Below are 115,776 nucleotides of genomic sequence, written 5' to 3'. Positions count from 1 at the left end.
CAAATTTTGGAGGGAAATGTGAACCTAGAGACAGAGTTGTCACTTTTGGGGTGATTTGGTTTGATGTTTTGGAATGGGTAGTGGAAGGAGAGTGAAACAAAGGGAAAAAAGCAAATGAAGAAAAAGGAAATTCTACACCTAAAATTCTGCCCAGCTGATGTGGCAGGCAATGTGACACTCATATAACGTCACAATGGCAGGACACCATGATGTCAGTCTCAGATCATGTGTGCATCACAATACTGCACAGGAAGTGCTACAAATGCAAAGCAAGTCAGGCCAGCAAGAAATCGCTTGAACAATTTGGACTGGGTTTCCCCCGAGTCCTTGTTCAGATTTGTCACTCTCAATGATCACAGAGTGTGCCAATTCATGTCACTGAGTGCAACAACTGATTGGTTTTTTTTTTGAGGAGGGTGCATGTGGGATCCAAAGTGAGATGTCAGCAATCACTTTACCACCCCCCCCACCCCTCAACCCAGCCCCAGCCCCACCACGGTGGAGCTTGTTCATCTGCTCCCCTGCCTGATAATGTGGTGAAATCTAGTACAAACTCTGGTCAACCATGCCTGGGTCCATTTCATGACCCTGCATACCAACATCCAAAGCAAAGGTCCTAAAAATAAACAGATACAATTAAATAAGTACCTCACGGCACTGCTCAATAGGACAAAGCATTGAAAGTAGATTAAGTTGAGGGTACTGGGAAGGTAGATTACTGAAGCCATCCACATAGTGTGTAACAGCAGTGGACAGAACACATGTGATTTTGGGCTGCGTAGCCAAAGGAATGGACAGAATTGACACATAGGAAAAGGCCCAGCTGATCCATCAAGCTTGGCCCACACCCTGTTGGCTAGACACTTCTCCCTCCACAGCATGGAGTAAGTGTATAGAATGGGCTCCAGAGCAAGGCAGTGGGAGCTGTTGAACTGCACGTTTAGATAAAGAGTTGCATAAAGGATCTGAAGAAGGTCATTGATGAAGGAATAGAAGACATTTGGGATGAGGAGCTTATCTTATGAACAAAGGTTGAGCAGGTTGGGACTATACCCATTGGAGTTCAGCAGAATGAGAGGCGATCATATTGAAACATATAAGATCCCGAGGGGATTCAATAGGGTGGTTACCAGGAGAATGTTTCCACTTGTGGGAGAGACTAGAACCAGGGAACACAGCTTAAAAATAAGAGGTCTACTGTTTAAGATGGAGATGAGGAGAATTTTTTTCTCTCAAAGGGCTGTTAGTCTGTGGAATTCTCTTCCCCAGAAAGCGGTCATTGAATTTATTCAAGGCTGAGTCAGACAGATTTTTGATAAACAAGGGAGTCAAGGGTTATGGGGGGCAGATAGCAAAGTTGAGACCACAGGCAGATCAGCCATGATCTTATTGATGCAGCAGGCTCGAGGGGCTGAATGGCCAACTCCTGCTCCTAAGTCCTATGTTCTTATGTTCCTATATAATCTGGGAGAGGACATTTCCTCAGTGCTGGGACTGGCTTTTTCCATCACCACATCTATTCCCCCATCAGTAATGCCTCAATCCCATTATTCAACCCCCTTCTTAAATCCAATTTCTCTTCTCCTTCGATCTCTACATTTCAGAACATCTCAAAACTCAGCTTCAACCAAGCTTTCAATATCCTCTTTACCATGGTTGTGTCTCATTTTTTTTTTGATTCTCTCTGCCACATTTTTCTGCATTAAAGGTGTTGTAGTGCATGAAGACAAGTTGTTCTGTTGTTGGCTATAAAGACCTTGTGACTCAGTGTTCTAGCTTCATTAACCAAGAAAATGCCAAGAGGCAAGAAAAAGACTTTCACAGGACAATTGAAGACTCAATAAGTCAGTTGACCCCCAGGACTACAACAACTTTCATTTATATAGCACCTTTAATGTCGTGGAAGATCCCAAAGCACTTCACAGGAGCAAAAATGTTGACACTGAACAACGTAAGAGAGATGACCAAAAGTTTGGATAGGTTTTAAGGAGCATCTTAAAGAAAGAGAGGTGGAGATGTTTAGGGAGGGAATTTGAGAGCTGAGGGCCAAGGCAGCTGAAGGCAGGGCTGCCAATGTGAGGGGATTAAAGCAAGGGGTGCACAAGAAGCTAGAATTGGAGCAGCGTAGAAATCTCGAAGGCTTGTAGTGCAAGAGGAGACCACAGAGACAGGGAATGGTGAGGCCATGGAGGGTTTGAAGACAAAGATGAGAATTTAAAATTGACATGTTGCTGGACCTGGAGCTAATGTACGTCCATAAACACTGGGGTGATGGATGAATGGTCCTCAGTGCGAGTTAGGCTGCACCCCAAGCCTATGTAGGTTGGTAAATGGAAGGTTAGCCACCAGTACATTGGAACAGTCAAGTCTACAGGTGACAGTTGCATGGATGTGGGTTTAGACAGCCGCAGCAGCTGAGCTGAAGCAGGGGCAGGGTCCAGCAATGCTACAGACAGTTTTCCACGATCCATCAAAAGTAGGCCATTACTCATATCGGTCAGCGGTAATGCACTGCAAGAAGGATCTCATGGCCATTTTTCACTGCCAAAAGCATAACCTTGTTCAGGATTCGTTTTCAATGGAAACAATGAGGTCCCTGTTTCTATCGCCTTCAGTCTGTCACCATTTGTCAACTGGGTACATCAAGTCTCATCTCCCAAGGGCAGCACCAAGAGATAGGTTAATGGACAGCACGATTAAACAGCCCAGCTTTAGTAGCTGGCAACTGTGAAGGACTCAGCTTGTTTCCGTTTGCGTCAATGTTTTGTGCCATCTGACTTTTGACAGTGAACAGCAGCTGGGCTGAAGCGACTGACATTTTAGCAAAGTGGGCTGTAGCAGTTTTATTCAAAAAATATACGGAGGGCAAGATTTTTCAATGGTGCAACAAGTGTCAGTCAATGAAATGTTATCAGAAGTAGATAAATAGTTAGCTTCTCAAACACTGAAAAAGAAGCAAATACTTGTATTTATATCACACCTTTCACATTCTCAGGACATCCCTAAGGTGCTTTCTAGCCAACAAAGTGCTTTTTGAAGCATAGTCACTGTTGAAATGTAGGCAGCACAGCAGTTAATGTGTACACAACAGCAACGTGTTAATGGTCAATAATATGTTTCAGTGATGTTCATTGAGGGATGAATGGGTGGCCAGGACACCAGGGAGAAATCCCCAGCTCTACATTGAGGGAATGCCATAGGATCATCTACAGTCCACCTAAGTGAGGCGATGTGGTCTGGCTTCAATGTCTCATCCAAAAGACAACATGTCCAACTCCCTCAGGACCAGACAGTAAGTGTCTGCCTTGACTCTTGTCAACTAGATTTGAACCCACAATTTTCTGGAGGTTTGATTGCTCCCCACTGAGCCACAGCTGACAAATTGGTTGGACCCAAAATGATTTCATATATTCAAATGTGTCTGTTGACATGGTTGGATAAACAAGGCAAGAAATCTCAAGCCTCAAGAAATCACAACCTTGTTGGGATGGTGTTGGTCACAGAACGTATCTGTTAAAGAATGCTTCATAGTCTTCCATATGTTAACAGCATGTCTTTATTAACGACTTATAATTATATACAGATATACAGCAAAGGGTACAGGCATGGAGATTTCTCCATGTCTAGGTCTTAACATGTCTCTGGCCAACACCACACTGATCCTAGGTCTGGGTCATGTGCCTTCTTACATCACTGTGTGGGCGGTTCTGTACTCAGTCCCACATGAACCCTGTATGCGCCAGATCCTTATACCACAAACCTGGTTAGAGGGTTCTGGTAACCACAGCTACAGCTCCAAGGATTGGGAAATTTCAAGACTCGAGTTAAAGGTGAGCAGCATTTTAGGTTGTCAAGCTACAACTGTGTGGCTGACCTCGTATACCAACAGTGCCACGTTATCCTGTATGGTGAATTGTACTGGCCAGTTACTTTCCATTTGGAAATCGTCAAATTCAGATTGTTTCAACTACATCTTTGTAAAAACAAATAAAAACTGTGAACAACAAGGAGCAAGGGGACCATTGGTCTGAGGTCAGCTGGAGGAAAGAGCTTTATACCGAAACCTCAGTGACAATACATCTGCCATCTTATTTAGATAATGATTTGGATTGAACACCAAAATTGAGGGAACGTACAAGCATTTCTCTAGATGGCGTTTCACACATTGGCAGTGGTACAGAAATCAACAGGCACCCAGTTTGTTCCGGTATACTTGAAAATATACTCGTCATCACTTTGAGTGATGGAACATTACTACAACCTCGTCGGGGCAGCTTTAAAGGAACACAGTTGCGACACTTGGAACATCAAACTGCTTCCTTCAAGTCAAAGACAACTTGCTGAAATGTGTGTGTTGACCAATACAAATGTGAATTGTGAGGAAACATTGTCATTGGCTTTGGGATGACCTGAGGCTGTGAAAGGTGTCATAAGTAAATGCAAGTTTGTTTTTAGGCTTGCACAGCATTTCTTGTATGGCTTTGAAGATGAGATTGGATTTTGATTCAGATTCTTGCAATAAAACTCCTTAAATACCAGTTGTTCTACTAACAAAAATATGAACATACATACGAATATACAAGGTCAGAGCAGGAGTAGGCCACTCGGCCCCTTGAGCCTGCTCCGGCATTTAATAAGATCATGGCTGATCTGATTGTAACCTCAAACCCACATTCCTGCCTACTCCCGATAACCTTTCACCCCTTGTTAATCAAGAATCTATCTAACTCTGCCTTAAAAATATTCAAAGACTCTGCTTCCACCACCTTTTGAGGGAGCAAGTTCCAAAGACTCACTATCCCCTGAGAGAAAAAATTTCTCCTCATCTCTGTCTTAAACGAGTGACCCCTCATTTTTAAACAGTGACCTCCTGTAAATGATTTTTGGACTTTGAATTATTTCTGTGTGATGAGTGAGGTTCCTCTGCGCTGATCTTAAGGGTACACAGTATCAAATGTTGAAACATCTCAGTAGCTGTGAGAGTTATCATGCCCCTCCAAGGTAACTTGCAAGCCCACATCATTGATATGTACTGTGAACCCTCTGTCACACCACTGTGTATTTGCAAATAGGCTGAAAAACTGCCCTTAACTCGAAATCTCACTTTTCTCTATGCTGACCAATTTTTGCTTCTATTTGTTATCTTTCCCCCACATCCATAACCTAAATTGCCAGTTTCTTGTATGGTACCTTTTGTCTAAAGTCCATGTAGACTGCATCCACAGCATTTTCCTCTGTCTAGCATGTCAGATACCTCCTCAAATAATGCTATGCAGAACTTATCGGGAGTTGCTTTCACAACCTCAGGACATCCCAAAGTGTTTTGCAGCCAACGAAATGTCCAATCTGCTGGAAATCAGTGCTCCCTGCTTCTGACAATTTTCTCTTTATCTTGAAATAGAAATTCACAGCCAGCTAAGGCAGAAGTCAGAGCTGTGCAAAGGATGAAATCGGAAGATAACATTTTCAAACTCTTAATGGCCGCCGTATTGCACTGTCAGTCTTTCAGTCCAAGTTTAAGGATTCTGGGTGGCTTGGGACAGCTTGGGACATCTTATTGCAGCATATTGCCAAATGCATGTATCAACTTGTAGGACATTGTCTGTGGGTGACTCTCAAACTTGGCACAATCTGGGCATTATCTTGTGACTGTATTAAATATGTGGAACACAGATGTTCACGTTAACCCTTGAACCTGGGCTGCTGTTGGTGCTCAAAATAGACTCATGCCATTCTCTGTCGACCAGGACTGATTGGACAAGGGCAACTGCCCATCAGCTGAAAAACAACTTTCATTTCTATAGCACCTTTCACCACCCTCTGAATGTTCCAAAGTGATTGACAGCCGATCAAGCACTTGTTGAAGTGCAGTCACTGGAGGTAATAGGGGAAACACAGCAGCCAATTTACAAACAGCAAGCTCCCACAAGCAGGAATGAGTTAATGACCAGAATGCCTGCTCTTCCTTGAATAACGTCATGAGTTTTTTTTTTACATTCAGCCGAGGGAGAAGATGAGGAGACATTGGTTTAATGTCTCATCTGAAAATCTGAAAGATGACACCTCCCAATGTTGCAGCCATCCCTCAGCACTGCACTGGGTGTGTCCATTTCTGTCATGTACTTGAGTCCCTGGAGGAGAGTCTGAACCCACTATACATTTCTCTATTGTTTTATAGGCTACGCCCCCTTCTCCCCCCAGCTTCTGTTCTTGCTGAAAAGCTGTTCACCTTCCAACTCTAAAGAAAGGTCAGTGCCCTGAAAGAGAATCTCCTCACGGTGCATTGCTCGCCATCCCCTGTCCACCCCCTAAAACACAATGCAGGTGGGCTAAACAGGCTGAGAGTGGGACTGCTGTCTGTTCTTCTTGTCTTTTTGGTTCCCAGATATCATTAATAATCACACTTTAAGCTTTTAAGTATCAATAGCTATGTTTAATATTGTCACACTCTCTGTGTGATGATGCGTGTAAATTTTTGTACTTCTGTGTTTATGTGTATATTCTGTGCAGTTAAGGGTAAGCTGCGTCTGTGTGTGTCCAGGGTTAATCAAAGGTGATGTTGTTGGAGCCAGATTGTCTGTACAATCTAAGGGATGAAAGACTAAAGGTGTTATCTTCTTGCATTTTGTATTGAGGCCTTATGGTGGATTTTAACTTACAAGCAAACAGAGTAGATTTGAAATTTGCATTTGGGGTTAAGTGTTGAAATTGACGTGTAGCTATTGCATTTCAAAGGAGTTTTGAAGGTAACAAAGATTATTTGCATTTCACTGGAGATGCGTGAGTAAACAGGAGCAGGTGTTTTAAAATTTATTGACCCAAAAAAAGTGGTGAGATAGGAACAAGAAATGTTTTAATATTTGGGAAACCGAGTTTTCAAAGAGATATTTGCAGATGACGGAGGGCGAGGATGAAAGGGGTGAAAAGGGTATTTATGATAACAGGATTTCAGCTGTCGGAAGTTACTGTGGGACAAGTCCCACTGAAGGCCAATTCTTGTGTGTGTGGGGTGTGCTGGAAGGCTGAGAATGTCTTTTAATTGAAGAAAAGCAACTCAAGTTTTGGGCCAGGAGAATATTTGTCCTGAGAAACAGTTTGTTTTAAATTTCCCTTTGGAAAAACCACATCAGCATGGATTTGTTCTGGGAAGTCGTGGATTGTATTTCTGTTTAAAGTGAAAGTAATTTCTCGGTTTGGTAATATTTCTTGGATTTCATGGTTAAGAATCTGTAAGGGCTGTTTCCAAAAAGATAGTTTTATTGCGTACCTTTGATAAAACATTTTGGGGGTTGTTTAATTGTGCATCTTTTACCTTGTGTGTTTTTCTATCTTTTAATAAACATTTTTAATACTTAAAATTTTAAAATTTATCACTGGAGTCCAGTGCTTTTGTGTTCAGTAGCTTACCCTCCTCGTTTCCACAATACAAAAAAAAGATTATGAGCAGATGAGGCGGATTTCCATCTGAGATCTGGCTTGTTCAGCATTAACATCAGCTGTGGTTGTAACCATAAGACCATAAGACATAAGGAGCAGAAATTAGGCCATTCGGCCCATCGAGTCTGCTCCGCCATTCAATCATGGCTGATAAGTTTCTCAACCCCATTCTCCCGCCTTCTCCCCGTAACCTTTGATCCCCTTACCAATCAAGAACCTATCTATCTCGGTCTTAAGTACACTCAATGACCTGGCCTCCACAGTCTTCTGTGGCAATGAATTCCATAGATTCACCACTCTCTGGCTAAAGAAGTTTCTCCTCATCTCTGTTCTAAAAGGTTTTCCCTTTACTCTGAGGCTGTGCCCTTGGCTCCTAGTCTTTCCTATTAATGGAAACAGCCTGGTACAAAGAAGGACTGGATTGAACTGGTTCTGTTATACTTCTCATCAGTCTCCAGTGCAATGTAATGGAACACTTACATAGAACACATTAGTTCAGAGCTAAGTTGTCCCTAGCTATTTACAGATATTTACAGATGATACAATTTATAACAGGGACTTACGCCTTTGAGTGGAAGGAAATCCTGCCCTTGAAAGATGCCGGCCAATCTGATTGGCTGGCAGTTCAGCAGTCCCAGCAGCGCCAGAACTGCAGGAAGGCCCGGAAGAGAAGATTCCGCTTCATTTATGTGCTCAAATCTCGAGTGGGACTTGAACTCACAGCCTTCTGACTCAGAGCATCCAGTGCTACCCACTGAGACACAGCTGACACCTAACTGATGGAATCACAGACCAAAGGAATTTTATTCTCTGGCCTCGTGTTATTAACTTCTCTCGAAAAAGTCTTATTGACTTGGATACAATTTCTAGAAGAGGCCTGTTCGAGGAGAGACAAGGAATCCTTGGGTGTCATGCCTGATAGCATTATTGCCGCTAACCCATTGAAGCGAAATTCATCTGCAAAAATTGTGCCGGTCCTCCAATATTCTGATAACAATGTGCGGGTGAGGAGTTTACATCGATAAAATTAGTGTTGCTGATACAATTTCAAAGACTTGTTTGTGCAGTTGAGTTGTATCTTTTAAACGTTTGACGCAAAACAGCTGTTTGCAACCATTGGTCAGGCAAACATTCAAAGCAAACAACAAACCAAAGCAACATTCAATTATAACAGCTCTAGATATTTAATGATTAATGATTTTGTCAAATCCCATTGTCTCAGCAAAGGGGATGAGGAGTCACGTGCAAATTTGTGACTGAAGAACTACTTACAAAACACTCAATGACTCCACATCACTGCCACCCGCCCCAAAGATACTGAAACTATCCAATCCTCCAGCTAGCGAGTGGAAAGAAATGTCATAAAGTAGTATCCTGAAAGCAATACGACTGCTACTTTGAAATCAAACACCAACAATCTTGGAAAGTGTATCTGTAAGTCTAGCAAATGCTGTTGACTACATTTATTTTGGGGATCACGGGGAATAACTGTAACTTCTGAGCTGTTATAATGGCCCGGTTTTGCGGGGTCTTTTTTAAAATTCATTCGCGGGATGTGGGCTTCGCTGGCTTGGCCAGCATTTATTGCCCATCCCTTGAGAAGGTGGTGGTGAGCTGCCTTCTTGAACCGCTGCAGTCCATGTGGCGCAGGTACACCCACAGTGCTGTTAGGGAGGGAGTTCCAGGATTTTGACCCAGCGACAGTGAAGGAACGGTGATATATTTCCAAGTCAGGATGGGGAGTGCCTTGGAGGGGAACTTGCAGGTGGTGGTGTTCCCATCTATCTGCTACCCTTGTCCTTCTAGATGGTAGTGGTCGTGGGTTTGGAAGGTGCTGTCTAAGGAGCCTTGGTGAGTTCCTGCAGTGCCTCTTGTAGATGGTACAGACTGCTGCCACTGTGCTTCAGTGACGGGGGGAGTGAATGTTTATGAATGTGGTGCCAATCAAGTGGGCTGCTTTGTTCTGGATGGTATCAAGCTTCTTGAGTGTTGTGGGAGCTGCACTCACCCAGGCAAGTGGGGAGTATTCCATCACACTCCTGACTTGTAGATGGTGGACAGGCTTTGGAGAGGCAGGAGGTGAGTTATTCATCACAGGATTCCTTGCTTCTGACCTGCTCTTGTAGCCACAGTATTTATATGGCTAGCCCAGCTCAGCTTCTAGTCAATGGTAACCCCCAACACGTTGATAATTTGGGAATTCGGTGATGGTAATGCCATTGAATGTCAAGGGACCATGGTTAGATTCTCTCTTGTTGGAGATGGTTATCGCCTGGCACTTCTGTGGCACAAATTGTACTTGCCTCTTGTCAGCCCAAGCCTGGACATTGTCCAGGTCTTGCTGCTTTTGGACATGGAGTGCTTCACTATCTGAGGAGTCACAAATGGTGCTGAACATTGTGCAATCATCAGCGAACATCCCCACTTCTGACCTTATGATGGAGGAATGGTCATTGAAGCAGTAGCTGAAGATGGTTGGGTCTAGGACAGTCCCTGAGGTACCCCTGCAATCATGTCCTTGGACTGAGATGATTGACATCCAACAACCACAACCATCTTCCTTTGTTCCAGTATGACTCCAACCAGTGGAGAGTTTTCCCCTGATTAGCATTGACTTCAATTTTGCCAGGGCTCTGATGCCACACTCGGTCAAATGCTAACTTGATGTCAAGGACAGTCACTCTCACCTGACCCTCACTCGAGTTCAGTTAAAAGAAAAGGCCCAAGCTAGAATCCTTCGCAATTTGTGAAGAAAGCTTAGTATGAGTTGCAGATGCCTGTCCTGAAGGTCTACACCAGATCTGGGAGATTACAATCTGAGATTGTTCACCAAGGTTTTTCCAAGATCTGGTGTACCTCCTGATTAATTTAATTTCTATTCAATTCAATTTTGAAGAAATGTCGTTTTGAATTTATCCCTGAAAACTGGACCTGAGGGTAACAGTCATGTTGGTCAACGCTGCTTCCTCAAGGTAGAGTGTCCAGCAAGATAATAAGACTTGAGGCCTAGTATTCTTTTATCTGATTGTCAGAGTGAGCATTGCGTGTTTATGAGCTCATGCAATAGCAAGAACCAGAGAATTACTGTTTTTTTAAGTGTTTGCATTTCTTATTGGTGAATCGACATTATTGTGAAAGGAGTTAACCCTGTTGTATTGCAAGCTAGTTTTCACCGCTGTTAAAATATGTTTTACTTTGAGTTTTCCCAAAGTAACTTTTAACCTAATATTCCTGGATTAATTCCGCATTTTTTGACCTTTATTCCTTCACGGCTCATAAATGTTGAGCAACTGGCTCAGGTCGGCTGAAGCCAGCCAGTTGCTTCCATTGTTGGTATCTCTTTACCAGGGTGCTTCACAGGAGTGTTTTCAAACCAGGGTATTACTGCACCATCATTTCAATCCAGGCATGTCTCAGTTATACCTAAAACATCTGGGATTTCTCCTGCTGAACCAGATTATCATTTCAGTAAGTTTATTTTTCACACTTCTTGCATTGCTCAATCTCTTACATTTTCAGAATTGGGCACAAGTCTCAGAAACACAATTCGTAAGCAGCTGATTCTGAAGCGTAAACTCAAAATAAACATCTTTATCGGGTAATCTTATCTGAAGGCCAGCACTTTAACTAATTGCACTTTGCTGGCCTTAAGTCAAGGATGTACGTGGAGAGGAGCAGTACACAATTACCCATCACCTTGTCAAATGACTTCACGTTCACGTTTGGATGTGTCAGGTTTACACAGTCACAGGAGCCTTGACTGACAAAGCAAGGCTTGTGCAATGTGATATGTGGCTAGATCTCTGAAATGTAAAGCCTTGTTCGGTTCAGAGAGGTGTGTTGCTATCATATTAAGAGAGAATTCTCCAGACTCACTGGTTGAGCTTGAGGTCCACTGCAATTAAGCCAAAATGCAAATCTTGACGTGTGAAGTGAGCCGGTCATTCGGAGCTGCATGGGTTTCAGCTCATGCACTTGCTACCCTGGTATAAAGTGCAACTCAATTCTTCCAAACAAACTGTATCTTTACCTGAAGAGTTTTGAGGGTTCCAGTACTGCAAACATGTTCCAGGCATACTCACCAGGCGAGTGCAGCCACAGCAGTGGTGGGGTATTTCCTCAATGCTGGTTCTCCGGCATTCCAAGACAATTCTTCACACAAATTTGCCACAGATACCACATGCAATGCCTATGGTGTAGGCTGCAGTTTGGATGCTGTATTCATGGTTGGGTTTCCTACTTGAAGCCGAATGTCAAACTCACTGAATAAGCAGGGTATTTCACGTTGCAGTCTGTTATAAGAAAAGGAATAGTTGCATTTACAAACCACCTGAAGACATCCCAAAGCATTTTACATCACAACCACAACACAGAAACAGGCCATTCAGCCCAACTGGTCCATGCCAGCATTTATGCTCCACACAAGACTTCTCCCAACTAAACCTAACATCCATCTCACCCTGCAGCACATCCTTCTATTCCTTTCTTCCTCATGTGTTTATATCACTTTCCCTTTAAGGGTTTAATGCTATTCATCTCAGCTATTCCTTGTGGCAGCAGGTTCCATATTCTTACCGCTCTAAGGGTAAAGCCAAAGAAATATTTTTCAAGTGTAGTCACTGTTGTCATGGAGGAAATGTGGCAGCCAATTTGCACACAGCAAGCTCCCACAAACAGCAATGAGACAATTGGTTTCAGTTATGTGGGTTGAGGGATAAATATTGACCAGAACACTGGACATAACTGACCTGCTTTCTTCAAAGTAGTACCACGGGATCTTTTACATCCACCTAAGGAGGTAGATGGGGCCTTGGTTTGATGTCTTGTCTGAAAGATGTGGAAACTGTTTTATGATCATTCTCACTGGCATGCTGGAGAACTACGTAAACACAGTGCCAATGATAACAAAACCCAATTCACTGCAGTGCAGGAATGTCAATCCCAGAGCTGCAGACTCATTTTTCAGGAGGTGAAATTTACTTTGCCATCTAACTGGGGTCTGATCAGAAGTTGAAGTATAATGGACTTATTGCACTGATTTCTCTTGGCCCATACACTGCCACACATGGTATCAGTATCCATTGTCATGAAGATCATATTAAAGCAGCTCAATGCCTTGGCACCATGTGAGAATATCCATTACAAGGCAAAGCAGGCAGCTTACAATGTTTAAGTAAGAGTTGCTGGCTCAACTGGGCAACAGCAATATTTATTAATGGGTTCACAGATTACTTTTGTCTTCATTATCCAACAGACAACCCTTTGATCATGCATTCTGCCATGCAAAGGGATCAATGAAATTGGGAAATGTTACCACCATTCTAACCCACATCTTTGATGGAGCTTATTGCATCGATGGTTCATTTTACCAATGACAAGAAAGATCTTTACATCACAATCCTAAGGGTCACCATTGACCAGAAACTGAACTGGACAAGCCATATATATACTGTGAATACAAGAGCAGGTCAGGGGCTGGGAATTTTGTGGAGAGTAACTCACCTCCTGACTCCCCAAAGCCTGGCCACAAGGCACAAGTCAGGAGTGTGATGGAATACTCCCCACTTGCCTGGATGAGTGCAGCTCCCACAATTTCAAGAAGCTTGACACTGTCCAGGACAAAGCAGCCCACTTGACTGGCGCCCCATCCTCCACCATACACAAGATGCACTGCAGCATCTCACCAAGGCTCATTCGGCATCACCTTCCAAACTTATGACCACTCCCATCTAGAAGGACAAGGGCAGCAGATAGATGGGAATACCACCACCTGGAAGTTCCCCTCCAAGTCACTCACCATCCTGACTTGGAAATATATCACTGTTCCTTCACTGTCCCTGGGTCAAAATCCTGGAACTCCCACCCTAACAGCACTGTGGGTGTATCTACACCACATGGACTGCAGCGGTTCAAGAAGGCAGCTCACCACCACCTTCTCAAGGGCAATTAGGGATGGGCAATAAATGCTGGCCTAACCAGCGATGCCCACGTCCCATGAAAAAATAAAATTGTAGCAAGCCCACCTGGGAGCTGCTATGAATGTTTTGGCCAGTGCTGCGTAAAAAAAGAATTGCAGCACCTCAATAGCAGGTAGGTAGTGATGCACCATGGATTGGCTGACATGGCCCATTGGGAATTCTGCAAAGGACAAAGAACTTTCGAGATATAAACATAGTATCACAGAATCACAGTGCAGAAGAGGCCCTTCGGCCCATTGAGTCTGCACTGATAGGTGAGAAACACCTGACCTACCTACCTAATCCCATTTACCGGCACTTGGCCCATAGCCTTGAATGTTATGACATGCCAAGTGCTCATCCAGGTACTTTTTAAAGGATGTGAGGCAACCTGCCTCCACCACCCTCCCAGGCAGCGCATTCCAGGCCGTCACCACCCTCTGGGTAAAAAAGTTTTTCCTCGCATCCCCCCTAAACCTCCTGCCCCTCACCTTGAACTTATGTCCCCTTGTGACTGACCCTTCAACTAAGGGGAACAGCTGCTCCCTATCCGCCCTGTCCATGCCCCTCATAATCTTGTACACCTCGATCAGGTCTCCCCTCAGTCTTCTCTGCTCCAATTGTCATTAGGAAAAATCCTAGCTTGTGATAGCTGCACTTACCTTTCCCTCACTGAAAAGATGCTTTCCCCTAGAATGGTGGCCTGTTGTTGGGTTCCTCGCTATTCTCCAGGCTTTTGGTGAAACTACGCAACTACTCATGATGCCCCAACAACAGGACCATCGGGTGGCACACGACAGTAGTATTAGGTTTGTTGCCTCAATAATTGGGTCTAATGTTACTCTCAGCCAGAAAGCCAAATACTGCAGAGATATTGGGGGTAGGTTGGGGGTTCCACAGGGGGACACCTTATGGGTTTATCACGCTAGCTTGTACAAGAGGGAACTTCCTTGAAATGGAACACAATGGTGTAAATGAACCAGCAGTGAAACGTTCACTGGTTTGCATCATGTATGACAACTGTCAGCTTGATGACTGAATGGTCAAGAAGAAACAGCCAAATCATTCACCTTTAATACTCAACTTCCATAAAAATATGGTCATGTACCTTTTAACAATTAGTATGGAAACTTTAATGCACCTTGATATATTACACAAGTTAATTGGACGAGTATTCCTGGCATTTCAGCAGAGCTGTCAAGAGTGTACTTGACATTGTTCTAGTCACACCCATAAATTTTGGACCTGACATCAGTGTGTCCTTCACAGGGTTATATAAAACAAGAAGAGTGACAGAGGACCCAAGAGGATTCAAGTGAATAAGGTGATTAGTAAACAGGATGATTCCAGCTACTTTCAAGCTCTGTGCAGCAATCTCTTACCAGCATTTCCGAACTGCAACAGGTAATGGGGAAGAGTTATTATACCTGTTTGTTAAATAGTAGTTAACTGGTAAAACTTCTCTGCTGCAATCTATGTTTAATGCACGAGTGTAGAAGTAAAGGCAGATTGTTGAAAGGAGCTGGGGAGCAGTATAGGTCTTGAACAAAAACAGAATTACCTGGAAAAACTCAGCAGGTCTGGCAGCATCGGTGGAGAAAAAAGCAGTTGACGTTTCGGTCTCCACCGATGCTGCCAGACCTGCTGAGTTTTTCCAGGTAATTCTGTTTTTGTTTTGGATTTCCAGCATCCGCAGTAGCTTTTAGCTTTTTGTTTTTATTTTAGTATAGGTCTTGAACTGGCTTTTGTGTTTGGATGCTTGAGGAACTTAAAAAGCAAGGGATTTTGACATGATGGAAAGTCGTCAGTGCTTTTAAAAAGCATATACATTAATAATAAGAAATAATAAGAGCGTTTACTCCTTGAATAAACTGTTGTTCCTTTTCAATTAATTCAATAGTAGCTGCCAAGACTGTTCTTACCTGGAGTGTTGTTCAACCAATGAAGTTTGCCTCAATCAGAGTGTATTTATCAATGTCCTACTGCAAGGACAGAGTGTCATCAATGCACTGACTGCTTGTTGGGCTTTCAGCTGCATTGCATCTCTGTGGGAACCTCCAACTGGTGGCACCTCCGCTCCTCCCAAAGAGCAACTTACCAACAGTTTTCTCCATGCCTTGACTGACTGTGGCAGAGAATATTTAACGCTACATTCGAGAAATCTTCCCGAATTTTGCAAAGTGGAGTTCAAGAAGTTTGGACGACCCCACACCACCCCTTCAAATTGTATCACTATTTTAGTCACTTGAGAACCTCGTTCTCCGTCTTGCTCAGGGGTCACTTGGCAGGATGCAGTTCCATGAAGTCAGCGGCTGCAATGGCCCATACAAACTCTTTGGCCTCAATCATTCCCCTATGGGCAATTGGCAAATGGAAGCCAAACCCCTCCCCATAGTAAAATAGGAAAGCTACATCAACTCCTCCTGCACTGGCTTGAATTTAGAGATTGATCCAATCAGAATCTTTAAAGCAAGGATGGGGTTTGATTGGATCGATCCGGAGAGTCTACTGTCTCTGGTGCAGGAATTCAGATTGAGGAGACAAAAATCTAACCACTTGAGCCAGGCCACCCAGGGATGAAATCTCCAAGCACTCCTGCAAACAAAAATGCTCATGGAACCTGGAACTGTCTCTTTCACCCCCAAAAAGCGGTGGGTGCCGGGCGTCAATTAAAAATTTCATACATGACCTGAACATTATTTTCTCCATAAGGGTGTCAAGGGCTAGGGTTCAAAGGTGGGCATGTGGAGCTGAAGCACAGGTCAGCCCTGATCTAATACAATGGTGGAATAGGCTTGGCAGGGGAGAGCGGGGTATGCTGAATGACCTCCTCCTCTGACTCTGTGTTTTGTTCAATCTGAATTGAACAGCATTAAAGCTGGGATGATGATGCTGCCTCTTAATTTCCTCAAGGAAAGAAGGAGCCAGCATAAAAGCTCACCTTCCTGCCCCATGGACAGGTAAACCCAGAATGGATCATGAGGTCTCTGCAGCTAATCCCCAAAATGTTCCCCTGACTGTACTGCAAGCGTCATTATTTGGGAGGGGTGATCTAAATGGCCAGAGGAAGCTCCCACAAGGTGTCTGAATGATTTGGACTGCTGTGTTTCTGAAGGGATGCTGTAGTTTTGGAAAAGGGGATTGGGGCTCTTCCCTCATTGTATGGAGGGACTCATTAGCAGTTACTGGGATGTTACAGTGTCCGGTCTTTCAGAGTGCCAGGACTTTTGATTTAAGATTCCGTGCTTAGAATTTCACACTCTTCTTTTGGTCTCTAGGCCTGAGACATACGGCAGTGGCAGCTCTCGGACACAAACTTCATCACCTCAGGCTTCAGAGTCAAGGGCCCAGCGCATGGATAAATCAGGTTCGCAGGAGGAGCTCCTTAATCAGTGAGTACAGTGAGATGTCCTCGGCTTTCACTTACGATTTGCTATTCCCGTACTTCCGGATTCATTTTAAGCTTTCACCAAAGAAGAGATAGATAAACGTGTGAAAATCTGGAAAAATGTGACTAAAATTTGCAGAATGGTTGAGTAAATCTTAAACTCAAATCACTATAGGTACGTGTGTGGTGTTGCGTTTCGTCCGGAACTCTCAGGAAACCATCCCACTCCTTGGATGATAAGAGTAAAGGGGATAGAGGAGCAAAGGGATGGAGGTGTACAGATATGCAAATCACTAAAAGTAGCAGTGCAGGTTTGTAAAAACAAAACAAAGCCCTGGGATTCATTTCTGAGCAGAGAAGTTAAGTTCAACGTGTATGGAATCTTGGCTAGAGCACACTTGGAGTGCCACAGTTCTGGTCTCCGTCTTAAATAAAACTGCAAATAGAGGGACTGGAGAAGGTGTGAAAGTGATTTACAAAAGGAAAATGCCAGAACCAAGAGGCAATATCTGTCAGGGAAGATTGGATAGATTGAGGCTGTTCTCTCCAGAGAAGAGAGGGCATGAAAAGTGACCTGAAAATTGTTGAAGGGGTCGATGTAGAGAAGATGTTCCCACCTGCAGGAGGGACCATAAATGTAAGATGGTCATTCATAAATCTGATAAGGAATTCAGGAGAAAATTCTTCACCCAGAGAGTGGTGAGTGTACAGGTCTCACAAACACAGGCATGAATATGGATGTGTTTAAGGGGAAGCTGGATAAACACATGAGGGAGAAAGGAATAGAAGGATATGGCGATAGGGTGAGATGAAGAGGGAGGAGGCTCCTGTGGAGCATAAGCAGATGTATGATTGGGCGGATTGGCAGGTTTGCATGCTGTACATTCTGTGTAAGTAATCAGGGCGGCCACATGATAATAACTTAGCCGACAGGCGAGAGTCAGTAGGTTTGCACAATGATGCGATTTCTGTTATAATCTATCATAGCGATTTTCAAAAGACACTCAAAAAGAAGAGGAATTGCAGGTCAATGGGAACAAAGAGAGGGAATGGGTTGAATTGGATAGATCTTGTAAAGAGCCAGCATGGTCACAATCAGCCGAATGGCCTCCTCCCATGCTGCAAGATTCGCACTCCCATCCTATCCATACATTTAATTGGTTGAATTAATTAAAGTTAGTTGGATCAGTGCCATAAACACAAAAAGAATCATCAGTTCGGAAAGCTTAGGAGCTGTGTTTCCTAGTTGGTCTGGAACAATAGATGTAAAAATTGAAAAAGCTTAGTTGGTGGCATTGGGAGGTTTCCCCGTTTGCTGTCCCTATAATGGATCAGACATGGGTGGGGGGTCCTGTATTAATACTGACTGTGGGGATTGTCAGATGCTGAGCACAACCTGATCTTGCATCCTTGGATAGTGTCAATGATATATCTTTTCAGGTCCCCCCCCACCCCAGCAAGACCAAGAGAATAAGGACAACTATTCTTTTTGTTGGTCAGGGTTCTCAAAGTCTGTTTTGCATCATTTTCTTTTGCTTTTTATCTCTCCCCCTCCCTCCCCACGCCAAATTAGGTTGTAGGACTGAAGAGAAGCCGTATTCTGAGGCAGAAATGGCCTACGTTAAACAAGGTGAAGAAGCCCTTCACAAGTCCATCTCCATTCTTCAAGATGCAAATGGATGGAAGACAGAGATCGAGGCAGTAAGTTCTGCTGTCATATTTCTATTCAACCAATACCTCACCTGTTGCCTCATAGATATAGCTCATTTAAACTGAAGTACAAAATGTCACCACAAATCAGGACCCCCTTGTTTGCAATGGAAGAAAACTGGGCAGAAGTGTGAAACGGAATGCCAAAACAGTAAAGGCTCTGACAGCTGAGTTCGTAAAGCCAAACTTAACTTGTTGAGTGGACATAAGGCAGAGTATCGATCCTAATGGACTGTATTTCTTCACTCTATTCCACCCTGATGAGTATCAGCCCTGGTTGAAAGGAGTAGAACGTGAAGGGAGGTGGGAGGCTCGTGTGGAGCTTGCACTCCGGCACAGGGCCAGTTGAGCTGAAGGGTCTAATTCTGTGCTGTAAATTTAACATAATTCACTGGTCTGCATCAAGTCCACACGCTTCATAAGGAGGTCTTATGTTCAGTGGGCGGTGTCCCGACCTCTAAGCCAGAAGCTCCAGGTTGAAATCCCACTCCAGGGCCGGTTACTCATGGAACTAGTGTTCATGACACAGTTCAGGCAGGTTGATAATCAGCCAACTAATCCTTCGAATACGTCCCCACTATTCCCCAGAGGGAAACAAGTGTGTGATGATACTGAACAAACACACGAACAAAAGCAAAATACTGCAGATGCTGGAAATTTGAAATAAAAACAGGAAATGCTAGACAAACTATGCAGGTCTTTCGACATCTGTGGAGAGAGTTAACATTTCAGAACTGAACAGAGGTAGAAATGTGATGGGTTTTATACTGTTTAGCAGGTGGAGCAGATGGAGCAAAATAGAAGGTCAGTGGTAGGTGGGAGCTAAGGAGAAATTTGACAAATTTGCCATGGACACAGGACAAAGGGAGTGTTAATGGTAGTGTTAAAGATTAAAGAAAGTGCTGATAGTGGAATAAAGGTAAGATAGCAGAATGGGTTAAGAGCAGAACAAGGGTCAGCACTCTGTGAAAGCACAACATAAGAACAGGTGACATGGCCCTGTGAGGTTGTGGGGGTGAGGGTGGTGTTGGGGGGGAAAAATGGTTAAGCACATGAATAAAGTTGCCTCTTGTAACTCCCTGAATCATAGATCCAATCAATACAGAGGTCAAGAGCAATAGCCACCCTGGTCAATGGCATCCAGAATTGCAGAGTCTGTGTGAAGTTATTCAACAGGAATAGTGTATGTGGGGATAAGCTACCATGAAGCTATCTCTCTCTCTCACTAGGGTGGTTGGAAGGTCAGGGCGTATATTTCCTTTTTCACACAAAGAGTAGTCGTGATCTGGGACACTCTCATCCAAAAGATTCTGGATGCTAAAACAATTGGAACTTTCAGGACTGAAATCAATTTTTGTTTGGTAAGGACAGGATATGAAACAAAGGTGTCGGACCAAATCATGATCTAATTGAACAGTAGAGCAGGCTCGAGGGGCTGAATAGCCTCTTCTTGCTTCTATGTCCTTAACTGAGTGAAGAATTTAACATGTTGAATTTTTAACAGGCCAATGGTGATAAAGTGGTGAGTAAAATGCTTCCAGATATTGGCAAAGTGTTCAAGCTCGAGGTTGTAATGGACAAGCCATCGGACCTACTCTACAGTGAATTGTTTGACAAAGTTGAACATATGGGAGAGTGGAACCCAAATGTGAAACAAGTGAAGGTAAGATATTATACAGGGGCACATTCAGTATCCACTTAAAAGCCATGTTTGAAATAAATATAACCTTTAGTGGCCAATATTCCATGGGGATACAATTAATCCAACAACCACGCGCAAAACAGACATCCATGCAAAGTTGCAGTGAGGCTTAACCCATGTGCTCGGATCGACGGGTGATCTGCACCAGGGCTTGAGAAAAAGAATTCAGACTGACACTCCACTGCAGTACTGAGGGTGTGCTGCACTGTTGGAGCTGTTGTGGGGTGGATGTAAAAGATTGCATGGCCACCATTTCGAAGAAGAGGTGGGGTATTCTCCCTGGTGTCCTGGACAATATTTATCCCTCAATCCAAGATCACAAAAACAGATGATCTGGCCATTGTCGCATTGCTGCTTTGTGGGATCTTGCTGTACGTAAATTGGCAGCAGCTTTTCCTATAACCACAACAGTGACTCCACTTCAGAAGTACTTCACCTGCTGTAAAGAACTTTGAGGCATCTGTTGGTTGTGTAAAGCACAATATAAGTTCAAGTCTCTTTTTTTAAATGTTATTTTGATTCACAAGTTGCATAGGTAGAGACCAAGTCAAAAGTCCACAATGGAATTAGCAGCTGACTTTACATTCAGGTTATCGCTGGAGAAATAATGAACTGTCCATGGGTTGCAAATGGAGCACAGTTCACACTGGGCACTGAAGGGGTACATGCATGCTTGAGCACAGTTCACACTGGGCACTGAAGGGGTACATGCATGCTTGAGCACAGTTCACACTGGGGACTGAAGGGGTACATGCATGCTTGAGCACAGTTCAAACTGGGGACTGAAGGGGTACATGCATGCTTGAGCACAGTTCAAACTGGGGACTGAAGGGGTACATGCATGCTTGAGCACAGTTCACACTGGGGACTGAAGGGGTACATGCATGCTTGGCACATTTTGGAAAACCGGGTACGCAGACCTGTATCCTTTAGGGAAGAAAGCTGCCCCCCTTGCCCAGTCTGACCACAGAATTGCAATGGTTCCAAACGCAGGCCATGACTTCACAGCAAATAAGGATGGACAATAAGAGCTAGCCTCGCCAGTGATGCCCAGATCCGGAGAAAAATGAATTTTTCAAAAAGTGACTTCACCAGTTTTCATCTGGTATTTTGCCTCCTCTCTTTCCACCTTGATCCTAGTTCTCTTATTGCCTCCCATGCAGGGGGATTAGTTAGTGACACCTTAGGACATGTTGTATTGTTAGATTTTGAAAGCTTCCAGTGCGCGGCTTATCCAAAACATCTTTTGCAAACAGTGATCTGCAAGAGAAGTCCCAGCTTTAATGTGGAATTCAAAAAAGTCTAATGGTGACCATGAAACTGTCGTAAAAACCCATCTGGTTCACTGGTGTCCTTCAGGGAGAGAAATCTGCCATCCTTACCCGGTCTAGGCTTCGTGTCATTCCAGATCCACAGCAATGTGGTTGACTCTTAAATGGCATAGGAACCCACTCAGTTAGGGCAATTAGGGATGGGCAATAAATGCTGGCCCAGTGAGCGATGCCCACATCCTGTGAATGAATTTTTAAAAAATTCCCTTCAATGCTGATCACCAGAACACAGTGTTCTGGACTGCAAGTTCAAGTGCACAGCAATTGGGTGAACTCCACCACAGTAAGAGGACCTTCAGAAAGAATTAGAGAAGCTGGAATTGCTTTGCTTAGTGCAGAGTAGGTTAAGGAGAAATTTAATCGAGGCATTCAAAATTATGTTTGGTTTCGATAAAGTAGTCCAGGAGAAACTGGATCAATTGGCGGAAAGGTCATAGATGGAGATAATTGGCAAAATAACAGGGGGTGGGGTGGGGAGAAAGATGAGAATTTCTTTAACGAGGTGAGTTGTGAATGTCTGAAATGCTCTGCCTGAAAGGGCAGTGAAAGCAGATGTTTTGCAGATGTGTGGACAAAGAACAGGGGGAGCGGGATGAAAGGGATAGCTCTTCCAAATAGCTAACATGCACACAATGGGCCAAGTGGCCTCCATTGTGCCACATCCTGCTGCAATTCCCTCAGGCTGGAGACGAGCTTTGACTGGCCAAAACATAAAGTGACTGGAGTCTGAGCTCAATTTCGTCCCCTCCTTCTCTCTCTTGTCGTTATTCATTGAAACCTAAATTTTCAGATCCTGAAAAAGATCAACAACGAAATGATGATTACCCATGAAGTTTCTGCAGCTACTGCGGGCAACATCGTCAGCCCAAGGGACTTTGTGAGTGTGCGCTACTCAAAGAGACGAGGCTCAACCTGCTTCCTCGCAGGGATATCCACCCACTGTGACATGATGCCCGAGCAGAATGGCTTCATCAGGTAACACACCATCAGAGATTAAAACATCTATCAGCAGACTGGTCCCAGGAGCTTGGAAAAGACTGTGAAGCGTTTTAACAGTTTTAATGACCAAAGTTAACAGACATGAAAAATTCTAATCCAGACACTAATTTACACATCTGAATTTTGTTGCAGTTCCTCCCCTTTACAATGCAGAATTAAGGGACACAGAAACAGCCTGTTTTATCCTCGGTGTCAAGAATTTCTGCCCATTTGCTTTTGGGGTCTCCTGATTAAAGTTTGAGAAAGTCTAGTTTTAACCATGCTGGACAACATCTAATTTTAAACAGTACTAGCTGTGTCAGGAGTTGCCAATTACCAATCAGCTTCCAATGAATCCACAATAATATTTATGAGTCTTGGGTCTAATCCTTTCAGGGATTTCAGCAACAAAGATTTTAAGAGTTCCTCAGAAGGAGCAATTTCACATTTGTGGCCCTACTCATTGCTAAGATTTTATCTGAATGTCTCATGTGCCATTAGATACAAACAGAATCATGTTATACTCCAGTGTCCACAATGTTCATCTGCCTCTTGTTTCTGCTCCCAACAGACAGGCTGTTGTTGCCAGGTTAGTCTCTGGGTGCTAGACTAATGAGATTGACGATTGCTTGTGCATTTCAGCTCCAAAATCAGCTTTCACAGAGTCCCTGTAGTTTCAGCTGCCTGCATCCTAATTATCTCCAAGTCTCGCTCACCTACCGGCCCCCGTGCTCGTTGACCTACATTGGCACCCGCTCCAACAATGTCCCAGTTTCAAAATTTTTATGTTTGTTTTCAAATACATCCATGGCATTCGCCCCTCTACGTATCTCTGTAATCTCCTCCGGGCCTGCAACCCTCTCAGATCTTTGTTCTCCTCCAAACATGGCCTTATATCTCCCCTGCTCGCCATCATTCCACCATTGGCAGCCGTGTCTTCCACTGCCTGGACCCTAAGCTCTGGAATCCCCTCCCTACAGCTCTCCTCCTCTCTTGCTCCCTTTACTCCTTTAAGAGGCTACTCAAAACCTAATAAGCTTTCGATCATCTGCCTGAACAGCTTCAAATGTGACTTGGATAACGCACCCGTGAAGTGTTTTGGGATTTTTCTCTACATTAAGAACACTATATAAATGCACCCTGTCAGCTTTAGGGTAGATAAAGTGCAAATAGTGATCAGAATGCCTACGTTAGGCCTCAATGCAATGCAAAAGGAATGCTTATTCTCAATAAGGCAACTGGGGCCAATGACATGCCTTGTATAATCCATTCCCACATTCGCTTGGCATGTGGCTTGGCTTCCATCCAAGTTTGTTTACATTACAACATCCAGTTAAAATTTATTGGCTTACCTTGTTCACTTTCAGGGCTGAGAATGGACCCACCTGCATTGTCCTCCGTCCTTCTGCTGATGACCCAAACAAGACCAAGTTCACGTGGCTACTGAGCATTGACCTGAAGGTAAGGCAGCTGAAGACGAGAGGTTAACAGTTCTGGGTGTTGATCTGAGTACGCAAATACAGAACTCTGACCTCTCCAAGTGTTGAATAAGGGGTGCAAGCAAGAGATGTATAGTCGGCTGATGGAAATAAGACTATTTTCTGCAAGACTGCACAATTAGTCATGGCAGCCTGTTGCTGAATCATAGGTTTCCAATATTAACCTAATCATGAATGAAATATCACCAGTTGACATTGCAACATTTTGCATATGTGGCAAAAGACATCAAGAGCTTAATAATTAAGTGACATTAAAACAGTGGAAAGAGCACAAACAGTGGAAAAACATCACCTTCCAAACCTGCGACCTTGGCCATCTAGAAGGACAAGGGCAGCAGATAGACGGGAACACCACCACCTAGAAGTTCCTCTCCGAGTCACTCACCATCCTGACTTGGAAATATATCGCTGTTCCTTCACTGCCGCTGGGTCAAAATCCTGGAACTCCCTCCCTAACAGCACTGTGGGTGTACCTACACCACATGGACTGCAGCGGTTCAAGAAGGCAGCTCACCACCACCTTCTCAAGGGGCAATTGGGGATGGGCAGTAAATGCTGGCCTAGCCAGTGAAGCCCACATCCCATGAATGAATGAAAAAAATTGATGCCTGTCTCTTCTCAACATTTTAACGATTTATATTAATGACTTAGATGAGGGGAGTGAAGACATGGTAGCTAAATTTGCAGATGACACTAAGATAGGTAGGAAAGTAAAAGCAAAAAACTGCAGATGCTGGAAATCCAAAACAAAAATAAAAATACCTGGAAAAACTCAGCAGGTCTGGCAGCATCTGCGGAGAGGAGCACAGTTAACATTTCGAGTCCGCATGACTTATGGTCATATAGACTCGAAACGATAACTGTGTTCCTCTCCACAGATGCTGCCAGACCTGCTGAGTTTTTCCAGGTATTTTTATTTTTGTTTTAGGTAGGAAAGTATGTTGTGAAGAGGACATGAGGAGATTGCAAATGGAAAAAAATAGGTTGAGTGAGTGGGCAAAGATCTGACAAATGGAGTTTAATGTGGGAAAATGTGAAGTTGTTCACTTTGGCAGGAAGAACAAAAAAGCAGAGTATTACTTAAATGGAGAATGGCTGCATAATTCTGAGATGCAGAGGGATCTAGGTGTTCTAGTACATGAGTCACAAAAAGTTAGTATGCAGGTACAGCAAGCACTTCAGAAGGCTAATCCTTTATCATGAGAGGGATTGAACATAAGAGTAAGGATGTTATGCTTCAGTTATACAGAGCATTGGTGAGACCGCACCTTGAGTAATGTGTGCGGTTTTGGTCTCCTTATTTAAGGAAGAATGTAAATGCATTGGAGGCGATTTGAATGAGGTTTACTAGATTGGTATCTGGAATGAGTTTCCACTGGAGTTTAGAAGAGTGAGGGGTGGTTTGATTGAAGTATACAAGATCCTGAACGGCCTTGACAAGGTGGACTTCGAAAGGATGTTTCCTCTTGTGGGTGAATCCAGAACTAGGGGGCACCATTTTAAAATTAGGGGTTGCCCTTTTAGTAGAGATGAGGAGAAATTTTTTCTCTGCGGGTTGTGCAACTTTGGAACTGTCTGCCTCAGAAGGTGGTGGAGGCGGGGTCAGTGAATATTTTTAAGGCGAAGGTAGATAGATTCTTGTTAGGCAAGGGAATCAAAGGTTATCGGGGTTAGATGGGAATGTGGAAATCCAAACACAAGAAGATCAGCCATGATCGTATTGAATGGCAGAGAATGCTCGAGGGGCCGAATGGTCTACTCCTGTTCCTATTTCTTATGTTCTTATGGAGAAATACTTGCCCATAATAACCTAAGCAATTTCCAGGACTACTGCACCAACCTACAGACAATCCAAAGTCTCCATCCAGGCTTTTACAGTTAATGGGTTAACATCCTCAACTGCATTGTGTGTACTGATGAGTCATGAATAGTGCGCATGATGGGACTGGGCTGGTGAGCTGGGGTTCAGTTTGAGGTGAGGGAGAGGAGAAACAAGGGAAATGATGCAAGGATTTAGAGGGTTCAATCCTGAGCAGACCATATGGAAATGTGACTTGTATTTCCTTGAGAATTAGAAGATTATGGGGTGATCTGATTGAGGCATTTAAACTGTTAAAAGGAGTTGATAAGGCAGATAGAGAAACCATCTGCTCTGTTGGGTGAAATTAAGAACGAGAGGACAGCATCTTAAAATTCCCCGCTGGGCCATTCGGGAGCAAAACCTGGGCACGTTTTTTCCAATGCAGGGAAGTAGAAATCTGGAGCTCCACCTAAAAACCCTGGGAAAATTGCAGCTTACCAGACTGAAACAGATGTTTGGGGCAAAGAATATCAAGGATATGGTGCAAAGGTAATGAAATGGAGTTGAAGTGCAGGGCAGCTATAATCAAACTGCATGACAGAGCGGAGCTGGATGGCCTATTCCTGTTTCTAAACTTGCCCCCTCCAAAAATAAAAATCACCTGTATTTCTGAGGTTTCATTGAAAGTAAGTTGCTTCCTCAGAAGAGTTAACAGAACCAGAACAGCGTATGTTCACTACTCCAACTGCCTACAAGCTCGTGGGAACATTGCTTTAAGTATGGTCCAGTGAAGTCACCCATTCAGACCAAAGTTTGAAGCACTCTTGCTGCAATCAATTGATAGTTAAAGTAAGACTCATCTGTTCTGGAATGTATTGCCCATCCCTAATTGCCCTTGAGAAGATAATGGCGATCCACCTTCTTGAACTGTTGCAGTCTGTGTGGTGAAGACAGGTTGGGAGTTCCAGGAATTTCACTCAGCGACCGTGAGGGAATGGTGATATTATTTCCAAGTCAGGAGGTGAGGCGATGAGGAGTGAGGGGAGCTTGGAGGTGACTATGTTCCCATGTAGCTGCTGCTCTGATCTCTATTGGTGACCGAGGTGGCAGGTTTGGGAGGCACTGCTGCAGATGCTTTGGTCAAGCTGCTGCAAAGCATTTTGTAGGCAGTACCCACCTTAGCTTCCAGCTGTGCTGTACTGATGGCAGACGGAGCAGATGTTTACTACAGTGGATGGGTTATTGGTCAACCTGGTTGACCCCTGATGAGTATCAGCTTTTAAACTCGTCAAGTGAGATGGCGGGAGTGGGGATTTAATTCTGCTTCGTTGAGGGAGAACAAACCAAAATGCACTACCTGAAATAGTGATAACAGATTCACCAGTAACTTTCAAAAGGGAGTTGGATAAATTCTCGAAGCAACATATCTGCAGGGCTACGGGGAAACAGCAGGGAGTAGGACTAACTGGATGACTCTGAGATGGCCTAATTGGCTGCCTGTGCTCATTGAAAGACAGAATTGCAAGGAAAGCAAACACTTTGCATCCTTTTCTCCTGTCGTTTGACTGCAATATCTGATTGATTAAAAGATATATTCTTTTCACCGTTTTAGGGCTGGTTGCCAAAGTCTCTCATCGACCAAGTTCTTGCTCAAAGCCAAGCCGACTTTGCTCAGCACCTACGTCGGCACATGGATTCGAGCAGTGCTGTACCCAGCTGCTGAAGCTGCCCATGTTCATCAGTGGTGGGAAATCTCTGTTCAACATCTCATTTCAACAGAAACTTTTTTTTAATATACAAGCGCCATATGGCTTCAAAAAAAAGTATCCATTTTGTGACCAGTGGGAATGATCCTTTTGAAAGAGACAGAGAAACTTCCAACCTCTGACATTTTAAATCTTCAAAAATCAATGGTTAATCTAAGGCACTATTCTGAATAGTTGCATGTATTAGTTTTTTTACTCAGTCAAGGGAATGGCGTTAGTGATGGTCAATAAAATATTTTGGCCTTGTGTGTCAGTGTTCCCAGGTCACGTGTAAAAACAGGTTAGAGACAGAAAGTTTCCTGTCTTAGCCCTCTCCTTTTGCTTCAGATTCCTGCCAACATCTTTTTCATGAACCATATCAGTCCCCTGTGCTTCGAGTACACTGAGGTCGCTCATTTACTGGACACCGATTTACTGTGGAGTTGATTCCAGTTGGACACCCAATCCACAACCAAAGACTTGCTGCACAGTTCTTAAAAAAAAAAGTTTTGATTCTGGTGGTGAAGGGAGGATTGAAAACCACATTTCAAAAAGGTGAAAGGGTCCACTTTTCACCCTGAGCCATCTCTCTGTGCGGAATTCCCTACATCTATATCACTGGAGGCCCCATCACTTTCATCAAGCAAGCGTAGAACTGCAAGGTCCCTGATACAGACAGATCTTTACTGAGGTGTCCAGCTTACAAGAGCTGGATCCTCATAGCCTGTGAGCAAACCCCCGTGCTTCACACGTGAGGGGAGCAAAACATTTCAAATTGTTCTACTGCTTTAAAAACAGCAACTGTTGGAAAAACTTAGCTCTGGAAGCATCTGTGGAGAGAGGAACGTGGTTAATGTTTCAAGTCCAATATGACTCTTCTCCAGAGCTCTTCTTTTGAGTTCTGAAGAAGAGTCATGTTGGACTGATTGGAACTTTTATTTCAGATCTCCAGCATCTGCAGTATTCTGCTTTAAGCGCTCTGCTGCTTTGTTCCTTTGCCCTTGCTCTTCCTACACCAAGCCTCACACAAACCTGTTATCAGGTTCCAGACAATGCAAGGCCAGGAGGAACACAGTGGCCGAGGTCCTGGGGGTTAGTATCTCCTTCTGACACACCTGCAGCAAAGGTAAAACTCAAACCACAGACTGACTGTGCAACCAGGAACAGGTGCAAACCAAGCACTGCAGCACTTGTAAGCTTCAACTCATCTTTCAGATGACATTAGTTGCTTCAGTTTTAATTGCCCCTTCCTTTTGCATTGCTTGATCGTGTACCAGATACTGAGATACACAGCACCTGCCTGACGCTTGGTTAGTTCCAGCTTTGATAGGTTTTCTTTTGATTCTTTAAAAGACAAGTCAGCTTTTGTTGTTGAAGCAAAAAGCAGAGGCTGGTAATGGGAGTGAAGGTACAGAGCAGCCAGGATCAAACCAATGGCACTGGAGGTTTTCGGGACCCTACCCCTGTTCTGAAGAGATTGATGCCCATGATGCAGTGAGTTTTTAAAATAAACATTTGCACAGTCATTTTCAGCCATGTGCAAGGGCAATAGTGTAGAAAGCCTCCTCCCTCCTTTGTAGAACATACAGGACACAGGTAGATGTCAATCACCAGCTTTGGAACGAAATATTGCTCTGTGCCTCCACACAAACCTCCTCCCATTTCCCATTCAACAGTTGAAGGTTTATTGCAATACTGTACGTGAGATATGAAAAACTCCTAACAAATGAAATTGATGGGTTACCTCGTCAGAGACAGGTCCTCAGATGGCAATGTGGTGCTGCCTGGGTTTTGCACTGTGTATGTATATATATTATATGTATATACTCCAGTTCTTATATTTAAAATTGAAAATGCACAGCCTTATTAACTTTGCTATTTATTGATGTTAATGTTTAGTAACAAGCGCACTGCAAATAAAGTGCTCTGTGATTTGTATTTATTACATATTTTAAATAAATTTCCACACTGAGCACTATGAAAATCCTTCTTGAAATTGGAACTGCTATGAAGCCAGTGGGGAAATACTTATCGTTGGTACTCGAATTGTTCACCTCTGCAGCCTTCTTGCGGTGTTGCTGAGATGAGGTGCTGTAGAGGTGTTTTTTGTGTATTCTTTCATAGAGGGTGTGTGTGTTGCTGGCTGGGCCAGCATTTACTGCCCATCCCTAATTGCCCCCGAGCAGGTGGTGGTGAGCTGCCTTCTTGAACTGCTGCAGTCCATGTGGTGTAGGTACACCCAAACTGCTATCAGGGAGGGAGCTCAAGGATTTTGACCCAGTGACCATGAAGGAACTGCGATATATTTCCACATGACTTGGAGAGGAACTTGTAGGTGGTGGTGTTCCCATACATCTGCTGCCCTTGTCCTTCTAGGTGGTGGGGATCACGGGTTTGGAAGGTGCTGCCTAAGGAGGCTGGATAAGTTGTTGCAGTGCCTCTTGTAGGTGGTACACACTGCCGCCACTGTTCATCAGTGGTGGAGAGAGTGAATGTTAAAGCTGGTGGATGATGGGTGCCAAACAAGTAGTAGTGGTTTGTCCTGGATGATGTCAAGCTTCTTGAGTCTTATTGGAACTACGCTCTTCCAGGCAAGTGGAGAGTATTCCACGCTCCTGACTTGTACCTCATAGATGTATCAAATAGTTCAATGGATGAAGCACAGGAAGATTGAAAGGACAGGTTGAGACAGGGGGAAGGCAAGCTGAGGGCTACACGTGTTTTCTGAAACAGAGGATGGTCAACAGCTGCAGCGGCTGACTTCAGGATAGTGGAGAAGGTCAGAACACTGAATTGTGCAATGGAAGAGTTGTGTCAGGACACAACAGGTTTAGGGCTCATTCAGCAGAACTTTTTTCAATAGCTCCCCCAGACGTTCTCGCCATACTTTCCTCTCAATACTGCCGATTGCTGGGGTCAGATTCCCAAGACAGCCATCTGCCACCTCCCCTAACGACCCATTATTCATGTATCTGCCTCGCGATTGAGGAGTTGTGCATTATTTGATCATAAGCAAGCATTTCCCTTTTAGATTTCAAGCACAGATATCAGCTGGGCTGATTTTTCCCTCTCGTGCCCCAATTGCCGAATTGACGGAGATCAGCGCAGGAATTAAACCTGGCATCTTTTGTTCTAAACTGGGCAATTAGCTTACCAACTCTCACCTTCCCTTTCCACAATTCCATGTATTAAGCCCATGGCGATTTCCCATTCTATTCACTTGCTGCACCCATTCCAGGGTTTGGCCTCTAATGAAGCTTGTGGTGTCCATTAGTCCTACTTCACTCAAGCCGCCCTCTCACCTTCAGCCAACACGGAATTAGACTGTTAGTTAATTCCCCCATCAGCCTCTCCACACCTCCTCTAATCCTTTGGACACTAGACAGGCTATTAATTCCCAACTCCCCCCACCCCACCCACCAAATATATCCTGCAAACTGCTTATTCTCACAACTAAGATCCATAGCCACTTGAAGGTCAGACATGCTAAGTGTCAAATCTTCTGGGTCTGACTAAAAGATAGTTACTAACAGCGAAGCTTTTACTTTTCAAAGCTTTGTGGAAACAAGTATTCCCAGTTGAAATCAGTAGTTATTCTGGGATATTTGGTGGAGTGTACATCAGGCCCAACACTGATAGCAGCAAATTGCTCACTGCAAAATATGTAGACACCCATGCCCTCGGAGCAAGACCACACTGTAGGCTAAAAGTACTAGTACAATTTATTTACAGATAAAATACACAAATAGGAAGACACAATGCTAATACTTCCCCCTTTGGGACTGAGCATCCTCACTTAAAATTGGTCCAAAGTGTCATAATGTCCATCAATTTCCCTGTCCCCTTGCACCGTCACTCTTCTCAACTCCAATTGGTTGACCCTTTCACCAATCTTTCACTTTACAAAGAAAATTAAAGGATGAGCTGGAGGAAAAACATGGACAAGCCCCAGATGCATATAGGAAATGGCAAGCATACAGACCCAATTCCCACACAAACTGACAAGAAAACTGTTAAGTGCAGGCAGAAATGAAGCTACTTTGCCCTACAGGATGGAACAGAATGACATTCAATTCTCACAAATATCCATCAGCAGTCCAATTTTAAAATATGGGCTTTTTTTTACCATTGTCCTAATTTAGGTTAGATAGGCAGATGTGTGGGACATTAGAGGCTTCAAGTTAAACTGGAAAGAGATGAAAAATATGTCAAAATGAAGGTGATGAGGATGACTTCAAACCTATAAGTGGATATAAAAACCAGAGAGAAATAGAGGTGACAATTGGCAGACAGTGAAAGAAAGAACCTGCCAATGTCATATCCTTCCTCCCAGAATGAGGGCACATAAATACACAACACAACTTTGCTCAGGAGCACAAGAGACGGACATCAATTCCAACTTTTATTACAGGGTAATGGTATCAAAATACAAGACTTCTTTTAGCCTTCCCTGTTTGGTCTGATGGGTCTTTGTCAGGCCATCTTCCTATGATTGTGAACCTGACATTCCTACACAATCACACAATCACATTCACAACCCACAAAGAGACATAAAGCTTTTGCAGTGCTGTGGAACCCAACCCTACCAAATGTTGTGTGGTCTCTCATAATCACTTCATCTTGCTTGTTCTGATACAGACCTGAACTGAAGTTTACAATCCTCCCGGTGCCCCTTTATCCAGTAGTGAGTAAAGTGGTGTACGTTAGTTAGGATTCCAAGAAGCAGCAGCTTCTATACTAATAAAAGGCCAAGGTCACCAAGTCAAGGCACGTAAAAGCAAGGGACCCATTCAATACTGAGAAAATGCCATTGTTACTTATCTCATGTTGAGGATTCAGCATTACAACAGGGGGAATGTATCATCATGAGGCTACAGTCACATGTCACAAGACAATTGCGACTGGTTTGTTGGGTGGGGAAAGGGCTCATGTACAAGGTCTGAACTTGGCAATTGTACACCACATGACTTACATGTGCATGGAGATGGCTTGCAATAACATCAGGTTGGCTCACCTAAACCCAAGTACATTGAAATTGTTCTGACATGACTCCAAGGTTGTGTGAACCCATCACGACAGTTCATGGCTCAAGTATCACTTCCATTAAGCTTAGTTGCCCACAACTTCTTCAGCTACTTCTGAAGTCCCAGGGTTTCTCTCCATTAAAAGGGACTTAAGGCTCCCATGGTGGGCTTCGCCTGCCATCGACCTCTCCTTCGGCGTGGTAAAGGATGTCTGCCAGTGTGTGCTCCACCACAGCATACCAGCCCATGTCACTTATCTGCACATTCAGCAAAGACAAACAGCATAGGGTTAACGACAGAGGCTCCTGAACATCGGACGGCACAGGCTTGCGCCTGCTGGCTAAGTTTCTGACTCCATTTCAGGGAACTGACTTTGATACACAGTCCACCTGAAAAGGAGGTAGAATCCGAAAGCATCAATCATGTTAAGAGGGCGTGCGATAGGTATGAGGATGAGAAATTTACAGACAAGAAGAGGGTATGTGGGGCTCTCTTTCCGAGAGCCAGCACACACATGATGGGCTGAATGATCTCCTCCAGCGCTTTAAATTCCTATGATTCTATGAATATAGCATTCCTGGTCTAGAAGAGGAAATAACTTGCAATTTTACAGCACCTTGCACGGTCTCTGGGAAACCCAAAGCACTTTGCCAATAGCAAACTACTTTTGAAGTTCAGGCCACCGTTGCAACATGACAGCCAATTTGCACACAGCAAGCTCCCATAAACAACAATGAGAAAAATGACCAGTGAACCTGTAGTGCTGTGGGTTGAGGGGTAAATATTGGCCAGGATACTGGGAGAATTCCCCAGCTCTTCTTCAAATCTTACCACAGGGTCTTTAACGTCGACTTCGGGGATGATGGAGCCTTGGTTTCGTGGTCAACCAAAAGCAATTTTAGAATTCAAGGAAAGAAACTGAAGCTGGAAATCCAAAGCCCTTCCCACACAAAACACTGCAAATTCACTGGTCAGTGTTTATGAAGAGAAAAGGCCAATTAGGTGTGCCGCCGCCCTCCTCCCTCCAATTCCAGCATTCGTTCCTCTTTTTAAAACATGGAGTGAACAGCATACTACAAGCAATGAGAAGCAGTCATTTGAATCACTTACTGGTTTGAATGGAATGTCTTTTGGAGGATACTTGAAATTTGGTCCAAAGTTGATTGACACCTGAAAAGATCAGACCCAAAAGTCAATGATTTGCTTCACCTTAAGGTGTCTGAATAAGTGAACCGCCTGCTCGATATTACAGCATGAAAACTGAGTTCCATGGTCTAACATAAGATTCATTCAGAGGTAGACTTAACCAAAACTTCAAACCAATTCTTCCCTTCTGAAAAATAGGGTTCATGTTACTCAAATCGAGCAAACAAATCCAATTGAAATTCTCAGGCACTGAAACAAAAATCTAACTGCAAGTGCAAAAACCTAATTCCCTCCATTAATTGCATGGTGCTTTTACATCGGTACATGATGGCTCCCTATCACCAACAATCCCTCCTTCTCTCTGCCCTGGATCTCCCACATCACGAAGCTAACTAATTCGTGAGAGGCTCCCAAAGCCAAGTGCCTGCAGTGCATCTCCTCCGCTTTGGGGTAATGCTCATCTTGGACTTGGTCCTCTATTGCTGAGCTCGAGAATGGGGGTCCTGCATCCCCACAGCCTTCCAGCAGCTTTCAACCCAGAGGCACAGGAAGCAGGAAACATGTGAAAACGATGACTACTTGAATCCAAGAAAGTGAGTGCTGCACTGATGGTGAGCAGTGAAAGCGTGAGGGAATTCTCTGTGCACATAATAGAGCAGTTGGTTCCCTCTGCCATTTTATTCTATCGCACCATCATAGATGATCAATGTAACAGAGACACAGTAGGCAAAGGCTGCAACCAGCAAGAGCTCATTGTGCTTCTACAGCTGTACTTACTGTGCAGTTCTTGTACAAAGAAATTGCAGGATGGTACACACCAGCATATACATTTTCATAGGCAGTTCCCTCATTATCGCCATTCTTATAAAATATCATCTGATCAAGAAAAAAAGAGAACATTTCAGTGACATAGCCATGGCATCAGTTGTTCTAAATCCAATCTGTAAGAATTGGACAACAGCAAGTGTTCCTGCAATGATTCAATCCTGTCCTGATCTAGTCAGATAATAATGAAGAAACCTGCATTTCTCTTGAGCCGGGCTCAATCTCAGGTTCTGACAATGAAGTGCTTTCTTTATAACGTAGTCATTGTTATATTGCAAAAAACACAGCTGCCCACTTGCACACAGCTGGATTCCACAAACAGCCATGAGATAATAGTCAGATAATCCGCTTCTCGTGGTATTGGCCAAAGGATAAATATTACACTGGGGGACCGGGGAGGAACTCGGTTCTTCCTCGGATAACGGGATCTCTTATGTGCACCAGAGTGCGCAGATTCCTGTGCAAAAGTCCTGTCCAAAAGGCAGCCCCTCTGACCGCACTACCTCAGTACTGGACTGTGGTGTTTATACTGACTTTGCACTCAAGTCTCTGGAGTGGGATTTGAACCCATGAGCTTCTGACTCAGGCTTCTGATCAGAAGTCCCAACTTGAATTCTTGGACCAGCCCAAGCCAAAGTTGGGGTGGAGCATTACACTTGGCTTGAGCAGAGTTCCAAGTCATGGCTGCGCTACTATTGTGGTGCATTCGTGTATGTACTGGATGTGGACAAGATCACAAAGAGTCTGGATTAACCTCTTTGTATACGCTTCGGCCCCCAGGAAATAAGGTCAAGTGATCTACTGATACTGTCCTGTATCTCATGTGGAAAACTGCAGGAACTGTACCTCAGAATATGTCTCCAAGTATTTTGATGAAATGGAACTGCTGGCTGATGGCAACTGCAGACAAGCACGTGTGGCAAAATCTAATTGGGAATCTCACCTTGCTGCCTGTCGCTGGCTTGAGGCTCTTCTCAGCCTTGTCCACAAAGTCTTTCTCCTCAAAGTACAAGTAACTCTTGAATTTAATCAGAGCCTGATCCAGAGAGAAAAACACTGACATTAAGGGTACATAACACAAACTTCTTTTTCTCTTGCAGATTTTCCCAGATTAGTGCTGCATGATGTGCTCAAAACAAAGGCTGCAAGCATTGAAGGAGCTGCTCCCAACAGCTGGACAAACAGAAGGTGGCCATTCCAACAGATGCAAATACTAATCTGGGCTCCATGTATCAGAGGCTTTAAAATTAGCATTCTGACTTGGTGTACCTGCTTCCTTAGCTGTACAGTCTTTTGGGACGTACTGTAAGAAATTAGGCAGTAAGCTCCCGGAAACAGCAATATGATAATGACCAGATCGTTTGTCTTTTAAAGTTGTCGGTTGAATGATCAATATTGGCCGGGACACCTGAAAGGAATACCCCACACTTCTTCAGAATGGTAATGAGGGATTGATTACATCCAAGATGGATCCTTGGTACAGCCTCTCATCCTGAAAGACGATGCATCAACAGTGCAGCACTCCCTCAGGACTGAGTCATCAAGACTCGATTTTGTGCTCAAGCCTCTGGAGTGGGGCTGGAACCCATGACCTTCTGGCTCAGCTGTATTCCCACTGAGCCACAGCTGACATCTAGGCTCCAATAGCATTATCAGATGCCTTGGGGACAATTCACTTGCTCAGCCACCAGTGCACAAAATTACCATTTGGAGGGACAAGGAGACTGAACAGAGCCAAGTTGATGCAGACAACATAAGTTGAGGTAGAATAATGTTAGACAGCTCATTCTGATGACCAGATGGCCTTCTGTACAGCATAAACACATGGGACTCCCCACCAGAATGGGACAGATTCCATCCTTCTTCTTTGCAAGTTACCAGCAAGGCCATCACATAACCAGGACATTTTCTGCTCCAATTCTTTGGACATTAAAAACCAAAAATGCCTTTGATGGGAATGTGCTTAACCTAACTGTTAAACTTGTTTACCCCAAGTTGACCAAATGTTCAACTTCAATGAACATATTAATGTTAATGAGGGAATTTTGTGAAATTGAAATTTTGATCCATCTGCAAAGACCCATCCATTTACCTTATCTTTGTAAGTGTCTGGCAGTGCCCGAGCAGCCTCAGTGTCCTCCGGAAGGTAGAGATAAAACCCCAGGATGTCCCCTTGCCCGTAGCCTTTGGCGTAGTGTTTGCCGATTGACTGATGGAACTTGGTCCCTTTCTTGCTGCGCCACGAGTAACTGAACTTATCATAGCCCAAGGGTGCCTGGAGATTGCCTGGAGGGAGCCAAGTTTAAAGAGGTTACAACTTGATCTCTGAACTTTGCTGTCAATCACTTCAGCTCCAAAGATGCTGCCAGTCTGCCAACTCCCTGATTTATTTTGGGTTGGCATCAAGACCCACCTTCTCACAATTTCAGAAACTGTGCAATTTTTTTCCCCATCCTTTCATCTGAGCTACGTGCTTTCCTACTCTAGGGCTTGGTGCTAACAAACCACTGCTACTTAATTTACCTCACCGCCTCTCATTTAAGATCTCGTGTGAGGGGACTGTGTTTCTTAATCAAGAATTCACTGTACCAGAGGCAGGTTTTAGGAAGTATACATTTTGTCAAGCCACAACCAGTACCAAAAGAATAAGCCGCAGTACCTGTCATACATCAGCATCCCGTGGCTCAGGTGAGCAAACCTGCTCCAAAACAAAGTACAGTACACATTTAAATTTTCATTTTTAAACTTTGAGGGATTCCGCTCACTGGAAAATCCAACTTTTTTTTTCCTCATAAAATCATCGTCCCTTATCCCATTTACAACTGATCAGTAGCCACGTGCACTTGCTCCACTCTGCTTGATCAACTGCCGACTTGTACAATAATTTTAACCCTTCTGCAGGTAGCTTTTGAGAAAGTTCAAGTTTGGGCAAAACAAACTGGTCAAAGGTAAATCCATGTCAATAACTCTACCAGCAGTCACTGCCCCAGTTAAAAAAAAAGGAAATGTCAGGTTAAAAAAAGGTGGCAGCACCTCAATGGCCTGACATAAGCAAGCAGCTAATCTCTTCCAGTTTGAATGGAAGGTTTTTCAAAATTTCTGTGCTGCATTCACCCACACAAGAAATGGGAGGAGGCCATTTGGCCTGTCAAGCCTGCTCCACCATTCAGTACAATCATAGCTGATCTCAGGATTCAAGCCCACTTTACTGCCTGCTCCCCAAATCCTTTGATTCTCTGAGGAGCCAAAAATCTGTCTATCGCAGCCTTAAATATATTCAGTGGTGGAGCATCCACAATCCTCCATGGGAGAGAATTCCAAAGATTCACAGCCTTTGCGGTGAAATCATTTTTTTCTCATCTCAGTCCTAAATCATTGGCCCCCTCATCCTGAGATCGTGCCCTGGTGTTTGAGATTCCCCGGTCAGCCGAAACAATCTCTCAGTGTCTACAGTGTGAAGCCCCTTCCGGGATGCTTCTCCACTGGAGCTGAGCAGGTGGGAAAACCTTGGAAGTTGGTGGCAGCTTGGAAGGCTCTGAGAATAAGTGACTCCCCCACTGCCACCCACGTTAAGGCAAGAGAGGCAGGTTAGATTTCCAACTGCAGCTGAAAGAGGGAACAGTGCACTCAGTGGCAAAATCAGTTTCGCCACCACCGCATCAGCCAATGAACTGGAGGCTGGCGTAACTTACAGCAAACAGAGTCTACTTAAACAGTCTCTATGACCGTCAGCAAACAGAACTCATGGCCAAAACTATTGCAGAGGTCTCACGAAAAAGGCAGGGTTATTTCTCCAGTAAAATGCAGTGATTGGAGGATAGTTACATCATATAAATTAAAAATAAAGTTGTCTTTCATGTTGCGTCAGCCAAGAGCTGGATAAGCCACTACAAAATTCTGTGGTCATCCAAGTGAGCCTTATTTCAGGGGCTGAAGCATTAACTCCATTTGTTTTGCGCTTTGTTTGAGGCCATAGTTAGTTGGCATCTCTGTCATTCATTTCACTGCAGGACTTGTTTTCTCTCTCGTATGAACATATAAAATTGATGGACAAGCAAAAACCAGTGGGCCTATCAAGTCTGCCCCACTCTCAACTGCCAGGGCATCATGACTGGACACTCACTCTTGGCCTCCTCCAACCATGCTGTTGGCCGAGAGAGGGCAAAAAAATAATGAAAAACCCAAGCCAAGAAGGAAGGATAAAATGCTCTAGAAATTCCTCCACAACTCCCTCAAGAAACAGAACCAGATTACATAGGTTGATTGTTACTTGTAGAGCCACTTAGCTTTTACATGTTTCACATCTGTCCATGAAATTGCTTTCTTTAAAAAATTGACATGTCTTTCTAGCTGTCAACTGGACTCTCACCTCAACCCGTTTTACTCCAAGGGCTGCCCTTCAAAAGCTCAGGCTGACGAGGTCAAACAGAGCCAGACCCTGCACAAAGTGAAGTCCCTTATTCTAATACCATTGTGCAGGTCTGAGACGTACCGTACCTAAAGGTTGTGACCAACCAAGTCTCGCAGCTGTCTCCGCAGGCATTTCATCCACTGTGATCTCAAAGTACCAGCCTCCTTTCCGGATCCCATGAGACGCTCGCACCATGGAGTAGCCTTTCTCTCCTGTCACTGTCAGCCGGTCATCAGATATCTTGAGCTGAGGGGCTGGAAAAGTCACAGAGCCAATAAACACCAGGTTTCACAGGTGCTCTCCATATTACAGAGTTGCCTGGTTTCATAAGTGCTCGACGATGTATGAAGATCAATTTCAATTAGGAGCTCGCGAAAGCAACAACATTAAGTGTCTCCTACTTCCCGAACTCCCAAGTCTCCTCAACTTTAGATACGACAGCTGGGTAACCATCTTAGAGAAAGAATAATTTGGAGGATGGACTCTACATTAAGTCTGTGGTTTGATGCTGGACACTGTGCCTACTGATCCCTTCCTTCCCCTACAAATGGTGGCTACAAGTGAAGAGACCCTCTCCTCGATCTGGTGTGACAAAAGATCTCCAACGTGAGCTCATCACAAGTAAACCCAGAGTCTGGTACATGAACGGCTTTGGCCACAATGGGTCAGTACCACCACAGAGAGGGGAAGGCACAGTTATTTCAAGTTCAACTTGACCCAGGAAAATTTATGACATCCCCAAATTCTGAGATTCCTTGGGGAGTAAATGATGCAGGAACCACTGTGACCGAAGGACTGCAAATCTGCAACCAAAAAGCCACAAAGCTATCTCTATCTTGCACAGTGCACTCAGCTCCCTATTGCTATGGCTCCCTATGCTGAGAGGCTGAGAATATGGCCTGGGCTACCAATTAACACAAGGGCGGAGAAGATCCTTTTGTGGAACAAGTGTTCACAACTGTTAACAACAATAAATTGAAGACGAGGGGCTGATTCCAGGTTATACACAGCTGGAATTGTCCCCAACGCAACTGTTCCCCACCTGACAAACACTGGAAAGAATGCAAGCAGACTGCCACATCTTCAAATTGCACATCAAGACCCACCCATTCTGCAGAGCACAAAGGTTACAGCCACTGCGACCCTCTTGGAGCTCCGTTCTCCTTGGGAGGAAGCCTCCACTTCTCAAGCGGCTGCCCACTGCCCCATCAGCCCAACAGAGAAACATTTAAAGAGAAATGCTTGTGTGCATCACCCCCCCACCCCACCCCAGAACACCTCATGTACGCACCTCGATCATGCAGTGCCAGAAGAACCTTTTCATACAGGCAAGCCCTGTAGAGGTCCCCGGGGATGGGTTTACCAGCCCAGCAGTCCAGCTCCAGTTTCTCTGGGTCCGGAGCATGGGGATCAGGTTCAGCCAGGATATACCGATAACCATCCTTGTTGAACGGATGTTCCAGGGGATAGCCATGTGGGGGCAGACGTTGAGCAGCGAACAGCGGGTCACTGGACGGTGTAGGGTGGGGGGAAGAAATATATACATTTAGGTTTACATAAAAGCACCTCATCTCCCCTTAAGATCTTCCTCAGCCATTCCCTATTCATGGGCCCAAATGCAGCTAGTAACATCCTTGGGTGAAACCCTAATTTCTACCATCTGATACTTCCCACCTAATCCCTCAGGAACCTGAATCAGATCAGACAGGGCCACAGTACAGTGAAATAAATACCGCTGCGGTGTAAACATTCTAACGACATCAGTTGCGAGTCACAAAAGGGTCTACACAATTGTGTCATGTTCTTCTCTTTGGCCAGTGGCACCAAAACATGCCAGTAATTAACTCCATATCCAACACAATCCATTTCTGCACTCCTTTCCCTCAAGAAACTAATATGGTAAGTGTCCCTCGATTGCATGTGAACCACTTCAGTATTGACCACACATCACTCTGCCCTCTCCTGCGCTTGAGTGCAAACACTTGAGCGCTCATCTGGCTTGGGCTAGGGCCTAGTGCTACAGCTAAGCTATTCTGCTCAGTCTGTAAATCACCATGGTGGAGGCCCTGTTATGGACAATGAATGATTAAGCACCTCCCTCAAACAGCAAATTAAAGATCGGAAACTCAATGTGGAGCCACTATTCTCCCCACCCTCAAACAAGTCCAAAGACTTGCGCCTATAGAGTTTCTTTCAGGGCTCCAGGATGTCTCAAAGCACTTGACAGCCAATGAAGTATTGTCATTGAAGCAGAGTCATATCAGGATATTCAGTGGCATTACCATCTCTGAGTCCCCCACTATCAACACCCTGGGGGTTACCATTGACCAGAAACTGAACTGGACTAGACATATAAATACTGTGACTACAGGAGCAGGTCAGGGGCTGGGAATTCTGCGATGAGTAACTCACCTCCCAATTCCCCAAAGCCTGTCCACCATCTACGTGGCACAAGTCAGGAGTGTGATGGAATACTTCCCATTTGCCTGGATAAGTGCAGCTCCCACAACACTCAAGAAGCTTGATACCACCCAGGACAAAGCAGCCCGCTTGATTGGCACCCCATCCACAAACATTCACTCCCTCCACCACTGACCCACAATAGCAGCAGTGTGTACCATCTACAAGATGCACTGCAGAAACTCACCAAGGCTCCTTAAGCAGCACCTTCCAAACCCACGACCACTACCATCTAGAAGGACAAGAGCTGCAGACGCATGGGAACATCACCACCTAGAGGTTCCCCTCCAGCCATTCACTATCCTGACTTACAAGTATATCAGCCGTTCCTTCACTGTCAGTGGGTCAAAATTCTGGAACTCACTTCCTAACCGCACTGTGGGTGTACCCACACCACATGAACTGCAGCGGTTCAAGAAGGCAGCTCGCCAGCACCTTCTCAAGGGCAATTAGGGATGGGCAATAAACACTGGCCTTGCCACTGATGCCCACATCCAATAAATTAATACATTTTTTTAAAAAAGTCAGTTTTGTAATGTCAGAAAGTTGGACAGAGGGTGCAGTTTGAGTTCATTTGCTGGTGAACATCCACTGCAAAGCCACCATGTTAACAATTAATCCCTCCACGTACAAGGGAGAAACCGATGTTTTTATGTGCAGGATGCATTTTAGAACTTACTGGTCATCTCAATCAAAAAAATCCACACTATCCAGTCGAACACTGGACCAAGCTTGCCAGAGGAAAAGTGCAGAAAATAAGCCTACGATCTCATCTGTGAGAAAATGCTCTCCTGTTTGAACGCTGCTCCGCTCTGTTCCCCCACCCCCAGCCATCGGCCCTGTGGACCAGTTCCCCAACCAATTCCCAAACAGCCTCACCTTCGGGTCCTCTTCGCAGTCCCTCCTGAAGTGCCGTCCTGTTTACGTTTCGCTCCTCTTCCTTTCCCACTCCCTCCGACGGTGCCACCTTGGAAAAGAAAACACTGAAAATTGTGATCTGGGACTAAACTGTCTGCTCCCGAACACCCAGAGCTGAGTGACTGCTCGGGAAAAAGCACCGAATCCAACAGCTTCATGTGCATTGGGGAACAGACCAGCCTATAAGCCTTTCTCTATTTGACACGCCTGGGACAGGGGAACAAGGACTCAGGACAGGACATAAAAAGGAATCATTGCTGACAACATCAACACCAACTTCAGCACAGCAATGCTAGATTACTCACTATGCTTTCCTTCAAGGCTGCTACTGCCAGAATCTCACACAGAACAAGTGAATAAAATTAGATGTTTGCTCAAAGAGTATTTCCATCAGTACTATCTGCTTTTCAAAGTAAAACCACAATAAAAATCAAATATTTTCTGTCTGACTGTTCAGTGTGGATGTCAAACCAGGGAACTCACTTTGAGTTGTTCCGAAGTCCATGTCTGACGAGACTCGATGTTGAGTGCTGAGGTAGAACCAAACCAATTCATATTGTTTGCCAATGTTAGCTCAACTCCATTGCACGTTTGGGTTTAATTCCGACAAATCAGATCTCTTCTCACTGAAAAAACACGCTCATGTTTTCAATCCAGTTTCATGCTCCCTGTTGGATTGTGCCGATAAACCTCCACTATTTCTCTTCAATTAAGTCATTACCACTGTAGAAACTTCCATTTTAAAATGCAAAGCTGAATGGCACATTTCCTAAACAAATTTATGAAACATAGGAGGAAACAGTGCAAGCCCAGCTGGCTACTGGAACAACTACTTAAAGAAAAAGGCAGAGAGAAGTTTGGATGGCAGGAAGGTTCATCTGACAGACCGGAGATCTGTTCCACTGTTGGTCATGGACGCTTCACGTCGACCATTTCCAACACCAAGTCCTAGAAATTAGAAACGTGACTTGAGTGTGTCAAATTCCTCTCTGACGGATTAACGTATTCACGAATCTATTCTTAATAAATACTGGTATAGGGGAGGCTAAATCTGCTCATCATTGGTCTATTTACATTAAATAAGGTGCAATTCCAGGGCCTGACCTTTCAGTGTAGCCTAGTTATACAGTGCGAGCGTAGTCAATCAAACAGTAATGGTATGTGCAGTGGCATTTCTTCCGAAGCCCACTTGGTATCAGGGCTTTAACTACCCAAGTGATTTCTGTCCAGTCCCATTATATAATTATTACACTCATCACTGTGACCGCTCAACTCTGCGGCTTACAGTCACAGGACTGCTGAGGGTTTGCTTCGACCCATACAGCGGGTTACCACTTAAAACTGTCAAGACCAGAGAACGACACATGGAAGGGTAACCTGTGGCTTTCAACCAACAGGTTTTTAAAATTAATTTTCAGATGCTGCCCAAACGTTAACATCATGTTGTCAATGTCTAAGTCAAGCTCAGATTTCCAGATCTCTGACAAGGTAAGTTATGCTCAGGAAATGACAGCCAGTTCAGTGAACCATTCCCACCCTCAGCAAGTCTTTGCAGTGGAGGCACCAAGATATGGGCAGCTTTAATATTCCTTTAGCATCTGTGCTAAATTCTGGCAGTAACGGTCTGCAAAGCAATAAAGGATGCAAGTCAGGGTGTAACTGTTTTTTTTGAGAAGCACAGGAATTCTTGAAGCACCAGCTGCATTCTGCTTTGCATTGTTTGCAGGTGTATTTGTTTCTGCAGCTTTTCTCAGGGGAAAGCACAAAGGCGCAGAGGCTGCACAGAAAACAGAAACTTGCAGAATTGGAAAGTGAACCCACTACACTAGCAGAAACTGAGCTCTCTTTAATCACTTAGTCCTCACAGTCAAGTTCCATCCGGTGCAATAATTTTTAATATGCTGACATCTTTTCAAACACGTACAGCTGCAATGGCAACATTCCTCTCTGCACTTCTGAAGCTCTATTCAGATGTCCTTCCACAATAGGTTCATGCCACGTACAATTCATAATGCGAGACCAATAGCTCACCCCTCATGCTGCTCATGGACAACTCCCAAATTTGCAGAAAGGGACACTGTCTGTCCTGTATCACCCATGCAAAGGAGATGCTTATCCTACGTGTGAATCAACTGCTGCATTACCCCATTCAAAGAGGTGTCCTCTAAGATACAGGACAGAACCAGTGCTGTACTCTAAAAAGCTCTTCAATTATACAGCATATTTAATGCAGGAAAATATTCTTGGGAACTTCACAAGAGATGCATTCAGCTAAAAAATTAAAGGGGTGTTGAGCCAAAGACAAGGGCATTGTACGGGATTATCATCAAGTTGCTTTGGATAGGTGGATTTTGTGGAAGGACCTCAGGGAGGAAGGAGACATGGGGAAGTGGAATTCATAGAAGCAATTCCAGAGCCTTGTGATCCTGATGGCACAGCCTCCAATGGTAGGGTGAATTGGGGGTTTATTCACAAGAAGCCAGAGTCAGAGGAAGGGCCTGTAGGCCAGGAGAAGGCTACTGATAAAGAGGCACGAACGGGATTTAAACACATGGATGAGATTTTTAAACTTGGTATTGAGGGAGTTTGGAGTGAATGCAAGCCAGCAAAGACAAATGTGATGGGTCAATGGGCACTTGGTGAGGGATAGGATACAAGCAGCTATATTTTGAATGAGCTGTAGCCTATGAAGGACAGAGGACAGCCAGAAAGCTTTTGTAAAAACAGGGTTTCGAGGCAACAAACAGTTGGATGAGAGTTTCTGCAACAAATGAGCTGAAGTAAGGGCAGAGACAGAAAGTCTTTTTCATGGATACGGGGGTTACAAACCCAATTCAGGGCTGAATCGGGTTGAGTTTGAGACAATTGCCAGTGAGCAAGGTGGAATCAAGGGCACGGGGATGGAATGGAGGCAAAGGCAATGGCTTTTGGTTTCACCAATGCTTAACTCAAAGATACTGCAGCTCAACCAAGACTAGATGTCGGGTAAGCTGTTCCACCACACAAGTAGTGGAGAAGTTGGGAGGTATGGGGGTTATTTAGAGCTGGGTGAATCCACTGATCCCCAAGTCTATAGATTATATCATCAAGGGAGCAGGATATAGATTAAGAAAAAGAGCTAACAATAGATCCTTTTCGGGGTACTTGAGGCAACAGTGCAGAAGTGCAAAGACAGAAACCATAGCTGGAGATACAGCAGTCAGGCTAGAGTTAGGGCAGTCTGACTGAATTGGACAAGTGAGGAGAGGTGTTGTAGAAGAATGGTGTCAGCCAACTGCACAAAAATGCTGAGAAGCTCAAGGAGAGAATGCCATTTGTGACTTTGGCTGGGGTAGTTTCGGTGCTGTCGTAGAGGTGGAAACGCAATTGGAGAGATTCAAACATCAAGTTGAAGGGTATGGGAGGTGACGTTGAAGAGACAAGGGTAGTTGGATATGGAGTAATCGCTTTCAAGACCAGACAGGTTGAGGGAGTTTCTTTTGAAGAGGTGGTCATGACAGAGTGGGACAGTACCTGAAGAGAAGGAACCATTCACAAATCAGCTAATGTGGGCCCCAGGTAGGGAAATGGGGCTGTCTGCAGTTCAGTGGAAGCTGAAGTTAAGGGAACAGGACATAGGTTTCCACTGGCAGAATGAACTGAAAGAGAATGTGAGGGGGAGATAACAGAGAAGCAAGACACAGACGTAGCCTTAGAGGATACGATGGCTTGGCTTGTTGGAATAGGGGTGGGAGAGTGGGGGGGATCATTCAGCTAAACATCTGACAGATATTCTCAATATTAGTGATAAATTATCCACATGCTCCTCAGGCTTGTAGGTGAAGGGGTTAAGGAAGCGGTTGGTAATGAAGATTAGAATCCAGGATCAATGGGATAGAGTAGTGGATGGGAGTCTGGCAGAGTTTGATGAAGTTTAGCAAGATCTGATGATGGACGGCTAAACCACTGAATGCCAAGTCTATTCAAATATGCGATTCTCAAACTTAAGGGAACGACTGGCATAGGAGAGAGTAAGGTTTTAGATGGGAATAAAGGCAAAGGAGGGAGGGAGAGATGTCGAGTGGAGTGATGGATCCAGACATAACAACGTGGGCTGAAAGCTAGCCTGTTTGGAGTTTGAAAATACATTTAAGGGAAAAAAATAGGATGATGCTGACATGTTATTCTAGATGACTTGGGGGCAAAGTGTTTTTCCCAAACAGGGACAAAAGGAAAAGAGGGCAGAAAAGAGGGAGAGAATGCAGCTGTTGAAGGATCTAAAGAAGTGGCCTTGTGTCCAAGGCCATATGACTAAGGTGAAGAGTATGGCTAAACATGAAAACATGAACAGGAAAGAAAATGGAGAGCAGGAGTTAGGGAGTACAGGAAGAGCAGTGAATCTCGGCATGGGGTGGGGGAAGCAAAAATTATCCCCCAGTTCAAGCTGTGCACAGCCCAGTTTAAGGATAAAACTCCAAGCGCAGATATTGACTAACACAGAATACAATCAACAACTGTTCTTCACTCCAAATGCCTCCTCATCACTTCCCACTACCAGCATTTCCAATGCATTTGTTTCATAAAGGACGTTTGAAGAGTTACTTTAAAAAAAGCCTGAAAATATTCAGGTCCGTCTTCGCTAGACCACAATGGGGAGATTGTAGACTGAGAGTCAAATTCTTCAAAGCAATTCCCCTCCCCAGGTGAACATTTTTCTAGTGCTTGTTTCCTAAGACAGATATCTAAAGGCACCAGCTGTACATAAACACTGCATTATCAGACTGAGAATAAACCGTTAGTTCCATTTCATTAACTCTTTATTTACACTAAATTCAGCTAACTTGGTTAATTTAGGCATCAATAATTTACTGCTCAGAAAAGAGAACAACAGAAGGGTGTTCTGCTGCTTTGAAAATATATTACAATCCAGCTTTTGCACTTCCTTTCTTTATTCATTCGCAGGATGTGGGCTTCGCTGGCTGGGCCAGCATTTATTTACTTGCTACAAACCCTTCTTCTGACATGAGTACCCTTAATTACACATCAGTTACATTCCTCCCTCTTTGATAAAGACAGACAAGCACTGAAACAGACAGGGTGAGATCTTAACTTGACACCAACTTTTACATGAACTGTCATGGGGAATTAACTATGCATCACCCTTGGTATCAAGCACAATTTTACAGGTGTACGTGTGGAAGACAAATGGCAGAACAAATATTCCACACAAAAATGTTGACAAAAACACGCTCGAGTTCACTCAAAGGCCATCTTACATGAACATATACTGTACATAATACCCTGTGCAGCAACAAAGTTAAGGACAAGACTACAGATGCACGAAATTGCACCTCCTGCAGCTGCAGATGGAAAAGAGACTAAAGGAGGGCGCTTTCAAATAGATGTACCAAGTTACAGAAACGTTCTATCATTTTTTGCTCAACCCAGAAGACTAGTTGTGGATGAAAGTCAAAACAAATGTAGCATAGGTTTGACGCAGGGCTGAAGCCATCTACACAACTCCCTCACCCGCAATGGACTATCTCCTCCCATCAGTCTGACAGTTCCAGTTTCCAGCCCAAATCATCAAGAGTTAGAGATGGTGGACAAATTCTTCTCAATTTGGAAGTAGTTTAGGAATAAGGATTAACTCGAACTTAGTTCAAACTCATCAGCTCAAACTCTTTTGTTAATCTTTATCCAAGACTCTGTGCAGCAGCCGATACTGTCCCCGTCCAATTTCAGCTACGTTTGGAAATGCCGAGGGCAGGGCGAATACCTGAAACACAATGCATAATCCATCCACTCCCCCTGCCATTCCCAGCCACCCCAACCGCCCACCTATCCCCAGGCAGTTCCAGCGGATATTGTTAACTCACCTTGCGTGGAGTCACGGGCCCGACCCCCAGTCCCGTCACTGCATGCCGCACCACTGAGACGCCCTGCAAACACAAATGGTGAAGCCACGATTCTCACTTGTGAGCCTGTTGTGTTCAGTTAGCAGCAGCACCCAGCCAGGGCCCTAAATACCCAAGGACTTGCCGGCTTCAAGTGGGACTGCTTCTCTTACATGAGACCAACGCTTCAGCACAGGCTCTGCGTGAGGAAATAGCAAGAGCTCCACCCAGCGACCACAATGGGGGTTGCGAGCCTCGACACCAACACACTGGTGCCTGCTCCATGACACCAAGGAATAATGTCGACAATGCTGGCTGTTCTCCAGTACCAACTCGGGAGACCATGCCTCACTTGAAAGCTTACATGGGCAAAATTGGCTGCTTTGACCAGAGGGTGCCAGTGCCAAGTTGGCACCCCGATCTTGTCCAATGTTTAGACTTTTTTTTTTAAGTTGGGGTCAGGAACGAAAACCCTGCTGTGGCGGATTCTCTATGCTTTCTGCTGAAGGGTGCTAATGCCCAATTGCAGTCATCACACTGCCCCCTTGCACTCAGCCCAACCTGGGGGAGGAACATCGCAGTTCCATACCCCACTCAGCCACTCAACGAACAGACACGAGAAAGAAGCAACTGTTGCTGGGGAAGGGAGAAAGCAGAAATAATAATCAAGAGAGTAACTAGAATGCAGTCAACCGAGGGAGGAAGGATGTTGCACACAGAAGTGGACAGTTTGAAATCCAATGCATTTAAAGGTGGCACCAGTGCCGGAATTGGACCTACTTTGCGTTAACTCACCTGGGCTATGCTACTCATTGCAGCTGTACTGTGATCAACATCACAGACAATCCAACCTCCCCTCCCTGTGACAACAACTGGGTGCAACTTATATTTTTAATGCTCTCGAGTATGCAGCTTTCAGGATGCTCACTACCTAAAGCTCAAGATGGCAAAGACAAGAACATTTCCATCACCAGTACCACCCACTCAAAACTCCAGTTGAACTGGCTCGTCTGATTTGAACTGGGCAAGTATCAAAAGCGTGCTGCAACAGAAACTTGACCGTTACCTTCACACCCATTTTAAAATCTTTGGCCATGAAACGTTGCCCTAATTTAAAATTCCAAACAGGTAAATGTGGCTTGCTTCACATCACGTGCAAGCAGTCCATGCAGCATTTAATCGTAGCCTGTGCTTGTCTTAATGCATAATATAAAAAGCACTTCTCCTCCCCTGCACAAGTGCCACATTTTGCCCAGTTCAGATCAGAGGAGAAAAATAGCAAAGGTATTTTCAAAAAAATACACTGCAAATCGCTAAACATCAAGCGTTTTAAGCCAGGTACAAATACTTAAGTTACAGCATTTCTTAAGACACAAACTTTCACCTGCAAATGAAGGTCCACCTGGAAGAGAGGTCAAAGCATGCATTTGTATAGTCTGAGGACAACACATGCACCAACTATGAACTCTTATGCATTAGCGCTTTTTTGATCACGAAACTCATTTTCTACACTCAATGTTTCACTAGCAGAATGCTCCTGTACCAGTGGACAGCACTGCCCAGTGCTCCCACTGAACTTCCCGCTGCGCACAAGCGTAGCAGGAGACCCAAGCAACCCACCCACCTTCCCTCTGCATCTTCCAACTCTGAGTGGAGAAGGCACCTGCAGCAGTTAAGGGTGGCCCACCTCGAGCTCAGCAGGCAGATAGCTACCTCAAACCCCACCCAAGTATTGCAGATAGCCAAACACGTCACTTGGCTCTTAGAGAGCTAGCTGAAGCAGTGATCTTTTATCACTTGACTGCTGCATCAATGGCCAAGGCTGGTTGCACTGCAACATCTCTGGGGGCATAACAGATGGAAAGATACTTTCATTTCAGCAATGTCCAAATAAATACACAAGTAGCAAAATTTTATCAACTATTCTGCACTTCAGTATCAATAGAAAACACTTCAAAGACTCTATGCCACGCAGAAACTGGACTTTTAAAAGCAGACTGGGTAAGCTTGAAAACAACAGGTAACTTTGGACCAACGATTCCCCAAACTTTTCGGCAGTGGGGGTTTTCCTTGCCTCATGTCTGGTTCTGGTGTTGATTAATTGATAGAGATTGATTGACATGATCAGATGCTAAGTCCCTGGTCATTGCATCCTGACAACTAAGATGACAGAAGAAATGGAACAGACCTTGGTCCTTTTTCCATTGAATCATGTTCCCAACTCACTACCTTTTTTTCTTGGAAACAACAGCCAGGAAATAACCTATTCTTGCATGATGAATGAGGCACAGTAGGATAGAAAAGTTTCATCTAATAGGACTGAACTGGAAGGCAGGGAATTTGGGCTTTTGCCATTTTATATCCTGGAATGAAAAAGGGAAAGGCAGTGGACTGGCTGGGATGCTCCATCGAGCGGGAGCGGGAGTCAACTATTGACTTTCAAAACATCTTCTCTGAAAAAAAATGCTCAAAAACCACCTGATCGTATGGTGAATGAATCAGCGAGGAGCTTGACAGAGTATACACTGGCTACCTTCTCTAACCCTCTGCACACCCAGAGATACTGCTCCAATCAACGCTCATTTCTCAGGCTGCTTCTGGACGCGTGGCATTGGGTATCTGACAGCGAATGACAGGTATCAGGAGCTCCACTTTCTCACACAGGGCCTGAACACTAAAAGGTGACAATCTCACCCGCTCCTGCCAGTTGATCCATTTTTCTTCATAAAAATACAGAATCTTATGAGGGCATTAAGCACACTTTTTCTTATTCATTCACGGGGTGTGGGCTTCGTTGGCTGGGCCAACATTTATTGCTCATTCCTAGTTGCCCTTGAGAAGGTGGTGGCGAACTGCCTTCTTGAACCGCTGCAGTCCATGTGGTGTAGGTGCACCCACAGTGCTGTGAGAAAGGGAGTTCCAGGATTTTGACCCACGGCAGTGAAGGAACGGTGATATATTTCCAAGTCAGGATGGTGAGTGACTTGGAGGGGAACTTCCAGGTGGTGGTGTTCCCATCTATCTGCTGCCCTTGTCCTTCCAGATGGTAGTGGTTGTGGGTTTGGAAGGTGCTGTCTAAGGAGCCTTGCTGAATTCCTGCAGTGCATCTTGTAGATGGTACGCACTGCTGCTGCTGTGCATCAGTGGTGGAGGGAGTGAATGATTTTGGATATGGTGCCAATCAAGCGGGCTGCTTTGCCCTGGGCGGTGTCAAGCTTCTTGAGTGCTGTGGGAGCTGCACTCATCCAGGCAAGTGGGGAGTATTCCATCACACACCTGACTTGTGCCTTGCTTACTTACTGCACGCTATCAATAGCTTTTTAAAACGGTCTTTTTTTAAAATTAATTTTCATTAGCTTTGCCCCTGCATTCATTAGGTCAACAGGTTCCTGCCTGGAGTGGGACAAACACTTGCAGATAATTGGAGATTCAACTTGTGAACAATCAGAATAGCAAACCTTGCCAATACATAGGGACCATAAGATTGGTGGCTTCTATCGATGGATTCAAAATTAACGCTTCTAAAAAAAATGGCTTTCCCTACAACTGAGCACAAATAAGGTCACTACCAATTACATATTTAATGCAAATAATTCAGCATCCCATGAGTTTTACACGTTCCTCTGTCTAGTTAACTGTATTTTATTTACAAATCTCTTTCAAAAAGTCATGCGCATTGAGAGGTTAGTTGAAGATTTGTCACAGCGTAACAAACTGGTGGACAAATCCAACTGAACATGACAAAGCCAAAAGATACATTCACGCCAATGATTCACTCGAAACTCAAATTGAGAGCAGCTCAGTACTGAAGTCATCAACATACCATTGAGGTTGCTTCCTGGGGTCAAGGAGCCGCCTTGTTTCTGTGTGTCGTAGGCCGGACCAATGTTAGAAAGATCCTACAAGAGAGAGTTTCAAGCAGCAAGGCAGTTTCAGTAGAGCAGCACACACCACAGAGTTCAGATATCCAGCTGTGCTGGCATAAGCACGACATGCTGAATGACCTCCTATGGAACTATAACATTCTATAGCAGACCACAACGCTCTCTTTTAAACTATTTAAAGCACATCACCATTTCAAGTGACATATTTTTAATCCTGCCGTGAAAGTTAGTGGAGGATGCAGAGTTTTTATAGTGTTTTAAAGGTTGGAAGATGTGAGGCGATGCCACCAAGGAATTTGAACACAAGGAAGAGAATTTTAAAATTGAGGTGTTGATGGACTGTGTCACAATCATCTAGTTTCATGGTTTATATTAATATTTTAGAGGTAAAACTTTTGGTTGCCTGAATTAAAGTGTAAAATATAAGAACAGAACATAAGAACTAGGAGCAGGAGTAGGCAATTCAGCCCCTTGAGCCTGCCCCGCCATTCATTACGATCATGGCTGATCTCATTTCGGCCTCAACTCCAATTTCCCGCCGTCTTCCCATAACCTTTCAACCCGTTACTAATTAAAAATCTGTCTATCCCCTCCTTAAATTTATTCAGCATCCCACAGATTCACAGAATTCCACAGATTCACGACCCTTTGGGAAAAGTAATTCCTCCTCATCTCTTATTTAAATCTACTACTTCTTAGCCTAAAACTATGGCCCTTCGTTCTAGAATGTCCCACAAAGGGAAACATCCGCTCCATGTCTACTTTGTCTATCCCTTTTAGCATCTTATATATCTCAATTAGATCTCCTCTCATCCTTCTAAACTCTAGCAAGTATAGGCCTAAACTGCTCAATGTCTCCTCATAAGACAAGCCCCGCATCTCTGGAATCAATCTAGTGAACCTCCTCTGAACCGCCTCCAATGCAACTGCATCCTTCCTCAACTAAGGGGACCAAAACCGTGCACAGTACTCCAGGTGCGGGCTCACCAATGCCTTATACAGTTGCAACAACACTTCCCTATTTTTATACTTTATTTCTTTCGCAATAAATGCCAACATTCCATTTGCCTTCCTTATTACCTGCTATACCTGCATACTAGCTTTCAGCGATTCATGCACAAGGACACCCAGATCCCTCTGCACTGAAGCATTCTGAAGCTTCTCTCCATTTAAATAAGATAAATGGAAAAGCCTGGTTAAGAAATTAACAACCTTAAACTAAATTCAAAACAAACATGCCTGGGTTAATTACAGATCAAGGTAATCTGTGTTTATTTAATAAGGTCTGAATAGAAGAGGGGCAGCTATTAAACTGCAGGACAACTGGAGACAGGGTGTCTGAGCTGTATTGTCCTGCCTTAATCAGAAAGATGAATTATTAATGCAGGCTTCAGGGTCAAGAGGTTTGATTTCAAAGCTGAAGGCGAATTATTGTAAATATCCAATGGCCGTCTCAACTAGCCTCTCTTGCCTTAGGCGTGAGTGATTCAGGGTGGAGCCTGGGCTGTAATTCAGTGAAATTATACGTGGCTTGTCACCAGAAGGTCTTTGGGGCTGCAGCTGAAAGCCACCAAGTTAGTGGGTGTGAGCCACTCAGTTCAGTAGGCAGACTGAGATAGACCGTCTGCTCAGGGCTGAAAAGCAGCTGGAGAGAAGGAAAAGGGCCGTCAGAAATCACAAGTATTTCTGAGGTGGAGTCACTAAGCCTGCCTGCAGTGAAGCCCAGGCTTGTGCTGGAGGGTCCACATCATGAGGTTCTGAGGGAGCAGTGCAGGGTCGTTGAGCTGGAGGCTTGTGGAAGGACCCTAAGTAAGGTCAAATCTCAAAGGATAGCAGGAACGCTGAGACTTCCTGAGAGCTGTGACACATGGGTTTGGTCCCAGGGAAGTGGATAACCTTCAAGAATCTGATAAGGAGCCAAGGGCTTTCTTGGCGAGGGTGAGCCTCGTGGCGAGGGGAAGTGAAGGTTCACTTGAAAGTTTTAGTCCAAAAAAGCAAAATGATGCTGGAAATCTGAAACAAAAACAAAAAATGTTGGAAAAGCTCAGCAGGTCTAGCAGCATCTGTGGAGAGAGAAACAGTTAACGTTTCGAGTCCGTATGAACCTTCTTCAGAGCTGAAAGAGCTCGACTCGAAATGTCAACTCTGTTTCTCTCTCCACAGATGCTGCCAAGCCTGCTGAGATTTTCCAGCATTTTCTGTAAATGTGATTGTGTTATATTCTGCTTTTCGATGTAAGGTATAAGGAGTGTATTCACCTTAAGACTGTTTATTTCATAGTGTTGGCTTCATTTGCTTCTTGTCTGGTAAAATCTATCTGTATTTTAAACATTGAATCTTGTAGCTTTATTGTTTCAGTAGATAATGGGGATTTCAAATTTGTTTGAAAGTTTACGGTCTCAGTGATCGTACCAAATAGCAGTCAGTGTCGGTCAGCAAGCACCAGGGTGATGGATGAGTGGGACTTAGTACACCTTTGGTTATGGGCACAATAGTTTTGGGTGATGTTAATTTTATGGAATGTGGAAGATGGGAGGCCGGCCAGGAGAGCACTGGAATAGTCAAAACTGGAGGTAAACAAGCATTGGGGGAGGGCTTCAGCAGCCGATAAGCTGAGGCAGGGCAGAGTGGGGCAATATTACAGAGGCAGTCTTTGAGATAGAGGGTGAGGGGTCAGAAGCTCATTTCCTGGTCAATTCAGACAGCAGAATGGTCTGGATTAGCCCATGACAGTGACCACAGAGAACCTTAGAACTGATGAAGAGGGAATGGAATCCAAATACACAAAGACTGCTCTGTAAAGCAACTGGTCACAAAGAAAATATTTGCACACTTACTCCTGCATTTCTCCTCTTACTCCACCATCCCTCCATTACCTTTTATGTTTAATACTCTAATGCTTTGTGACATAGAAAAGAATCAACTTCACTGTTGCAATATTTAAAGCAATTTAGTTACGAAGCAGTGCAGTAACATTGAAGTCAGTTATACTTCAGAACTGCACTCATTTGAAAAAGCAGGGGAGGGACTAACTAAAATATACTCCCTTGAGCTTGTTAATTATTATCTGCATTGAACATGGTGAACATTGGAAGGAACTGCTCTTGTGTCACAGATCTCTCAGCTGAAGGGTGCAGCAACATAGGGGATGCTTATCTATTCATCAACTTTTAAAAAAATACCCACAAAGCACCTGTCAAAGACAAAACATGAAAATTACATGGAGAGTTTGAATATGAATACAATCTATTCAGTTTTTTTTTAACCTTGCTCATGTTTAAAGAAATAATTTCATGTTGCAAGCTGCTCCCATAAACTTGATACCCAACAAAAACCTCCCATTGTCTTATAACTGCTGCACAGCACCAAATTTCACAGCACCAAATTTCACAGCACACAAGTAACAGAAGTAGCCCATGAGGCCCCTTGAAACTGCACTGCCGTTCAATAAGATCATCGCTGAACTTGTACATGAATTCCATCTTGCCACCCGATCTCCATACCCCTCAATCCCCCTGAAGCACCAAAAATCAACTGATCTGTCTTTAATGCACCCAACAATGGCGCATCCACAACTCTCTGGGGGAGAGAATCCCAAAGATCTGAAACTCTCTTAGTGAAGAAATTCCTCATCGTCTGTGTGTGAAATGGCCGATCCCTTATTCTGAGGCAAAAACAGAAAATACAGGCAAAGCTCAGCAGGTCTGACAGCATCTGTGGGGAGAAAAACAAGAGTTAGCGTTTCGAGTCTGTGTGACTCTTCTTCAGAACTCTGAAGAAGTCATACGGCTTGAAACATTAATTCTGTTTTTCTCTCTACAGATGCTGCTGAGTTTTCCCAGCATTTTCTGTTTTTGTTTCAGATTTCCAGCATCTGCAGTATTTTGCTTTTATCCCTTATTCTGGTACCCTGACGCATTGGTCGAGATCCCTTCCTTGCTCGGGTAAGCAGCTGCTCAGTGTCCACCCTGTCAAACCCTTGAAGAATTTTATATGTTTCAATCAGATCGCCTCACAATCTCCCAAACTCCAGACAATCCAGGTCCCATTCTACTCAATCTCTCCTTAAAAGGAGAACCCTCTCATTCCAGAAATCCATCCAGCGAATCTCATTTCCTGCCACATGAATATGCTTTCCTGCGCTGGATGCCACTAGAAATCCATCAATAATGTTTCAAGCAAGGAAGCTATTTTACATAGTCTCAGGTTAAAAAGTTTAAAAGCCAATGCAAAATGGAGTAACTGAACTAAGCAGAGACACAGTTTTATCGAGCCAATGGTTTGTTGTTGAGTGCACAAGCTTTGCTCTGATGACTGGCACCGCTTTGATGGTGTCTTCACTTTGCCGACATGCAATTGCACCTCTCATCTCCTGACTTGGAGCAGGGCTCTTACCTGGTCTAGCAGCCCAAACTTAGGGTACTCTTCCTGTGGGTCCTTGCTACCAGGATCTGGATTCTCCTTCACCAGGAACACATCCCGCTCTTTGGTCTGAAATTTCAGGGACATCCAAAATCGGTTACAGGTTCCACAATTTATCCCAAATGCAACAACTGAATGGTGAACAATGCAAAAAAAAAAGCTTTTCATACCCCCTCACAACACCTGCCTTCAAACATGCCAACGGTTGTTTGTTCTGCTTCTCAGATACACTGGTTGTTCAGTGTGGCTCTTCACCCCAGATGGTAAGAACCCAGGTGATGATGAAGTGCATTCTTTGAAGACTGTGCTAATCACCACAATGGGTAAAGTTTAACAAGTTCTAATGCTGAGCACAAGGAAGAAATCTGCAATGAGATACACTTGGTGCATCCCCTAGTTCCTTCACTCCACCATTGGCAGCAGTGCCTTCAACATCAGCAATTTCTTAAATAAATTCTTCCTCCTCAAAGACATTCTGATCATGTTTCTGGTCACCCCATCTCATGTCTCCTTCTTTGGCTCAATGTCATTTTTTTGTCTGATTTTGCTGCTGTGAAGCATCTTGCAACATGTTACGACATGAAAGAGGTTAGACAAATTCAAGCTACTGCTGATCTGGGAACCAAGGCTGGCTGTGTGTACGCACAGGGCAGTAATACAGGCGGGCAGACAGATGCACCTCTGTCATGTGTACACAGCTTTGGTCTCCTCATTTAAGAAAGGATATAAATGCATTAGAAGCAATTCAGACAAGGCTCACTTGACTGATACCTGGGGGTGGGGGTGGGGGTGGGGGGAGGGGTTGTGTGTGTGTGTGTGTGTGTGTGTGTGTGTGTGGGTGTTATCTTAAGAGGAAAGGTTGGACAGGCTGGATTGGGGTATCCATTGAAGTTTAGATGAATGAGGGGTGATCTTATAAAAACATACAAGATCCTGAGGGGACTTGACAGGATGGGTGCTGAAGGGATGTTTCTCCTTGTAGGAGAGACTCGAACTGGGGAACACAGTTTAAAAATAAGGGGTCTCCCAACTAAGATGGAGATGAGGAGGATTTTTTTCTCTCAAAGGGTTGTGAGTCCTTGGAACCCTTTTCCTCAGAGTGTTGGAGGCAGGGTTGTTGAATATTTTTAAGGCAGAGGTAGATAGATTCTTGACTAACAAGGAAGTCAAGGGGTATCAGGGGTAGGTGGAATGTGGAGTTGAGTCAGGGCAGTCATGATCTCATTGAATGGCAAAGCAGATTCAAGGGGCCGAATGGCCTACTCCTGCTCCTCACTCGTATGTTCGTTTAGGTACAGACAAACTCAGCAACGTTGGGTACGGTACAAACAATGAAGCTACATGTGTACTTATGTCACTTCAGCCAACAAGCATACCAAGATGGTATCAGAGCCCAGACTGAGTTAGCCACCTAACCTCATGTTGTCACTCAGCAGAGATATGAAAGATTAGGATAGTGATCCAGCTCCACTCAGTATTGTGACAGCTGAAAGGCAGACTCATATCCTTCTTGTGAACTGCAATGTTGGGCAGCTGAAGTGCAGCTAACTCTTAGTATATGTGGGCAAAAGCACATCAAGTGTTGAATGAAGATTAGAACCCAGTTCAGATGGGGAATGCAAACCCCTGACAGCACACATCACAAAGGCTGTGGCATAAATTTACACCTTCACTCGCAGGCCCAGAGCAAGTTACAAAATCTGCTCATTCATGAGTAGGTAAGGAGTTCTACCAGTTTACTACCCAAGCGGGGAGGGTGAACATCAACACTTGTCTGTTCGTCTCACAAAAAGAGTTAATCATTTATTTGTGAAAGCATCGCATTCTCACTCAATCCTTTCACCACACCTGTCCTTTGTTGCTCTCCAGTCAAGGTTAGTCTTCATATTGGGATGCAGGAAAACACAGCTTTTCTTCAGTTTCCGTTCCACCAATCTCAGTGTGCTATTAGTGGGAAACTACATTCACATCCAGAGGATGCAAGAGATTTATTTCTTTGCCTCACCCAGCACACAGCATTGCTGAGGTGGGGAAAGAGGGTGGACAGTGCGCGTGAGGTCACACAAGTAGATAGCTCCAAACGAGTGTGATAATGACCAGATAATCTGTTTGTCTCGGTGAGGGGAAAATATTAACCAGGAACCGGGGAGAAATCCCCTCCTCTTCCTCAAAGTAGTGCCATGGGATCCTTTTCCCAGAGAGCAGAAGGGGCCTCAGTTTACAGCGCAGCACACTCTCAGTATGGCGCTGGAGTGTCAGTCTTCAGTTTTGGGTTCCTGTCTCTTGGGATGTGAGCCCACAATCTTGTGGATGGGAATGCTTTGCTGACAAGTGTCCTGGGCCTATGTGGCACAAAGCTCAGGAGGACAAAACTGACCCGGTGGGCAGCACCACAACTCAAATGGAAATAACACAAGAAATAATCATGAGTCAGCACAACTGAGATCTCAGGAACGACCCATTATTGTTCAACGTTCAGAAATGTTACTTAGGACTCTGACTTCAGCAGGACCGTCAAATCCTGCCGGCCTAAAATTCCACCCTTAATCTTTATCGCAAAACAGGTCAATTACCTGATGTATGTGAAACGCAGGAAAAATACAGCATTTCAGAGCAGAATGGCAATATTACTCTTTTTTAAAACAAGCCACGGCAGCAATTTTGATCCCATTCCCATAGGGAGTACACTCACCATCGTCTTCACAATGTTGTTTGGCCAAGTGATTTTGCTAGGTCGCTGTCGGGTAGTCAAACATTCCCAGTATTTGTCAATGAAAGGTATTATATCCTGCAGATAAACAACAGGGCAAGATGCAAGAACGTGGGGTCAAACTGAAACCTCGTACCGCTCATCAGACAACAGGCGAGAAATAAAAACCAAACGCTGAACATTACATTTCAAGACCCAAGCAGAATCAAGGATTCATCATGTCACTGGCAATTCAACTCACCTCTCCTCCCTCGTCAGACAGTGTGTCCCACAGTCTCTGTCTAAGGGGCAAGGCTTCATGTGGCCATAAGGTGCAGTTGCAGGTTTTTTACTCTTTCATGTGTTGCGGGTGTCACTGGCAAGGACAGCACCTACTGCCCATTCCTAATAGCCCTTGAGCAGAGTGGCTTGCTAGGTTATTTCAAAGGACAGCCAAGAGTCAACCACATTGCTGTGGGTCTGGAGTCACATGTAGGCCAGACCAGGTAAGGACGGCAGACTTCCTTTCCCGAAGGACATTAGTGAACCAGATGGATTTTACGACCATTGATGAGAGTTTCGTGGTCACCATTACTGATAGTGGCTTTATATTTCAGATTTATGAATTGAATTAAAGTTCCAGATTCAAACCTGTGCCCCCCAGAGCAGGAGACTGGGGCTCTGGATTCCTAGTCCAGTGACATGACCAACTGCACCACCGTCTCCCCTCCTTGCTTTGTGAGAGTACACGTGTCATAGTGGCAGGTCTGGAAGAGTGGGTCAGGAGCAGGTTCTGCACACGCCCCTTCTCCTCCCTAACCCCATCAGCCTCTTAAATGAAAGGTGACTGTTTTGTTTAAAATTAATTCATGGGATATGGGCTTCACTGGCTGGGCCAGCATTTATTGCCCATCCCTAGTTGCCCCTAAGTAGGTGGTGGTGAGCTGCCTTCTTGAACCGCTGCAGGCCATGTGATGTAGGTGCACCCAGTGCTGTTAGGGAGGGAGTTCCAGGATTTTGACCCAGCGACCATTTTCATGCAGTAATTGTTTTTAGATATTGCTACTTTAAAATTATTTGAACCCCTGAACCCTGGGGTTGTGGAGGGGAGGTGGGGGTGTAGAAAGAGGAGGGAGCCAGTTTGTGGACTGATCCCACAGTTAGTTTTCTGTCCTCACATTCTGCTTTACGAATCAAGCTTCGAACAATTCAGTTAATACTGGGGCAAATAAAAATTTTAGGCTCTAAGGCATTGCATGGCCTTGCCCGTTCCTTCCTCTGTAATCTCCTCCAGCCTGAGATTCCTCCGAGATCTCTGCATTCCTCCAATTCTGGCCTCTTGTGCATCCCCAATTTTAACTACTCTGCCTCTGGCTGCTGTGCATTCAGCTGCCTCTCCCCAAGCTCTGGAAATCCCTCTCTAAACCTACCCACCTCTCTCTCTCTCTCTCTCCTAATTTTAAGATTCCTCTATACAACCTATCTCCTATGCAGCTCCTCCTGAGACTCAATTAGGTGCATTAAACGTGCTGTGCGAATGCAAGCTGTTGACGCTGCAGGAACTTGGATGGCCAAAACTACTATTCTGAGGTTGGGTGATGGAGGGTCTCTTCAGGGACAACACCACCAGCAAGAGAGTCACAACAAGAACGGCTTCAAATCTCTGTGTCCCAAATATTTTGAGAAGCTTCCCCCTCCCAGCCCCAGCTGACTGCAAGTGGTTTCCCTTTTCTCTCTGGCAGATATCATTTGTGGCGCTATAGGTGTTTCGGCAGCATTTTTAGGCATTGGCCTTTGATATTTTCAATGAAAATATTGGCCCTCAGGGGACAGAATTCAAAAATGACCAAGGATTCAAGTTACAAGCGGACTTTACTGGCCAGTCACAGACCAGAAAGGTTCCTGTCACCTGCTGCACTCAGACAGCGAGTGTCCCAGACTCAATCCTTGCTCAGGACTGAGACAAATTACTGCAGCTATTCCACAGTCAGGGTTTTACATCTGATCTCAGTGAGACGTTAGCTCCATGCCCCACTCTGGATCAACATTCGTTGTACAACAGCCCTTGCAACCCCATCACAGCCCAGAAAACGAAAACGCACAAGTGTCAGCAGTGACTCCACTGTGATACCTCACCTTGCTGAGCAGCCAGCTGACACTCACGGTCTAGACTCTGGAATGAAGAACAGCCGCTTGGGTGGAACGGCAGCGGGAAACCAGTTGCTTCAAAACAAGGAATACTGATGGAGGTGGGGGAACCTTTGCACAAACAGCCCCTGTGAAATTCCTAAAGTTGCCCAATGCTACTTGTGAAGATCCAATTGCTCAAAGAATCTGCAATGTCTTAAGCTTCATCAGCTTCTCATTCTAAACAGAATCATCAAACACGAGATCTGTAATGCTGGACCATAGTTATGTTGCTAGGACACCTGAGAGATAACACAAGTGCCTCGAGATACAGCCTAAGCAAGGCAGGCTTCCCATTTGATGGACAAAGTTCTGGAATTAAATCAGCAGCCGGTTGAATGGAGGGCGTGAAGGGACAATGGATGACATTGGATCTCCAAGACTTCCTTTCAGAACTATTGCAGAAGAATTTCTGATTGTTAAAAATTCTTTCATGGGATGCAAGTGTCGCTGGCTCAGCCAGCATTTACTCCCCATCCCTAATTGCCCCTTGAGAAGGCAGTGATGAGCCAGCCACCTTCTTGAACCACTGCAGTCCATGTGGTGTAGGTACATCCACAGTGCTGTTAGGAAGGGAGTTCCAGGATTTTGACCCAGCGACAGTGAAGGAACGGCGATATATTTCCAAGTCAGGATGGTGAGTGACTTGGAAGGGAACTTCCAGGCGGTGGTGTTCCCATCCCTTGTCCTTCTAGGTGGCAGAGGTCATGGGTTTGGAAGGTGCTATCGAAGGGGCCTTGGTGAGTTCCTGCAGTGCATCTTGTAGGTGGTACATACTGCTGCTACTGTGCGTCGGTGGTGGAGGGAGTGAGTGTTTCAGATGGGGGATGGGGTGCCAATCAAGCAGGCTGCCTGGCCATGCTCCTTATCTGAAAGCTGGAAAGTTGACCAAGAGTCTGGCAAATTTCAACAGCTCAACAATTGCTCTATGATTTAGATCCTGGGCCATTGCCAGGTTGGTTTTGCCCACTGGCGTTGCACTTAGGGCAGGAATGGGTAAATGTTTCCGGGTTGGCACACAACGAGGAGCAGGCCATTTAGCTCCTCGAATTGTATGTTCAGGGTCAGCTCTCTCTGCAGCTGTTTGGCCTTCAAGCCTTTGCCCATCATACCTTATCCTTTGAAAACATGGTTTTGGGATGTTCATCCTGAGTCCGAGAACGCCAGGTCAGATTCGCAAGGCCTGTCAGGCACATTTCCTTCAAATCTGCAAAGGAAGACAAAAACTTACATTTTTACTGTGCCTTTCCCAACCAGAAGATCTGCCAAATCACTTTCCACCAATGAAGAAGTACATTTAATTTGTAGTCACTATGCTAATGCAGCAAGTACAGCAGCCCCTTTGCGCACAGCAAGATGCCACAAACTGCAATGTGATAATGACCAGATGATCAGTTTCAGTCATGTTGGCTGAGGGATAAATATTGGTCAGGACACTGAAGAGAGGCCTCCTGCTCTTCTTCCAAGTGGGATCTTTTATGTCCACCGAACAGGGCTGATGGGCCCTCGGTGCAATATCTTCTCCAAAAGATGGTGCCTCAGAGCGCAGCACTCTCTCAGTATGTGCACTCTAAAATGAGAGCCAGGGTGGATGAGAGCTTTACTGTTAATAGGTTTTTCTGTGTCACACATTCTACAAAGTCATGTACATCACCTTGCTGCTTTGACCCTCCTCCTCAGGGAGGTGGAAATGCAGCGGCAATGTTGCTAGACTAGTCATCCAGAGCCCAGGCTCACGTTCTGAAGACCTGGGTTCAAATCCCACCACGGCAGCTGATGAAATTTGAATTCAGTTCACAAAATTTGGGATATAAAGCTGGTCTCAACAATGGTGACCATGAAACTGTCAATGATCAAATCAATCAGTGATTGTTGTAAAAAAAAACCATCTGGTTCACTAATGTCCATTACGGAAGAAAATCTGTTGTCCTTGCCTGGTCTGGCCTACATGTGACTCCAGACACAGAAATGTGGCTGACTCCTAACTGCCCAAGCAAGCCACTCAGTTCAAAGGCAATTTGGGATGGGCAATGAATGTTGGCCTTGCCAGCGATGCCCGCATCCCATGAAACAATTTTTAAAAATCTCACACCCGCCCCACCAGAGACTATCAGATGTGACCAACCATTGGCATCTATTTTTCATCCAAACCCATCTCCAGCTCATCCTTTAAGAACAACACTGTTGTTCGAATCAAGAACAGAAAATGCTGGAAATTCTCAGTAGGCCAGCCAGCATCTCTGGTGACAAACAGAGCTCATGTTTCAGGCCAATGATGTCCCTTCATCAGAACTCTCTTTCTCTCTTCACAGAAGCTGCCTGAGCATTTCCAGCATTCTAGCTTTTGATTTCAGGTTTCTGGTGTCTGCAGTATTTCACAGTACTGTCGCTTGGATCACTGGCAGACTGATTCCTCAGCTTGTGTACCCATTCCTGGCCCAACAGCAAACCCCATCCCTGCTGTTAGCTCATGTCTGGAGGGCTGGTGCTGGAATCAATCTCAGTTATCCCTTCCAAAAAGAAAAATAAAACTGAGTTTCCAAAACTAAAAAGGTCAACACATGAGGACTGGTTGTGTTCCTCACAGTATAGAGTATTAGAAAATCTAACTTTTTTTATTAATTTACAGGATACAGGTGTCACTGGCTAGGCCAGCATTTATTGCCCATCCCTAGTTGTCCTTGAGAAGATGGTCATGAGCTGCCAACTTGAACCATTGCAGTCCATGTGGTGTAGGTACACCCGCAGTACTGTTAGGGAGCGAGTTCCAGGATCTTGACCCAGCGACAGTGAAGGAGCAGCGATATAGTTCCAAGTCAGGATTGGTGAGTGATTCGGAGGGGAACTTCCAGGTTATGGTGTTACCATCTGTCTGCTGCCCTTGTCCTTCTAGATGGTAGCGGTCGTGGGTTTGGTAGGTGCTGTCTAAGGAGCCTTGGTGAATCCCTGCAGTGCATCTTGTAGATGGTACACACTGCCGCTACTGTGCTTCGGTGGTGGAGGGAGTGAATGTTTGCAGATGGGGTGTCAATCAAGTAGGTTGCTTTGTCCTGCATGGTGTCAAGCTTCTTGAGTCTTGCTGGAGCTGAACTCATCCAGGCAAGTGAAGAGTATCTCATCACACTCCTGACTTGTGCCTTGTAGATAGTGGACAGGCTTTGGAGAGTCAGGAGGTGAGTTACTCACCGCAGGATTCCTAGCCTCTGACCTGCTCTTGTAGCCACAGTATTTATATGGCCAGTCCAGTTCAGTTTCTGGTCAATGGTAACCCCCAGGATGTTGATAGTGGGGGATTCTGTGATGGCGATGCCACTGAATGTCAAGGGCAATGGTTAGATTCCCTCTTGTTGGAGATGGTCACTCCCTGGTGCATGTGGCATGAATGTTACTTGCCACTTGTCAGCCGAAGCCTGGATATTGCTGCATTTGGACATGGACTGCTTCAGTATTTGAAGAGTCACATGTGGTGCTGAACATGGTGCAATCATCAGCAAACATCCCCACTTCTGACCTTATGATGGAAGGAAGGTCATTGATGAAGCAGCTGAAGATGGTTGGGCCAAGGACACTACCCTGAGGAATTCCTGCAGCGATGTCCTGGAATTGAGGTGATTGACCTCCAACAACCACAACCATCTTCCTTTGTGCTAGGTATGACTCCAACCAGTGGAGAGATTTCCCCTACCCCTCCGATTCCCAGTGACTCCAGTTTTAGGTGTTTAAGAAGATTAAAAGCATTTGATATGGTCGAAAAAGACAACACTATTTACTCTGTGTCTGAAACAGCAGGGCAGAAACTTAAAATTCGAGCTGGGCCATAAGGGGAAGATGTCAGGAAGCACCTCTTCACACAAAGGGAAGTGGAAATCTGGAACTCTTTCCCCCCCACCCCAAAAATGCGAGGGATCAATTGAAAGCTTCCAAAGCCAAGTGGAAAAAGATGCCCTTTTAGGCCAGGTTATGAAGGGTTACATAATGAAGGTGGCTGGGTGTTCTGATCTAAACTGAACGATGCAACAGACCCGAATGGTCTGCTCAAGGTTTTATATTCATTTATAGATTCACCATGCAGAAGGAAGACAAAGTTAGGTTTCACACCAGGAGCTCTACTACATCAACGCAATATGTACATGTACAACTGCCCAAGTGAGCTCCAGAACTGTGAATCCCGGATATATTTTCAGAAAACAAAGTCAATCAACAGCATTAGTCTTTACAGCGCAAACTTATCATCTCTAATCACAACATTTCCACCAAGGGAATTAATTTCATTGACTATCAAACACAGGATGCTTTGCGTGACCAGCAATCTTACTTGCTTGTTTTCGGAGGAAGTAGGTATTCCCACTATGGTGACACATGTTGCAATGAAATATGTAGTTGGTCATGAACGGAAGGCATGAGCTGCAAAGAAGAAAGCCAGCAATCAGAACGAGATACAACCCCTGTTAAATATTTGCAAATGAACTTGCATTGTGGCTTCAGTGAGCACGAGTAGAAATTACTGGAGAGTGCAGTGGTTTTGTTACTGCGCGAATACGTGCACATCCCACCACAAGAACTGGGAAATTTGAATTCAGTTCATAAAATCAAAATCTGGATTAAAAAGTAATGGTGACCATGAAACTACCCAGTCGTCAAGACAAATCCATCTGGTTCACTAATGTCTTTCAGAGGAGGTAATCTGCCATCCTTACCCGCTCTGGCCAATGTGTGACTCCAGATCCACAGCGATGTGCTTCACTCCAAACTGCCCTCTGAAATGGCGCAGCAAGCCTCTCACTGTATTGGAGATATCAGCTCACTGCCACCTTCTCCAGGGCAATTAGGGATGTGTAACAAATGCTGGCCTTGCCAGTCACACTCACATCCTCCAAATTAATTTGAACAAAAGTCCCACAGATAATCTTAAATTACCCTCTTATGCCCCTGACAAGAGGCTGTGGAGGGGGGGATGTGGAGGAGGAAATTCAATCACCAGCTGGGGTTCGTGTGCTGTTTGCAAACCAGAAGCAGACGAGAGGTGAGAACACGAATTGGTACTGTCCAGTTATCAAGCAGTTTGCCGAAACATGCCATCAGCAGTCAGACATCAACAGTGACCATCTTTGGGGCACCAAAGGTTGTCAGTGCCTTCACTCCCTACCCCACACTCCCCGACAATCCAATTAAAGTCTACAAACAAAACGTGCCATTCGGACCAACTACTGCACACGGACATTTGTGCTCCCCATGTACCTCCTCCCACCCAATTGCATCTCATCTCTCAACATGTCCTTGTGTTCCTTTCTCCCTCGTGTTTACCCAGCTTCCCTCTTAAAAATATTGAGAGTATTCACCTTAACCACTCCTTGCGAGAACAAGTTCCACATTCTCACCACACCCTGGGTAAACTTATCCCCTGAATTCCCTATTGGATTCATGAGTGACTATCTTGTATTTATGACCCTTAGTTTTTGTCTCCCGAGAAGTGAATATGTTTTCGCCATGTCTACCTTAGCAAATCCTTTCCATATTTCAAAGACCTCTATCAAGTCACTCCTCGATCTTCTCTTTTCTGGAGAGGAGACACAGGAGAAGGTTGTTCAGTGTTCCCTGTTAAGTCGGACCTCTCACTTCTGCTACCATTCTTGTGAATCTTTCTTGCACCTTCTCCAGTCAGTCTACATTCTTTTTTTTTAAAACAATATGGAGATCAGAATTTTTGCAGTTTCCCAAGTGTGGTCTAGTCAAGGTTCAATACGAGTTGAAAATGACTGCCCTGCTTTCCAATACTACTGCTTTAAGTTAGACACAAAGAGAATATTTGAACCTAATTCCTCCTGTTACAAAGTGCCAGGCTGATTGAGGGTCAGGTTAAAATTGGCCCTGAAGTTTCAACATATTTGACATGCGAATACAAGAATATAATGTGTCAGCTTAAATCTACACGGCTGCTATACACCCTCAGACTGTATCCTCAGATGTGAACCCACCCTGGTGACGCAACTACAGCACAAGATGCAAATTACGTACGTTGTGTCCAGCCCAAACGTGTCTGCTGAGAACCATTTGACACAGATTCCACACTGGAGCTCCACTCCGCCAAGATGCCGGACAGATTCTTCCTCCATCGCCCCCGCCTGCTGAGCATCAGTTGTTTCGGTGCTGTCGCCAGATGCCTCCTGCAAAAACAAGGGGCAATTCTAGTGTGGGACACATAAACAACTGGCAACACTTCATCATGCAGCCCGCGTGAGCCACTTAAGCAACAACAGGGCTGCAACAACTTGGCACACTCTCTCTCTCTCCCATCCAAACGAACTACGAACTAACCACCAAAGCAGTCGAAGCAGACTCCACATTGAGCAACCTCTCTCACCCATGCTGCTAATGGAGAAAATCTCAAGGCCGGGGGGGTGGGGAGAGAATCCTAAGAGTCAATCAGCAGGAGTTTGCTGACATGGCCCCTCTTTGTTCAATGCCATTACCACCGCTGAATTCCCCACCATTAACATCCTGGTGGGTTACCATTGACCAGAAATTGAACTGGACTGGCCATATAAATTCTGCGGCTACAAGAGCAGGTCAGAGGCTGGGAATCCTGTGATGAGTAACTTGCCTCCTGACTCCCCAAAGCCTGTCCACCATCTGCAAGGCACAAGTCAGGAGTGTGATGGAATACTCCCCACTTGCCTGCATCAGTCCAGCTCCCTCAACACTCAAGAAGCTTGGCACTATCAAAGCAGCCCGATCGATTGGCACCACATCCGCAAACATTCACTCCCTTTACCACCGGCACACAGTAGCAGCAGTGTGTACCATCTACAAGATGCACTGCAGGAACTGGCTTCTCACACAGCACCTTCCAAACCCACGACCTCTACCATCTAGAAGGACAAGGGCAGCAGATACATGGGAACACCACCACCTGGAAGTTACCCTCCAAGTCACTCACCATCCTGACTTGGAAATATATCGCTGTTCCTTCACTGTTGCTGGGTCCAGATCTTGGAACTCCCTCCTGAACAGGACTGAGAGAGTGGCTTTACCACATCAACTGCGGCTATTCAAGGCAGCTTAACCCCACCTTCTCGGGATAACTCAGGGAGGCTCCTGCCACCTTTGTTCAGACATGAGAATGAATTAAAACTGCCAGGAGTTTAACCTCGCTTTTAAAACCAGGAGTATGGAAATTTTTTGACCAAGTGGGCGACTTTGCGTGTTAGCTGAAACATGTCTTCGAAGGCATCTCAACAGCCAGGGAGGTACCTGTGCTAATGTGCTGCACAATCACAAATTGTCCACAAGGTTCATGAGTATGTGATCAGGAGAGTGAACACTGGGGAGTTTCCCCATCTTGAACCAGGACACAACAAACACCTCATCCGCTTACTCAGAACCAAGCAGGGCTCAGATACGGGCGATTCCCCAGGTCACACCTGATCAGAAAAAAACCACACAGACTTACGATATCTTTCCCAACAGAGGACTCCGTCTCCATTGTCACAACTATGTCAGCCATTGTGGGCTCACTGAAAAGAAAACAAACGGATAGTTATTGAACACTGCAGTGATAAGAGGATAACCGTGACTCAGTTAGAACGAAATACTCAGGACAACTTCTGCACACAGCTGGTTTACGAACTAACACGTTTTTTCCTCAGAAAAAACCGTTTCAGCCTCAGCTGGAGTATTCCAACCAATTCTGGGTGCTACACTTTAGGAAGGATGTCAGGGCTTAGGAGAGGAAGTAAGAGATTTCCCAGGGTGGGTACTGGGGATGAGGGGAAACTGAAGCTGGGATTAAGGGCAGGTTCCATCGAGATGTTGAAAATTCTGAGGGTTTTTCATCGAGTAAACAAACAAGAAATTGTTTCCATTGGCAGGGGGTCAGATGTCACTGATTTAAGATAATTGGCAGAGTACTGAGAGAGGGCTTGAGGTGACTTTTCTCCAAAGAATTTTTACCACACATTGTGACCTGTTGTGATCCAGAATAAACTTCCTGACAGGGTGGTGGAAGCTGATTCTGGGGAGTAACTTTCAAAAGGGAACTGGAGAAATACTTGATGGGCGAACAGCCCTCCGTCTCACAAGACAATGGCTTGCGCATGGTGGTCAACTCTTCATCGAGCTTTGACTGGTGTAGTTCAGGAGCTCCACTCTGACATGGCAGTCTCCTGCTACATTTGCTGCAGAGGAAAGCAGTGTGCTGAAAAGGTGCACGGTTTGCTGGTGTCTGTTTTCTCTGGGAACTCTGCTTGGCCAGCTGAGCTTCCTGTTTCTGTTCGCCTTGTCCAACACCCTTTCAAATCGTCAGCCTCCAGAGGCCATGGACGTCAGTCACTGTATCCTAGTTCTCTGTGTCCTAAACACTAGAACAAGGAAAATATTTGCAGGACTGAGAGAAGCATCGGGGAATTGGGGGCAGGGTAGGAAGACGGGGAATTGGGGGCAGGGTAGGAAGACGGGGAATTGGGGGCAGGGTAGGAAGACGGGGAATTGGGGGCAGGGTAGGAAGACGGGGAATTGGGGGCAGGGTAGGAAGACGGGGAATTGGGGGCAGGGTAGGAAGACGGGGAATTGGGGGCAGGGTAGGAAGACGGGGAATTGGGGGCAGGGTAGGAAGACGGGGAATTGGGGGCAGGGTAGGAAGACGGGGAATTGGGGGCAGGGTAGGAAGACGGGGAATTGGGGGCAGGGTAGGAAGACGGGGAATTGGGGGCAGGGTAGGAAGACGGGGAATTGGGGGCAGGGTAGGAAGACGGGGAATTGGGGGCAGGGTAGGAAGACGGGGAATTGGGGGCAGGGTAGGAAGACGGGGAATTGGGGGCAGGGTAGGAAGACGGGGAATTGGGGGCAGGGTAGGAAGACGGGGAATTGGGGGCAGGGTAGGAAGACGGGGAATTGGGGGCAGGGTAGGAAGACGGGGAATTGGGGGCAGGGTAGGAAGACGGGGAATTGGGAGCAGGGTAGGAAGACGGGGTTGCAGCAAAACATCATCCATGGTCATACTGAACAGTGGAACAGGCTTGAAGGCTGAACAGCCTCCTCCTCTCTCTTATCTTCTTAATGGGATATTTCTTGTACAGAGCCAGCACAGATTTGGTGGGCCAAAGGAAATGGCTTCCTTGTGTGCTGCCTCCTCCTTTGGCAGTTCCTCAGTATCGAGGGTGACTTGCTTCAACTCTGGTTTGATGGGTTCTGAGATGACTGATGAGTCCAATGCGTGATCGACAGACCCTTCCACATGCAGGGTGGGTGGTGCTTGAAGGATCAGGGAGAGGAGGCATTTGGAGGATTTGTTGGCTCTCACTGCACCTCGATTTTGCCTCTGCATCGTCCTGACGTAATGCGTTCCATGCCTTCCCGAATAAACCTTCTCCATTTTGGTCAGTCACAGGTCAGGGTCTCCGGTGAGTCGGCGGCCTTGTTAGGCCTCTTGAGCAATGAGGACATCCCTAAAGCGTTTCACTGCCCTCTGGGAGTCTCCTGCCATGATTGAATTCTGAGTAGACCAGTACTCTGGTGTCCGGCAGACACGTGACATGCCCTGCCCAGCAGAGCAGGTTTTCAGTGATTGCGCCTCAATGCTGGGCAAGTTGATTTGGGAGAGGGACTCTGCGGTTGGACTGCCATTCTTGTCACTGGGTCTGAAGGGACTTGCTGGTGGTTCTGCTCCAGTGCTTTGAGATGGGGGGGGGGAAGAGAGACGGGGGGGGGGGGGGGGGGGGGGGGGTGTGAGTTGAGGGGGGGTGGGGGAGTTGAGGGGGGGGTGGAGTTGAGGGGGGGGAAGTTGAGGGGGGGGGAGTTGAGGGGGGGCGGAGTTGAGGGGGGCGGAGTTGAGGGGGGGGAGTTGAGGGGGGGAGTTGAGGGGGGGGAGTTGAGGGGGGGAGTTGAGGGGGGGGAGTTGAGGGGGGGAGTTGAGGGGGGACTTGGGGAGTTGGGGAGGGGGGGAGAGGGGAGGAGTTGAGGAGGGGAGTTGAGGGGGGGAGTTGAGGGGGGGGAGTTGGGGGGGGAGTTGGGGGGGGGAGTTGAGGGGGGGGAGTTGAGGGGGGGGAGTTGGGGAGGGGGGGAGAGGGGGGGAGTTGAGGGGGAGTTGTGGGGGGAGTTGAGGGGGGGGAGTTGGGGGGGAGTTGGGGGGGGGAGTTGAGGGGGGGGAGTTGAGGGGGGAGTTGGGGAGGGGGGGAGAGGGGGGAGTTGAGGGGGAGTTGTGGGGGGAGTTGGGGGTGGGAGTTGTGGGGGGGGGAGGAGTTGTGGGGGGGGGAGTTGTGGGGGGGGGGGAGTTGTGGGGGGGGTAGTTGTGGGGGGGGGGGAGTTGTGGGGGGGGGGAGTTGTGGGGGGGGAGTTGTGGGGGGGGGAGTTGTGGGGGGGGAGTGTGGGGGAGTTGGGGGTGGGAGTTGAGGTGGGGGAGGAGTTGTGGGGGTGGGGGAGTTGTGGGGGGGGGGAGTTGTGGGGGGGGGGGGGAGTTGTGGGGGGGGGAGTTGTGGGGGGGGGAGTTGTGGGGGGGGGGGGGGGGGGGAGTTGGGGAGCGGGTCACTCTGACCACCCTCACCTTCCTCCTCCGGCTCCGGCCGCTCCTGGACTCTCTCCTCCCGCTCCCGCCGCCGCCATCTTGCTGCGCGTTCCCGATCTCGCGAGAACTCAGGGCACGCGCGATCCGTCCCGACCCGCGCCTGCGCGCGCTCGCTCTTAAAGATCCCGCCCTGTCGGCGGGACAAAGGTTCCCCACTGTCCAGGGCCCCGCCCCCACAGTCCCCGCCCCCCACAGTCCCCGCCCCCGCCCAATGTCCCCGGCTCCGCCCCCTGCCCAGGCCCCGTCCCCATCATCGGCCCCGTCCCCACAGTCTCCGGCACCGCCCCGCCCCCGCCCACTGTTCTCGGCTCCGCCCGCCTGCCCTCGGCCCCGCCCTCGGCCCCGCCCCCACAGTCCCCGGCTCCGCCCCCACTGAACCCGGCTCCGCCCCCTTCGCTGTATTTGTGGCTGAGACTCTTCAATCTCCCCAGCCCCATCTCACCCAGCAGAGCAACTCTGTGCAGAAATTCATCCTGGAAATTGTAATTCTCCTTTAAATACCCTCCCCAAACAAAAAAGTTCCTCAAAGGTACACAGTCCGATCCCACTGAAGGTTGACAGTTGTTTGGATTCTGGTTGCTCTTGGACAATGTCCCCTTCAATCCGGTGTCTCATGGCCGGTGCCATGACATGGGGTTCAGGAAGAAGGAATTTTCCCCCACTCAACCCACCCACCGCTTGTCACCTCCTCCCCCCCCACCCCAACCTCCACACCCAACAACTTTTCACTTAATAATAATTCCACAGTCATTTAGTCTTCCTGGACATGTAAGGTTGCAATGCAAACTTCCTGAAATCTAAAACAGCATCTTGGGTGTGAAATTCGACTTGGGATAGGAGGGTAACACAGATGCTGTCTCGTTCGAGTCATAAGGACTCGAAACGTTAACGAAGTACTTTGGAAGTGTCGTCGTCACTGATATTTATATTGAAGATTTAACATAACAAAACACTCAAAGGTACTTCACAGGTGAAATTATTTAATCAAATTCGACGCCAAGTCACAAAAGGAAAATGGGGCAAAGGCAGGAAGGTGGAGTTGAGGATTAGCAGATCAGCCGTGATCTCATTGAATGGTGGAGCAGACTCGATGGGCCGAATGGCTTACTTTTGCTCCTTCGTCTTATGGTCTTAAATGACAAAAAGTTTGGTCACAGAGATAGGTTTTAAGGAGTGTCTTAAAGGAGGAGAGGGAGGTGGAGAGACTTAGGGAGTGAATTCCAGGGCTTCAGAACTATGCAGCTGAGGCAATAGTGAAGGGATAGAAATCAGGGATTTTCAAGAGGCCAAAGGCACTGATGAAACACAAATGAAAGCCAGTTAGTGTCGCTCAGCGATGGGTAAACAAGTTCTGATGAAAGGTCAACGACTTGAAACGCTAACTCTCTTTCTCTCTCCACAGATTCGGCCTAACTTGCTGAGTAGGTCCAATGTATTTTCTGTTTATCCTTCAAATTTCCAGCTTCCACAGTATTTGGCTTTCGCATGGGTTAACAGGACTGGGTGGGAGGGGGGATACGGAAAAGAAAATGAATTGGGGATGGCGATGATGAGCTGAGGATAGGCTCAGCAAAGTACAGGTAAAGGGGCGTTTTTAGCATTAGAATCTAGCAACAAGCTGCCTCACTGGATTAGTATAACAGTACTCGTGCTGAGACCTGCCAGGCTGTTATCCCGCTGCCTGTCTCTGGATGTGACCTTGCAGTCTGTGCCAGTTTTTGAGCAGCATGTTTTACGATTTAAATCTTTCTTGTCCCTGTGAATGGTGTCTGCTAAAATGACAAATCGTGGCAGCAAATGTTCCTCCAAGATTCAAGGTGTGTTTTTTGTGTATCCAGCTCGGATGACCAAGAGCCAAAAACAAATATACACAGGCCAGGTCTGAATATGCACTCTTTTTGACAGAATTGCTGCTCCTACTGTTCACCAGACAGTGGCAGCATTTCACCAGGATTCAAATAAATATTGCATTTTTGACAGCGCCTTTCACAGCTTCAGGATGTCCCAAAGCACTTTGCAGCCACTGAAATACTTTTTGAAATGTAGTCAATGTGTTCATGTGTGTGTTTAGATGTTTTTTAGTACGTTCCTGTGTCTGCATATATCTATATATGGGCAAAGACCTGGCAAATGGAGTATAATGTGGGAAAATGTGAGGTCCATTTGGTCAGGAAGAATAAAAAATTATCTAAACGTTGAGAGATTGCAGAGCTCTGAGGTGCAGAGGGATCTGGGTATCCTAGTGCATGAATCGCAAAAGGATCGTTTTTTTTATTCATTCACAGGATGCAGACTTTGCTGGCTGGGCCAGCATTTGTTGCCCATCCCTAGTTGCCTTTGAGAAGGTGGTGGTGAGCTGCCTTCTTGAGCCGCTGTAGTCCATGTGGTGTAGGTACATCCACAGTGCTGTTAGGGAAGGAGTTCCAGGATTTTGACCCAGCGACAGTGAAGGAATGGCGATATATTTCCAAGCCAGGATGGTGAGTGACTTGGAGGGGAACTTCCAGGTGGTGGTGTTCCTATCTATCTGCTGCCCTTGTCCTTCTAGATGGTAGTGGTCGTGGGTTTGGAAGGTGCTGTCGAAGGAGCCTTGGTGAATTCCTGCAATGTGTCTTGTAGATGGTACATACTGCTGGTACTGTGCGTCGGTGGTTAGGGGAGCGAATGTTTGTGGATGTAGTGCCAATGAAGCGAGCTGCTTTGTGCTGGAGTGTCGAGCTTCTTGAGTGTTGTGGGAGCTGCACTCATCTAGGCAAGTGGGGAGTATTCCATCACATTCCTGACTTGTGCCTTGTAGATGGTGGGCAGACTTTGGGGAGTCAGGAGGTGAGTTACCCGTTGCATGATTCCTAGCCTCTGACCTGCTCTTGTAGCCACAGTATTTAAATGGCGAGTCCAGTTCAGTTTCTGGTCAATGGTAATGCCCAGGATGTTGATAGTGGGGGATTCAGTGATGGGAATGCCATTGAACATCAAGGAGTGATGGTTAGATTCTCTCTTGTTGGAGATGGTCATTGCCTTGCATTTGTGTGACGCGAATGTTACTTGCCATTTGTCAGCCCAAGCCTGGATATTGTCCAGGTCTTGCTGCATTTGGACATGGGCTGCTTCAGTATCTGAGGAGTCGCAAATGGTGCTGAACATTGTGCAATCATCAGCAAACATCCCTGCTTCTGACCTTATGATGGAAGGAAGGTCATTGATGAAGCAGCTGAAAATAGTTGGGCCGAGGACACTACCCTAGCAACTCCTACAGTGGTGTCCTGGAGCTGAGATGATTGACCTCCAACAACCACAACCATCTTCCTTTGTGCTAGGTATGACTCCAACCAGAGGAGAGTTTTCCCTCTGATTCCCATTGACTGCAGTTTTGCTAGGGCTCCTTGATGCCACACTCGGTCAAATGCGGCCTTGATGTCAAGGGCAGTCACTCTTACCTCACCTCGGGAGTTCAGCTCTTTTGTCCATGTTTGAACCAAGGCTGTAATGAGGTCAGGAGCTGAGTGGCCCTGGCAGAACCCAAACTGGGCATCAGTGAGCAGGTTATTGCTAAGCAAGTGCCACTTGATAGCACTGTTGATGACCCCTTCCATTACTGATGATCAAGAGTAGACTGATGGGGCAGTAATTGGCCGGGTTGGATTTGTCCTGCTTTTTGTGTATGCAGGTGCAGTAAGTAATTAAGAAAGCTCATAGAATGTTATCATTTATTGTGAGGGGGTTGAATATGAGAGTAGGGAGTTTATGTTTCAGTTGTATAGGGCACTAGTGACACCACATCTGGAGTACTGCGTACAGTATTGGTCACCTTATTAAATGCGTTGGAAGCAGTTCAGGGAAGGTTTACCAGACTAATACCTGGAATGGGTGGGTTGTCTTATGAGGAAAGGCTGAACAGGCCAGGCTTGTATCTGCTGGAGTTTAGAAGAGTGAGAGGTGACTTGAAATATACAAGATCCTGAGGGATCTTGACAGGGTGGATGTGGAGAGGATTTTTCCTCTTGTGGGGGAATCTAGAACTAGGGGCCCCTGTTTAAAAATAAGGGGTCGCCCATTTAAAACAGAGATGAGGAAAACTTTTTCTCTCAGAGGGTCATGAGACTTTGGAACTCTCTTCCTCAAAAAGTGGTTGAGGCAGAGTCCTCAAATATCTTTAAGGCAGAGGTAGATAGATTCTTGATAAGCGATGGGGTGAAAGGTTATCGGGGGTGGGCAGGAATGTGGGGTTGAGGTTACAATCAGATCAACCATGACCTTATTGAATGGCGGAGCAGGCTCGAGGGGCTGAGTGGCCTTCTCCTGCTCCTAATTTGTACATGGGTGTATGTGTCTATGTGTGTGGATGCGAATGAAAACACTGTACAAGGACAGAATTGGACCCCATCCTGACCATGTGGGCAAGGACCCAGTCAGCTGCCAGAATGGAGGGCATCAACTCCAACAATAATTTGCATTTCTATAGTGCCTTTACCGTAATAAAACATGTTGAGTTATTTCACGGGAAATTACAAAGCAAAATTTGGCACTGAGTCTCATAAGGAAATCTTTGGATGTGTGACCAAAGGCTCGGTCCAACAGGGATTTGTTAACAAGTTTTAACAAGTGCCTGACAAGAGATGAAAGAGGGAGTGAGGCAGTGAGGTTTAGGGAGGGAACTCCAGAGCTTAGGGCCCGTTCAGGATCCAATAGGGATGCCAGGGTTGTAAACAGCCTGGTTCAGCCTCAGGCTGCTGCCGGGTAGAGGGATGGAGTTGAGAGCGAGGGATCCAGAGCAATGGCTTTGGTCTTCTCAATCTTTAACTGGGGGATATTTCTGCTCTGCAGTACTGGATGTCGGAGAAACCACCAGGCAAATCAGAGGCAATGCAGAGAGGTGGTTGTGGGCGAGAGCTGGGTATCATCAGTGTACATGTGAAAACTGACACAGTGCTTTTGGATGATGTCACCAAGGGCCAACATAGAGATGGGAAATAGGAGTGGGCCAAGGATAGATGTTTGGGGGACCACCAGAGGTTAACAGTGCAGGAGCAAGAAGGGAAGCTGTTGCAAGTGATTGTCTGGCTACGATTAGACAAAGAAGAATGGAACCAGGAAAGAGCAGTCCCACCCAGCTGGACAATGGAGGACAGGGGTTCGAGCAGTACAGTTGTGTCATGCTGCATACTAAATGTAGTCAACAAGAGTAACTCTCAGAGAGTAACCCACCTCCTGAATCCCCAAAGCCTGTCCACCATCTACAAGTCAGGAGTGTGATGGAATACTCTGCACTTGCCTGGATGAGTGCGGCTCTCACAACACTCAAGAAGCTTGAAACTGCCCAGGACAAAGCAGCCCGCTTGATTGGCACCACATCCACAAACATTCACTCCCTCCACCACCAACACACAGAAACAAGATGCAATGCAGCAACTCGCCAAGCCTCCTTCAACAGCACCTTCCAAACCTGCGACCTCATCGTCGTCACTCCCTGGAAATGATGGAGATGTCTGGCATGCTTCATGATTTGTGTGTCCACAGTTGGCTCATTCTGGAGCCACAGGCCTTTGGGCAGAGGGGACAAGAGTTGTCCTGAGCAAGAGAGGGTTCTCAAGCCAGGTAACCACTCTCTTACACTTTTCTCATCTCTCCGCAGCAGAGTTTACGCGGTCAGTTTCCGACTGAGTTGTAACTTGTTGGATGAGGCGCTGTCTGATGGCGCCAATGTCAATTTTACTCCTTTGCAATAAGGCTTTCTGAATGTCCCTGAAACATTTTCCGTGTCCTTCTTGAGATCAGCTGTCTTCCTCAAGTTATGAAGAGAGGATTTGCTTCAGAAGCCGATTATTTGACACGTGGATGCCGTGTCCAGACCAGTGAAGCTGATTTCACAAGATGATGGTTGTGATGTTGGAGGAATCGGCTTCAGTGATGATACTGGAGTTTGTCCGCCTGTCCTCTCACTTGACTTTGTGTATCCTGTGGAGACAGCGCTGGTGAAAATTCTCCAGTACCCGAATCTCACTGCAATACAGAAGGGTGGATATATCAAGTGTTGTGGACTAAAGCCTTTGACCTCTTCTGGAGATCTTCATTTTCAAAGACCCGGTTGTGAGGAAGGTTGCACTGGCACAGCTGGTTCTGTGCTGGATCTCATCTTCGATGGTGACCTTTTGAGAAAGGTAGGGGAAGTGGACCTCCAACACCTCGAGGCACAAGAGCAGCAGACCCATGGGAACACCACCATCTGCAAGTTCCCCTCCAAGCCACTCACCATCCGGACTTGGAAATATATCACCGTTCCTTCACTGTCGCTGGGTTAAAATCCTGGAACACCCTCCCTGACACCACATGGACTGCAATGGTTCAAGAAGGCAGCTCACCACCACCTTCTCAAGGGCAACTAGGGATGGGCAATAAATGCTGGTCTAGCCAGCGACGCCCACATCCTGTGAAAGAATAAAAACTGAATGAAGATGGATGGTTTACTACAATCACATAGGATATTAATTGCGACTAAAGTAAGGGCCATTTCAATTCTGTCAGTGCTGCAGGGAATGAAAACCTATCTGGAGAAGCTTTGGGAAAGATGGACACAGATTCAGGAGTCGACAGCATGTTCAACGGCTTAAGTGGGGCAAGGGAAGTTGGAGATGGGGCAGTAGTTAAGGGAAGTTGGAGATGGGGCAGTGGTTAAGGAAAGTTGGAGATGTGGCAGTAGTTAAGGGAATTTGGAGATGGGGCAGTAGTTAAGGGAAATTGGAGATGGGGCAGTAGTTAAGGGAAGTTGGAGATGGGGCAGTGGTTAAGGAAAGTTGGAGATGGGACAGTGGTTAAGGGAAGTTGGTGATGGGGCAGTGGTTAAGGGAAGTTGGAGATGGGGCAGTAGTTAAGGGAAGTTGGAGATGGGGCAGTGGTTAAGGGAAGTTGGAGATGGGGCAGTAGTTAAGGGAAGTTGGAGATGGGGCAGTAGTTAAGGGAAGTTGGAGATGGGGCAGTAGTTAAGGGAAGTTGGAGATGGGGCAGTGGTAAAGGGAGGGTGGAGATGGGGCAGTAGTTAAGGGAAGTTGGAGATGGGGCAGTGGTTAAGGGAAGTTGGAGATGGGGCAGTAGTTAAGGGAAGTTGGAGATGGGGTAGTAGTTAAGGGAAGTTGGAGCTGGGGCAGTAGTTAAGGGAAGTTGGAGATGGGGCAGTAGTTAAGGGAAGTTGGAGATGGGGCAGTGTTTAAGGGAAGTTGGAGATGGGGCAGTAGTTAAGAGAAGTTGGAGATGGGGCAGTGGTTAAGGGAAGTTGGAGATGGGGCAGTGGTTAAGGGAAGTTGGAGATGGGGCAGTAGTTAAGGGAAGTTGGAGATGGGGCAGTAGTTAAAGGAAGTTGGAGATGGGGCAGTAGTTAAGGGAAGTTGAAGATGGGGCAGTGGTTAAAGGAAGTTGAACATGGGGCAGTGGTTAAAGGAAGTTGGAGATGGGGCAGTAGTTAAGCGAAGTTGGAGATGGGTCAGTAGTTAAAGGAAGTTGGAGATGGGGCAGTGGTAAAGGGAAGGTGGAGATGGGGCAGTAGTTAAGGGAAGTTGGAGATGGGGCAGTGGTTAAGGGAAGTTGGAGATGGGGCAGTAGTTAAGGGAAGTTGGAGATGGGGTAGTAGTTAAGAGAAGTTGGAGATGGGGCAGTAGTTAAGGGAAGTTGGAGATGGGGCAGCAGTTAAGGGAAGTTGGAGATGGGGCAGTGGTTAAAGGAAGTTGAAGATGGGGCAGTGGTAAAAGAAAGTTGGAGATGGGGCAATAGTTAAGGGAAGTTGGAGATGGGGCAGTAGTTAAGCGAAGTTGAAGATGGGGCAGTGGTTAAAGGAAGTTGAACATGGGGCAGTGGTTAAAGGAAGTTGGAGATGGGGCAGTAGTTAAGGGAAGTTGGAGATGGGGCAGTAGTTAAGGGAAGTTGGAGATGGGGCAGTAGTTAAGGGAAGTTGGAGATGGGGCAGTGGTTAAGGGAAGTTGTAGATGGGTCAGTAGTTAAGGGAAGTTGGAGATGGGGCAGTGGTTAAGGGAAGTTGCAGATGGGGCAGTAGTTAAGGGAAGTTGGAGATGGGGCAGTAGTTAAGGGAAGTTGAAGATGGGGCAGTAGTTAAAGGAAGTTGAAGATAGGACAGTGGTAAAAGGAAGTTGGAGATAGGGCAATAGTTAAGGGAAGTTGGAGATGGGGCAGTAGTTAAGGGAAATTGGAGATGGGGCAGTAGTTAAGGGATGTTGGAGATGGGCAGTGGTTAAGGGAAGTTGGAGATGGGGCAGTGGTTAAGGTAAGTTGGAGATGGGGCAGTAGTTAAGAGAAGTTGAAGATGGGGCAGTGGTTAAAGGAAGTTGAACATGGGGCAGTGGTTAAAGGAAGTTGGAGATGGGGCAGTAGTTAAGGGAAGTTGGAGATGGGGCAGTAGTTAAGGGAAGTTGGAGATGGGGCAGTGGTTAAGGGGAGTTGGAGATGGGACAGTGGTTAAGGGAAGTTGGAGATGGGGCAGTAGTTAAGGGAAGTTGGAGATGGGGCAGTAGTTAAGGGAAGTTGAAGATGGGGCAGTGGTTAATGGAAGTTGGAGATGGGGCAGTGGTTAAGGGGAGTTGGAGATGAGGCAGTAGTTAAAGAAGTTAGAGATGGAGTAGTAGTTAAGGGAAGTTGGAGATGGGGCAGTAGTTAAGGGAAGTTGGAGATGGGGCAGTAGTTAAGGGAAGTTGGTGATGGGGCAGTGGTTAAGGGGAGTTGGAGATGGGACAGTGGTTAAGGGAAGTTGGAGATGGGGCAGTAGTTAAGGGAAGTTGGAGATGGGGCAGTAGTTAAGAGAAGTTGAAGATGGGGCAGTAGTTAAGGGATGTTGGAGATGGGTCAGTAGTTAAGGGGAGTTGGAGATGGGGCATTAGTTAAGGGAAGTCAGAGATGGGGCAGAGGTTTCAAGCACAGAGAGGTCAAGGGTGGGTTTTTTGAGGAGATGGGCTGATCTGGCAGATTTGAATGTGTGGGGAGGGTGGGTGGAACAGTAGCAGAGAAGAAGGAAATATTCCTTTACCGGTGAATAGGGTCAGCAGTTTGGTGGAAATAGAGTTGAGAGACCACGAGGTTGGTCCCAGGAACAAGTTGGAGGGGAAAGATCGAGCCTGTCACACCCAGTCATAATAGCTCTGGACTTTCTCTACCAGGAGTCCATCCTGTCCCCCACTCCACCCAGACACACAACACCCCTTCCCACCCGCAAACTAAGCCATACCCTGGGAGAGGTAAAAATCCAGGACCAAATGGAGTAGAAAATTCCTCTCTGACGATTACATGGGTTATGTGCTGTTTAACTGCTCAATTATTGGATCCCTTCCCTAGTCCAGATCCCTCTTGAAGGGAGGGAGCCAGCAGCCATCAGATGAGGTGACAATGTATCTGGATGCTCACTATCCACTGTGAAATGGAGAACTGTCAAATGTCACACCTATTAAATGTGAACAATCATATAGAAGTCCAGAAAGAGGCCAGTCAGCCCATCATGCCTGTGCCATCTACCTCCACTTCCCCGTCTTTTCTGTATCCCTGTAAATATATATTTTTTCTCTTGGGGTGCTTATCCAATTCTCTTGAAAGTCATGATTTGATCTATCTCCACCACACTCTCAGGCAGCACAATTGAGGCATTCAACAGGGCATTCGATGATTATGTGAATAGAAACTATGTGCAGGGGGAAAAAGCAGGGAAATGGCAGGAGGTCATAATCCTCATGTGGAGAGCTGGTGCAGACACGATGGGCCGAATGGTCTCCTTCTGTGATTTTGAGATTCTGTGTTCAATCTCCCTCCGCCACTCTCAGTGTTCAATCTCCCTCCACCACACTCAGTGTTCAATCTCCCTCCACCACACTCTGTGTTCAATCTCCCTCCACCACACTCTGTGTTCAATCTCCCTCTTCCACACTCTGTGTTCAATCTACCTCCGCCACACTCTGTGTTCAATCTCCCTACACCACACTCTGTGTTCAATCTCCCTACACCACACTCTGTGTTCAATCTCCCTACACCACACTCTCAGCGTTCAATCTCCTTCCACCACACTCTGTGTTCAATCTCCCTACACCACACTCTGTGTTCAATCTCCCTACACCACACTCTGTGTTCAATCTCCCTCCACCACACTCTGTGTTCAATCTCCCTACACCACACTCTCAGCATTCAATCTCCCTCCACCACACTCTGTGTTCAATCTCCCTCCGCCACACCCTGTTCAATCTCCCTCCACCGCACTCAGTGTTCAATCTCCCTACACCACACTCTGTGTTCAATCTACCTCCACCACACTCAGTGTTCAATCTCCCTACACCACACTCTGTGTTCAATCTCCCTCCACCACACTCAGTGTTCAATCTCCCTCCACCACACTCTGTGTTCAATCTCCCTCCACCACACCCTGTTTTCAATCTCCCTCCGCCACACCCTGTTCAATCTCCCTCCACCACACTCTGTGTTCAATCTCCCTACACCACACTCAGTATTCAATCTCCCTACACCATAGTCTTGGTCAGTGCATTAACATCCTAACACTTGCTGTGTACAAAGGATTTTGTTCTCCTGTTGCTGTTGCAGAGCCCCCAACCCAGCCTCTCCCAACCCTTTCTCCCTGAACCCCAAGATATTTTAGAACAATGAAGCAAAATGGTTCAACAACAGTAAAGAAACAATAGTATATATTCTTTTATTAAACAGTCATGGGCTTTTGTCTCTTGGTTGACCTTCACAGGAATGTTTAATTCCTGGAGTCAGCAGCTGGGGCAATAATAGTAATGACAAAATCTGGTCAATATGTTAACCCTTTCTGATGAAGAGTCATATGGACTGGAAACGTTAACTGTGTTTCTCTCCGCAGATGCTGTCAGACCTGCTGAGTTTTTCCGGCTATTTTTGTTTTAGTTTCAGATTTCCAGCATCGGCAGTATTTTGCTTTTATCTTAGTGTTAACCCTTTAATGGCTCGGCCTATTTCACCCAATTTTGATTTTATAAAATGTCCCAGTTTTTCCACAATGGAAATCATGCAACAGAGCCGGAAAAGCGTCAGCATTTCAGCTGGAGCAGGCCAGCAGCAGACTGCAATCTTGTGACCGCTGGTCATTCTCCAATCAGAATTCAAACCCGAAGCTTCGGAGTATTTTGGGGACATTCAGACACTCAGTGCACGCTGCCCTCTGGAACCACAAAAATCCTTGCAGGTTTCCAACCGGAATCCTGCACGAAACAAAAACAGAATTACCTGGAAAAACTCAGCAGGTCTGGCAGCATCGGCGGAGAAGAAAAGAGTTGACGTTTCGAGTCCTCATGACCCTTCAACAGAACTGGGCAAAATTAGGAGACGGGTGAAATTTAAGTTGGTTTAAGGTGGGGGGTGGGAGAGAAGTTTGGAGGGGGGGGGAGGGGGTGGTTGTAGGGACAAGCAAGCAGTGATAGGAGCAGATAATCAAAAGATGTCAAAGACAAAGGAACAAAGAGGTGTTGAAGGTGGTGATATTATCTAAGAGAATGTGCTAATTAAGATTGGATGGCAGGACACTCAAGGTACAGCTCTAGTGGGAGTGGGGTGGAAAGACTGACAGGGCATTACAGGTATAGATTTAAAAATAATGGAAATAGGTGGGAAAAGAAAAATCTATATAAATTATTGGAAAAAACAAAAGGGAGGGGGAAGAAACGGAAAGGGGCTGGGGATGGAGGAGGGAGTTCAAGACCTAAAGTTGTTGAATTCAATATTCAATCCAGAAGGCTGTAAAGTGCCTAGTCGGAAGATGAGGTGCTGTTCCTCCAGTTTGCGTTGGGCTTCACTGGAACAATGCAGCAAGCCAAGGACAGACATGTGGGCAAGAGAGCAGGGTGGAGTGTTAAAATGGCAAGCGACAGGGAGGTTTGGGTCTTTCCTGCATCTGTCTCGGCATTCTACTTTTTAGAATCTAGACGAATGGAGAAAGTGTTTGCATTTACAGGGGAGTCCAAAGCGAGGGGGTCATCAATACAAGACAGTCACTGATAAATCCGATGGGGAACTCAGGAGAAACTTCTTTACCCAGAGAGTGGGAAGAATGTGGAACTCGCTCCCACATGGAGTGGTTGAGGCGAATAGGATAGATGTATTTAAGGGGAAGCTGGATAGACACACGAGGAGGATGGAGGAAATAGAAGGATGTGTTAAAAGCAAAATACTGCGGACGCCGGAAATTTGAAACAAAAACAAAAATAGCTGGAGAAACTCAGCAGCTCTGACAGCATCTGTGGAGAGAAAGACAGAGTTAACGTTTCGAGTCTGCGTGGACTCTTCAATCATCCCAGGATTGGGAAGGATATGTTGATGGGGTGAGATGAAGAGGGAGGGGGGGGGGTGGTAGCAGGGGGCTGGTGCGGAGCACAAAGACCAGCACAGACCAGTTGGGCCGAGTGGCCTGTTTCTGGCCTATTCAATTCAATACATTGAATTGGAACTTCAGTTGGAGTGTTTGACAAACCGGGGGTGGGGGGGGGTGGTGGGAATAGACTTGAAAAGGAAAACAAGGTTTGGATGAGTCCTGAGCTGCTGAAGCAACATCACTTCCCCACATGGGCTGAACCGCCAGGGGTTGTGACAACATTTTCATAAAGGCTGCTGAAGTGACTGGTCTGAAAGTCCCACTCTCTGCACAGAATTTGCGGGGCTTTTCTTTTTTCTTTTCACCTGATTGCGGATTTTGGGGGGTGGGATGGTGGGGGAAATCTGATCACAAAGGAATTGTGCAACGTCGCTGACACCAGAGAGAGAAATGAGCAGATAATGAAATGAAGCCGCCGACCATTAGCAGGTCGTTTGCGCTGCTCAGTTCAAAGGGGCCGGTAACTCACTCCCTTACTGGGATGAAATGTATCCCCTTCCCACCCCCCAAGCAGTGAACGTGCTGGGACCTGCAAGTCACCCTGTCGGCTTTCCGACTTTAATTCCTAATTATAAAGCTTCCCATTTGCATTTGCAGAGCATTTCAGGCCTCAGCTCCTGTCTAATTTGTAGGTGCCGAGTTATGGACTTGGTCTCACCCGGGGGAAGAGGCAGCCTGGGTGAGAGAGAGAGAGATGATGAAGAGGGTGATGATAAAGTCGGTTATTTGGGACGCATTATGGGCTGGATCGAATGAGGCCGCTCTTTATAGAATGATCTAATTTGGACAAAGCTGATCTGATCATGGGCCCGAACAGTCTGAGGACTGTTTAATTCACACCCCCCTGCTCTCTCTCTCTCTCTCTATAGCCAGCACTCGGGAGTAAAGGGAACTCGGCTTGTCCAGGGAGCTGGGGAGAGTGAGGATGAACTGGGATAAAAGCAAAAAAAAACTGCGGGTGCTGGAAATCCACAACAAAAATAAAAATATCTGGAAAATACTCAGCAGGTCTGGCAGCATCTGCAGAGAGGGACACAGTTAACGTTTCGAGTCCGAATGACTCTGTTCTGTTGAAGGGTCATTCGGACTCGAAACGTTAACTGTGTCCCTCTCTGCAGATGCTGCCAGACCTGCTGAGTTTCTCCAGGTATTTTTATTTGTGTTGAGGATGAACTGGATGAGCTGAGGACAACCAGCTCAGTCCCCATCACTCCCCAATTGACTCAGTTCACCCACAAACAGCTCAACCAGGATTTGGATTTCATGTCACAAACCTCTATAACCTCACAGCCTCTTACATATCACCTCCAAAGATCACCGTCAAACGGATAAACCCCTCTTTGGAAGATTGAACGAAAAGGAGGGTTTCTCAGGGGATGGCATCGGCCCCCACCGGCCCCAATTGAACATCCCGCTGCCTCTCACTCTCTCCTGCTGCTGGATCTCTGACTGTTTTCACTTTTGCCCGGCGAGGAAGAGGGATTTTTTCTTGGGAGACAGAGAGAGAGAGAAAGAGAGAGGGGCTTGGGAAGAGGGTGAAGGTTCAGGATGGAACAAGGGGAAGGGTTTATTGTGATGAGACCAAAACAAAAGTAGCTGGAAAAACTCAGCATCTGTGGAAAGGAAGACAGAGACAACGTTTGGAGTCTGTATGGACTCTTCATCCGAATTGTGGGGGTGTGTGTGGTGTTTGTGGCACAGAGGCTGTGACCTGAGACTGGGGACACTGAACTTGTGTGTATTGAAGTGGAGGAAATGAGGTCTGTGCCCATCGGGAGGCAGTGGAGAGGCGGACAGATCAAAGGGCTGAGCGTGTGCACATAAGGAGCAGCCCTGACTCTCTGGCGCTCCAGTCTCTGCTGCTCGGGACCCCGGGATGTCTCGCCGCCGCCTCCAGCAGCAGCAGCAGCAGCAGCACCACCACCACCTCGCAGCCAGGGTCACCCTCCTCCTGTTGGGTGCCGGGCTCCTGGGCGTCCCGAGCCGGGCACAGGAGCAGGGCAGCCAGCGCCAGCCAGCCGGGAGGGCACAGAGGGGGGAGCCGAGGGCGAGGGGCTCCGGACCCAGGCAGAGCCCCCTGTACATGATCGAGTTGTACAGGGCAGTGAGCGGGAGGGGAGGCGCTCAGATGTCAGCCCTGGAGCACACCGCCCTCCTCCAGGCCGGACAAGTGGTCAGCCTCCTGGCCAGAGGTAAGGCTTCCGTGATCCAGGGGCTGGAAAAACTGGGCAAGGGTCACACAGGCTGGGAAGGTGACCAGAAAAGCGAAACACTGCGGATTTGGAGCATCTGTGCAGAGAGAGAGAGAGAGAGAGACAGAGATAGTTAACGTTTCGAGTCCTTGTGACTCTCCTTCAGAACGGGAACAGCTCTGAAGAGTCACACAATTTGGGAAGGGTGAACCTCTCTCTCTCTCTCTCTGCACAGATGCTGCCAGACCCGCTGAGATTTCTTTCCAGCACTTTCTGTGTTTTTTTTATATATTTCAGATCTCCAGCATCCGCAGCATTTTGATTGTCCTGAAGTCAAACTGGAGAAACCTTCGTCCCTCTTTCTCTCTCTCTCTCTCTCTCTATTTCTCTCTCTCTCCCTATTTCTCTCTCTCTCCCACTCTCTCTTTCTCTCTTTCTCTATTTCTCTCTCTCTTTCTCTCTCTCTCCCACTCTCTCTCTTTCTCTCTCTCCCACTCTCTTTCTTTCTCTCTCTCCCCCACTCTCTTTCTCTCTCTCCCACTCATTCTTTCTCTTTCTCTCCCACTCTTTCTTTCTCTCTCTCTCCCACTCTTTCTTTCTCTTTCTCTCCCACTCTCTTTCTTTCTCTCTCTCTCTCCCACTCTTACTTTCTCTTTCTCTCCCACTCTCTTTCTTTCTCTCTCCCTCCCACTCTCTCTTTTTCTCTCTCTCTCCCACACTCTCTCTCTCCCACACTCTCTCTCTTTCTCTCTCTCCCACTCTCTCTCTCTCTCTCTCTATTTCGCTCGCTGCTCTCCTTGTGAAATTCCCTTTGGGACTCTGTTCCACCCCAAACCCTCCAGGGGTCCTGAGGCCAGATGTCCCCCCCTCCCCCCGAGCCCATGAGCAGGACAGGGGATGATGGGGAGCTGACAGCAGTATCTGCCCGGGCAAGAGTGCCGACAGCCTGAGCACTCGCAGCCAGCTGCCGGATAGCCGGCCCGGCTGACATGCTCACCGGGATCCTCCTCCCTCCCTTTCCCACAGACCAATCCAGCCCTCAGCCATGGGTCCATGTTATTGGTAATGTTAGTGTCCTCTTCAGCAGCAGCTGGACTTCCACCAGAAAGCATTCCCCCCCCGCCCCCCCAAAGAAGGTCAGACACACCGAATCAGACAGTGCTCACAGCACAAAGAGAGGCCATTCAGCCCCTCGTGCTAGATCTGTTAGTGTCTGTGGAGAGACTGGCCCCTGACAGTTCTTCAGAACCTTACTTTGGAGAAAAGAATTCGCATTGAGGTAGCGCCTTTCGCCACCTCGGAATAGCCCGGAGTGCATTTGGAAGTGTGATCCGTGTTGCCATGCAGAAAATGCGGCAGACCCTTTTCACACAGTAAGATCCCACAACAGGCAATGGGCCACCGACCAGAGAATCAGCATGGCAGTGATTGGCCAGGACCCCGGGGAGGACCTGCGACCGTGGGATCTTATACCCTTGCCTGACAGGGTGGACTGCCCTTGGTTGAATGTTTCATCTGAAAGATGGCACCTCCGACAGGGCAGCATTCCCTCAGCACCGCAGCAGAGTCTCCACCGAGATTGCGGTAGCACTCGAATAAATCTGACACACCCTTCCAAATCATTTTCAAATCTATCGAGAAACCCATTCAAACGTGAACATGGCACCAGAGCTGATTAGAAGGAGGCCATTCAGCCCATCGAGCCTGTTCTGCCATTATGTTCAATCTGGCTGATCTGTATCTTAATCCCGTCTACCTGCCTTGTGCTCTGACCTCACGCACGTCCCATGGTCTCAGTCTTTAGGTCCAATTCCAACATTCACAACCTTCTTGGGGGGGGGGAGAGATTCCAGATCCCTGTTACCCACTGAGTGAAGGAATGCTTACTGATTTCATTCCAAAAACAGCTTGGCTCTAATTTGAAGATTATGTCCCCTCGTCTTTTTGAGTCCTCCACCAAAGGAGATACTTTCTCAATATCAACCTTCTCACAACATGTTAAGTACCTTGATCAGCTAATCCCCCACCCTTCACAACTCAAGGGAATACAAACTCAGTTTATCCAACCTGCTCACACCATTTAACCCTTTAAGCCCCAGGGGTAAGTTTGCATCAACGCTGATGTGAAAATTATGACTAATTTCTAGTCAATTAGTGTCTCTTCCTCACCATTTCATTTCTTGATATTTTTCATTGGCTGACCCACAATGGGTGAAAAACAATCGAGGCAGTTAGGAAGGAGCTGACCATCTGTCCTTCTCTCAGCTCAATTTCCACCCACTTTCTTACCTTCTTCCATCATTGGGGTTTTGGAGGCCCCAGTCGACCTTTCACCCCCTTACCCAAAGGGCCATTGTTCGCATGTGAACTTTAACACTGAATGTTGGCCGTTCACATGACCATCAACTGAGCTGGGAAAGCCAATCATGGTGGAGCTTGGAGGAACAGCTTAACTTTGGGCCTAGGTTGTAAATCGCTCCATCACTGGGGGTGGCAGGGTGTTGGGGGGGGTTCTGGTGCGGGATAATTGATAAGATGGAGTGCTTTGTTGACTCCATTATCGTTGTATCATGCAACTGGCATGATGGCAGAAGGTGAAGTAAGTGAACCTTCACCTTTCGTTGTTGAACAATGTCTACGCTCTTTCTACTTGAGAGTATTTGAGGATGAAGAACTTCCAGGGTTGCGGACAAAGAGCCGGGATATGGGATTAAGCATGACTGCTCTTTCGAAGGGCCAAATAGCCTCCCTGTGTGCTGTAAGCTTCTGTAACTCAAACCCTTCCTCTTTCAGGTTGGAATCAGAGCGGAGGGACCTGGACATTTGATTTCGACGTGACCTCCATTGCCGACCGTGCCTCCGTGCAGTTTGCCGAGCTCAGAATCCGGCTGCCTCCCTTCTCCGCCTGTCACAACACCACAGTTCTCATCAACCACAGCCACAGCTACAAGTGCAACGGCAACAGGACGTGCCACGATCGCTTGCCCCTTGGCTCCTTCGCTGCGAACCCTTCCGCCGTCAGCTCAAACTGGAAGGTATTCAACATCACCAGCCTCCTGAGCAGCGGGCTGAGCCAGGAGTCCCCTCCGCACGAGGCACCCGGGAGGCAGGGTCTTCAGCAGCCCCCCTCCGAAGATTGCCAGGGAAACAGGGAGCACCAGCAGCGCCTGTGGGAGAAGTTTGCCAAGCTGGCAGCGATGGGCAGCCGGAGCAAGCCCCCTCACAGGAGCGCAGAGCAGATCATGATGGTGGTGTTCTTCGAGAAGAACAGAACGGAGGCCGGGGGGATCTCCTCCACACTCCTGAGGACTGTGCAACACTCCAAGTTCCAAGCGGCTGCCAAGGACAGCGAGGATGGCAACAGCAGGAGGCAGAAAAGAAACAGGAAGGAAAGACTGAACATGGGAAACAGCACGTCAGTGAGAGACCAGTCCCTGTGTCGACGGATGGACATGGAAGTGAACTTTGACCAGATCGGCTGGGGAGGATGGGTCATATACCCCAAAACCTTCAATGCCTACAGATGTGGGGGAGAATGTCCCTCACCCTTGGACGAGACTTTCATGCCAACCAACCATGCGTACATGCAGGTGAGAAGGAAGAGATACCCTCACTTCCCTGGGAGGGCATTTGATCCAGAATTATTGGAAAAGAGGGTCTGTTTTAGGGGTAATTGTGAGTTTGAGTGACAATGTGAAACAGACAGTATCAGATCAGCTGCCATTCACATATATATAAAAGCAAAGAACTGCGGATGCTGGAAATCCAAAACAAAAACAAAAATACTGGAAAAACTCAGCAGGTCTGGCAGCATCGGTGGATTGGAACACAGTTGACGTTTCGAGTCCGCATGACTCTTCGACAGAACTAATTAAAAATAGAGAAGGGGTGAAATATAAGCTGCTTTAAAGGGTTGGGGTGGGGGGGGGGGGGGGGGGGGGGGGGGGGGGGGAGTTCGGACAAGAAGAGCTGGATAGAGGGCCAGTGATAGGTGGAGATAACCAAAAGATGTTATAGACAAAAGGACAAAGAGGTGTTGAAGGTGGTGATAATATCTAAGGAATGTGCTAATTAAGGGTAGAAAGCAGGACAAGCAAGGTACAGATAGCTCTAGTGGGGGTGGGGTGGGGGGAAGGGATCGAAATAGGCTAAAAGGTAGAGATAAAACAATGGATGGAAATACATTTAAAAATAATGGAAATAGGTGGGAAAAGAAAAATCTATATAAATTATTGGAAAAAACAAAAAGGAAGGGGAAAATCAGAAAGGGGGTGGGGATGGAGGAGAGAGTTCATGATCTAAAATTGTTGAACTCAATATTCAGTCTGGAAGGCTGTAAAGTGCCTAGTCGGAAGATGAGGTCCTGTTCCTCCAGTTTGCATTGAGCTTCACTGGAACATTGCAGCAGGCCAGGGACGGACATGTGGGCATGAGAGCAGGGTGGAGTGTTGAAATGGCAAGCGACAGGGAGGTCTGGGTAATGCTTGCGGACAGACCGAAGGTGTTCTGTAAAGCGGTCACCCAGTCTGCGTTTGGTCTCTCCAATGTAGAGGAAACCGCATTGGGAGCAACGAATGCAGTAGACTAAGTTTAGGGAAGTGCAAGTGAAATGCTGCTTCACTTGAAGTGAGTGTTTGGGTCCTTGGACGGTCAGGAGAGGGGAAGTGAAGGGGCAGGTGTTGCATCTTCTGCGGTTGCATGGGAAGGTGACATGGGAGGGGGTTGAGGTGTAGGGGGTGATGGAGGAGTGGACCAGGGTGTCACGGAGGGAACGATCCCTACAGAATGCCGCCGGGGGGGTGAAGGGAAGATGTGTTTGGTGGTGGCATCATGCTGGAGTTGGCGGAAATGGCCGAGGATGATCCTTTGAATGCGGAGGCTGGTGGGGTGATAAGTGAGGACAAGGGGGACCCTATCATGTTTCTGGGAGGGAGGAGAAGGTGTGAGGGCGGATGCGCGGGAGATGGGCCGGACACGGTTGAGGGTCCTGTCAACCACCATGGGTGGAAAACCTCGGCTAAGGAAGAAGGAGGACATGTCAGAGGAACTGTTTTTGAAAGTGGCATCATCAGAACAGATGCGACGGAGGCAAAGGAACTGAGAGAATGGGGTGGAGTCCTTACAGGAAGCGGGGTGTGAGGAGCTGTAGTCAAGGTAGCTGTGGAAGTCGGTAGGCTTGTAATGGATATTGGTGGACAGTCTATCACCAGAAATTGAGACAGAGAGGTCAAGGAAGGGAAGGGAAGTGTCAGAGATGGACCATGTGAAAATGATGGAGGGGTGGAAATTGGAAGCAAAATTAATAAATTTTTCCAGGTCCCGACAAGGGCATTTAGTAGCACCGAAGTAATCATCGATGTACCGGAGAAAGAGTTGTGGGAGGGGGCCTGAGTAGGACTGGAACAAGGAATGTTCCACATACCCCATAAAGAGACAGGCATAGCTGGGGCCCATGCGGGTACCCATAGCCACACCTTTTATTTGGAGGAAGTGAGAGGAGTTAAAGGAGAAATTGTTCAGTGTGAGAACAAGTTCAGCCAGACGGAGGAGAGTAGTGGTGGATGGGGATTGTTCGGGCCTCTGTTCGAGGAAGAAACGGAGAGCCATCAGACCATCCCAGTGGGGGATGGAGGTGTAGAGGGATTGGACGTCCATGGTGAAGAGGAGGCAGTTGGGGCCAAGGAACTGGAAAATTGTTGATATGATGTAGGGTGTCAGAGGAATCACGGATGTAGGTGGGAAGGGACTGGACAAGGGGAGAGAGAATGGAGTCAAGATAGCGAGAAATGAGTTCCGTGGTGCAGGAACAGGCTGACACAATTGGTCTGCCAGGACAGTCCTGTTTGTGGATTTTGGGTAGGAGGCAGAAGTGGGCCGCCCGAGGTTGGGAGACTATCAGGTTGGAAGCTGTGGAAGGAAGATCTCCAGAGGAGATGAGGTCAGTGACAATCCTGGAAACAATAGCTTGATGTTCAGTGGTGGGGTCATGGTCCAGGGGGAGGTAGGAGGAAGTGTCCGCAAGTTGACGCTCAGCCTCTGCGAGGTAGAGGTCAGTGCGCCAGACAACAACAGCACCACCCTTGTCAGCGGGTTTGATGACAATGTTGGGGTTGGACCTGAGAGAACGGAGTGCAGCAAGTTCAGAGAGAGACAGGTTAGAATGGGTGAGAAGAGCAGAGAAATTGAAACGACTAATGTCATGCCGACAGTTCTTAATGAAAAGATCAAGAGAAGGTAAGAATCCAGAGGGAGGGGTCCAGGTGGAGGGAGAATATTGGAGGTGGGTAAAAGGATCCATTGAACGGGGAGAGAACTCCTGCCCAAAGAAGTGAGCACGGAGATGAAGGTGGCAGAAGAAGAGTTCAGCATCATGCCGAGCCCGAAATTCATTGAGATGAGGGCGTAAGGGTGTGAAACTGAGTCCTTTGCTGAGCACTGAACTGAGCTGCCATTCACAGATCTCTCCTGAGGTGTCAAATCCATTTAGCACAAACGACCAAAGTTAAAGTTAACCCTTTTAAATATTCAGCTCAACCATTGTAAAAATGAAACTAATATCTCTGGATTAACATTTCTCAAATGTCAAACATTTTTCCATGAACCTTCAGTATGAGTACCTCTTTTCCTTTCCTACAATCCATCTGCTTCATGTCCTTACAGATAGGAAAGATGCCGTCCTTCCCTGGTCTGGACAATATGTGACTCCAGCTTGTGACTCTAAACTGTGCTCAGTCGTGGCCGAGTCACTGAGTTGTACAAACCACTCCCAGTGGTTCACCACCACCACCATCACCACCTTCTCAGGTTGAGCAGTAAATGCTGGACCTGCCAGCGATGCTCACACCCTGAGAATGAATAATAAGCCAGATTTGCTCCCAAAAGTGGGATTTGCTTTTTTCAGTCTTTTAACTCAGAGCTGTCTTCTTACAATACCTTTATCTGGTTATAGTCGCTGGGTCAACATCCTGGAACTCCCTCCCTAACAGCACTGTGGGTGTACCTACACCACATAGACTGCAGCGGTTCAAGAAGGCAGCTCACCACCACCTTCTCAAGGGGAATTAGGGGTGGGCAATAAAGGCTGGTCTAACCAGCGATGCCCACATCCCATGAACGAATGATAAAAAGTTCCTGACTGATATTGCTTCACTCATTCTCTATCCAGTGGCCCCACGGATTACCCAGGTTCTCAATGATGCAGCAAGCACTGGAAGAAAAGTCAAGGATGAATGAAGCCATTCAGCCCATTAAAGTCCCTCAAGGTTCTATCGGAATATCCCGGTTTATGTGCAAACATTTCCACCAGGCAGATTATTCCAAACTTTCGCCACTCTTCCAATGACAAGCTCCTCCTTACCCCCCATTTGAGGACCATTTCCCCACTAAGTCAATTGCAAGTCCGTAAGTCGTGCACCCCAGGTGTGTTCACACTAGAATGGTTTTAGTTCCGGCTCCAAGGTCAGGCTCCCTTTCCATGGCGTAGGCCCATGACAAACTGGACCCACGATTCTATTTCTGGGATAAGGGAGCTGGAATCAGCCCTGCACATTGTCGCATTGGCAGAGGTCGATCTCCCAGTGTCAAAGTGGCTGAAATTTAAAACAATATCCCAAGGCTATCCTGTCCATTGCATTTCATAGTTTTTTTTTAATTCATTCAAGGGATGCGGGCATCACTAACTAGGCCATCATTTATTGCCCATCCCTAGTTGCCCTTGAGAAGGTGGTGGTGAGCTGCCTTCTTGAACCGCTGCAGTCCATGTGGTGTAGGTACACCCACAGTGCTATTAGGGAGGGAGTTCCAAAATTTTGACGCAGCGACAGTGAAGGAACGGTGATATATTTCCAAGTCAGTTTATGATCTCCACAGCAGCATTGCATTGCTTTCTCCCCTGCCAACCTCAGAGTATTCCCCACTGAAGCTCTCATAACCTAAAGCCTTTCACAGCTCTAGAGCTGGCTCCTCCAGCCCTCTCCTCTTCTCTCCTTCACCCTCCTAAACTCGCAACTTGGTCAAAACTTGTACCCTGTCCCACACAAAGTCCTGCTTTGCTTTTTGCTCACTGTGCTATGTTGTGCCATTTCAGAGTTCTCCATGGCCTGGCCCAGCCTTGTTCCAACAATCTCCCATGGTCGTACAGTCCTTCCAAACACTCTGATCTCCGCATTCCCCGCTCTTGTGTTTTCTTGGCAGACCATTACCCCAACACTGGCCTTCGCTTGCTTGGATCACTTCACCCTGTTTTTTTATTCCTGGGTTTCCATTCCTGAATACCCCCCATCTCCTCTTTTAGGAAGCTTCTCAAAATGCATCACTTCAACCAAGCTCCCAATCTCCTCGTCCCCTACTCACTGTCCCGGTCCCTCATCACCAGTCACTTGTACAGAGTTGAAGGAGGCCATTCAGTCCATCATGCCTGCGTTGGCTCTTTGAAAGAGCTATCCAATTATTTCCATTCCCCCCCTGACTTTTCTCCATTGTCTTGTAATGTTTCCTGTTCAAGTGTTTATCCAATTCCCTTCTGAAAGTTACGATTAATCTGCTTCCACCACCCTTTCAGGCAGAACGTTCCAGATCTGAACAACGCAGTCTAAAAAAATTCTCCTCATCTTCCCACTGATTGTTTTGCCAATTATCTGAAATCTACGTTCTCTGGTTACTGATCAACGTAACCACTTTCTCCCTCTCTACTCTTACCTAAAGCCTTCACAATTTTGAGGAACTCGATTAAATCTTCCTGTAAACTCCTCTGCCCAGAGGAACTTTCTTCACAGGAAAGTCAAGCTGCCATTGCTACTCTCTTCCTCCCTGTCCTCAGAGCGCAAAAGGAACTTGTTCTGATCTCTCTCCCTCTCTCAATCTCCTTTTTTTAATTGCAGACTTTGCTTTTTTAATTGCAGAGTTTGCTGAAATCCTTCCGGCCAGAACGTGTGCCGTGTACGTCCTGTGTGCCGGTCAAGATGAGCCCTTTGTCCATGTTATACTACAAGGACTGGGAGGTGGTGCTGAGCCATCACAAGGACATGATCGTGGAGGAGTGTGGGTGTCACTGATCAAAACCCATCAAAGGCCCGGAATGGAAAGACTTCTGTTTAAAAATATTATTTTAAAATAAATAATTAATGCAGTATATAGACTATAAAATGATATATTTTTATATATGTGTTGAATAAAGGTGACATAAAACTGTCCTCACTCTACTGTGTGGGCTACCGTACATCAATAAATCAGGATATGAACTAGATCTTAAGAAACAGGTGGAGGCCATTCAGCCTCTCGGTCCTGTTCTGCCATTTAATTCAATTATCACTGATAGTGATCCCCCCTGTTTCATTTACCTGCTTTGTTCCACATCAGTATAGATCTCTCATACAGACGGAGGCGTGATCCATTCTGGAAAGTCAATGGTTTGCAGGGCTTTGGGGGTGAAGCGGGCGTGTGGGACTAATTCGACAGCTCGTTTAAAGTGCTGACAGAGGCACAATGGGCTGAATGGCTTCCTTCTGTCCTGTGTCAATCTTCCATCTACTTTTCCCCATCAGTTAATTTAAACCATTTTATGAATGGGATATCACCACTAGCAGATTAAACATCAGAATTGAAACTTAATGTGTTTAGACGGGCTGAATTTTAACACTGGATGAAATTATCCTACAGGTACAAAGTATCTCTCTGGATTCTCACTCCCCCTTGCACAGAGATTGGTACTGAAACAAAACAAACGGGAACTGCTCTCACTCCCAGTTTATGATTTCTGAATTGGAATATTATCTATCTGACCATGTTGACCCTTCTCAAACAAGGTGTGCACTTGCTGAGCAGCAAGTGTGAATGGTCCTCTGGCACTGAGTGCATGGAAACACGCAACGATCAAATGGAAAATAATTTGCACAACCAGCTGAATTTTGAACAAATCTTTCCTCCTAAGCACATCCTCCCCCGACCCACACGCACTCCACACACACCCACTTGCACACTCAGTGATAACTCACCACACACAAGCTCACTCACGGACACACGCACCTGCCTTGGACAAGTTATTAGGGAACATCATATTCAGATTCCACAGGTGGGTGCGAGCTCACGTCTCTTGCAGCCAGAACTCAATGGCATTTGTTGTGACCCTCAAACTAGCACCAAGTGATTTCCCATTGCTAATGGCTCCTCAGTGGTACAATGAGCAGGGCCAGCGCAGTGAGGTGATAGGTCATCCTGGCCTAATGTTTCCGGTTAATCGTAAGGTTCCACATCTGTGCTCTGGGAGAGGCAGCAGTCAGGGTACCACAGACTGGGGAGGGCAGGGAGACCAGCCAAGCTTCCCATCAAGGTGAGAACATGCTGAGGTGAAGCCAACCTGGGCCAAACAGCCTAATGCTTCCCACTGCCTGCACAGGCACCTGGACAGCTCTTGGTTGCAAGGCTGTAGGGGCTGGGGGGAGTTATTCTGAGTAAGACTCAGAAAATGAAAATATAAAGCAAGCTATTCTCCCAACACTGACTGAGACCCTCCTCCTTGCCTGTGGTCAACTCTCAGCTACACTGATCCACCACCACCACTGTTTTGGCTGGCCTCCTGTCTCTCACCCTCTATAAACTTCAACTCATTCAACTCTCAGTTGCTCATGACCTGCCTCACCCCTGGTCTCAGGTAGCAGCTCCTGAGTGATTGCTGACCTGCACAAGACTCTGCATACCTTCCCCCACCCCCACCCCAAAAACACCAAACATTGCCTCAAGTTGCAAATTCTTGTTGCAACAAGTGGGTACAGTGCAAGAGAAACATTTAACTGGTTGTAAAGAGGTTTGGGATACCCTGAGGTTATGAAAGGTGCTGATACAAATGCACATCTTTTTGCCCATTGCTTCGCTCCTCCCCATCTCATTTACCTCTTCGTTATCCCTCTGATTCTGGCCTCGTGTGCATTCCTTCCCCTCTCTTTGCCCCATGTCCATGTCTTTAATCACTTTAATGCTGTGGAATTCATGCCCTAAAACCCTTCACCTTTCCTTTAAGGACCCCCTTAAAACCCATTCCAGAATGAACACAGAGGACCCAATGGTCTCCTTGACTCCATGACTGAGTAAATGGCTCTCCAGTCAATGTCCATTTTTCTTCCTTTGCCTCCAAGAAGCAGCCTGGGACTATTTTTCTGAACATTAAGTGAGCCAGACACAAGTTGTTATTCTTTAAGCAAAGCTTTTCAGAAGCAGTGTCCCCTTTGTCTGATAAAAATGTTAGTTTTGCAGCTCTAAGTAGATAATCTATGAGTTTACAGGGTACCCACTGAGAGGGAGCTAGTTTACACTCGACAAATAACATTCCCTGAGATGAAACAGGTGGTGGTTTGCCTGATGGTCAGTGCCTGCTCTGGCCACTTGCTCCAGGGGTCGGTGTAATAATGGTGATGTGTGAGAGGTCGTGACCTTTTCCCTCCCTTGTCTGTCTGGCTCTCTGGGAGAACATGTTTATTTAGCTGGCACAACAGGAATCTGTTGGAAATCCCAGAAAAGTGACCAAATCGAACCCCTTAAAAAAAAAAGACCAAGGCAGCTATTCCCAGGAATATGTCTGTGGCGGGAAAGGCATAGGCAAAATATTCAGTCCCATTGTACATGTGTCTATATACATAGAAAGGCAGGAAGCACATGGATATAGTGCCTTTTATCATCTCAGGATGGCTCTAAGTATTCCCAGCCACTGAAATACTTATTGAAGCGTAGTCACAGTTGTCATGCAGCAGCAGCCAATTTGTGCACAGCAAGCTCCCACAAACAACAATGTGATCATGACCAGAGAATCGGTTTTAGTTATATTGGTTGAGGGATAAATATTGTCCAGGACACCAGGGCGGGGGGGTGGGGGGAAAAACTCCCCTGTCCTTCTTCAATATAGTGGCTGTGGGGTTTTTTACATCCACCAGAGAGGGCCTGGGATTAATGTCTCACTGAGGGACAGCACCTCCAGCATTATCAAAAGAGCCTCAGTGCTGTGGTTATGGGTGGCGGGCGTGGGGTGCAGGTACATAGCAGGGTGTCAATGAGGGGGTGCCCAAGGGGAGGCAGGGACTGACAGCTTTGTGGGTGGGTCAAAGCTGCGTTGGCACTGCCCTGGTGCCTCTCTGGAGCTGGCTGTGGTGGCGTGTGTGCGATATCGGTGTACGCGGACCCATTGGAGAACATTGCCCTGCTGTAGTGGGGTGAATGTGTGAGGAGAAGGTGGGGAGGAGGTGTAGGTGCTGTACACTTCACCTCAGTGGGGAAGCTTCCGATCACCGTGGTTGGATTTCTCCCAGCCTTCTCCTCCACAGCTTTGCTGTCAGATACAGCACAGTACTTGGCACTGGGTGATGTCCAGCTTACAGGAATGGAAGGATTCACTATATCCGGGCTCCAGTTCCACTTGTAGCCCTCAGCAGTGTAGTCACATCAGTGTCAAAGCGAGATGTATCTAATTCCTCGACTGGCTAGCCTAGAGTTTCTCTGTGACCGGCGAATGGCAGCTTACATCCCAGTTATCATTTCAGGCCAGCACACACTCGGACATGGACTGAGACTGCTCACACTCAGCCCACGTCAGTCAGTCAACGGCAACAACAACTCCCCTTTTATTTTATATAGCACTTTGAATGTAGGAGTAACATCCCAAAGTGCTTCACAGGAGCGTAATGACGCATTCGACAGCAAGTCGCTTCAGGAGATACGAGGATGGGTGGTCAAAAGGCTTCCTCAAAGAGGGAGGTTTTAAAGAGCATCTCAAACATTATCTAATGAGGAGAGGTTGAGCAGGTTGTACCGATACCCATTGGAGTTTAGAAGAATGAAAGGTGATCCTATTGAAACATCTAAGATTCTGAGGGAACTTGACAGAGTAGATGCTGAGAGGATGTTTCTCCTCATGGGGGGATACTCGGACTAGGCACACATTTCAAAATAAAGGGTCTCAAATTTAAGATGGAGATGAGGAGGAATTTCTTCTTTCAGGGGGTCGCTAATCTTTCAAATTTCTCTTCCACAGTGAGCTGTGGGTGACTGAATATATTCAAGCCTGAGTTAGAGAGGTTTTTGATTTACAAGAGAGTGAAAGGTTAAGCGGGACCAACAGGAAAGTGGAGCTGAGGCCACAATCAGATCATCCGCAATCTTAGTGAATGGCAGAACAGGCTCGATGGGCCAAATGGCCTACTCCTGCTCCTATTTCTTATATAAAAGGAGGAGGGAGGGAGAGGCAGAGAGGTTTACGGAGGGCATTCCAGAGCTTAGGGCCCAGGCAGCTGAACACTTGGCCACCAGTTGTGGAGCAAGGGAAGCGAGGGATGCTCATGAGGCCTGAATTGGAGGAGCGCAGAGATCTCGGATGGCTCCAGGGACTGGAGGAGATGACAGAGTTAAGAAGGGCTGAGGCCATGCAGGGATTTGATCACAAGGTTGAGATTTTAAAATTGAGGGGTGCTGGAACGGGAGTTAATTTCGGTCAAGAGAGCATTTCATCATATCGCAGCACTCTGTCTGAGTCCGTTCAAACCCAGGTCTCAGGGTTAAAGGGCGAGCAACCCAGTCCCCTATTCGAGTTAACTTGCATCAGACACCTCGAACCAATGGAGATAATGAACATCTGTCAGTGAAGGACAACTAAGAAGGGATCAAAGTGGCTTTCTTTGTGTCTGTTCATGGTAGTATCCTGCAGGGAGCTAATGCTCCCAATTGCTGCCTATGTCTTTGCCTATGCATGAATTGTCAGGTAAGACTGCTTCAGGAACATTGCACAATGGCAGCTACACAGGCCCAGCTCAGCTTTGCATCTGGTACTGTGTGAAATACACATCTGTCCCATAGAGAAATGATAGTTTGTGCAAGAAATACGAGTGGGCCATTAACCCTGAAAGAGGGGACATGGTCCTCAGAGGTTGCCGCTGAGGTTGTGGGGTGGGGGTGTGGGGTGTGTGATGTGAGAGTTGAAAAGTGAGCTTTGCTCTGCAACTCAGCTTTTCTGAATCTAATATCTCCTTATGTGGCTCAGTGTCAAATTGTTATTGTTGAAGTCCCCATGAAATGGCTTGGAACATGGTGCAACGCTCATGTCTCTATATAATCAGCCTGGGTGCCCCTGGGTGTGTTTGCAAATGTGTGGCTGTGCATGTGTCTGTCCATACATGTGTGTGTGGCTGCGCGTGTCTATCTGTGTGACACCTGTGTGTGTGTATGTGGGATGTGTGGCTGCATGTGTTTGTATGTGCCTCAGTGTGGGCCTGTGTGTGTTTGTGGGGGTGCATGTGTGTGGGTGCATGTGTCAGTGTGAGCACACATGTGTGTGTGTGTGTTGTTGAGTGTCTGCTTCATCTGTGTGTCACTGTCAGTGGTCTGATGAAATGATTCCCTTTCCTGTTTCACACAAGCTGCTCACAGCCCTGAGAAATCACTCACTTATTTCACTGTCTGTTGTGGAGTTATCCAAGCAGGAGCGATGCGGAGACCCCAGAGTTCCTCTGTCATTCAGAGTGAAGGCAGGAAAGGACTTGCATTTCTACAGCACTTCCCGCCACCTCGGGGTGTTCGAAAACATTTCACAGCCACTGAAGGACTTTGTGAAGTGTGGTCACTGTAGTAATGTCGGAAATTTGAGCACAACCAGCTCCCACAAACAGCAATGAAACAACGGACAGATCATCTGATTCAGCGTTGCTGTTGAATTATAAACATCGGCCCAGCACACTCGGGAGGACCCCCCCTATTCTTCTCCGAAATGGTGTCCTCAGGGCTTTTACACCCACCCGGGAAGGCAGGTGGGGTCTCGCTTTAACATTTAATCCGAGAGATGGTAACTCCGGCAGAGCAGCACTCCCTCAGTACTGCAGTGGAGTGTCAGCGGGGATTTCACGCTTAACTCTCTGGAATGGGACTTGAAACCACAACCCTCAGACTCAGGAGCAGGTTTGTGACCCACTGAGCCCGTTGACACCTTTTGCTCTGTGTTCAGCTGTGGTGAACTGTCTTTCCTCGAGGAAGGAAGGTGGATCATGCTCCCCCAAACAACTGCGCCTCTCCCCACCTCCCCATCCCCATGCAGAACCTGGCAGTATTCATCAAATAGTGGACAGACAGCTCTAGCTCCATTTGCAGCTCTTCCCAAAATCCAGAAGGATTGGGCCTCTCTTCAGTTTGACTCAGTAACACTCTCACCTCTAATTTAGAGGTTGCTGAATCAATCCCTGATTTCGGACTGCAGCACATATCAAGTTTGACACTTGAGCATAGCACTGAGTGTTTAATAGGCGAATATCCATTGACAGAATCAAGCAGCAGCAGACATTGCGTGAATCACAACTGTTTTATTCCTACACTCTAGTTCAGTACAAACCCCAGTTTCCACTCTTCCCTTCTGGATCCTCTCCCTGTCCAGAAGCAAACCCAACGACAAGGGAAAAAAACCAGCTCTTAAATGCAGGCATCAATGAGTATCAGCTGATCTCAATCCGCTCTGAAGCTTGTTGTGGTTTCCTCTTAAAGGGACCTGCATTTCTAACAGAGTCACTGAGGCTCCATCAGTCTCTTGAGATCCACAGGAAGCTCTTGAAGTGCGGGTCAAAGTTGAGCTTCTCTCCAGTGTCCTGGCCCAACTCCCTCTCTCAATCCAAATAGATTCTCAGGCCCTTTGCCTCATGCGTTGACTGCCCATGGTGCTGGCCAAGGCTCACCCCAAGCAACTCCTGGTGTTTGAAATAAGTGCCATCTGCTGTAGTGGAGTAGATGATGTTTTCGATCAGAGAGGCCTTGATTAAAATGGAACAGGGATTCTCAGCCAGAGTATAGGCATGATTCAGTACTCTACACGTGACAAGAGCCTGGACAGAGGCTGAGAGGTGAGAATGACTGAGATATTAATGCTCCTGGAGTGTTATAAATGCACATTGGAGTGATTTATTGTCTTAAAGGGGATATATGAATGCAAGTTGTTGTTCTAAATTAACCTTTCCCCTGGAAATTACTGCTTATTGAGTTGTAGGTTTTCAAAGCACCTCCCTCCCCCATTTTCCCCCTTGTCCTCCCCTTCACCACCCTCCCTATGCCCCTTCATCCCCTCCCATTCACGCACTCCCCTGCACCTTGCCATTGCTCATTGCCCCTTTCCCCTCTGCACCCCCACCACCCTTCCCCATTACCTGACAAACCTTCAACCCCACTCTCTCCCCAAAGCCCTGTATCCATCCCAAACTAATCCCACTGCCCCACTCTCCCCAAAGCCCAGTATCAATCCCAAACTAATCCCACTGCCCCGCTCTCTCCCCATAGCCCTGTATCAATCCCAAACTAATCCCACTGCCCCGCTCTCTCCCCATAGCCCTGTATCCATCCCAAACTAATCCCACTGCCCTGCTCTCTCCCCATAGCCCAGTATCAATCCCCAAACTAACCCCACTGCCCCAATCTCTCCTCATAGCCCTGTATCAATCCCAAACTAATCCCACTTCACTACTCTTTCCCCATAGCCCTGTATCAATCCCAAAACTAATCCCACTGTCTCACTCTTTCCCCATAGCCCTGTATCATTCCCAATTTATCCCACTGCCCCCCCATCCTCCATAGCCCCTGTATCATTCCCAAACTCATCCCACTGCCCCATAGCCCTGTATCAATCCCAAACAAATCCCACTGCCCTGGTCTCTCCCCATTGTCCTGTCCCAATCCCAAACAAACCCCAGTGCTTCAAATATTCATTCCATTTCTCCAAACCTCTGGTCTCTGCTTTAACCATCCCCTTGTGTAAGGCAATAACCACTAACTGTCCACATTAACTTCATTTCTCTCTCATTTTAAATCAATGACATCTTTTGTCCCCGACTCTCCAGCCAGAGGAAACAGCCTGCCCTAGTTCACGTTCCAAAACTCTGCTCCAAACCTCTTCTTGGCCTCTCTGCTCCCGTGCCATCTGCCCTGATAGCTCAAGTTAATTTTCCCGTCACTGGCACCGTTACAGGTGAGTATATCATGAACAGGCTGGTGGTTTTATGACATTCCCCCAATTTTCAAATTGCAAGCCCTTGCTGATGGGTCTGGATACCAATCCCAGTTCTAGTCCGCATCCATCTGCTCACAATCATTCACTCACCGGCCCGGGTGATCCCTCCGATTGAAGACTTGGGTGTACCCTTTCTATCGTTTTAAACCCCTTACAGCATTGAACGGAATATTGTTTTAAACTTTGCTGCACATCACAATCTCATTTCTCAGTGACAGTGACAAAAGCGTTCAGCCAAGCCAGCCCCAGTATAAACATCCCTTTCTGCTTTGCTCTGAAGCCAGACACCTATTTGTTTGTTCAGACTAATGGAGATTAGTTCAATCCACATCAGCCTCTGCAGGAGAAACTGCCACTTGTTCTCTGTGTGTTTCCTACCCGCATCTGTTTTTGTCAGAAGATCAGCAGCGACATTTTAACCCCTCCTCTGTGCCTTTGTCACCTCCAGACTCGACTGTTCCAACGCTCTCCTGGCTGGCCCTCCCACATTCCACCCTCCATAAACTTCAGCTCATCCAAACCTCTGCTGCCTCATATCATGATTCGCACCAAATGCCTGTTAGACCATCGCACACCCCCCCCCCCAACCCCGTGAGCTTGGAGACCTCCCAAATTCTCCATTTCAAAATTCTCATGCTAGCAAAAAGGAATAAGTTTTGTGTTTCTACAGAACCTTCCATGACCATAGGAAGTCCACAAACCCTTTTTAGCCAACCAAGTGCATTCGAAGTGTCATCTCTGTTGTCATGTGGGAAACCCAGCAGTTAATTTGTGCACAGCAAGCTCCCATGAATCGCAATGTGATAATAAGCAGTTCATCTGATGTAGATTGAGAGATAAATATTGGTCCAGAAAAACCTGCTCTTCTTCAAAGTACTGGCAGGGGATCTTTTACATCCACCTGGACGTTCAAATTCCTCAGTTTAATACCTCATTCAAACGATGGGCACCTTTGATGGTGCAGCACTCCCTCAGTGCTACACCAAGTGTCAGCCTGAATCATGTGCTCAAGTGCCCTGGAGCAAGACTTGAACTTACCACCCTGCAACAGAGGCGAGACTGCTACTGAGCCAGAGCTGTCACCTCAAGATACCTCATAAGATCCTTTCTGAGTTGCCTTGTCTATTCTAGGGATGTGGGTGACACTGAGAAAACCCTATTCGTTTCCCATCACAGAAAATCACATTCAATTCTCAATCTTACGTAATGAGTTGGTGGCTCCAGAGCATTCCTTGGCCCCGCAATGGGATTTGAACTCCATGTACCTCGATTTTTGGCACACAAGCTCATTATACAGCATGGAAGGTGGCCATTCAGCCCATCATAACTGTGTTCAGAGAGGACTATCTCATGAGTGTTGCTGAAAAAAGAGACATGTTGAAGCTTTGCTTCTTGCACTCATCAGAATACCCGTTGATTGTCAGTCACCACCACTGGTGCATTCTCCATGGCAACACCTCTACCTATCAGAGTCCACTTGCCAACCAATCAGCACGCTCTTCTCATACAGTATAAATTGTTGTTTTTTACCCCCTGATATTGGTATCCTTGCAAAGTGTCCTGATGAGTGCAAGACAAAAAGTTTCAACATGTCTGTTTTTTCAGAAATACTCAAGTTCTGTACTACCAAACGACTATTAGTGCCACTCTCATCACTTTCCCTGTAGTCCCATAAATGTTACTTCTATAAACATATATTCAAGTTCCTGTTGAAATTTCCCATTGAATCTGCTTCCTCTGCCCTTTCAGGCAGCACATTCTAGATCACAGCAACTCACTTTTAAAAAAGAAGTCCTCAACTCCTCCTTTGCCAAAGATCTTAAATCTGTGTCCTTTACTCACTGACCCTCCTCCCAGTGAAAACATTTTCTCTCTATTCACTTGAATCAAGCCTCTGCATAACCCTGAACTGTCTTATTATATCTCCTCTCATGTGGGTCTTTTATTCTGAATTGCTTCCATGCTCCCTCCGCAGCAGGTAACACAAAGGGGAACGATCACAGTCTCTATTTCTGTCTACTGTGTGAAGACCTCCTGTTCCGGATTAACAGTTGCGACGCATTGGATGGAAGTCCTGTGATTGACACCCAACAGCTCATCACCATGAGAGAATGGAGTATGTGATAGATCCCGTGGCAAACACACGGCTGTACGTCAGTGACTGGTTTGAGATGGGTGTGACTTATACAACAAGAGCTTATGTTTACATAGCACCTTTAACTTCACGAAACATATCAAGGCGCGGCACAGGAGCACGGGGAAATAAAGTATGACATCGAGCCACATAAGATATTTGGAGCATCTGAAAGGGGGTAAGTGACAGAGGTGGAGAGTTGTCGGAAGGGTATTCCAGACTTTGGAGCCCACCTGAAGGCACAGCCATCAACGGTAGGGTGATGAAAATTGGGGACATACAAGAGACAAGAGGCCAGAATTAGCAGAGCGCAGATGTCTCAGTGTTGTGGGGCTTTATGGAGGGTAAAATGTGGGAGATCAGCCAGGAGTACCTTGGAGTAGACAAGTCTAGAATCTATACTGTTAAGTCTAAGTTATACTGCTGGGTGTGCATTGCTCTCTGGCCTGGCAAATGGGTGCAAACAGGCACATGTTGCACTCAACCCAACAGGATGTAAACATCAGGGGCATTTAAAAAACAAAATGTTCTCCAGGGTGCATTATCAGTGCAGGGGAATGTCATACTTAATATCTTAGATATTCAGTACTGACCGTGACAGTGAGATGCAAAATAAAGGTCCCACAACAGGACTGTCATCTAACTTCAGGTTGGTACTGTCGACAGCAGTAATCTGCCATTCTTTCCATTCGCCTCCTCAGACTGATGTTGCAGTATGTCCACACCCCCCAGAATTTGTACACCCCAATTCCGTAGAGAATCCTAAAAGCCAGCAGGCAGAAGAGGCTTCCACCCCATCAGTCTGGGCTGCATTTCACCACACAGCCTGAAGTAAATGGCCCTATCGAACCCACAGTAACCCAGAATTCCCAATAAAAGAAAGACTTGCATTTATATAGAACCTTTCATGACTAACGGATGTCACAAAGCTTCATAGGCAGTGAAGTACCTTTGAAGTGTAATTAGCCAACTCGCGCACAGCAAGCTCCCACAAACAGCAATGTGAAAATGACCAGATAATCTGTTTTAATGATGTTGTTTGAGGGATACTGGGGATAACCTCACTGTTGTTCTTTGAAACAGTGCCAAAGTATCTTTTACATCCAGCTAAAAGAACAGACAGTGCCTCAGTTTAACATCTCATCCAAAAGACAGCGCCTCCAAGAGTGCAGCAGTGATAGTGTCAGCGTGGGCTGTTGTACTCAGGTGCTGGAGTGGGATTTTAACCCACAACCTTCTGATAGAGATGAGTGCTCCCCTCTGAGCACAGCCAAGACCCAATGTAAGAGTGACCAAACTACAAGTGCTTCATTGGCTGTAAAGTGCTTTGAGAAATAGAGTCATAGAGTTATATAGCACAGAAACAGGCCCTTCGGCCCATCATGTTCATGCTGGCCATCAAGCACCTATCTATCCTAATCCCATTTTCCAGCGCTTGGCCCATAGCCCTGTATATTATGGCATTTCAAGTGCTCATCCAAGTAATTCTTAAATGCTGTGAGCTTATACTATTTTCTTAATCCTTCCACCCTGTGTGTGAGCAAGTGTTTCCTAATTTCACTCCTGAAAGGCTGGGCTCTAACTTTTTTTTAGACTATTTAAGATCTGAAAACCAGCCCTCCCCCACACATACGTACAATATGGAATGATGACATCGGCTCGGCAATACCACATAATCATGCCTGGTTATCCCCAGTATCCCTCAAACAACATCACTAAAACAGATTATCTGGTCATTTTCACATTGCTGTTTGTGGGAGCTTGCTGTGCGCAAGTTGGCTGATTACACTTCAAAAGTACTTCGCTGCCTATGAAGCTTTAGGACATCCGTTGGTCATGAGAGGTTATATATAAATGCAAGCCTTTCTTTTATTGGGAATTCTGGGTTACTGTGGGTTCGAAAGGGCCATTTACTTCAGGCTAGCCCCTGAGGTGGTGAAAGATGCTGTAGAAAGGTGAATCTTGCCTTCTCTTTCACTGGGCAGAGATTATGGTGAGATGGTGGCATAGTGTTCATATCACTGGACTAGTCACCCAGAGACCCAGGCTAATGTTCTTTGTGGGATCTTCCTGTGCGTGAAATGGCTGTTCTTTCTACTGATTGGGGGAGCGGTGGCATTATCGTAATGTCACTAGCCTAGTAATGCAAAGGCCAAGGTTAATGCTCTGGGGAGGACACTGGTTCAAATCCCACCACGGCAGCTGGTGGAACTTAAATTCTATTAATAACCCTGGAATATAAAGCTCGTCTCAGTAATAGTGACCATGACAACTATTATCGATTGTTGTAAAAACCCATCCGGTTCACTCATGTCCTTTTAGGGAGGGAAATCTGCCGTCCTTACCCGGTCTGGCCTACATGTGACTCCAGACCCACAGCGATGTGGCGGAGCCTTAAGTGCCCCTCTGATATGGCTTGGAAGCCACTCCGTTCAAGGGCAATTAGGGATGGGCAACAAATGCTGGCCTTGAAAACAATGCCCACTATCCCATGAGTGAATAAATAACAGAAAGATGCAGCTGGCTCAAAAGCCTTTTCTCAACACACAAAGTGAAGATTTGACATTTTGTCAAGTTTGCTTTGCAGTAACTGTGTGCAGTGATGTGGGAGGATGTATTCGATGGGGTGTCTCTTGCTGCTTGTCACTTTGTGATGTGTACTGTCGCTCCAGATTCATCGCACGGTCTTAATGAGAGATGGGCAAGACTGCACAGCATTTGTGCAAAAGCTGCAATATAAACAGGATGTAAACAGGGCTTTTTGAGAGGAGCCTGTTTGAATCCCAGAGATTGAGCAGCAGAGAGCGAGAGGGAGAAAATAAAAAGGGCAATTTAACTGCAGAAACCTGAGCCTCAGTATCAAAGCAAGCAGCACCTTTGAGATCTCAGCACCACCCTGTCCCCAACCAGTAATGAAGGAAGATGTTCAGCCAGCCTGGTTCAGGCTGATTACCTCCAATCCACATCCTCGGAAGATCAGTGAATAAACAAATGTCTGTCAGATTCTCACAGCAGCAAGAAGCTAAACTGAGACAGCCAAAAGAAAACAGTCTGCTCAGCTCAGATCTAATACTCAGGCAGCAAACAAGGACAGGAACTACTGGCTCATTATGCCGGTGTCCAGGCCCAGCACACAATCTCTGAACACTCGATTTAAAGTGTGATAAGCCATCGTGTTCTGTCTTTTATTGGCGATTTTACATACAGTCATTACAGGATCACTGAAACCGAATCATCTGTGGTGACATTGATCCATCAATTACTGCAGGTCTTGTCAAAACACCTGAGAAATGTGCCTTCACTGGACACTTTTCAATTGTCAGTCAGCGTGAGTGTGACAGTGAACAGTGTTGTGTGTTGTGCCTCAGAGATGATACACTCCAGGTTATATGTCTGAATAGGAGTTTTATTCAATGCTTTAAAATGTCAGCTGCTTGCCTACAGTTTAATTTTTCTTTCAGTCACCACATCCAGGCTTAACTAATCACACGTGGTGAGCAATCAATAGACAAACATAATCAAACACAGAAGAGTTGAACACTACAAACAACACAAGATTATTTGTAAAACTTTTCTTGCCATTACTCTGTGAGTGAGTGGGATATATTGCTCTGTCAATTCAGGCAGATTTCGGGGATCTCTTGTGTTGATATCTACCCGTCACATTGGGATTGAGGTATGTCTGTCATATCAAGTTAACTTTTACAAGAAAGGCTTGGTTATTTGATATCTTCTGCATCAATATGCTGTAGCTTTATACTTCAAAGTGACTTTACATCACTTCTGAATGGCGGCATCCAGAGCAAACCAACTCAGCAACCTTTGCAGTTTCTAGTGTTACCCAACTGTTGATTGTAGAGAACTGATGGGACCAACAGAAACGAACATAACCAGCATTTGCAAATAAGCTGGGGAGAAAATCTGACCATGCATACATTGGAAGTACAATGTAAAGTCAAACTGAGTCTGCTTCTTGAGCAGATGTAAAAAATTCCCATGACACTATATCAAAGAGGAGCAGGGGAGTTCTGCCTGGTGCCATCATCGATATTGGTCCCTCAACTGGTACGACAGAAATTACCAGGTAATTATAACCTTGCTGTTTGTGGGATCTTGCTGTGCACAAATTGTTTGCTACATTTCTCACATTAAAACAATGACTTGAAGAAGTATCTTATTTACTGTAAAGCACCTTGGGAGAGTCTGAGGTTGTAAAAGGTACTGGATAAATACAAGTCATTCCTTTTTTCAACAGAACTCAGGGCTGCAAGAGGAATATGGCATTAGGTTGGTTTTGGCCAGAGTAATAACTCCCAGATCTTTCCTTTCATGGGCATGCAATCTACCACTGTCATTTCCACTGTGTTCAGTGCTTCACCCTTTTGAGAAAGGAATGTTCAAAGGAGAGAAAGAAAGCAGTCACCAGCAGAGGGCAGCTAGATTACATTCTTCAGCAGAAACTGTGCCAATCAATCAAGCTACACTGTTGTACAAATCAAAATAATCTGCCTTTCTAAACTACCGTATGCTTCTTGTCAACAGACACCTTGTTTCTCACACCCCGTCTGACAGTAATGGCTGCAGCCACTTCACCCATACTTCTTGGTCACTTTTGGAAGAGTCAAAAACAAAGGCCGGGATTTTCAGCCCCGTTGATGTTGGGCGTCATGGTGGGCGTGAGTAGACAATATGGCGGTAAGGTCAAAAATTGGTTTCACGCCATTCTTCCGCCCGACAATGGTAGGCTGCCTTTCCCACCGCCACACATCGGGAACATCATTTTGATACATCTGCATCTAATTATAAGCCCTGCTCACTGGGGACATCCCCCACGTCAAATTTACCGCCCACGTCGGTGGGAAAACAGGCCGGCCCAGAGCACCTCTGGACGAGTGTGTCGTACAGAAGTTAGGACTTATCATTAGCGCCTTGCGGACATCCGAGGAGCAGAAGATGCTGCAGCCCTACAGCTACCAGACGCTAGAGGATAACGTGCATCGCATGCTGGCTGGTTTCAGATGGACATGGCTCCACCCTGAAGCAGCTCATGGAAGGTCACCGCTGATGTCTGGGGTCTGCTTTGGGACATCAGTGTCTTGGCCATGGTCTGCTATGGATGATCATCGAAGGGATAGAGAGAAAGGTCTAGGCTTGACTGGGAGAGGAAGGTATACCGGGGGTGGGGGGTGGTGAGGAACGATGGTGCTGGGGGTGGTGAGGTTGGGGTGGGGGGGTAGATGAAGTATGGGAAGAGGGGTGTGTATTGGTGGAGAATGCGATAACTGAGGAGGAGGGAGGTGTAAGGGGAGAGAAAGGTGTATGGGAAGGAGTTTGGTGAGGTGAAGGAGTTTGGGGGGATGGAAGGCGTTTGGAAGGTGGGGCAGGAGTCCAGGGGGAGGAAGTTTGGAAGGGGGAAGGAGCTCAGAGTGGAGAAGGAGTCTGGGGAGAGGTCGGAGGGGGAAAGGAATCTAGGAGGAACAGGGAGTTTGGAAGGGGGAAGGAGTGGAGGAAAGAGTCCTGGGGAGGAAGGAGTAAGGGTGGAGGAAGGGGAAAGGGTGTTGGAAGGACAAAGAGAGGGATGTCCAGGTGCAAAGGAGGGGTCTATAGAGTCTACGACTGCCTCCTGGGGAGCAAAATTAGAGTGGACATGGTAGAATGAGAGGGGGCAGAGGAAGCCGGTAGGGTGAGAGGGTGAGGGTGCAACAGTAGCGGTAGAAGAGACAGCGAGGGTGGTTGGTGGGGACTCAGAGGTAGACACGGACCCTCAGGTTGGGAAGGAGGAGGTTGGGGAGGTCAACGTGGGATGTGGGTGGGACTCTTGAGAAGATACAGAACATGCACATTCACCTGGACATCCTGGGAAGAAAAGGATTCCAGTTGGTAGGTGATGGTGGGGAGGTGGAAGATGATGCCAGGAGTGTCAACAATGATGGGGTAAAGGAAATGGGTGACTGGGGGAGGGGAAAAGATAGGGGAGCTGAAGACATGCTTAATAACCAATGTGCTTCTGCAATCTGAAGTGAAAGGAGCCTCATGTTGGGTGGGCAGAGATGCAGGTCAGCTCAGATGGACAACTGAAAGAGAACCCCGGCAGCAGCATTGAAAATGCTCAGGACATTGAGATGAGTGTAATGGAGGAAGGCTCCGCTTGCATGGGAAAGTGCTTGGACGAGGCTCTGAAAGGTCCTGCCATACACACACTTCTCCCTCCAGAATCACTCATGGTCAGGCTGCGTGCAGCTGAACTGCTAGTGGGGGGAATGCAGGAGGGGGACTCACAAAGCCTAGAAATGAAGCTGAAAGCCACCATTACACATTACTCAGTGAAAGTGAAAATATTTTCAGATTATAAAGTGACAAACTGTGTTTACCCGTGCAATCGCTTGTGATCAGAAATTCTTAACTTCTCTAGGCCTACCACTTCTCCTAGGTGCTGCCCTGACATCCGCAGCAGTGGTTGCCTCTGATGACTTTGGCGTGTGTACTCTGGAGAGCCGAGGCATTGAGGGCCCCATCTTGCTTTGTCTGTCATCCTGTGGGACAGCTGCTCCCTCTGTGGTGACAGAGGACGAGGTTGAGGGGGGTCATAGGCAAAGGGGACTCGGGGAGAGAGGACAACCTCTGAAATTCCTGAGCGGATGACCCAGGGGTGTCCAGCTCCAGCTCCTCCTCCCCTCAGGTGCCCGAGGGCCCCAGCCTGACTCTTTGAGGGGAAGGAGCACCTAGAGGGACATCGAGGTGCCCCGTTTCCCTCTTGCGTTGCCGCTGCAGGAGCTCACCCTTGGCTACTGCGATGAAGTGCAGGTCTGTGTGTGCATCTCCACATTCTGCTGCATCAGGGTCTCCATAGCGACCTGGCGTGTTTCCCAGGAATGCATAATTAATGAGGCGGGAATGGGACGAGATGGTGTGAAAAGCCGCGATTGTGTAAATGTCCTTTACCCTGCCCGCTACCGCACTTAGTGTAAATCTGGAACAATTCCACCCAAAGACATGTATTTATATTGTGCATCACCATGTGCTTCAGGATTCTCCAAAGAACTTCACACCCAATGAATATCTCTTGAAGTGCAACCACAGTTGTTAGGCAGCCAAACATGGCAGCCAATTCGCATGTAGCAAGACCCCACAGATGAACGAACAATCATTAAGGTCCCTGTGAAAGAGGCTGCGTGCAATCATTTTCTTAACATAATACAGCAGCCTCTATGCCAAGTATTTCAGTGAGAAGAAGCTGTAGGAAAGAGGAATACTGTCTCCTTGGTGCTGTCAATTCTCACAAGCCCTGCTGCAATTGCAACAATCAGATAACCTTTCTTCAAGTACCAGCCATTTTACCTGTGTGTATGAGTGTGGCACCCATTCAGTCAGTGAGGACTCTAACTGCTGTAAGATCAATGCTCTCGTAGTAGCTGCTGAAAAGTGTGCTGCAGTCATCCCAGGGAGGACTTGATTGTTTTTTCACAGATATGCTGCTGCTTCTGATCGCTGTTGTCAGCTTCCTGCGTTATCCAAGGACAGGAGGAAGAAGCCATTTGTGAACTCACACGTTTGCTTTGTTTCACAAATCAGGTACAATTCCCCCAAGGAAGAAAAGTCTGCATTTATGTTGCATCTTTCACAGCCGACATTCATCCAGAACCTAAACCAGTAACAAGTTGACTGTTCAATCATCTCAACAACATCTTGCATTTATATCACACTTATAGTGAGCAAAACATCCTGAGGCACTTCACAGGAGCCTAACAGGAGATAATCTGTTAAAACACTGAGATAAAAGAGAAGATAATTGGGCAGGTGACAAAAAAATTGGTCAAAGCGATAGGCTTTAAATCACATCTTATAGGATGAGTACTTACAAACAAACTATTCAGCCACTTAAGCCTGCTCCATCATTTGATAAGATCATGGCTGATCAGATTGTGGCCTCAACTTGACCTTCCTCTTGACCCCCCCCATACCCTCCAACTCCCTTGTCCATCAAGAATCTTTTCTAACCCAGCCTCGAAAATATTCAATGACCCTGCCTCCACTGTTCACAGGTTCAGGGAGGGAATTCCAGAGTCCAGGCAGCTGAAGGTGCAGCTGTCAATGCTGCAGCGATGCAAATGGGGAATGCGCAAGAGGTCAGCATTGGAGAAAGGTTGAGGGAGGTTCCAGAGAGAGGGATGTGGTGGGGCCACGGAGGGATCTGAACACAAGAATAAGAATTTCCAACTTGAAGTGTGGGTGGACCGGCAGCCAATTGGTGAAAGGATACGATTGGTGTGAGTTCAGATACAGGCAGCAGATTTTTGGATGAGCCCAAGTTTAAAGAGGGTGGAAGATGGGGGAAGATGGGAGGCTCGTCACTGGATTGCTTGAATCTGGAGGTAGGGAAATGGGTGAAGCTGATGGACTGAGGCTGGTGTGAAGACAGGTGGTATTACAGAGGCGGAAGTCAGTAGATTTTGTCAGCTGTGAGTGGGGCCGTGCTCAGGATGTCCAAAGCACTTTGCAAACATTGAGCAATTGCTGAAGAGTTGTCGCTGCTGCAGTGTCGACAGAAACAAAAAGCTAATTTTTAGACAGCGGGGCTCCACAAACAGCAATGTAATGAATGGTCAGCTAATCTTTCTTGGTGTTGCTGGTTGAGGGATGATCAGGACATCAGGAGAATTCCCTGCTCTTGAAGAAAGGATCAACCTGAACATGCTGAAAGGGCCCCGGTGGATCCAAAGATGAACATATATTTCTCCGTCAGTCCTGACAACTGCATTCTCTTCATGGAGCTGATAAACCCATGTTATCAGACTCCTGGGACGGGTGAGGAGGGGCGGGGGGAGTGGTGGAGTGGGTGAGGGGCAACATTATGTGTGTGTGTGTATGTGTGTTAGTCCCTGTTCGTGCAGCCAAACCTGGTCTTCAATCGTCTCAGCTATCCCTGGCATTGGGCAAAGACCTTGCTCGGTCTGGACTGCGTGGTAACAATGGCCACCCGAAGTGTTAAGAACCCATGCACAGGTATCATCCACCCCCTCCCCCCGCCCCTCGAAATGAATTTCGAGACCTGGAATATCAGGACTCTCATGGACAACCCTCAGCAGCGAGAGAGCAGAATGTCTCACAACTACCATTGCTCGGGATCTCCGGCGCTATGACATGGATCACTACCTGCTCCACTTGTGGCAGAGTATGCGGATCCAGCATTGGACTTTCTGGTCACCTCAGAATCCCACAACCCTGGAGTGGAAGAAAGTAATCCTCAGTCCTCATGGACTGCCTTAGAAGGAGAGAAGATTTTCAACTGATTTGCAATCTGTACACACATTACATTTTTTCAGTAACTTGATCCAGCTTTTCACCGTTAAACAGCATCTACATTTCAGTAAGTACTTCATTGTAAAGCACTTTGAGACGTTCTGATGTTGTGAGACATGGTAAATAAGTACAGTTTTGTTCCTCCTTCCCCCTGCTGTCTTGGTCACAGCGGGGCTCTTTTATGTGCTGTTTTTAGTTTAATTAATGCAGTATCATTTTCCAAGCTGAACGCTCAAATACATGCATCGCAAATCTGTGGAGTTACTCCATACACTGAAACAGCTCCTTAAATACTTGTTCGAAGCAAATTAATTCAATACATGTGGCTTGCTTGAAGTCGCAAGCCAGGAATTCTGAGCAGTGTTTATGGCAACGCAGCGTCAGGATTTTTCAGTCCCACTGTGCTCCAACAATCTCATCAAACAGCTCCGATCTGATTAATGCAGTTCATAATCTTCCAAAAGCATAACAGGAAACGTTGTAGTGGATTGACAGCATGTCTCATTCTGATGCAGGCACACTTGAAAGGAAATGCCAGAAAAGAAACTTTTTTTAAAAAAAAGCTTGAGCCAAACATTACCTGCGATTGTTAGGGTGGGTGACAAATTTCCCTGTTGCTTTCCACATGTACATTAGCTGCTCTACCATGCCATTGCTCATAGCAATGCTGGTTTATAAGAATGGGAGCATGATACCATATAATACTCGTACTCCGTCAGGTGCATCAGCACACCCCCTTTACGGAAATAATGTCCCACTGTTAAGTCAACATGCGATGCGGTCCTTCAGAGTTTAATGAACTTGGC

At 46.4% G+C, this 115,776-nt stretch overlaps 3 protein-coding genes across 6 annotated transcripts; 2 read left to right on the top strand and 1 right to left on the bottom strand.

The window, feature by feature from the left end:
• Window positions 1–14,734: 14,734 nt before the first annotated feature.
• star (steroidogenic acute regulatory protein) lies at window positions 14,735–28,174 on the top strand. The gene is made up of 7 exons (XM_078565225.1): window positions 14,735–14,798; window positions 16,673–16,786; window positions 18,356–18,483; window positions 19,997–20,155; window positions 22,316–22,500; window positions 23,871–23,964; window positions 27,416–28,174. Exons 1-7 carry the CDS (start codon window positions 14,735–14,737, stop codon window positions 27,524–27,526), a joined length of 855 nt encoding a protein of 284 aa, XP_078421351.1. The 3' UTR covers window positions 27,527–28,174.
• Window positions 28,175–31,937: 3,763 nt separating this feature from the next.
• ash2l (ash2 like, histone lysine methyltransferase complex subunit) lies at window positions 31,938–72,040 on the bottom strand. Of its 4 annotated transcripts, XM_078565412.1 has the most exons (18): window positions 71,928–72,040; window positions 68,841–68,904; window positions 67,406–67,554; window positions 65,706–65,794; window positions 62,503–62,597; window positions 59,207–59,302; window positions 56,488–56,583; window positions 52,032–52,107; window positions 49,593–49,610; window positions 48,191–48,253; window positions 42,294–42,381; window positions 40,246–40,463; window positions 39,041–39,208; window positions 36,636–36,829; window positions 35,487–35,579; window positions 34,496–34,594; window positions 33,683–33,742; window positions 31,938–32,829 (listed from the first exon to the last, which is right to left on the bottom strand). In XM_078565412.1, exons 1-18 carry the CDS (start codon window positions 71,984–71,986, stop codon window positions 32,722–32,724), a joined length of 1,833 nt encoding a protein of 610 aa, XP_078421538.1. In that variant the 5' UTR covers window positions 71,987–72,040; the 3' UTR covers window positions 31,938–32,721. The 4 variants fall into 4 exon arrangements, with proteins under 4 accessions (XP_078421538.1, XP_078421539.1, XP_078421542.1 ...); XM_078565413.1 differs by lacking the exon at window positions 49,593–49,610; XM_078565416.1 differs by lacking the exons at window positions 68,841–68,904; window positions 71,928–72,040 and adding an exon at window positions 66,886–66,947 and having other exon boundaries at window positions 67,406–67,540.
• Window positions 72,041–86,206: 14,166 nt separating this feature from the next.
• On the top strand, window positions 86,207–95,711 carry LOC144694738 (nodal homolog 2-A-like). Its single transcript, XM_078565312.1, has 3 exons — window positions 86,207–86,522; window positions 89,316–90,112; window positions 95,423–95,711. The coding sequence occupies exons 1-3, from the start codon at window positions 86,207–86,209 to the stop codon at window positions 95,573–95,575; spliced, it is 1,266 nt and encodes a 421-aa protein (XP_078421438.1). The 3' UTR covers window positions 95,576–95,711.
• The last annotated feature ends 20,065 nt before the right edge of the window (window positions 95,712–115,776 follow it).

The sequence above is a fragment of the Cetorhinus maximus genome, chromosome 20, assembly GCF_964194155.1.
Source record: "Cetorhinus maximus chromosome 20, sCetMax3.hap1.1, whole genome shotgun sequence".
In the NCBI taxonomy this organism is placed as follows: domain Eukaryota; kingdom Metazoa; phylum Chordata; class Chondrichthyes; order Lamniformes; family Cetorhinidae; genus Cetorhinus; species Cetorhinus maximus.
The sequence above is the reverse complement of the archived record's forward strand: the minus strand, read 5'-3'. Positions and strand labels throughout refer to the sequence as shown.

Coding starts and splice junctions, on each gene's coding strand:
- star (XM_078565225.1), top strand. CDS start 14,735: ATGATTCCAGCTACTTTCAAGCTCTGTGCAGCAATCTCTTACCAGCAT. Junction 20,156..22,315: donor CAAATGTGAAACAAGTGAAG/GTAAGATATTAT, acceptor CTAAATTTTCAG/ATCCTGAAAAAGATCAACAA. Junction 22,501..23,870: donor GAGCAGAATGGCTTCATCAG/GTAACACACCAT, acceptor GTTCACTTTCAG/GGCTGAGAATGGACCCACCT.
- ash2l (XM_078565412.1), bottom strand. CDS start 71,986: ATGGCGGCGGCGGGAGCGGGAGGAGAGAGTCCAGGAGCGGCCGGAGCC. Junction 59,303..62,502: donor CCATGTTTTCAAAGGATAAG/GTATGATGGGCA, acceptor GTTTATCTGCAG/GATATAATACCTTTCATTGA. Junction 56,584..59,206: donor ACAACATTGTGAAGACGATG/GTGAGTGTACTC, acceptor CTGAAATTTCAG/ACCAAAGAGCGGGATGTGTT.
- LOC144694738 (XM_078565312.1), top strand. CDS start 86,207: ATGTCTCGCCGCCGCCTCCAGCAGCAGCAGCAGCAGCAGCACCACCAC. Junction 86,523..89,315: donor GGTCAGCCTCCTGGCCAGAG/GTAAGGCTTCCG, acceptor TTCCTCTTTCAG/GTTGGAATCAGAGCGGAGGG. Junction 90,113..95,422: donor CCAACCATGCGTACATGCAG/GTGAGAAGGAAG, acceptor TTTTAATTGCAG/AGTTTGCTGAAATCCTTCCG.